This window comes from Macaca nemestrina, chromosome 3 (genome assembly GCF_043159975.1).
Source record: "Macaca nemestrina isolate mMacNem1 chromosome 3, mMacNem.hap1, whole genome shotgun sequence".
NCBI classification, from domain to species: domain Eukaryota; kingdom Metazoa; phylum Chordata; class Mammalia; order Primates; family Cercopithecidae; genus Macaca; species Macaca nemestrina.
Window position 1 is genome coordinate 68,380,563 of NC_092127.1, and position 144,179 is coordinate 68,524,741.

The window sequence follows — 144,179 nt, forward strand, 5'->3', positions numbered from 1 at the left end:
AAAAACGTAAGAAACAGTATGGCTTTACCAACCAGGACTGATTTTTACAGCATTTTGTAATAAAAAGGATAATGTTGAGGCTCCCTTTGTCTCACACTTCCCAAAGCATGTCTGTAGAAGTGGAAGTGTAGAAGGGGATTATCACTGTCCATCTGTTTTTCTGAAGTCACAATGCCTGTTGTGATGAGAGCTAAAGTAGAGCAAAGAATCAAACTCTGAGAAAATGTCTCCTCCAGCATATTGCCAGTATGCTATTTGCCATTTTCTTAATCTTACCATGCCTATCTGAAAAATGAATACTTCAATATAAGCAAATGGTATAACTAACCAATAATAATCACTATTAGGCACTTCCTCAGCAAACATTTTATTCCCAAACTGGTACAAATGTCTTTATCACTTTGGAGAGGTTTACCACTACTAATGATTTTGCAGACTGTTTTCTGGGATAAGAAAAATACACATCATTCCTAATGGTATAGTGCCAGGGAAGCCACATAGAGACTGTAAATATAATCTCCCCTGTAAGTAAGAAAACACTCAGCAAGTCCTATTTTTAAAAGGTAATGAGCTTATTTCTAAATTACTTTAAAGGGTAACTGTTTAAATGTTAACCTGGGTGCTAGCTCTCTCAGGGAAAGAAATAGGAAGATGAAACACAGGAACATTCCTAGAAATGAGTGTGTGACCTATGTGGTCCTTACAGTAAGTTATACTAATTCTAAATTTATGTTTATGTGTTGTGGCCCTAGTAAGCTGATACAACTTTTCCATTAAGTGGGCAGGTGGATTTCCTGTAGTACCCCCAATTGCCTGAAGAGGTTTATTGTTTTCTTGTGTTTCCATTACAACATAGAGACTAAGAGGGAATCCTCTGTGGTATTTTCACATAGGTTGTGAATCTTTTATCTGTAGGTTGTATTTGTATCTGAGAGGTGAATATTAATAGTCTCTTGGCAGCAGAATGACTTTCTTAAAAAAGGGGTTTCCCTGTGTATGGGTGGATTAACCTTTCAAAATACATGTTTCTACTTAAACCACTTAGTTACTGTTTCATTCAAAGAGTCATAAAGACAGGTCTCCATATTAGACCTTGTAGTGCGCTTACCTAGACCTGAGAGGGACTTTCAGGATAGAACATGGTGAGTAACATAGTGTCCTGGGCCTTTACTTTCATTTCGCTTACTTACGAGAGTCGGCTGTAACTTAATTTCTTTTTAAAATGCATAAAGTTCTCATATTAGAAAGACATGTATAATTGATCAGGATCTCAGTAATATTAACAATTAAGATATGGTTTTATGTGTTCCCGGTGAGAAATGATATAGAACTTGTTGTAAATGTAATAATGTATGCTGTTTCCTTTAAATTTTTTACTTTAGAGCTTTTATCAGTTGGCCCCTTTGTGCACATTAGATAAAATAAGCTTTGGAAATGACACATTTAACTATGTGAATGTTACTCTATTTGCTTTATTACTTCTAAAAATCCTATAAATAATAACTAAATGTAAGTACTTACACGAATAATTATGCTTTCCCTCTTGGCATATTACAGGGTTGAACAATCTTGATTAAGCAATGAGCAGAGCCAGCATCCATTTAGTGTGTTCCTCTGCAGGGGACATTTTTCACCATGTTCTTCATGGTGCTATAGAATCATGTCGATGGGGAGCATAAAACATTCTAAAAGAATGTATTTCTCAATATAAAGTTACCGGGCTCTTTTATTTAAATAGTCAAATTTCCCAAAGGAGATTGGAAAATAAACTTCCCTAGGAATAATTTAAGTGTGAGCAGTTAAACTATCCTGCAAGGAAGGTTCATTTTAAAAGCGAGCAGTAGACAAAGGTAGACTAGATGCTTATAGGTGCAGTGCCGATATTTCTTGAATCTGATAACATTTGCTTTCTGGCTTAACCACAAACTCCCTGCTGTGAAATGCTGAGAACTTCGTTCTTCTTAGGAATCTCGATCAGTGGCCTGTGGCAGAGACTCCCAGAGTGTCCTTTCAAGTGGCACTGCATGCACAGACCTGTCCCCACAGTGGAAGGCCTGAATTGGGCCTTAACCTAATGAGCAAGAAGCAAATATTTGTGGAATGGATCAACGTTAACAAACTATGTTCAGATATGATCTTCTCAACTTTTTAAGTCTATTTTTTATATCAGAATTTTAATGAATTTTTAAAGTCTAGAAGGGAAAAAACATTATACCTTTTCATTTTCTCCTTTCCTTTTCACTCTGTCTCTCTTCCTTTGTGCCTCTGTTGCTTTCTCTCTGTCTTCCCTATGTGTACCTCTGCCTCTGTCTCTTTTCCTGTCACTCTCTGTCTCTGTCCCCCTTTGTCTGTTTCTGTTTCCCTCTTTTTTTGTCTTGATCTCTCACTATGCCTCTGTTTTTCTGTCTCTCTCTCTCTTTCTGTCTCCCCTTCAGCTTGGTCCTACTGTCTCTCCAAGTATATATTTAATTATCATTGGCTTCCAGTACAATTCTCTCACTGAAATTTGTAGCCATTGTACAATTCCCCAATTTTAATGATATTAATGAGGCATGAATGAGGAAGAAATAAGACTTTTTAAATATGGGAAATAGACTGTTAAATACAATTCCTCCTGTTAAAGGAACCTAAAGCACATAGTCGTCAAAGAGACCTGCGGCACAGTGTAGATGAGACAGGCAGAGTTCCTGTATATCTCATCAATCAAAGTCTCCGATTCATCAAAAGTCCTGGAGGCCTCCTTGTCCAGGTGGGGGGCAGAGGTGGAGAAGGTGTGAGGAGGGGAAGGCAAAGGTGCTTACTAAGTTTTTGGCCGACTAAATACTTCCTGCTGGATAAAACCTTAGACCTCACTTTAACTGTTAACTTTCAAAAATTGCTCTTTAACACTTTACTCTTTAGCTCTTTTTCTAAACACTGCTTTCTTATTAAGATCAGATAATGATGAATTATCAGAGGAACACCTATTAGTTATAGTTGGCTCCCATCTGTTTGTGGTTGTGACAGTTTGGATCTTTCAAATATTTGTTTCATAAAGGATAAAGATCTTAGAACAAACAAACAAACAAAAACCTCACTTTTCACATGTATGTCCACAAATCTTAAAGAAAAAACCGAGAATAAAAAATGCCCTTCTAATGAAATTGCACAGAGCATGAATAAAAATCAATTATATTTGAAAACATGGCCAAGATTAAATATCTCCGTTGTTTTGAAACAAAGACACCATATGGGGGGAAATTATTCTAGTGGTTGCAAAGCACAATCCAAACAAATGAATCTCTTGATTAATCTAAGTATGTAAAAAACCTTGGATGACGGTCACAAGGGGCAGTTAGTACATAGTTAATAGATCATTGTGATAAGTAATAAAAATTAATCATTCTCTGCCTTTGCTAATCTGACATGTATGAATGCTGCAAGAAGAAAGGATATAGGATGTAATGTAGTATTAAGCAGTATAGTTAATAAAATACATTTGAAGGCAAATGACTCCTTTCTCAGTTTTCGATTACATCTTAAATTTCAAATATGGTGAAATGTTTCCTTTTGATGTGAATAAATATAGATATATAGATTACAGCCAGATGACTCTCAGACAGTGTATAGCTGACACACTATATTCAGTATGCTGTTCAGTATGTTGTCACTTTTTTCAATATTAGAGAATACGTTGTCATTTCCCCCCAAACTCTTTACTTAGAAAGGTGTTCAAAAATCTTCTAGTAAGATAGTTCACATTTTCTAAATTACGAAAGGCAAAACAATTGTAGATATTAAAATAAAAGAAAAATTGTAGGCCGGGCGCGGTGGCTCAAGCCTGTAATCCCAGCACTTTGGGAGGCCGAGGCGGGCGGATCACAAGGTCAGGAGATCGAGACCACAGTGAAACCCCGTCTCTACTAAAAATACAAAAAATTAGCCGGGCGCGGTGGTGGGCGCCTGTAGTACCAGCTACTCAGGAGGCTGAGGCAGGAGAATGGCGGGAACCCGGGAGGCGGAGCTTGCAGTGAGCCGAGATCGCGCCACTGCACTCCAGCCTGGGCAACAGCGTGAGACTCCGTCTCAAAAAAAAAAAAAAAAAGAAAGAAAAAAAGAAAAATTGTTCAGCTTAACTTTAAGCTATAAAGATCAAATTTTATTTATAATGAAAAGAAATACCTAAAATCATTTTAATAGAAAAAAATGAGTAGAAAGATTATCAACTTTAAAGTGTTTAATGTAGACAAATTAGAACCTGCCTAAATATGGGTGAAAACAATAAGATGAATTTCTAATTAGAGAGTGTTCTGCCACTTGTTTAAAAGCAAGAAAAATATCAAAAAACATAACCATGAACATGAACATTAAGATATAATTAGTCTGAGAGGATCTTGAGCTTTACAGGTAAAAGCCGAAGTGTGGATTCTGTATCGGAAATCCAGTGCTCAGGGATCAAGTCTCTCAAGTCTCATCTCAACTTTTCTTTTTCTTTCTTTCTTCTTTTTTTTTTTTCTTTTTTTTTTTTTTTTGAGACAGAGCCTTGCTCTGCTGCCCAGGCTAAAGTGCAGTAGCACGATCTCTGCTCACTACAACCTCTGTCTCCTGGGTTCAAGCAGTTCTCCTGTCTCAGCCTCCCAAGTAGCTGGGATTGCAGGCACCCACCACCACACCCAGCTACTTTTTGTCCTTTTGGTAGAGATGGGGTTTTGCCACACTGGCCAGGTTATCTCAAACTCCTGACCTCAGGTGATCCTCTTGCCTTGGCCTCTCAAAGTGCTGGCATCTCAACTTTTCATTATCAGCAGAGAGTACTAATTAAAATCACAGAGCTGAGATCAGTCGTTATTATTCATTACTATAATTGAACAGTCTTCCATTTATTTTCATTTGAGGAATTGAGACAGCATAGTTCTTTGTATTGATGCTTGTTAATCTGGGGATAATCACTGTCTAGCCTCGGGTGGTTAGATTTAGCACAACTGATTGATTTTAATAGTAATAATGTATGTTTTTTGGAAAGAATAGTTTCTGATATGGCTTCTATTGCTGAAAGTTTGATGGAAATCAGAATTCATTATACTCTTTCCTTTTAGTTGCTAACGATCTGTTGACAGGAGTAGAAAAACTAGTATTACAATTATGCAGATACCTTCTGTGCTAATGGATAGGGAAGCTAAGAAAGTTGTTCAAGGACACAGCTCTGGCTTCTGCTCTTCATGCTCTGAATCTCATAAGGCAATGATGAAATGCAAGTGTGATAATAAGGCATTTACCTTTTCTAGTTTCTGTGGAGCCTTGTAAGGTCTAAATAAGTGGAGGAATTTAAATCTTGTTTGATATTTGAAACTCACTGGAAAGCACGTAGCAAAAGTGATTTTTTATAGGACATCAGTATTATTGTGTGTTATTTTTTAAAACCATCTTTCAGCTACTTTACCATGGAAATAATGAGAGCGAATCCAGCATTAAAGTTTGAATTGTTTTTTTACAAGACCAGGTTTAAGTTTGGTCATTGCTTGCCAAGCTGCATTCAAAATTAATGTATAGTTATAAAACAAAATTTATTACTTCAGAACAAAATCCTGGTGTGCAAAGATTTCTGATAAATTGGCACAGGCTATCCTTTACTTCCCTTTCAAGCGGGTAAGCATCTGCCTGGAGGAACTGGTACAGTTAGCAGGAGGCTAAGGATAGGCCGAGGCTGGCACACCTGTAATGGATATGAAAGCGATCCATTCCTAGTTCCACCTGAAGCATATTCTCATAAAAACAAACACACCCTCAGCTCCACATTTTCATGATTTTCAGCAGAACAACCAACTTTAAAAAATAATAACATATATAATAACATTTATGTCCAATAAAAATCACTTTCTCTATAGGCTTTCCAGTGAGTTTTGAAGATTAAACAAAATTTAAATTCTCTCACATTTATTTGGAGCTTACTATTTGCCATGCAACACTAGAAAAGTCATCTTATAGGGCAACTGAGGTGGAAGTTGCTTGCAAATGCAGTATCTTGTTTAATCATTATGGACTTTTCTTTGAAGAAGGGAGGTATTATCCTTACTTTGCAGGTGAGTACATTGGGGCTCAGAGTGTTTAAATAATATGCCCAAAGACATACAGCTTGTTAAACGTGAGAGACAGATTGGAATCCACATCTTTTGACTCTAAACCCAATCATCCTTCCAAAACACGTTTGAAAAAGCGAATTTGTAATTTGGGGTGTTTTTATGAAATATATCAGTAGAAATCCACAATACAGGAATATTCCCAAATAGAGCTGAATAAAGACTCAGAACAAAGATATGCTCATTTTTCTGCAGAATGAAGGAATTCTACGGAAAACTAGATCCTCTTCACAGGGCAAAAATTTCACTAATATTTCACTAAGCCTCTAAGATGCATCAAGAGCAAGATAGCAATATTGCAAAATCCTAGGATGACCAGTTTTCATAACACTCAAGTATTAGGAGCACTCTTAGCTACTACGATGTACAATCTGTTCTCATATCAGAGCCGGTGATAGACATTCAGCGACAAGCAAATGTAGTGATAGCCCTGGTGACAGACAGAATCTTAGTCTCCTGACTCCTGGTTCAGGAACTTTTTTAGTTTCAGTCCTCAAATGTCAGTTTTGCATGTAGAAGAAATGCAGGTGTCCTGATGTGATTGAGCTGTAGAGAATTTGTGGTAGCAGAAAACTTTATCGCTATAAAACAAAAAGACTTCTTAGAAGGAAATAGATGATGAAAGTCCCCTTATTTGACACCTTTCTCAGAAATATGAAATGGAAAAAAAATAGTTACAGCTCTTTTGAGTAGTTCTTTCTTTTGGTTTAGCCAAACGATGTGTAGCCAAAAATCTTTTTCTTGTTCTCAATTTCTCTTGGGCCATTACTGTAAATGACAGTAGTGTGTAATTTTCCTTTCCTCCAATTTCTTCCACACTGTAATCAAAGGTCCTTAAGTACCTATTAGGTATAGGAATCTTATTTGCTAGAGGAAATAAATGAATCAAAATGTGTAACATATCTTTTTTTGAATAGCATTAGCATATTCTTAAAAACATTGATCATTTGCCTCATTTTGCATAGAAATTATCTGAAATCTTTTATTGCTGTTTTAGCTTTGTGCTTGTAAATTTAGGTTAGTTTTATAGTCACGTGACCTGCTTTACTGTTCCTGTTTCTAGGCTAAGTGAATTCCTTTTCCTTTTTTAATATTTATGGAGATAAAATGATGGATAGGGAGCTTTAAGGATAAAGCTTCTTGAACATACAAACTGGTTATTTTATATATTAAGAGTGATTTAGACTGAATATTAAAGATATTATTAGAAAAACATAACCAAGATTTTATACTAAAAATGTTATAGTTCATTACATCTCTTTCTTACCAATAATAGCAAGGATCTCAAAAAGATTGTCCATTATCATCCACATATTGGCAACAAGTATCTCAAGCTTTGGAAATTACAAAAAGCCATGAGAATTGCTAATAGTAAACCATAACTTTTTAAAGAGCATTGGATTTTATTTGTTCACATTGATTTTTTTAAATAGAATTTTAATACCTTTGGGGAGGATATTTCTTCACTTACTCACCACAGCCCCTACCACAACTTGTCACCAATTTATGTCAGCTTCCTGACTCTGCAGGCATTTTCCCACTCTTGACTGAATCTATTGCTCTTTTTCATCCCCTACTCAGTCAAATCACAGCAGGAACAAATCCATTCGTTCCGTAAAACACACAGACTGGCACTCAAGGCATGCTGAATACTCACAGCTAAGGACATTCACTTATTTCTGACTCTAAAAGTTAAGTGGTACATTTACCTAGGATCATCTTTGTTTATTCTCCCACACTATTTATGACAATTTTACTTTTTTGCCATTACATATTTAAATAAAATGTATATAAGCCGATAATACATGAGTACCAAAAGGTTAACAAAACATTGTTTCAATACAAGCTAGTTTTAGCATCTTGGAAACATCTAGTAAAGGTTAAGTTATCAAATTTGAATTGGATATTGGTGAGGGCGAATACAAAAAAAAGTAGTTAATTATCATAAAAACCTAAAAGCAGTATGTTTTCAGATTGTTTTGTGTCTTAAACTTTTTGCTCCTTTGTAAAGAAACCAAAACTAGAATTCACCGAGGATTTATTGTGGGCCAGAAGACACATGTGGACAACCATTAATAGATCTCTCCTTAGAAAACAGCGCTTAGCAATGATGTTCACCTATGTATTTTCAGTGACATTAAATTAATATGGTATTAATGTATCATTCTTCATGAGTCCCAGCTTTAACCAATATTTTGATTAACTGACTGCCTACCTGTAGGTCTCTTATGTGATCAATAAGAAAGATTTCATGTATTCTTAAATGGTATAATGTCATTTCTAAAAAATTAATATAAGTGCTTTTATATCTGTAAGCATGTGAATGTACATATATATGGTTTTCAGCCTATTACTTTATAGATTCTTCATTACTTATTATATATGGATACAAGGATAGTAATTTTCATGATGGTTTAGTACCTGATGAGAACATTTCATCCTAAATGGATTGAACCCGGTTAACATTTAACGTTAATTTAGTAAAGATAGTAAAATGAAACAGTTTCCAGGTAGGTGTTATGAGTTGTAAATTGCATGACCCAGAAAGAAACACATTTTATATAAATAAATATGCCTTGTCAGCTTCTATCCTTTCTACCTTAAGTAAAGTTTTCATGCCTTTGATTGTATGTAAATTTGGACACCTCTCAATGTGTAACATAGACTTGACCAACATAAATGTAAACAATAGTACAATAATTCATTGGTAATTTTTAATATAACATTCTCAAGGTCTGTAAAACCTATCTGAGCAAACTTTGACTATCACAGGTAGTACTAACATCTTGCCCTTGAATCTGACTTTAAAAATCCAAATATTTTAAAAGCTGTCACTAGAAATGTCAAAAAGCTCATAAAACTTTGTTTACTTCCAAAAGTAAGTTTATCTTCAAAGTTGGGTTATTTTGGAACTATGGATTGTGTAAACTTCTGCTTAAACAATCAATAGCTTATGATTTTCACTGATGTGCTGAAATGCATCCAAGAATAGAGAACATCTTTTGGCTAAGTTAAACGGAAAGCAACAGCTGCTTCTTTAGCAGTATAGGAATTTCTAAAAAAGGAGGAAAAGGACGAGGAGGGAGGAGAAAGCAGAAGTAATCAAATGATGGAAACAAAGGCATGTGTTTGCTTTTAGCTTCAGAGGATGCTCAGTCAGTTGGGTACTCTTACTTCTATGGGATTTTTCTTTGTTTGTTTGTTTGTTTGTTTTTGAGACGGAGTTTCAGTCTCGTTGCCCAGACTGGAGAGCAATGGTGTGATCTCAGCTCACTGCAACCTCTGCCTCCCAGGTTCAAGTGATTCTCCTGCCTCAGCCTCCCGAGTAGCTGGGATTACAGGTGCACACCACCACATCCAGCTAATTTTTGTAGTTTTAGTAGAGTTGGGGTTTCTCCATTTTGGTCAGGCTGGTTGAAATCCTGACCTCAGGTGATCCACCAGCCTCGGCCTCCCAAAGTTCTGGGATTACAGGCGTGAGCCACTACGCCTGGCCACTTCTATGGTTTTTAATTGTAAATCTTTTTGTTCTCTGAAATTATATGTGGCTGTAGCTAGGGAAAGTAGTGCACACCTGTAGTCCCAACTACTCAGGAGCCTGAGGGAGGAGAATTGCTTGATCCCAGGTGTTCAGAACTATGGCGCACTATAATGGTGCCTGTGAACAACCACTGAACTCTAGCTTGGGCAATATAGTGAGACATTGTCTCAAAAGAAAGAGACAGAGAGAGAGAGAGAGGGAGAAGAAGAGGGACAGGGAGAAGGAGGAAGGAAGGGAGGGAGGGAAGAAGAAAGGAAGGAAGGAAAGCAGGAAGGAAGGTAGGAAGGAAGTAAGGAAGGAAAATAAACTATTGGAAATTAAAATTATGCCCGGGATATTGACTTTTCTGATTATCACTGGTTAATATTTTTACTTCCTGGATAGAATAATAACAAATGTAAAATTCTAGCCTAGGAAAAGGTAATTTATGAAGGAAGTACGATGTTCAGTAAACTAATTAATGTCTTTGAGACAATTTCCATCTTGTCTGTTTCCAGTGCCTCCAAGATATTATTTGTCAATTTTAAACTGTACAATATTAAGTCTGGAGATTTCCTTTGGCACATGCCATTTTTGGGGTGTTTACCACCACAGTTCAAATAATACAATGCCATTGCCTAAGAAATATAGTTTTATGAGGTTGTATCTGTAATGTAAAAATTTTGTAGGTTAGTTTTAAAATATATTAGTATTAAAATAGATCAGTATCTAATTTTATTTTATTTCAAACTTAAAATTTCATCTGTATAATTTTCAATTATGGAACAACAATAGAAGATCGTGACTACAGGTCAGATGGTTTGGTGTCTAATCCTAGATCAGTCATTAATTAGCCAAGTCATTTGTTTTCTCTGGACTTCTGTTTCCTCTATTGTAAAATGATAGCATTATAATTCTTAGCGTGTTCTCCACAGTGTCAGATTCTATGATTCCCTGATACTCCAAGACTCCATGTGTAATTTCACATATGCTTGGAAATTAGCATTTTAAAGGTAATTTTTGAAATAGTGAAAGAATATAAGACAGTTTAAAAACCTTACTATAAATTTGTTTATTAATTAAATATTTAAAACTTCATGTTTCAGAAATGAGCACTTACTGCAGTCACTCTATCAGATGGCTATCACTTGGTTTCCTCTTCAACATATTTGCAGAATTGTGTAATATCTCCAGCGTGCCATGTAAACAAGATGCGCAGTTGTGCAATTTTGCATATTTAAAAGATAGCTGTACTAGTTGGTGGTCCAATTCCTTCCACAGTCCGGAAAGGCATTTGCTTTCATCTAGTAACTAGCTACCATGGTGGTAACAGATGATTTTTAAACAGCTGTCACAAGCTGAAAACAACACAAAACAAAACAAAAAGCCACCCTCCCACACTATGTACAGCCAGCTTGCCAATAGCTGAAATGAATCTTTCCTGGAGCATTTTAACAAACCTTTTTTTCTTTTGTGGTGGTTGTTACAATTAAACAGAGAGGCATGAAACTCAGACAAACTGGCTTCATGTTTCCCATGTGCCTAACTCCTAAATGTTCTAATGGGGTCACAGCAATTGGTGGTTTCCAGATGCATTTAAAATGTGTTCATTGCCTGCAGGAATTGGCTTTTAAAGTATACACAAATCTTCAAATTCTTCAATCTCAAGATTCTACTGTAAGTCCCATGAGGTACTATGTAGTCTGTATAATGTTTGTCCACAGTTTGGTGCTTAAGTTGCACCAAACTTAAGTGCAACTTAATAATAAATTTTAAAAATGAGAAACAAATTCTGTCACAAGTAGTTTCTTTTCTCTCTTTTTTTCATTGTCCCATTACCACTTCCCTTGTTACCCTGAAAATCATAGAAATAATCAGTAACTCCTATTGGAGAAAAAGCTGTCATGAGCATTCTTCCTCGAAGAAAGCTGCTGGCGTCCTGGGGTCAGTAGGCACTCCTGGATAACTCATTCCTAGACTGGGGTTAATTAAACTACAAACATGTCAGTCTGACAACGTTAACCGTTCATGCTGTGTGTATTAGAATGTCTAGCTTTCTTTTACTTGCTCCTGGACAATTTCTCCCTGTCATGAGATTCTTCCTTAACTCACTGAGCCTGTGTTTACACCCAGTGTTTTACCTTTCATTGAAACTAGGCAGAAGGCAGGCTTGTGGTCTGTCTTCTCACGTCTGGCAGGGCTGAAAACAAGACATGAGAATAAAAACATGGCTTTTGATGAAAAATGCATTTAACAGGTGGTTTTCTCCTTCGGTGACTGACATAGTTAACTTCCCTTGAGGTACATCTGAGACTCATGTCCTTCATATTTTTTTCTTTTAGATTCCATGTGGACGGCTCATAAACAAAAATGAGAAACAGGACGATAAACTGGTAATGGTCACCAATCAATCTGAAGATTCTGAAAGGTAATAACAGTTTATTTGGAGATTATATGCTTCTGATACTAATATTCTTATTAGAGCACTTCTGCTTTGCAACAATGATAGTGTACTAAGAGTAGAAGAGAAGCTGTCTGGATGGAGCTATATAGAATAGACAAGGAAAAGATGACGGGTCACAGTACGGCCTATCTATCTGAACATATTTTCTTTTATTGCTATCCACAGGGCAAAAGACATGGTAGGTTATGAAGATTACTTGATTTTTAACGTATTTGTAAATTTCCATTGACAAGCCTTGGTAGATGGTTTCTCTGTAATTGCACAAATTTGTCTCTAGGAAACAACTGTATTCCACCAGTAAGGTGAAGGAGTAGCTTTATCTTTTCTCCTGATTTGCTTAATCCTTAGCTCACCTGAAGGAGTGTGAGAAGTTTACTAAGTTCCTTATGAAAAAAAATCCCTTACTTAGGCACTTTCCACATTCTATCAATCTTTCAATGTTTTTTTTTAAAGCCTCATTCTATTTGTTGGTTCTAAGAAATCGGAGGAAAGTGAGATTTCCAGAGATTGGGATAGAAATACACGAAGTGGTTTAACCTAATTTCTGGCAAAGAGAAACTGAGGAGAAAGATGGAAAAACAGAAGGAAAGGCTATTCCAAGCTGAAGGCAGAATGTGTGCAAAGATGTGGTGGTAGGAAAGTCATGTATTTGTGTCTGGATCAACTAACGGTTTGTTTTGGCTTCCGCAGGTGGTGTGTAGTGAAAAGGAAACTCAGTTGATACTCTCTCTTGAGTGAGAGACTAAATAGCTGAGAATTTATTCTACAGGCCAATATTTCTGTTTATAAAGACAAAACTTCTATTTTGTATACCTTTCAAGTGAAAGATAATTTAAATATATAATAATAATTAAGTTCTTAGGCCAGTGGTTCTTAAACTAGAGTTCTCAGATCCTGTGTGTCTGGAGTCATATTCTCAGATTGTCTATGAGAATCTTTTCATTAAAAGAGGCCCGTCTGTACTTTCAATACGAAAATCATGACTGGACAAGGGGTAACATTAAGAATTTCGAACCAAGGATTTCCAATAGGCTACTCTAGCAATAGTGTTAAAAATTAATTGGAAAGGGAAAATATCTGAAGTTCAAATAAATATAGAAATATTGATTTCTCCCATTCACCTCAATTACATTCAGTATCTTTAACAAGCATTTTAGCCTTTAATTGTATATAATTTAGCATTTTCCTGTGCACTATACTTTATTATTCTATAACTGTACTGGGTGTGTAAGTCTCTCCTTGTCAATATGATTTTACCTACCTCAACGGAAAGACTTGACATGCAGCAGAATATTCCCCCCGAAGACTGTGGGTCTACAATAAGCATTGATCTATTTTATATAAATTTTAATAAAATATTAGTAAAATTGAAATTTACATCACAGGAGTCATTTGATAATGAAGTTATTATATTGACAACCTCTAAGATACTATAGGCATTACAGAAACAAAAAATATATGATGTGATGTTGAACAACTTCTACGAAAGATGATACCCATCCTCCTTTGGTAGCAGAAGCATATGCTTGGCAAAATTTCACCATGTAGAAAAGGAAGAAAGGAAGGGAGGAATAAAGAAAGGAAGGGAGAAACCTATTATTTCTAAGAGGTAGGGGCTATCCTCACCCCACCACCTCTCCACATGCGCAAGCCATTTCCTTCCACATGGAGAATTCTGAGGACTTTGTGTGAGCTCCTGAGTCCCATTCTCTTGCCTCCTCTCCACAGCCAACAATGCATTTTACTGTTTAGTTCTATTTACCGATGATGAAAATTATGTAGAATTTAGTAGCTAACGTTTTTTCTAAAGTGATTAAAATTTTGTATTTTGAATAGAGAGGGTTAGGTTCTTTGATAGTAATCTAAAATGTTCAGAAGATGTTTTTCAACTTGCCTTCTAGGGTGTATATACCTGGAAGTGCAGAAAGAAGGATAAGGGATGAGGCAGTGAGGCAGTGGCCACGGTCCATGTCTTTGCCTGAGGGAAGTGGGAAAGAAGAATAAAGAAGAGAGGTGAGAGCAAACAGGGCAGGAAGAGAATAGTGAGGGCCTGAGTCATCTTTCCCTCTGTCACTCCTGAACTGACTCCTTCCTCAATGAAGTGCTTTAGGGCCTACATATTGATATTATGGTTGACACCAGGCTTCCTTTCAAAGGAGTGGAAGAAATAATTTTGATTGTCAGTGTGGGGGATTATCAAAGTAAACATGGTGTTTTATAGTTTTTATATTTCCCTTTAACACAGTTTTGAAACATATTGTTATTATAAAAGCAATCCCTCTCAACATGTGTGATCCTGGGGTCATCCTTTTTTCGAAGTACTCTTGTAATACCAGTTCCTCATTTTAATTTTTCTAAAGCAGATGCTTTCCTGTCCTAACAATTATTGTAAGAAGAATGTCTTTTTTCTAAAAAAAGGATCATGCATTCAGAAAATTATAATTATAAAGTTGCAAGAAAAACTACTATGATTCATTTTAGCCTGAAGTAGAGCTCATCTCAGAAGAATGAGATGAATTTGTGTTCTCATGAAGTAACCCTTTTACCTGGCATTAAACTCATTCACAACTGCAGTCATTGAACCTAATGTTAAACAGGATCTAATGCCATCCATTTTTCATGCCTTCTGGTAACGATGTAGTGGATTTCAGATGCACTTAAGGAGCTCTGTGTCTTTCTTCATATTCAAATCATTCAAATGTCTTTATGTAAAGCATTGGTGGACATTAAGAAAATTAAACAATACTTTTGTCTGTTTTTCTCCATGTGAGTAGCATACTCTCTTCCAGATGCAACATTGAGCAGCCAAACAGCTGCTGGCTATTAAAAGTCCCTTAAAGCTCTATTTTTTTCTTTTTTTATTTTGTCTCATAAAAGGAAGAGAAGTGTAGGAATGTTTATGGGGTGACAGGCAGATGTTTTACTTGTACTATGTATGTGGTAAACGGAAACTAAAATGATCTCTTTTATAATATCATCGGCATTTCTACAATTCTTTTGGCCTCTTTATTTTTAACCCCCTTCTTACCTGACTCTAAATTAAACTGTTCTGGAAAGGCAGAAGGAAGAACCATTTATGCAGCTACTGTAAGTTAAGGTTATCTCACACCTTTTCATAAAGACGGACATCCCTGAAAATGTCTCTTCTGTCCATTCATACGGTTTTGTTAGGTAGAAGAGAGCCTTATAGTTTGAAGAGCTAAATAAAAGTATTTTTATTTTCACTAAATAAGCAGCAACACTGATGAATAAGTATTTTTTAATGACACACAAAACATCACAGACCAATCATAATTTTTTTCATAAATTTTACTAATTTATTTATTTGCAGTTCAAATTTGTTAGTTTTTCAGAAATTACATGTCTTCAAACTGATAAACATCAAAGTCCCATTGGGTCTCTGGACAATAGACTAAGTTTCTTCTCTTTCCACATTAAGAAAGCAGTTTCTCGATCTTATTTATTTATGTGTAGTATATTAGATGAAATTACATTTTATTGGATGGATACATTCACAGAGATTTGAGACAAGGAGCTTTGGGACAACTTGTGCTTTGAGCCAGGCTCATAAAGCACATTTCAGAAAAACCTCTTCCATGCAAACAACGCCCATGGGATAAACACAGATTTCCATATTCTGAGGCCTACCTTATACAGAAGGTCCAAGAAGATATTTAGAGTATACCTTTTGTTCTGTCTGCCTTTAATACTTTATGCTTGCATACACTCTTGGATTCAATGTAGAAAGCACTTGTAAGCCTATTACTGTATGCTAGAAAGTGTTTGGGAGATGTTGTTGAAAAGAATACCAAATTAGAATTTTCCCAAGAATCAACTTAGCATTTTTCTGGGAAGTACTGGTACCAGCATAAAATTTGTGTGTCTAGAGATGGGAAATCACCCAGCTTTTACCTCAGTGGAAATGTCTTTGATAAAAGCTGTGGTGGCACGGAGCTTGCTTGGAGGTCTGTACGAGGCCCCAGGCAGGCCACAGACAACCTGCAGCCAGCTGAATGAATTTAAGTCTGTCCTTTCTGTGTGTGGCAGCTCTAAGGACTTGGCTCTCTTTTTCCAGAAGGCTTCAGAGTTTATGCTGAAGCCACCTCCTCCGAGTTGATAATTCAATATACAGACCCTCCATGGCAGTACATTCCATTTCTGTGGCTTAAATTTGAAGCAGTTTCAAAGCCAGTTAATATAATAGAAGGTATTGCATTAGCAAAATTCTAGTTTTCAGGGCAATTTGGAAATAACATATTCACAACTCTCTCTGCTACTCTGACAGGAATTTGTGTAAATGTACTAAGTGAAGAAATAATGGGAAAAATGAAGACACTAGAGTTTGGAAAATTCAATTTGGCTTTGGTTTGAATCTTTTTGTTTTTATTCCTTCACATAAATTGAAAATTTAAATGTAATACCCTCAGTGAGTTGGGTTTTCATCTCTCATGGGCTTCCACTTGGGATACTACTTATGTCTCTATTCAAATATAAGTTTAGAGAGTAGGCAGGTTATATTGAAGATTTGTTTCAAATACCTTTTTATTCCTCTTTTTAGCATTTTATATCATTTGCTAGTATTTATATTGACATAAGACTCTAGCTGTCACTTCATATTCTAAATATTCTGCTCTGTTAGTTAAATTGTATCATAATTATTTAAATCACACATCACCCCTCTTTCCAAGCCAAATGAACTAGAGAATCATTTTTCAGTTTCACGTCTAGGAATCATTTCTATGCCAAGGGCATTTCTGCTTTCCAAGCCTAGTTATTTTCATTGTTCTAACCATAGAAATTCCTTTATTTTCTTTATACTACCAGATCAGGGTTTTCAATTATGACAGAAAATACCTGCGTACTAAAATGCAAAATAATATTTATTTTAAGATCCAAACCATTTGATGATTTCTCTTTTTCATTTCATTCTTTGCTGTGCTACATCATACTTTGTTTTAGAACACAACAGTGGGGCTGAATTGTGTCCCCCTAAATTCACATGTTGAACTCCTAACCCCCAGTGTGACTACATTTGGAGATAGGGCCCTTAGGAAGTAATTAAGGTTAAGTGAAGTCATAAGAGTGGGGTTCTGGTACAATAGGATTAGTGACCTCACAAAAAGAGACCAGAGAGCTTGCTGTCTCTCTCCACATGTGCACAAAGAAGAGGTCATTTGAGCACACTGCAAGCCTTGAAAAGAGGCCTTAGAATGAAACCTACCTGTTCACAAACTTCCCAGCCTTCAAAACTATGAGAAATAAATACCTGCTGTTTACACCCAGTCTATGCTGTTTCCTTATGGCAACTCAAGAAGACTAAGACACCTATTTGTGCTACAGATACTTAATAAGGATTTTATTTGCTTTTCTTATTGATCTATAATGATTTCAGAGACTGTGTGAAGAAATTGGGCTTAAGTGGCTATTAATATCTAATAGGCATCTGGAAGTCCAGGCAATATATTAGAAGATATTCCCTTAGGGGACCACCAATACTTCTATTATTTAAGATATCATTACTAAACCTGGTGCAATTTCAGGCTATTAAAAAATGTTCCAGAGAACAAGGACTTATTTTATCTCTATGTAATAGTAATTTTTCCTTTCTTTATTATAAATTATAATTCATTAAAGGATGGTGAAATACCTTTTCATCTGTGGGCTCAGGGTACCTCACACCTACCCTTTTGAGCAAAGCTGATAGCAAAAGTTCTTATTTATTTAGAAGTGAGAAGTATCCACTATCTCAATGACACCATTTAAAATCAGTATGGTGGTTAAGAGTGTGGTTTCTTGAATCAGACTCCCTGAGTTCAAATCACACTTCTTAGGTAAGTCATTTAATCTAAAGCCTTAAAAATACTTCAAATTTTAACAATTTTCTCTTTTATTAGAAGCACTCATGTAAAATTCAGCAAAACTCTATACATTACCAAAAAAATGTGCCACCAACTAGTTTTCTATAGTAAGAAATATACTATAAGAAGTACCTAGAATAGTTCTTGGCCTGTAGTAAACCTCAATAAATATTTGTTGAGTGAGTGAATAAAAGTTGCATAACTAAAATGATCAATAAAACATCAATAAAATAATATAATGGATATTTATCTCTTTCTATTTGGAATAAAAAAGCAGAAGATCTTGAATCTTCTGTATTTGTTTAATGGAGCTTCACAGGTACACACATGTGTGGTATTTGTCATAACTTTATTGGTCTGAGTTTACAAGGCTAATCTGGAGCCTAATTATTTCCTCTGGGTTCACTATTCCTTCTAGGAATAATGCTGCTTGCTTGAGTTCATTTAAGCATCCATTATACCCAGTGTGACTTCTTTTTTCTGACCACAAATGCGTAGTTTTTTCCCCCAACTCTCCATGCCAACTATGTGTCCAATAATTCAATTCAATGTTGACACTACCAGAAGTTAGTACAGACCCCACAGGTTAAGGCCTCAGTCCCACAAGACTGCCTGCACTTCAGAGGCCAGTTACAAGTCCAGTGACCACCCACACTTCTGACCAACATGCTACAAATTCAGAGGTTACCACAACCCCATCCTCAGGTTTGGTAATTCATGCGAAGGACTCACAGAACTCAGGAAACACATTTTGCCAGTTAATATTAAGATACAACTCAGGAACAGCCAGATGAAAAGAATCCAAAGGGTGAGGCATGGAGATGCTGTCACACAGCATCCTCGCCCTTAACAAACCTGCCATCCTCCCAGCACATCAATGTGTTACCAACCAGGAAGCTTTCCAAATTTCTTTGCTCAAGAGTATTTATATCCATACAGAACCCAGTAGACTTAAGTTTTTTTTTTAAAGAGTATTTACATCCCAATGTCCAGCTACCTCCCCTTCCTGGAGATTGGGGAATGGGGCTGAAAGTTCCCACCTTCTAATCACAAATTTGGTCTTTCTGGCACCCTGACAGACTTCATTAGCATAAACTTAGGTGTGGTCCAGAGGACTGTATATTTAAAATAACAAGACACAGTCATTCCTATCACTTAAGAAATTCCAAGGATATCAGAAGCTCTGTGCCAGGAACCAGAGACAAAGAGTATATTTTTTATTATACCACACCCACTTGTAACAGCACAATGGATTCTCCTTGCCTGTTGCCTAGACAAAGCCAATTTATCAAGACAGAGGAATTGTAATAAAGAAAGCATTTATTTCACACATAGCCAGCTGAATGAGAGACCAGTTTTACCCTTACTCAAATCAGTCTCCCTGAAAATTCAGGGATCAGGGCTAAGGATAATTTGATGAGCAGGGGATTGGGACGTGGGTAGTGCTGATTGGTTAGGTTGGAGATGAAATCATAGGGATTTGAAGCTGCCCTCTTGTGCTGAGTCAGTTCCTGGGTGGGGTCCACAAGACCAGATGAATCAGTTTATTGATCTGGGTGGCACCAGCTGACGCATTTAGTTCAGGGTCTGTAAAATATCTCCTCTTGGGTTTTACAATGGTGATGTTATCCCTAGGAGCAACTGGGGAGGTTTCAAATCTTGATGTCTCTGGCTGCATGACTCTTAAACCATAATTTCTAATTTAGTGGATAATTTATTAGTCCTATAGAGGCAGTCTGGTCCCCAGGTAGAAGGGGGTTTGTTTTGGGAAAGGGTTGTATGTTAGTTCATTTTCATGCTGCTGATAAAGACATACCTGAGACTGGGAAGAAAAAGAAGTTTAATTGGACTTACAGTTCCACATGGCTGGAGAGGCCTCAGAATCATGGCGGGAGGTAAAAGGCACTTATTACATGGCAGCGGCAAGAGAAAATGAGGAAGATGCAAAAGCGGAAATCCCTGATAAAACCATCAGATTTCATGAGACTTATTTACTACCACAAGAACAGTATGGGGGAAACCACCCCCATCATTCAAACTATGTCCCACTGGGACGCTACCATAAGACATGGGAATTATGGGAGTACAATTCAAGGTAAGAGTTGGGTGGGGACACAGCCAAACCATATCAGGTTGTTATCATCTTTGTTTCAAAGTTAAACTATAAACTAAGTTCTTCCCAAAGTTAGTTTGGCCTATATCCAGGAGTGAACAAGGTCAGCTTGCAGGTTAGAAGCAAGATGGAGTCAGTTAGGTCAGATCTCTTTCACTGTCATAGATTTCTCAGTTATAATTTTTGTAAAGGCAGTTTCAAATTTTTGGTCTTCTTGTCTAAATTGCCCGCCTCTGTGTGGTTGCCATGCCCAAATCTGCAGGCTGGTTGTTTTTATTAACTAATACCTTAAGTCAATGTTAAAGTAGTTAAATAAAGCATCTAAACATCACTGAAATTATGAAATAATACAGAGAGTAAGATTTAAAGATATATAGCATCTACATAGACTTTATTGCCTAATCCATTAACATACAGCTATTATAAATCATTCATTGACATATCCTGGTTTCTACGAAACTTTAATAGATTTAAACTTAATGGAATTTTCTTGATTTTCCTGGGACTTGTTAGTTGCTCTTTTAAATTTAGAAGTTTCTGCTTTACAACTGTCAATGCTTAATGTCTATTTTATGCTTTGAGGTAAAATACGTCATTGATCATTGTTTTTTACTGATCTTGAGGCTTTTTTTCTGTACTTCTGAACAATTCTCTGAATATTCAGGGTTCCTTCTTCTTTCTTCTTCAATTTCCAGTCGTTAACGGCAACAAATAAACAGCAACAAATAAACAGCAAACAAAACAAAACAAAACAAAACAAAGAACCCCAGATCACACATACTATATTTTCACTAATATGATCTTCCATGACTGTTTTCTTCCAATGAAAACATTTCCCTCTACCTGATCCCATTTTTTTGCCTTAGCTCTTTGCCCTTTGGAGTCAATATTTGAACTTATTTCTATTTTAAATTGAAAAGTTGACCTTTCAATTCATGTACAACTCCCATTAATTCAAAATTAGATAGCTCTGTACCCTCAGGAACTTAGTGCAAGAAATAAAACATGGCTGGGCTCAGTGGCTCACACCTGTAATCCTAGCACTTTGGGAGGCTGAAGCAGGTGGATCCCTTGAGTCCAGGAGTTTGAGACCAGCCTGTGCAGCATGGTGAAACCCCATCTCTATTAAAAGTTTAAAGAAAAAATTAGCTGAGCATGGTGACACACACCTGTAGTCCCAGCTCCTGTGGTCTCAGTTACTCAGGAGGCTGAGGTGGGAGAATCTCTTGAGTCTGGAAGGCTGAGGCTGCAGTGAGCCATGATTGCACCACTACACTCCAGCCTGTGTGACAGAGGAAGACCTCAAAAAAGAAAAGAAAAGACACACACACACACACACACACACTATATATATATATATATATATATATATATATATATATACACACACACACAAATGTAATATCTTAGCACCTTTAAATACATTTATATTTTAAAAGTTAGAACAATAAATTTATGATAAAATTCCTATGAGAATAATGAATAATTTATAGATTATTTTTAAGGAGCAAGTTGCTTATCATCATATTTAACTTACCTGAAGATCAGGGAATAATAGCTTCTTCCTAATTGTGTTAAGGTGAGGATTAAATGAGATAACACATGAAAAGTGTTTAGCAAAAAGTTTATTTTGATTAAGACTTGCATATTCACCTACCTAATGAACATGTCTACTTGAGAAGTCTAAAAGATATCCCAAGTAAGGGTCTCCTAAGACTAGTCTAAGTTTGCTCTTCTCTTGGTCTTCCCTGTCTGATATTGTTTGGCTATGTCTCCACCCAAATCTCACCTTGAATTGTAGTTCCCATAATTCCCAGATGTTGTGGGAGGGACCCAGTGGGAGGTAATTGAATCATGGGATAGTTACCCCCATGCTGTTCTCATGATTTTGAGTGAGTTCTCACGAGATCTGATGATTTTACAAGGGGCCTTTGCCCTTTGCTCCACACTTCTTCCTGCCACCCTGAGAAGAAGGTGCCTTTCTTCCCCTTCGCCTTCTGCCATGATTGTAAGTTTCCTGAGGCATTTCCAGTCATGCAGGATTGTGAGTCGATTAAACCTCTTTCCTTTATAAATTACCCAGTCTCAGGTACTTCTTCATAGCAGCATGAGAACAGACTAGTACACTATCTCAATAAAGGGCAACTTTATTATTTCCGGTTTCTTAATCTGAAAGAACTTGGAGGCACCCTTGAGCTTTTTCTCTCTTTCCTTTTTCCCTCCTACTGGCCGAATTCAAATTATGCCCAGAATACCACCTTTGTGTCCACATCCCTCACTACCATTCTGTCCAAACCACAAGTATCCCTAGTCTGCATAATTTCAAGAACTTATTAAATGGTCTTAGTACCTTTATCCATGCTTCCCTACAGGCTGTTCTAAAGCCACCAACAAGAATGATCTTTCCAAACTATGTCACATCATATCCCTCCTTTGCTGAAAACCCCCATCCACTCAGAGTAAAATGCAAAGTTTTTACAATGCCCACGAGCTTCCTCGAGCTGGCTCCCTTTTACCTTTCCAGTGTAATCTGCTACAACGCCCCTTCTCACTCCCCCAACTCCAGCCTATTTTCCTTCTTGTTGTATGTTGGAAAAACCAAGCAAGCTCTAGCTGTAGAGATTTTGCACTGTCTACCTTTACAGGGAATGCTCTTTCCCCAATAAGCCATGTGGCCCATACTACACCTCCTTCACGCCTTGCTCAATTGTCACCTTTCAATAAGTCCCACCTTTGATCACTCCATTTAAAATTGCAATTCCCATCTCCCCAGCTAACACCTCATAACCCTGATTCCACTTACATTGCTCTTTATTTCTTCTATGACACCTATTACCTGTTAAAATGCTAACTAGACACAGAACTTCTACAAACGGGAAAGGGAAAAGACACCCATAATGAAAAACCAGTCAAGAACCAGAGCGAACAATTATAGAAGAGAAAAGCAAATGAATAATGAACATATTGAAATATGATCAATATCGCTGGTAATTAGGAAAATATAAATTAGAACAATGGAATTCTTTTGGTTGGCAAAAATACCAGTAACACCTAGGACTGACTTCGGCTGCAGGAAAATAAGAATTCTTACACACATAGCTGACAGGAATGAAAATTATCGTAACCAATTTAGAAAATAACCAAGAAGCACTACTAAAAGTTTTAATGTCCATACCCTTGGAACCAACAATCTCACATTGGTAAATCTATTCTATATAAATAAAATACTAGTATGTAAGAATATATCTAGACAGGCATTTTTATTGTGCCTTTATTGTAGTGACATCAAGAGGAAAACGTAATTAGAAACAACTTGCTATTCCATCATAGAGAAATGATTAAGTTGTGAACCCTGAAAATCTGAGACAGGTCTCGGTTAACTGAGAAAGTTTATTTTGCCAAGGTTGAGGATGCACGCCTTAGGAGGTCCTGATGACATATGCCCAAGGTGGTCAGGGCACCGTTTGATTGTATACATTTTAGGAAGATATGAGACATCAATCAATGTATGTAAGACAAACATTGGTTCGGTCTGAAAAAGGCAGGACAACTTGAAGCAGGGAGGGAGCTTCCAGGTCATAGGTAGATAAGAGACAAATGGTTGCATTCTTTTGACTTTCTGGTTCGACTCTCCAAATGAGGCAATCAGATATGCATTTATCTCCATGAACAAAGGAGTGACTTTGAATAGAATGGGAGGCAGGTTTGCCCTAAGCAGTTTCCAGCTTGACTTTGCCCTTTAGCTTCGTGATTTTGGGCCCTAAGATTTATTTTCCTTTCACGAAGTAAATTTGGTCCATTCATAATTTTCAAATATTATTTGTCTATTTAAAATAATTAGAGCAATATGTATGAACTGATGGAATATTCAGAGAGTTTTGCATAAATGCAAAATAACCAAATAATTAGCAGTTATATATAATACAATACTTTAATATTAAATATTTAATTTATAATATATATTTATATTTTAAAAAGAAACAAAAATATCTTGTGTATTAGTGTATATATACAGACACACATATATTATATATATACTCTACTTATATTTGTATAAACACAGAGAAAAATATGGAAGAGTGATGTTAATACTAATTATCAGAGTAGAGTGGAACTGAAGGAAGCATAAGAATATTATTAACTTTTTTGTGTTCTCTAATGTTTGCTTCTTAAAATGGATATATTTCTATAATGTAAAATATCCATTAAAAAATAAAACAGGCTACTATTTGAAAATACATGGTCCAATAACCTGATAAATAAGTTTATGTATTATATCAGATGACCTAGATTGTTTTGAATGTTTTATTTGAATAGGTTTTTGGGGAACAGGTGGTGTTTGGTTATATGAGTAATTCTTCAATGGTGAATTCTGAGATTTTGGTGCCCTATCACCCGGGCAGTGTACACTGTACCCAATGTATAGTCTTTTATCCCTCACCCCTGTCCCATTCTTTCCCCTGAGTCCCCAAAGTCCGTTGTATCATTCTTATGCATTTGAGTCCTCATAGCTTAACTCCCACTTATGAGTGAGAACATATGATGTTTGTTTTTCCATTCTTGAGTTACTTCATTTAGAATAATGATCTCCAATTCTAGCCAGGCTGCTGCAAATGCCATTATTTTGTTTGTTTTTATGGCTGAATAGTATTTCATGGTATCTATCTATCTATCTATCTACCTATCTATCCATCTATCTATCTATACCACATTTTCTTTATCCCCTCATTGATTGATAGGCATTTGGGCTGGTTTCATATTTTTGCAATTGTGAATTGTGCTGCTATAAACATGCGTGTACTAGTATCTTTTTCATATAATGACTTCCTTTTCTCTGGGTAGATACCCAGTAGTAGGATTGCTGGATCAAATGGTAGAACTGCTTTTAATTCTTTAAGGAATATTCACACTGTTTTCCATAGTGGTTGTAGTAGTTTACATTCCAACAGCAGTGTAAAAGTGTTCCCTTTTCACCACATTCACGCCAACATCTATTATTCCTTGATTTTTTTATTATGACCATTCTTGCAGTAGTAAGTTGGTTTTGCATTTTGTTTTTAACTTGCATTTCCTTATAATTAGTGATATTGAGCATTGTTTCACGTTTGCTGGTCATTTGTATATCTTCTTTTGAGAATTATCTATTCATGTCTTTAGTCCACTTTTTGATGGGACTATCTGTTTTTTCTTGCTGATTTCTTTGAGTTCCTGGTAGATTCTGGATATTAATCCTTTGTTTGATGCATAGATTGTGAAGATTTTCTCCCGCTCTGTGGGTTGTCTGTTTACTCGGCTGATTATTTCTTTAGCTGTGCAGAAACTTTTTAGTTTAATTAAATCCCATCTATTTATCTTGTTTTTGTTGCATTTGGTTTTGGGTTCTTGGTCATGAAGTCTTTACCTAAGCCAATGTCTAGAAGGGTTTTTCCAATGTTATCTTCTAGAATTTTTATGGTTTCGGGTCTTATATTTAAGTCTCTGATCCATCTTGAGTTGATTTTCGTATAAGGTGAGAGATGAGGATCCAGTTTCATTCTTCTATATGTAGCTTACCAATTATGCCAGCACCATTTGTTGAATAGGGAGTCCTTTCCCCACTTTATATTTTTGTTTGCATTGTCAAAGATCAGTTGGCTCTAAATATTTGGGCTTATTTCTGGGTTCTCTATTCTGTTCCATTGGTCTGTGTGCCTATTTTTATACCAGTGCCATGCTGCTTTGGTCAGGTCACTATGGCGTTATAGTGTAGTTTGGAATTGGGTATTGTGATGCCTCCAGATTCGTTCTTTTTGTTTAGCTTTGCTTTGGCTATGTGAGCTCTTTTTTTTGGTTCCATATGAATTTTAGGATTTTTTTTCTAGTTCTGTGAAAAATGGTGGTGGTATTTTGATTTGAATTGCATTGAATTTGTAAATTGCTTTTGGTAGAATGGTCATTTTCACAATATTGATTCTACCCATCCATGAACATGGGATATGTTTCTATTTGTTTGTGAGTTGACCTAGATTTTTATCTCAATGCTTCAAAATAATGTGACATTTAAAATAAATTATATCACTTCAATGTTGGAGTTTATCTAGGCAGTTTCTTTAATTTACATATAAGGAAAATGAGATCCTCATGTACTAATACATAGCAGATTCTTGGTATATAACTGTTGAATAAATGAATGTGTGTATTAATTAATATACAAATGAATGAGCTAAATAATTGCCCAAATCATAGCTAGTTGGTTAATCTAGAATACAACTCTTCTGATTCCAGGTCCAGGGCTCTTTCTACCATGACACAAGCCTGGAAGAATAACATGCAGACATGTATTGCGTGAAGCTAGCTAGGCTTAGCTAGAAAACTCTTACAAACATTCTAGCTCCAAATTTGCCTAAGGCAATAATCATGATGCTCATGCTGTAGAACCATATTTATGTCTTCTTCTTAGAAAACCTATTGTCTTCTATTTTGGGAGTTTTGTTTGATTTTGAGACATACAACATAATGCTTAAGAACTAATTTTAAACACATGAGATACAAAACAATGCCTAGTAACCAGATGTTCCACCCTGGAGCCTACTGCTCTGTAAGAAGCCAGCCATTGACTACACGCCATCTTGCATGGAATGCCCTCGTGGTTTCTGCAGTAAGTCCTTCTGTGGTCCTTCCAAGCACTAAATAAAACATCCGTATGGCCACCCAGTTGCCCCCTTTCGTGGAACATTTGATTAGCACGTTTTCTGGACTTTCCTCACACCTCAAAACTTTCTTTCCTGCCCCCTACTCATCCAGACTCATCAGAAGCATCCATTTACATAGTTTAGAGTCCATTCACAAATTAATCATGGTTATTGCAGCCACCAAAGTTCCCCCTTGACCTTCAACTCCTACTCTCCTCCCCAGCACACAGTTCCACTTTTGCTAATATTCAGAGTATCTTACCAAAAAGTGACCTTTACTTTCACTCTCACCAAGCAGATCCAAAAAGCCAGTTTCACTTTGTGACACTTCCCTCTGGGTTTATTTCTGCCCATGATAAGTGATTTTCCAGTACAGTTTTGTTTGTTCTCTTAACAGAGCCTGAACAGAGGACTTGAAATGGCCAGCTGAGCTGGGGTTCCAGATATCTGCTGGATAAAAAGGAACAAAAAGCTCTCTGAGGAAATTAAAACAAAAATAAACAACAACAAAGAATCTGTTGAAAAAAAGATAGCCAAGGTGCCTGATTACTGGCAGTAACTCCGGGATCATTAAACCAATAGCTATGGCAGTAAGTGTTTGCCACAGTTCTCTTTGAACTAGATGGTTCTACCATAGGAAAAGACAGTAGTTTGTTGGTGGTTACTAAAAGCACCATGGGAGCCCACTGGTCAGGGCATGTGTGCTCCGGGGTCTCTGTGAATCCAGAGACTGCCAGGGACCCCACAGCTGCCAACTGTCAAAGCTCTGCGTAAAGTTGAAAAACGTTGCTGAGAAGTGTGGAAAACCCCCTCAGCCTGACAAGTTCTAACTAGGTATAGTTTTGAGACATTGTGTCTAAATAAAGTCTACGGAGGGCCCTACTATAAAGTTTTTGAGAAATCTTGGACTGTAAATATTCCTCTTCTTAGTGGATTATGCAAAAGGGAATTTATAATTTTGTAGCATCTCTGTGGAAACTCTTCTGCAGTTGTCTCGGTGAACCCATTGTTCAGCATTCTCAGGTGTGGCTGCTGTTACCTATTTGGGTGAGAACCAAGGCAAGAGGAAGCTCCTTTAGCATGTCTGTGCCCATTTGGGGTCAGTAAAGGAACCCAGTGAAAGTGGTCACAGTGTTGCAACATATAAAAAAAAGAAATGCCAAATGCCCTCACAGTATTGACAGGTAAGGGCTCTGCCTCTGACCATGGTTTTTGAGGGGACACAGTTCCCAAGGCAATGCTAGCTTGTGTAGTGCCTTTGTGTAACTAAGAAAAAGCACTCTTTTTTCTGGGCATATGCAGCCCCGCACGAGGTCTCTTGCCTGGGCAAGTAGAGAATGGGCTGTGTCCCAGCCTTCACTCCTAAGCCAGGTGCTCTTACACAACAACCTACACAACCGTCCTCAGGTACCTAACCTGACAAGTTACCTACTCTGATGTCACTTGAAAAGATTAGGCTTCCTTGGTTTCCTTTCTTATCTGAGGGTATCAAAAGAATGTCTTTCTTCTGGGCATTGTGAATTTGTGTTTACATGATCAGCTTTCTCTTCTCCAGGCCATTCTTCTCAGGCTGTTGAGGCTTGCTGAGCACACTATTCTTAATTCTAGTGAAGAACAGAGGAATTTGGAGATAAAGATCAATTTGGTGATAAGCTTAATCTCAGATCTCTCAGCTTGTCATGGGTTGAAATCTTTAATCAAAGGTTCCCAGGCGTCACTTCCTCCTCCCATTCATTGACCCCTTCTCATAACTAGGGCCTTTGAAGTCCTTGTTTTTCCTGCCCATCTACCTCTGCCAGAAAGAGGTATTTCTGGGCTAGAAATGTAGTAAGATTATTTTCTTAAAGACCTCATGTCCAACTTCTTTTAAGTGAAAACTGCTGTCTAAGTAACAACTAGCTGTATAGGTATATCTTGAAGTTTAGTGTGCTGTAGATATTACCGGTATTTTACTAACAGTTTCCCGGCTCTGGCATCCATCCCTTCCTGGTTCCCTGAAGTTGTATTGCCACCATTTCTGTGAGTGTGTCCCTGTTTCCCTAAATGCTCTGGTTTTGCTTTTTGTTTTGCTTTATTTTTTGTTTCGAATTATCTATCCGCTCTCTCTCCTTGCTCAGCGCTTTCAACTGGACCTGCCATATCACATCTGAGTTTTCTCTAGTCCTTTTGTTTGTTTGGTTTTAGGATTTCACTAAACTTCCTCTTAATTGTTTACAACTTTGTATCTCTGGCCATCGAAGAGGATCTATACCCTTTTCAAAGATCTCTTTTAAAGGTTTACATGTTAAAGGCAGTCTCTTTCTCATTACCCTCTCTAATTCTTCATTTTTATTTAAAAATTTTAAATACCTCAGAACTATATGTATATTTTATGACAGCTCAGGCCATCATTACTTTGAAAGAACAGCTTGTTCTCATAACGTATTCCATAATTTTTGTTAACACTCTCTTTGAACTTATATTTTCCAGACACATAAACCAACTTTTAAAAATTTTACCTTGAGGCAACCCATCTTCTTGATCATCTTCACTAGATCTTTCAAGTCATGTTTATTAAGGAACTTGAGGGTAAATTCACTATAAGTTTGTTCAGAGGCAAAATAATGCTACAATTTTTGGTGTTTTTAACAGAAACCTTGAAATATAAGCTCCATGAAAACAAGGATTTGTTTTCTGTTTTGTTCATTGACATAATATGCTAACCACCAAGAAATGCATCTGGCCCATAATAGGTGCTCAAGTGTTATTTGCCAAATGAATGATAAAATCTAGTCATTGAGAAATTTTGCACTGTAGGTTCTGTGAGAACGATTTCATAAGCAAACAATCTAAATGCCTTGTAAACCTCTTTGCAACAGAAAGTTTAGTCTATATAAATGAAATCCATATGTTTTGGGTTATTTTCTTCTCTAAATGCAATTCTTTACAATGAAGGTCATGCTCTACTTTTCAGCCTATTCCTATAAATTTGTGCATTTTCTCTGTAGCTTATTCCTTTTGCTTTAGCATTTTGGTTTGAAAAGTCCTAAAAATGTCATTGCTTACTTTCTCTTACAAGTAATTTCTAAAAAACAAAACAAAACAAGAATGAAACTTCTCCTAGTCAAGGTCCTTAAGAAAGAACAAATATTTATACGCACCCAGAAACATGTCTATTATTCGCATCCTCTAGTTCTTTTCTAGGATGTATTTTTAAAAACATGACGAACATTTTCATAGTTACTCAATGTTTAAAATTGCCTTTGCCTGTAATATTAGTGAATCTTTCACATGTGTATTTATTCAGTCAAGCAAGATTTGTCATTACAGAAACTTTTCTTTCCATAGCGCAAAACACTTGAATAGTAGTGAACTTACACCATGACTTTCCACTACTCACTGATAAGGACTTCGACTTTCTTATATGGTTCTCCTTATTAATAAGAATAATACCAACAATCTTCATTTCTCTTTCATGGTGGCTAATGTATTTTGAGGAGGATTTCTAAATTTGCCCCCAAATTTCTTCAGAATTCTTGGGTAATTCCCAGTTTTTTGTTTATGTTTAGTTTTCCAGGTAGGTTTGGAATAGATTTACATGTTAAAGACGATCTCTTTCTCATTACTCTCTTTGATTCTTCATTTTTATTTAAAAAATTTAAATACTTCATATGTGTATTTTAGCTTGAATTTAGCTTAGGTGTTTTTTGTGTGTTTTTTTTTTTTTTTTTTGAGACAGAGTCTCACTCTGTCACCCAGGCTGGAGTGCAGTGACCCGATCTCAGCTCACTGAAATCTCTGCTCCTGACTCCGCCACCAGGCTCAAGCGATTCCCCTGCCTCAGCCTCCCAAGTAGCTGGGATTACAGGCGCCCGCCACCACGCCCAGCTAATTTTTGTATTTTTGGCAGAGAAGGTGTTTCACCATGTTGGCCAGGCTGGTCTCGAACTCCTGACGTCACATGATCCACTCGCCTCGGCTTCCCAAAACGCTGGGATTATAGGCATGAGCCGCTGTGCCCGGCAGGACTTAGGTGTTCTTAAAGAGAGCATTCATGTAAGAACATCCAAAGTCTTTAACAGTAAAGCTAAACAACAAGTTTCTTAAATCTTAGCAGCCATCTACTTGTTATTTATGAGTACAACTTTTATATTGCATTGATAAATAGCCCACTGCTTTCTATTTGATTTTTTCCCATTTTTGGTGTATTTAACACATTGTATTTTTTTAAGTTCATTAAGACTTTGAGTCAAGTCTATTCGTGCTTGTTCTTGAATGCTTTAAACTGAATTCTTATTCTACCCATGGTTCTTTGAGTAAAAGAAGGAGAATTTTATTTCTTATGGTTTTTAATGACTGATGAAATACTAATCAGAAAAAATAAAATATAAAACTCTATGTATCTCTAATCTCAATTTTAAAAATTCATATATAAACGGAAAGAAAATAGGAGCAAATCTATCATAATTTTGTTTTAAATTTTCTACACTGAAATTGTATTATAACAATTATTATAAAAATCTTTATACAAAAGATTAAATTACTTGTTTTTCCTATTTATTTATTTGTTCAGCATTTGTTGAGCCTTTGCTAAATATTTATAGTTATCTTTGGTATTAATGTATATTACTAAGCAATTGTTAATTTTTTCATCTTCAAAGCTGTATATACTTTATATCTCAGGTAATTTATAATTCCATTAAAAAATGTGACAAATTCGTTGGTTTTCCAAATCTCGCTGGAATTTCACATTTAATTGTTATGATTTCTATTACATAGTCAACCACACACAATTACTTCCTATAGCAATTCCAGAATTTTAGCTCTTTAGAACCAAATATTATATTCATCCATTTATTTTCTTAATTTAAAAAAAAACCTGTATTTTGTTAGAGGAAAAAACTTATTAAAAAGAGCTACCTCTACCATTATCACTAGTTGATCTGTCTTAATTCTTTACCTTTAGCAATTTACAAACACAGGTTTAAAATGGATTTTTATCACAGTATTAGTTTTAGACACAAAAGCTATAAAAAGAAAGTATTGTGGATTTGTCAATTTATTTCTGAGTACAGAAAATGGATCATTTGTTCCTGAGTAAATGCAGTGATTAAGAGCTCACCTTGAGCAAATTGCTTAGTCTCTGTGGGTCTCAGTTCCCTCAACTCTAAGAATAGGGAGACAGTTTCCACCTGAAGAGGGCCTTCTGCAGTCCGAAAAAAATCAAGCGAATGGTGTTTAATGCAGGGCCTGGCTCCATGAATCCTGCCATCACTGTGACTAGTCTGGGCAGGAGGTCTGTTTGTTTGTATGTATTTCTACAAGCATCAACAACGTGAGGGTAAATGTCGTTTCTTTAGCAGAATGCCACTGTTTCCCATTCATCCTATCATCACTCACAAAACCAGTTCACTTCACTCCCTGCTGGTCCCTGTTCTTACTGCTGAGTGCTATCAGCCCTAGTCAGTTTGTTTCTGAAATGTCAGCTATAGTGAGACTTGCTGTTGCTGTCAAGTAATCTAACTTACCCAGTTTTAGGAATTTGTCTTCGAGCCTTTGTATAGCTGCATTACTACAAATACTAGATTTGCTTTTATGTCAATCATATAAAGAGGATTATGAAGAACAACAAACAATTTTATTCCAAATAACTTTTAATTTCCTGGTCTCTCACATTGTCATGACCCTTGTTAATTCTCATCTGAATTCGATTGTTTGACATGGTATAATAAACAAAGAACCCAATGTTTTTGGTATTTCACCTGTGAAAAAATGGTCCACTCTCTATACTCAGAAATAAATCAACAAGGTCTGTAATACTTGGGTTTTATAACTTTTCTAGCCAAAGGTAATGCTGTGATATAATTCCATTTTAATCCATGTGATGCTGTCTGATGTCAAGGCTCATACCACTGTTGTTTAAAGAATAATTTAAAAAATTCCCTTATATGCACATTTCTTCCTTCTATAATCTCATCTAAAATTATGAGCATACAGACAGACAGTTGATTTTTAAGGTGTATGGGGGTTACACAAAGAGGTTTTTAAAAAGTATCTATTGACTTAATTGAGAACTCTTTTTTTTTTTTTATTTGCTTTTCGCCCAGGCTGCAGTGAAGTGGCACGATCTTGGCTCACTGCAACCTCTGCTTCCGGGGTTCAAGCAATTCTCCTGCCTCAGCCTCCTGAGTAGCTGGGATTACAGCCACCCGCCACCATGCCAGACTAATTTTTGTAATTTTAGTAGAGATAGAGTTTTGCCATTTTGACCAGGCTGGTCTCAAACTTCTGATCTCAAGTGATCCACCTACCTTGGCCTCCCAGAGTTCTAGTATTGCAGGTGTGAGCCACTGCACCCTGCTGAGAAGAAGTGTGTGTGTGTGCACTTTTTTTTTTCTGTTGTTCATGGATGTTAGCACTGACTCACATTTCCAAAGGCAGGCTTCTATAATCTGAGGATTCTAACTGAGCCTATTTGTTTATTATGAGAAGTCCACAGGGAGGTGAAATGCCAGCCATTAAAGAGAGCAAAGATGAAGACACTGAAGGTTTAGGGGTTTTGTTTGTTTCATGTTTTTTACTATTTGAATTTTGAATATTATAGTGGGAGTATTTCATTTCATTTTCTAGAATCCTTGGGCTAGAACATGCCATCACAGTAATATGATGCACACAAATGCTCCTCCTCCACATCCTTTTAGAAAAACAAAACAAAAACTAAATCATCTTAGTTGCTTTGGTTAGCACTAATTTTGTAAACCCCAGGAAAGATTTATTGGTCTGCATCTTAGTTCCTGCTACATAATGAAATGCTAATTTCATTTTTATAAAATAATTTCTACATTGAGCAAAAGATAATTTTAAGTATCAAATCAGATCTTATTTTGTAGGTTTAATATTTTAATTGCTTTTTTGCACTTATAAAATAATTTTAAACTTATCAAAAATTTTTACAAAGTGCACAAAAATATTTTTTCCTCAGCCGTTTGGAAATAAGTTACCACTGGAAGTTTAAAGTCTGTTCTGTGAGAAAGAAAAAAATTTAAAAAGGTACCCACTGGATGATTTAGTCTGCATGTCCTATCAACAAGGACATACCACAAGATAACCATCAAAATCAGAAAAAGAACATCGATAGAGTACTACATCTAATCCTCAAACCCCATTCAGGTTTTGCCAATTATCCTATTACTATCCTTTGCATAAAAAAGGCTTCAATCCAGGATCTTACATTACATTTAGTTTTCATAAATTTTAGTCTCTTACAATCTAGGTCAGTTTCTCAGTCTTGGCTTAACGTTCATGACCTGACACTCTAGAAGATTATAGGCTTGGTCTTCTCTAGAATGTCTCTCAATATTCTTTCGGCTAATGTTTCTTTGTAATTAGATTCAGATTTTATAATTTCGGCAAGAATATCACAGATGTGGAACTTTTTTAATGCATCTTAACATATGATCATAGTTTGGCTTTTTCTCATTACAGGTGATTTTAACCTTGATCACTTGATTAAAGTGGTACCTGCCAAGATTCCTCAATGTAACGTTATTCTTTTATATTTCCCCTAGTATTCACTACATACTTGGTGGTGGGAGTATGAAATTATGTAACGATCCCATTTCCTATCAAATTTTCAGCCACCAGTTTTAGCATCTATTGATACTTCTTACTGAGATTATTACTATGATGGTTGTCAAATAATGATTTTCTAATGGGATAACGTTCTCTACACTTATCAGTAGGCATTCTCATGTAAAGAAAAGCCTTTTCTTATCCCCATTTATGTTTATTTTAACATTTGCATCAGTATAGGTTAATAATTCCTACTTTATTTGATGAGTTATAATATATTCTTATAATTACATATTTTGATGTTGAAAGTATGCCATATTTGATCAATTCTTTGAATTCTTCCTAATTTCTGGCACAAAAAGAAATTCCAGGCTCATCAATTTCACATCCATATGAAGATCACAAAAGAAGAGAATGAATATGAATTTTTGCAATTTTTTATAAAAATCAGCTTACATATGACAACGTACTGTCTCTTCTCATCTCTGATAGCATGTCCCAATCCTTTTGTATAGCTGATAAAGCAGAAGTCACTTTTGGTCAGAGCCCTTGCATTAGTTTTGTTAGAGATGATAGGAAATATTCTGAATCAAATCATGATCAGTTGTTATTATGTATAGGGTCATTCTATGTCTATAAAATGAGAACTGTTTCTGAAAAGCTTCTACAGAGCATATAGGAGGAAAGTTATTGGATATAAGTCTATTATATAAATGTCCAACAACAATTGCAACTTAAAAACCAACTTTATTAAGGAAGAAATAATTGTGCTCACTTCAGCAGCACATATACTAAAATTGGAAGAATACAGAGGCGATTAGCACAACCTACATGCAAGGATGCAATGCAAATTTGTGAAGCATTACATATTTTTTAAAAGGAAAATAAAAGAAATAATTTTTATCAAAAGTTTTAACATAAATGAGACAAAGGAAATGAGCTATAATTATTACTGACATGTACACCACACATTCTCTATACTCATGCCGCCTCTCCTGAATTCAAAATTCAAAATGAAAACCTTGGGGAAAAGTGCAAGCAACCTCAGAAACTATTTTCGACCTGAACTGAGTGCAGAGTGCCCTCTAGAGGCATCATTAAATCAGTGCAATCTTTCCAACGGCAGATGAACTGAAGCTCCATAGAAGCTTTTCAGAAGCAGTTCTCGTCAAATAGGTAGAATTACCCTACACATGATAAGTGATTATGATTTGTTTCAGCATATTTTGTACCATCTCAAACAAAACTAATGCAAAAGATCTGACAAAAAGTGGCTTGGGCTTTATCAGCTACATGAAAGGATTGGGAACGTGCCATCGGAGATGAGAAGGTACGTTAACGCTGTCCTATGACATTTTGTAAGCTGTTATGACGTCTTCCAAATATTTCACGCAGGAAGAATGTCTTCAGAAATTCATTCCGCTATTTCTTAATATTCTTTAACACCCACAGACAGTTCAGGCGTCGATTGAGATTGGCAAACTGCTGCAGCGGTCAGACTTGACTTGGCTCGGCGTCTTCTTTGTGTATGCACAGGCGCTCAAAAGACTCTGGTGACGTAGAATCAAAACTTGTAATCATGTCTTGAAAGGAAATTCCAATACAGATGTGAAAAGAATGCACATTTAAACTGTTGTTTCAAATAAATGTCATTTAATGATTAAATAGGTAATGCATTTCTATTATAAAATTTTTAGACAGCTCTTAAGTATATGGTATCTAAATGACTTAATATGCCAGATATAGTCATAAAAATTATGTCTTTTTCACCACCTTTGTCATAATTTCTGAAGAATTTGAATAAAATTATTTTTAGCAATGGCTGTGTCTTAAAGAAAAAAGTCCTTTCAAATATTTATCCCAATGAAACTCAGCCTTAACAATATTGGTTTAAGAGAATAATTTTAAGATAGTAGTGTTTTGTTATATGATAATAATCTTTACTTAAATACATAGTTAATAAATAACAGTGAGATACTAGGGAAAATTATTAGACATGACTCAAAATTTAGTCTTCTCATATTCCTAGAGAATGTCACAAGTTGGAATGGTACCTGTCTAAAATTCAGGTAGAGATTTGAGAGAAACATTTTGATGAGTTAAAGGACAACTGTAGTTGACATGGGATGTGGTTACATGAGGTGAATGTGTAAGATATAACTTATGTACTCTACTTCATTTTGCAACATAGACACAACTGTAAAATACATCATTTAAATGTTCTTGTTGAAATGCCTACTTCCAAGAACATTAACAATAAAATACATAATTTTTCTGTGCATGTATAGCCAGTTTAACTTTGTTCTCCACCAGGGGTTTATCAATAGATCCATCTGAGTGTATTTCTACTGTAGAATAGTGGTGCAAAAGCACTAACAGGTGATACAAATGTTAGATCAAGTACCAACTTTTTCTTCACCTAAATATAGGGGCTCAGCCTTGTTCATAAACTTGATTAGGAGCTATGTTTCCTATTCTCTAAATCTTTGTGCACTCCTTATAGTCTCTACTTCTTCAAGAAAATAGAGTTTCAAATAAATAAAAATAACCTTACTAATAGCATGCCATACTAAAATAATAACAATAACAGCAACAACAACAACAAAAACAAGGAAGCTTTTCTCTGTTGACCCATAATGCTATTAAGCTGTGTTCTTCCTGTGTCCCTATCAGAGGGTAAATTTCGTGTAATTTTCAGCTTTGGAATAAAGGGTAGTGAGAGTAACAGTGTTTGACCCTCTTCTTAGTTTTGTCCTTTCTCTCTACTAGGGTCCTTGCTCTCTGGAGAGAAGATCACATCTTAGCATAACTTGGTCTTCCAGGCTCACCTTAACCATGAAATCTAATGTGACATCATTTTTCTTTGAACTTTTATGAAGAAACTCTCTGAGAGTTTGTTCGGGGAGTATTGAGCTCAACACTTACCTTTGGTTAAGGTTCTACCCTTATTCATATTTCTTTCGAGTATTGGCCTGACTATAGCTTTAATTCCAGGGAACTTGGGAAGGACTTCCGAACTCCAGTATACCTCCAGATCCCTGCTCACTGACATTGACATTCTATGGCTTGTAACAGACAGGCGTGTCCCCTGTTACGCTACTCAACTGTTAAGACTTTGTGAGCCCCTTTTCCCAGAAGTGGATTTACTGAGGCTGAGAAGGAAAGACATAATATGGATAAGTTAGAGTGCATCTGAAGAAGACAGGGGACCAGCTTGCACAGTACTTTTTAATGGGAGCTTTTCCTTTTCTAATTCAGATCTAATTATTCTTGTCAATTTACTCTCTTGTCAAATACTTAATAATCACTGTGAGGCTCTGAAAAATACAATGATTAGCAGGCTAAACCTGTCTCTGCCTTCATGAAGTTTATAATCCAAAGGATACTGAATGTGAGTAAACACGCCAGGCAAAAAGGCCGAGATATGCATGTTTCAGAATATCTTCTGTTAAAACACTGTGTTTTCAAAAGCTCTATATTCAGTTTTAGTCTGTCACTCTGTTTTGTGAATGAGATTGTTTCACCCATGCAGAGCAGTCCCAAGAAGAAGGCCAAACCTATGACTGCAGGATGCCTGTAGGAGGATGTGGTTTCTACAGAACTCTGTTCACTCCTAACCTCTCGCTGGGGCTAGCACCAGCACCTGAAGCCACGCTCTATCTCTACTCCAAACTGGCTCCTCTGCCTGCACAGTGCTCCTAGGCACAGCCACAAGAGGTTTGGATCAGGTTTGTGGCATAAGTATAGTGACCTGGCACATCACAAAAGCAGGGAGGAAATAAACAAGGAGCCAGCCAAGAATGCAGATTGAGGGCAATAATAGTGCCCAGGTTTATAAGAAACATCCCCCACCCCATTCTCTGGGCTTTTATTTCAGACATGCGAATACAATTCTTCGATATCTATTTACATTTTTAAACCACATAGCCTTGGGTAAAACTTTAGAAATGTTCCTTCTTGTCCGAGGACAGTGTTACTTTCAAAATTCTCTGAGCAAACCCTCTCTCTCTACTACACTCTTAAGCCACAACTGTTAATATTTCCAATTACTAAAATAATTAAGACACCTGAACTCAGTCATCTAAAACACATATACACAGAGTAATTTATGAGTCACTTGTTTCTTCCCAAAATCACCAGGAGCATACTTAGAGTACTAATCATAATAACAAAAAGTAAAACCTAAAAATTACTGCTTGATTAGCATCTTTTAGAGAACACTTCTCATTCTGGGTCACATGGATTCCTGATGTTTAAACATCTGTAAGCATTTCCATTATAGAAGAATCTCCTGTCAATTCTTCCTTTTCTCGTATTTGAAGATGAGCTTTGTTCTCCAGGGTCTTTCCTGAAAATAATGGTTTATGACATAAGATCAAAGCAGAAAATGTGACCTTGGCAATAGACTGGGAAGAAATATGGCATTTGAGGTGGGCGAGTGTGCGGAGGAAGAAAGAACACTAACATCCTAAATTCTTATTCTGGCTTTGCTGTCTATTACTTAGCCCCACTGAGCCTCATTTATTTGTTATGTTAATGCAGGAGGTCAATTAAATGATTTTCAAGTTATTTCTAAGATTGTGGTTATATGTTTTTTCTACTGAATGTAATTATTTTCCTCTTGAATTTATACTTCTTGCCAATACTAACGAGGCAACCATACCATGTAACCACAAAAACCAAGTCTCGTGGTTTGGGTTGCATGCTCACCAGGCATCATTAGTGTCGACTCGAAATTCAATGGTATTAAAGTACTGATATCCAGGGGTGTTATGGTATAATTTACAAAAAGTTAAATATATGACACTCATGCAAACCTAAAATGAACCCTTGTCCAAGGTTTTATTCAATGCATTAATTAATAAGATATCCTGAAACAGAAGACAGCTCATTTCAGAAGCATTTGAGGAGCTGGGTATTTATAGGCAATTTAGTAGAGAAGTGTTAGAATAAGATGGTTAGATACCAAACTGCCAAACAAGGCAGTAAACCATAACCTTTTAGATTATCTTCTCCACCAGATAAGATTCTACAAGTTAATGGTATTTATGCTCTCATCAACTAGTACAATTTAAATAAACAAAATTTAGATGAACTCATTAAACAATGTCATTCAACAACATATTGGACCCTTTAGATAACTTAATGGAGACTTCCGTACTGGAGACCTTTGAACAAGTAACAAAAATATGGGGGCTCCAAATATAGCTGAAAATCATTGATCTCTTCCTGTGTCCTCTCTGGCTGCTCACAGAGACTACAGGGCAGATCGCTATTTCCCAATGTTAGTCTGGGAAAAACAGTTCACAATAATACAGAACTCAGGGGAAAGTCTGTTTTTTTTTTTTGTTTGTTTGTTTTTTAAGTTTCATTGTCAAATTGGTGAAACCTACTATCCTATTGATAAAATCTAATTCATATTAATATCATTTCTATTTCATTTCTATGTTGATTTATTCTTGTGAGTGAAGGGCAGGAAGGAAGGAGATTTCTGTCCATGTCAGTTTAAAATAAGCTGTGAAGAAGCCAACACCCAACCGGTATTTACTGAATTTCATTGATTTCTGTCACCCTCACCTCAAACTCTTAGCCTAGTAATATTCCCTCCATCATTCTCTGTTCATTTATAATTTAGTAAACAGGCTCCCTTAAATCAAGATTTTAGTAATAGTATTTGGTTCAAAGAGTCATTGCTGAATTTTTATAACTCCTGCGTGGTTAAAAAAAAAAAAGGAAGGAAAGAAAACATAATAAAAGTGTACTCTTAGACCCAAAAAAGTAGTCACTAGTGAAAATAACTAAAGTTGGGTCAGGGCTTTTAAGCTTTTTAGAGGTCCAGAACTTGCTAGAGACCCTATCTTCAGGAAGAGACGATAGACACATAACACACATATTATTTTGTATTTAATTTGGTTGAATCCCATCCATGGACTTTGGTCAAAAATAAAAGATAGACGTGATCCCTATATCTTATCTCCCAAGCCTCTCCGAACATCTGACTTGACAAATCAGCTACATTTCAGTTGGAGGGACCTATAGTTGTTTTCTTTAGAACTAGAGCAGAAATGCCTGGCAAAATTGAAAACCTAAAACAAATTCTTTGGAAATAACACAGCCCTCCATGGTCCTGCTGTATTAACAATTGCTGAGCTCACTAAGACCCCAGATGTAGAGTAAAAAAGTCACAAGCTTCAGCATGAACTCTTACCCTGCTCTTCATGAGTCAAGTGAGCTGGGAGAAGGTGTCTAGCCTCACTGCTTATCCTCATTGACGCTCAAGCTTCCTATCTGAAAAATATGTGTGAGTAAGAGGTAGGGCCCAGAGCAGAGATCATTGGAGCCGTAACTCTCAATCAGTTGAGCAGATTCTTGGAACAGATCCCAAGGTGGGGACAACTATGTACCCATGGAACTAATGCAAGGATTATATAGGATCTGTTCTATTGGTGTTTAAAAGTTTGGTAGGGTGTTTTTTTGTTGTTGTTGTTTTACCCTAATGCAAACCTCAGGTCATAGTGTTGTATTATGAGCACAATACTGTTGGATGCGATTATTAAGTGATCTCAAGAAAAAAGGAGGATTTTTCAACTTTAATTCTGCCTCTCGATTGTCAGAATGTTGAGCTTTATAGGAAAAAATGAACTCTGGTAAGTACTTTCTTCTGTGAAATAAATCTAGGTCAAATTGAAATTTATGAAACATAATGAATTTCACTAATGTAAAATATTTTCATGTACAAATTCCTACATTAATTAAAGAATAACCTAAAAGGTTTCCTAAGAATATTATAAAGCCCAAATAGGTGACATAATTCTCATTTATTTGAAGTGTGACTAAACTTCTTGAGTATATTTTGAACCCAGTGAATATTTTTTGTACTTTTCTTTTCTTTATGGTGGTATACTAAATTTATGGCTCCTGCTTTCCAAACTTGTTTGTTAGAATGTTTGGTAACTATTCCAGACCCTCAGAATAATAACAATAGCATCAATCACTGAGCATCTATGGCATGCCTGGCACTGTGCTAAGCATTGTACATATGGCATCATTAATCCTACTGACAGCCTCACAGTATTGCATTGTTTTCCTCTGTTTACAAAACAGGCCAAAAAGGTTCACAGATGCTAAAGGACTTACGCTAGATCCAACTGTTGTGTTCAACTCTAAAAGTGTGTTGATTTTCTCCTGCATCACAATGCTTCTTTCAGAGGGTTCATATGCAAGTTCTGAGGCATATTCATTATAGTGACAGTGACAATGTCAATCATATTGGCAATGAGAAAAGACAGTAAGTGCAAGTCCTTACTGTGCTACAATCCCCGGAGCTCCACCCCTCCTGTGTCCTTTCCGTTCCCAGCTGGATTCCTGAGTGCTCGAAACCTATCCTTCCCACAGTGGTCAACACTGACACCCACTCTCTCCATAGGTGTGACCAAAGCCCCCCATGTGTGGTCACTTCCATATGGTTCTCTTTTTTTTGCTGCCACTTCTCCTCTTTCTGTAGTGGTCAAAGTCAGTGAAGCTATAGTCACCACGCTGAGTCTCACTGTGCACCAAGCCCAGAAAACCACTATCCTCATGAGGGCCCCTCCCTCTTTGGTTGTGGTCCTGAGGGATGTGTGCTGAACCGGGCTCACATGAGAGGACGCAGGGTCCCAGTTCTGAGGCTGACCCTTCACCACTCTGTCCAAATGAAGTGGGAACAGTAACTGCTGGCTTCTAACACGCTTGCCACTGAAGTTGAAACAATTTGAACAGTGATGACTGCATGTGATTATTTCTGTGAAAAGTCAGTATCTTGCAATAATGGATACTCAATTGTTGTTTAATATCAAAGAACACATATAATACAAGTAAAAAAGAACAAGGTAGCCTTGAGGGCGATACCAGCTGAGCTTGAGTGTCCATTCTGAAGCTGCTGCTAGTGTTTCCTTGCTTACTGATTTGTGTTTTGACTTTATCAGTCCCATGAGTTTGAGTTTATTTACATACATTTTAGATAAGCTCTTAATTTATTGGTTAGATTTGAGTTAATAATTAGGTATTTTGAGTTAAATCTCATCCTGTTGTTATACTTATTCAATAACAAATCCTTATTGACGTCCTACTGTGTGCTAAGAGACGGAGCAGTGAATAAACACAGACAAAGGCCTTTCTTCTTTCCTGGGACATAGATGGAGCAAGGGAGAAGAAAAATAAACAAATATGAAATCAAAATAATAATAAAATTCGAAGAAGAAAATAGAACAGAATTAAGGGACAATAGTGATGGGGCTGAGAAAGCTAGTTCAGATAGGTTAGTCAGCAGAGGCTTTTGTGATAAAGTGACATTTGAGCTTGCACTGAATGAAGTGGGAGAGCAAGTTTTGCAGAGGAAGTGCAAACGCCAAGGCCTGGAGTGGGAACTGCTTGGCATGTTCCATAAAGTTTGATGATGCAAACGTGTCTGGAGGAAAGACAGCAGGAAGGAAGAGAGAGTAGAAGGTAAGATTAGAAAGCAAGAAAATGAGATCATTTGAGGACTTGTAGATCATGATGAGTTTTATCTTCAAATGATCTTGCCTGAGATTGAAGTGGCTCAGTAACTTTTCTGTCACAGAGGGATGTGGTACCAGAAAGTCTTGTGGTACTCGGCAGGCAAGTCTGGTTCAGAATAGGTCCGAAAGCTGCCTCAGGAGCTTAACATTTAGACTAGTCAAATTCTGTTGCTATGTGGGAATCTAATTAACCTGAAGGACTTAGGGCAGTTACCAAACAAATTTTGTGACTTTCCTCCTCACAGGTTTGTGGAAAACCCTGAAGATAGGTCCAAACTCATTGTTATGCATAAGCAACCTTTTGCACCATGAAGGATTTACCGTAGACCCAGTAGCCCATATTTTACAATGGGATCGTACATGGCACATGATGTACAGACATTTCACAGCCTGAAAGAAACAATATAAATATGAAAGTCAAGGTGCATATGTAGGGATTTTTGATTTTAGATAACAGAAACCAAGCAAAGCTAGCTTTAAACATAATGCGAGAGAATTCATTATAACGACATGGAGTGTTTCCCAGAATCCAAAGGTTGGAAGGTAGTCAGACCTTAGAAGGGGCTGATTCTAAACTAGAAAATTGTCAGGACTCTCTCCATCTTTCAGCTCCACATTTCTCTACCCATATGCTTCATTCTCAGTTCACTCCAGACACGGAGGAGAATCCCACTGGCCAAACTGGGATCAGTTGTTTACTCTTAGTCCAATCAGTTATAACCAAAAGGCAAGTTCAAGTCATACCAATGGAAACATGGCTGTCAGAGCCTACTCCTGTGAGCCACTCTCAACGAAGGTGGTAGATTGAGCAGACAACCCTAGCAACCTCTGCCATACAGGCATTTGAATAGGTCGTTCATCTAGTTATTTATTTTATTTGGAGACAACTTTGAGAAGTACTCCTGCAAGAACTCCTCCCTCGATCCAAGGGGTTATTTTCAGGGGGTGAGATATGATGAGGCAGGCAAAAAAAAAAAAAAATATATATATATATAATATAATATATATTTGTATATGTAATATATATTTTATATATATGTAATTTTATATATTATATATTTATATATAATATATATGTTATAAATAATATACATATAAAGAAAAAATCACACAATGCATTTTTCCTTGTGAGTTGTATTTTTAATGAGAAAATTTCTCCATTATACCAACATCGTATAAAGCAGTTGTCCCCAACCTTTTTGGCAGCAGGCACTGGTTTCATGGAAGACAGTTTTTTGATGGACTGGGGCGAGGGTAGGATGGTTTCAAGCACTTTACATTGATTGTGCACTGTATTGGTATTATTATTATATTGTAATATATAATGAAATAATTATATAACTCACCATAACGTAGAATCAGTGGGAGCACTGAGCTTGTTTTTCTGCAACTAGATGGTCCCATCTGGGGGTGATGGGAAACAGTGACAGATTATTAGGCATTAGATTCTCATAAGGAGCAGGCAGCCTAGATCCCTCACATGTGCAGTTCACAATAAGGTTCACACAACCTAGACCCCTCACATGCGCAGTTCACAATAGGGTTTGTGCTCCTATGAGAATCTAATGCCGCTGCTGATTTGACAGGAGGTGGAGCTCAGGGGGTAATGTGAGCCATGGGGAGGGGCTGTAAATACAGATGAAGCTTTGCTCACTTGCTTGCCTCTCACCTCCTGCTATGTGACCCAGTTTCTAACAGACCCCAGACTGGCAGTGGGGATTGGGGACCCCTGGTATAAAGGAAAAATAAAAATTTGATTTGAGTAGGAAGCTCTGGTTTAAATCTTGGTGTTATCAGCTAATGGTCATGTGACTGTGAGCAACTCCCTCTGAGAAGCAGCTGGACTAGATTCTCCTAAGGGGGCTACCAGATACTCTTCAGCTGTAATATATTATTTCCATTGGGTGGCAAGTAGCTGCTTAGGGATTTGTTTTCAGGTTAATTGAAGACATACAGCAAAAATGGTTGAGATAGGCTGTAGAATTCTATAGGTCTGAGTTTGATCTTGGCCCTGCCGATGCTTCAGTTTGATTTCACTTAAGTTAGTTAACTTCCTAAACTCAAGTTTACTTATCTGTCTAATGCAGGGGACAGTGGCTACTTTAATAGGTTGCTGTGCACATTGGATAAGAAAATGCATGAAAGAGCCTAGCTCACTGTGAGTGTTTGATTCAATTCTTGCCATTTTTCTCAGACTGAAAATTCCTAAACTTGTCCGTATCTTCCTTTGTAAGAGAAAATTAAACTCTAATGCTCTTTCAAAGTGCTCTCATGGCATGCACTAATGAAAACATAATGAGATTAGAGTTTAGGAGATCGTAGAGAAGTATCATACATAAATAACACCTCCATGTCATCCATAAGCTCACTCTACACCTGAATAATTTTTAATTACCTTTGTATAACGTAACTTTCTCATGTCTTTCTGGGCAGATGTGAAAGCATGGAGCTGGACAAAAAAATCCAGGATCTGATTGAGAGAAATGCTTCTCCTCATCCAAAAGGGTTCACCCCACAGGCCATGCCAACTCACAGAAATCTGTGTTCTCCGAAGGTAAGAAAACACCTTTTTTCTCCTTATCTCGATTACCCTTCAGCAGTTTATTCACCAAGAAGAATTTGCGGGGACAGTCCCCAAGTCATTTACAGTCAGTCATGTACTTCCTTGTCAGCTGAGAGGATAAAGTAAAGCAGTATAAAACTTCTCTCACACAGCCACTTCCTGTTACTAAAGAAATTCTTCAGCAGAAGAATTTGCTGGCACTTTCCGGTTTAAAGTGTCCAGGCAGCTGTGACTACAAGAAGGTGAGGAGATCATGCTACTAGAAAGAATGTTTAATGCAGGGATAACTCTCTTCTGGGAGGAAGTAACCCATTTTAAGTAAACCTGTTTAAATTGGGTTACCAAAATCAGCACAACTCATGTCAATGATTTTTTGTAGTCGTTTTTGTTTCATTTTGTATTTTTGTAAGAAAAAGCAAGATTTCACTGATTAAAGGAGTTGTTTGACTTTGAACTTCCACTTGTTTCAGGGTATTTGTCTATGGTGCTTTATATAAGCAAATAAAATTCAAGGGTAGGCTCAAGCTAGGAATTTTACAGATGACTTTCTTGACATACATCCTATGACAACATGAACTCTTAAACTCTAGTCCTCCCAATTAAAAACTATCTTTCATGATTCTTACTAAAAAAAAAAAAAAAAAATCTAATGTGAGTAGTTTGAGAGCATGGCTGGCATTTTAAAAAGTAATTTATACTTCTTTTTAACAATAACATTAGTTCTTCTTTCTAAAGAAGTTCTTACTCAGTGTAGAAAATGTATATGGATAAACACAGAAAACTATAAAAATCATGTAGAGACAGATTTGCTGTGGAGATAATGGAGCATGGGCTCCCTTAAACAAATATTTACTTTTATAACTAATTTGCATCCATAAATTTGTTTCTTTTTTCCTTTAAAGGAAATCACAGAATTGTATAGGCCTCAGGCTTCACTAAACATAGAACTGCCTCTGAAACCACTAGTAAGCTCACCACCTATAGAGACCATCTCTTAGCATTTGGAATATCTCTGTTTTTTACAGACACACACACACACACACACACACACACACACACACACACACACCTGTCTTGTTAACTTACCCTTTTCACTTAATATGCTGTGGATACTCCTGTACCTCTTTTTTTCATTCATGTCATGAACAATGTTGTGTGCTTTCTGCATTTAGTCACTTTTTCCTGTTTAAAAACTTACTTCTTCCTTAACAGGTTGTCTTTATGTTTGGAGTTACCGATGAATGTGTACTAATGGTTAAGAGGTCAAATAAGACCTCTTCTGTTTTCTTTTGCTCTTCTCATCCCAACTCCAAGCCCTCACATATACACCTCTAACTCTCAACTAGAAATTTATTCCTTCATGAAAATGTGTGCTTTTTCCAGCCACCTTCTTGTCTAACTCCAGAAAGAAATTTCATGGTGATAATATCAATTCCCTCTGGTACCCTCATCCTCATATCCTCTCATTATCATCCTCTAAGACCCATTTGCTCATGACTGACCTCCTTGCAATTCTGTTCATTCATCTTCTTGTCATCCTTTACATGATAAAAACCTCTTCTACATCCTTATTACCATCCTCTTAGCTACAGGTTATGTCTCCTTTTGGACTTCACTGAAACTTGTGTCTCTCTCTCTCTAAGACATTGATTCTCCTATGACCTCATTGAGGAAATTTGCTTGTTCTCCTGCAGTTCACACTTCCAGGCAAAGGGCAGCAGATTCTTAGCTAATGTTTTCTATTTTCTTTGTGAAGTATGAGGTAAAGACATCTACAGAGACTGAGAGGGTGAGAGGTGAGACCCAAGGCTTAAGAGAATTGGGGAAGATATGAAATGACTGCTGGAAGGCAGGGAGACAGAAGAGATAAGTAAAACTAAAATGAGTCGCAGAGTAGTAGTGAGGACCGAGTTGAGTTTGAAAACCACCACTGTATGATAAGACCAATCACTTAACAGTGTGGGGGTTCCTGTATCTCCAATCTCTCCATCACCTCTCACCAGCTCAAAATATGTACCGTTCTCCTTCACTTCAAACATATATGAGACCTCATCTTCTTTTATGGGTAATGTTTGAACTCACTCTTACACAACATAGCCAAGCTCATTGATCACAGCATCCAAAACTTTCCCTCTCCTATCACACCATTAATAACCTCTATCTGGATCAACCCAATCGTCATTTTGCATTTTACTTTTCACTTGTCTTCTTATTTGCATTTGACACTACTTAGTCTTTCAATTTCCTTAAAATGTCTTATTCCATTGACATCTATAATATTAATCCCTAGACACCCTCGCCACCCCTCCTTGCTTTTTTTCTCTGGTCTCTTCTTCTCACTCACCTTCACGGACTTCCCTTACGTCACCTACTTGTGCTACATTAGTGTTACTCAAGGATCTGTCCTGGGCTCATTAAACTACCAAACATATGACAATGACTCCAGACACATGTACTTACTAAACATGGAGTGCTTTTCTACATGTACTTTCTTTCCACTCAGTCTTTCCTGAAGTGAATTCAATATATTTCCTGCTATATCTGCTTGTCATCCCTCCCCCACCCCAGACACTACACACACATTTTCTATGCTGGTGAGTGAATCACTAGGCACCCAGTCATCCAAATTTGGGGGAATCCTGAATTCCTTCAGGGCCACCATGCTGCACGACTCAGGTGGCACCATTCACAGAATAGTGCCATCTTTCCTTCACTCTGGACCTTCCCTAAGGGAAGATCTAATCTGCCTTCATTATATCTTTGGACTTTTTTCCTTTTCTTCATTTTATCAACATAGATCTTACTGATGTACTTAAAACCTAAAAGTGCTTAAAACTTAAAAGTAGATCTCTTTACATACATCATTGAATCCAAATGCCTTTGCATCATATATACATTCCTCCAAGATACAGCTTCTGCCACATTTAGAACAAAACATTAGAAGAAAGATGTAATACTTGTTGGGGCAAATACGTATTGGGGTAAATACTTTATTTTGTTTGTTACCTACAACAACACTTAAATATGTCTGTCTTTATCCACATTTTCCAGATGAGGAAACTAAGGTTCATAGAAATTTTAAAACACTGCCTAAATTCACAAAGTTGTATCAGGATAGAAAGCCAAGTTTTTACATATTTTTCCTGTAGTGTTTTAGTGTCTTCTATATATTCTGCTGCTTCCCAAAGTGCACCCTGTGTTCTAGCTACCAATAAGCCTTTAACAAACCATGAAGTTTCCTCTGCTGTCATTTCACATGCTGTTTACTCTTTCTGGAAATCCTTGCTTCCTTGCCCATTTGATGAACTGCCTTTTTTAAATCCCAATTCAAACCTTTCTTGTTTTGAAACCTTTTCACCCTCTCTAGTCCCACATGGCATTATTCAGCCCCCTCCCTGCTATGTCCTACTTCTTTATCTTCTTTATATGTCATTTATAGACTTCATCATTTTGCTTTTGTGATCACTTATGTATCTAAGTGTTTTCTCTCATATGAATTATGAGAGACTCATGGATTCCTTGATGATGGGGTATAAGTGTTCCATGAAGGTATAAAGTATCACAACATAGAATTTTCTAGAAAGCACCAGTAGTAAACAACTTGTTTGGTTTCATGAGACATGGTAACACTGAATATACAATTGATTTATTCCTATAACTCCTTTACAAATAGTTCTCAGAGTCTGCAGGGGAGTATAAAATGTACACTCAAGCTCAATTTCTCAGTTCTTGTATGGAAGCTGCCATTTGGTCTTACCCATCCTGGTGTCATGAAGTTACTGACTGCGGAAAGTTTTCAGGTGCTCAAACTCCTTGCTTCTCAAAGTTTGCTGTACCACTCTCAGGAGCACCGTTGGGTACCACTCACTATGCCAAGTGTGCTCAATGTGGAATATGTCTTCGAGAACTCAAAATGCAACCAAACACTATTGCTCTTGTGACCGAGGTGAAGAGACTTCTTCTTTTCCAAAATTAGCTTGCACTTCCAGTGTTTGCCGGAGGGTCACAGTCCTTTCAGTTTGTCCTTGTTCGAGTTTTAGCTGCTGTCTATTGAGCACCTACTCTTGGCCAGCATTTTGCAAAGTATTTCTATTCATTAGCCCATTTCATCTTTACCCCTCTATGGATGGGGAAACTGGAGTTCAATGCGGCTAAACAATTTTCTCGTGATTGTACAGCTAAGGGGATTTAGATTCTGGACCTAATCTCAAATCTGTCTAATGAAAACAATTGCCCTGTACTTTCTACTTTTAATTTTCCCTCCCTCACTTCAGAGTTATTTGAAGAGTAGACCAGAGCTCCAGCTGGTGTCAGGAACGATACTGTCATCAGGCTAACTCCTCCTCTTTGAGCTTAAAGCACCAAACTTGGATCAAGCCACTGTGACTTGATTCTCTCTCCTGGGTAAATTCTCCCAGAACAGCCCCCAGGAGTCTTCATTCTTTATCCCAATAGACCACTGGCATATCCTCCTCAAGTGTCCTCTGCAGGTATTTCAAATATTTGATTCTTTGAGTAAACATGGCTTAGTTTCCAGGTGGAATCTCTGCTGAACTATTTACACAATAGCACTCTGCAGAAAGAAATCCTATATTCAAAACAAAACAAAGACCTTCACATTTTTGCTGAGATATTGATAGAAAGGGAAATATATAAGAAAATTTCTATTTGGTTAAGACAAGGGTGAGCCAATGACAGGGACTGAAGAAGACTTGTCTCGTTTTCACACTGAATGAAGTTAGCCTAAGAACAATAAGGTAGATTCCCTTTCAAGGAGAAGGAAATTGGTTTCTTTATGACTTTATGGGATGTGAAGGGTGCGACTGAATAAAAGAGATATTATTTAGTGAAAGAGTCTGAGATATATGTCAAGTTCCCTTTTTGTTCAGCTACTATTGCCAAGAATATGTAAAGAAGAAGAATTACTATAAGAGAAATGAACAGACTGACTCACTGCTTTGAGGAAACAGAAAACCACTATTGATGAACATGAGGAACTCCATGAGCATGAAAGTATGCTTTTATATTCTGGGACAGTTGAAGAAGTAGAAAGTTAGTAATCAAAGGTCATTTAAAGTCTTGTAGGCAAAGGAAAAATAATTACCTAAGTGAGAATGACATTAAGGTTCCAATATGAATGTTAAATGAAAGCTATATATAACCAAGTTATTGTCCAAGTATTATGAGAAAATTATGAAAATAATATATGAACCTGCAGTCATATATCTTCAAATACAAAAGAAAGGGACAGGATACTCGAACTGTATTTCTTGGGTAAACAAATACGTTCCAATAATGCTTGAAAACAAGGATGAAACCTGGGAGTGAAAGGGAAAAATGCCCAAATTTTAAGCAGATCCTGCCAGGATTGAATTTACCTAAAAGCCCCATCCTGTCTTTGGATTCCATTGCTTCTGATTTTAACTTAGAGGCAGAACTAGAAATGGGCTTTTAATTACTTTTGATACAAGTTCAGGGAGGAACTCCCAGTGGCTGGGGACAAATTCTAGACCTGGACACTCTTCCCAAGGTAAAAAGCCTTGAGAAATTGCTTTAGTTGGTTCCGAGATTAATATATACTCATGACACTTCAAAAGATTGTGAGGGAAAAACTTCTTGCAAACTACCGTAAATTGACACACGTTTTCTGTAACCACACTGTTGGGAAAAAAAAAAAATCTGGCTTTCCTTTTCTTATTTCCCTTTTTTTGAAAGCTGTGTATTTTTTTTTAATCAAAATCTTATTTTCTTATCTGTACAATGGGTTGTGATAATTATACAAAGTGAGTGAAAATGCACTCTGTAAATATAAAGTGCTAAATCAACACAACACTATCATCATCATCATCATCATCATCACAATGCTAGTAGGATGAGCTTGAGCTTCAAACTTTTCTTTAATGGTTTTCTCATACAATAACTGACTTCCTCTTTGAATCTCATTATCTAATTTCAAAGGTAGCTGTGGAATGTCTTGATCTATTTTTTCTGCTAGAAAAAAAAAATGTTGCATTGTTGTGTGAGGATCTGTTAAACTTTCATTGGGAAACCTTTGGATACCTGGCTGAAAAGCTCTGCCTGCAAGTTCTCAGGCAGTGAGGAACCTGTCAGCTCAGCTGCTGCACCTTATGGCATTCGAAGCTCATTACTGGCAACATAGGTGAAGTTATTTAAATGAACCATGTATCTTTCTATTATCAGTAAAGCTTGGCTCTTAGTGTTTAGTCTTCTGATTCTGAAAGTTTTATAAACTCTCCAAATTAAACAGATTAGTGGATAAATAGGCCAGGTTGTATTTCCCAAAATATCACCATAGAGTTAATTTGATCCCATGGTTAATTTATGACATATTTCTCCTTCCGTTCATTACAAGGATTTTTAAAGGATTCCACTCTACATGAATATCAGGTATACATCCAGATAAGGAGATCTTGCTGCATATGCCCAGCTTGAACTCTATATTCTAATAAAGTACACCACCAGACATCCCAGGAAAACAGAGACATAGGTCTGTGAACTAAAATTAGATCCTAAGACCAAATAATTAAAACTCATAAATATTAAGAAGAGAAAATATTTCCCTAACTTTTGAAAGCCACACACCCATTTGGCAGAAATTTCTATACAGGACAGAAGAAGTGGTGCCACGGGGATATAAACTGAGGCTCCATTCTTGTTGATAAATAAGACACGCTTTTGAGTAGGATGCTTTCTATTTACTCAGAAGTCATCTGTTCTATCACTGGGAGAATTTGTCCCATCTTCCACAAAAGAAAGAGTTACAGAAAACTGGGAGATGCAGATTATCTTTTGGAAGATGTAAGCAGTAGTTAGAAGAGGATTCTCTCTGCCTCAGCGAACACAACAGTCCAGGCAGTTCCAGTTTGGGTTAATGGTGTGGGCAGGGGAGCAGACGACAACACTGGGGGGCTTGGTGGTGGAAGTAATCAAGACTTGAAGTGAAAAGTGGCATCTGTGTGGAAATTATAAATGTTAATTAGAAGAATATAAGTCTTCCTAGAACCCTACAAAGAGAAAAAAAAGCACTTGAGGTCTAGGGTTTCTACTGAATGGACATTTAAAGCCAAAGGTATTATTCTTACTTTTGGAATTATCACTCCACCTTTGTCTTCTTCCAGACTTGCATGACTTCAGTAAGTAAATCTGAAGAAGTTTTGGATAGGTATTCCTTTTAATGTAAGAAGAAGAACAGCATAAGCCTGTGGGTTAGGAAATGTGTAAACTCATCATGACAATGTTAAGGAAGCAAAATATTGGGCTTGAGAGATACCATAAATAACGTGTTCATAAGAGTTGTTTAGCAAATGTGTTCATGATGTTCTTGATCTGTTTAGCTTTGTGACAGGATGTGGATGTCTCCTAGGGACATCTCAACCCAAGCTGGGTTTTGGAATCTAATGCATCAATAAGTCTTCTTTCTCAAGTAAGCCTTCTTATTTCTAGTTTGATTGAAAATATTTTTGAATGGGTTTGGGAACAGTACTAGCAAAATGGACACTGTAAGCTCTTGCTGAAGAATGTTCATGTCATTCTCATGTCCACCTTCTAGATGAAATGTAACAAAAACGCTTTTTACTTTATTTTGTACTTGTGGTGAGAGTGAGGTATAACTCACAAAGTATGTAAATATGTTTTCTTATGGGACTCTAGAATAAATAGCAAAAAAATAAGATCAATTATTCCTTTATTTTCCAGTGAAGAAGATAGCTATTCTGATTTCTTTTTAAAATAAATGTTTGTTATTAAAACTGAGTTAGCAAATGTTTGCAATTTTTTAGGCTAGCATATTGGGAGATTTTTTTTTTTTTTTTTTTTTTTTTTTTTGAGTCAGGCCTATTTTCAGACAAAACACTTTCGGTATGTGTTCTTTGTATCACCCATGTTTTGAGTACTCACCATTAGCCTTTCCATATACCTGTATCATCTTTATATGCACATGTTCTTTCTCAATTTTTAAAATTTTACTTATTATTATTATTTTAGAGACAGGGTCTCGCTCTGTCACCCAGGCTGGAGTGTAGTGGTGCAATCATGGCCTGCTACAGCCTCAACCTTTTGGGCTCATGTAATTCCTCCATCTCAGCCTCCCAAAGTGTTGGGATTATAGGTGTCAGTCACCATGCCTAGTCTCTTAATTTTTATAATTATAACTTTTGGTATTTGAAAATAGTGTCTAAATCTATAGATACAGTGTTGAAATATATTGTCTCAGGAAAAAGGTAGTTCTCTTTCACCTGAAGTATCCAAGCTAATCTGGACAACCCCTTGGCAGGAATGATGCAGAAAAGATTCCATCATCAATGGAGTGGTCCCCTCTAATGTTCAGATTTTATATTCAGAAAACAGAAAATACAACTGAGATGTGCCTTTTGCTCATCTTCATATTCTAGTACTAAGCACAATACTTGGTCCACAGACAATAATCAATAAGTATTTAATATAAGAATGTATACATTGGCTGGGTGCAATGGCTCACGCCTGTAATCCCAGCACTTTGGGAGGCAGAGGTGGGTGGATCACTTGTGGTCAGGAGTTTGAGACCAGCTTGGCCACAGTGGTGAAACTCTATCTCTACTAAAAATACAAAAAAAATTAGCTGGGCGTGGTGGCGCACATCTGTAATCCCAGCTGCTCGGGAAGCTGAGGCAGGAGAATTGCTTGAACTTGGGAGGCAGAGGTTTCAGTGAGCCGAGATCTCACCATTGCGCTCCAGCCTGGGCAACAGAGCCAGACTCCATCTCAAAGAGAAAAGTGCATACATGAATGAAGGTGAACTCAACACATGAGCAAAGTACAAGAGAAAAACAGAGTGATCTGCATTGCTATAAAATGATCAGCAGCTAATTTCCTTCCAGAGAAAAGAATTTTTTAAAAAACACTCAAACACAGATTACAGTTTTAAAAGGCTGAATTTCTCTTTTCTAACCACTACAGTTTTTGAAGGCTGAGTTTCTCTTTTCTGATTACTACAGTTTTTAAAGACTGAATTTCTCTTTTCCAACCACTAATTTCTATTTTGGAAATGGAAATTAATCTCTAGGCAAGCAATAGTGGGAATTTGTTAAGATTTTGTTTGGATACAACATCAAAGGTCAAGCTACCTCATACCTATCCTTCAAAAAATGCTTAATTCCCATAAAACTTCCCTGAATCATATTCCTAATGGCTTGGGCCCCCGCATTGCTTTTCCATCATTGGTAAATGATGTCTCCTGCTATAATTTTTAGGTGTGTTATTTATGTCTACCAACATAGATCAAAGGTTCTTTGGGGGAAGTAAACCAGGAAGACTAAATGAACTCTGATACGGGTTCAGCCACCCACTTGTTACATCATAATTGTGAGCAAGTCATTTGCCATCTCTAAATTCAACTTTGTCCTCATTAACATTAAAGATGCCCCTTCTTACAGGGCTGTTATGAAGTTCAGATTGGAGCAAATAAAGTATTTTAAACCACATAACTCCTTAGTACAAAATAGTAATTTTATTTCTGAACTAAATTTAGTTCCATTCTAGGAACTGTAGCTTGTCCTTTGGAAAATAATTTATCTAGTTGACTGCAGAAAATTTCAGTCACTTCAGTGTTTTCTCGGGCAATTTATATTTTCTGTGCAGTGGTATGCAAGAATTCTCCCCTATCCCTTCATGTAATGTTACCTAAGGGTTTGTGGAACAGATTTTGTGAAATAATCTGGGTGAAATAGGGTTGCCAGATGTAGCATATAGAAATATAGGATGTCCACCTAAATTTGAATTTCAGATAAATGGCAGAATATTGTATGGGACAAACATACAAAACACTGTTGTCTATCAGAAATTCAAATTTGACTGAATATTATGTATTTTTCTGGCAACTTTGGGGTGGAGGCATCAGGGCTACAGTGATCCCCCATCTGACACTGCCATTGGCACTGATTTAGTCTATCCCTTGTGGGTTTTTTCACTGGCCTATATCCTCACTGGCAATCACTAATGATTCCAGGTCACTCAGCTATCTCTTATCCTTAGGGTCATGTGGTAAACACTACATCCTCCTCAATTTGACCCTGAAGACCCCTCAAACCCTCAGTTAGCCACTCTTTCATCCTTCTCAGGATGCATAGGAAATTTCTGGCTCTGCTTCCACACCACTCTAGGGTTGAGTTGTCTCAGGACCTCTCTACTTAAACAAGTCGTAAGGCCATGTCACAGCCGTGGAGAAATTCTCTTCAAGGCTTGTACCTTCCCTGGACTTAACCCAGTGAGTAAGGCTGGAGCTGACTCTGCTCTTTGATGTTCAATGTAAGCAATTTGGAAGATGATAGATGAGTACCTAGAAGTAGGAGAATAGGGGCCAGGTGTGGTGGCTCATGCCTGTAATTCCAGCACTTTGGGATGCTCAGGCAAGCGGATCATTTGAGGTCAGGAGTTCAAGACCAGCCTGACCAACATGGTGAAACCCTATCTCTACTAAAAGTACAAAAAAATTAGCCGGGCTTGGTGGTTCATGACTGTAGTCCCAACTACTTGGGAGGCTGAGGCAGGAGAATAGCTTGAACCCAGGAGGAAGAGGTTGCAGTAAGCCAAGATCACATCACTGCACTCCAGCCTGGGTGACAGTGCGAGATTCCATCTCAAAAAAAAAAAAAAAAAAAAAAAAGGAAAAAAGAAGAAGAAGAAGAAGAAGAAGAAGAAGAAGTAGGGTAGTAGGGCTCCATTCCTCATGAGAACTGAGAAACATCCAGGCAGTACTCTTTTTGTCTGATTCATTTTCATTTTCCTGGGGCATGAAACCTTTACTCTTCTGGGGCAGATGGTGAAAGTGGTAAGGACAGGTTACACTGACTCTTCATCTACTCATTTATTTTTATCAGTTATTCTTGGTATAAGTTTTTATGCCTTAATTCAGACTTTTCCCCTAACATTTTATGATGAACATTTCAAACATGTAGCAAAGTTGAAAGAATTGTATGGTATACACATATACCCACCATCAAAATTCTGCCATGAACACGAACATTTTACTCTACTTGTTCACCATTTATTCATCCATCTAGCCATCCCTCTTTTAATCCATCAACTCATGTTACTTTTTGAGGCATTTCAAAATAAATTGCACAAAATAAATTAGCCTAAAATCTTTAAAAATTGTTTTGAAAACATTAGCTCTTGAAATTCAAAGGTTTGATTTTCCAGATGGTATCTAGAGTTTGGAGAGTCTATTTTGAAATGCAAAGGCCAAACAGGGGCTGTTCTCCTCTTTTTATTCTATGACAAACTTAATCTGACAAAAGATATCCCTTACTGGCAAGGCATGGTGGCTCATGCCTATAATCTCAGCACTTTGGGAGGCCGAGATGGGCAGATCACCTGAGGTCAAGAGTTTGAGACCAGCCTAGCCAATGTGACGAAACCCCAACTCTACTAAAAGTATAAAAATTAGCAGGGCGTGGTGGCAGGCACCTGTAATCCCAGCTACTTGAGAGGCTAAGGCAGAAGAATTTCTTGAACTCGGGAGGCGGAGGTTGCAGTGAGCTGAGATCATGCCACTGCACTCCAGCCTGAGTGACAGAGCAAGATTCCTTCTTAAAAAAAAAAAAAAAAATCTCTTACCAAGCAAAGAAAGAATTAGCTACATAAAACAAAAGAATAGTGTGTGTTTTGGAGGATCATCAGTTAATACTTCAATATATTAACTTACAAGATCTTAGAAAGCACCATGAAAATGTAGAAAATATCATTAAAGACAACAGTTCTGCCTTTTAAATTTTTTCCCATAGCATATCTAATTATTTATATTTTTTATTTATTAAATAGTAATCAAAATCAAGTAAAAAATTTTAAAAGGCATTTGTATGAACGCTAAAGAATATTGATCACGTAACCAAAATAGGATAAAGTAAAATATTTGCCTATAAAATGAATAAAAAGTAAATACACGGAAACAGGCCAGCTCTTTAAACATGTGTTAACAGTTCTACCTGATCATTTCTGGTTTGGAGGCAAAGCCTGTAACTTTGTGTATCCCTGTGGTCATTGTGTGTTCTGGACTGTGTTCTGAAAAGCAGGGGTGTGCTATGATTTTGTATTATAGATTCGTACACAAATGGACCCATTCAATAAAAATGTATTGTACTACTACTCTGTACCCTGAAGGTACTGTGGTAGTTCCCAAGGCTAAAATGATAAATACTGACCTCATCTTCAAGAAGCTTATAGCATCTCAGAGGGGAAGGGAACATACAATTAACAGCTGCTTTACAATAAGTGCAAGAGTTAATGCTTCACAAAGCACCATGAGATCTCAGGAAGGAAGTAGCTAACTCCACTCTGGAGGACCAGGGGAGACTTCACAGAGGAGCTGATGGTCAAGGTGGGTCAGATTGTTTACTGCTTTGTGGGGCAGTCAGAAATCTCTAAACACGGATTTCACAAAGTCTGCAGTTTTATAGAGGCTACAGACTCGTCAACAAAAGCCGATTTGCCTTCTAATGTATCTGATGTGCCCTAAGAACTAAAAGTGTATAATCAAAACAGACTGCAAACAACCTCACTATATTGCATAGGAGCATTGTTTCAGAGTTCCAACCAGGAGGGACGTGAACATATATCCCCCAAGAGGCTATGGAATCTGTGACACCCCATCCCCTGACTCTGCTTGTTCAAAACCAGGTTTGGGGGAACAAAGAGAGGTGATTTAGTAGTTGGAAGCCAAAAAGTTGAAGTTTCTGATCTTTAGATCTCATATCTCTTGAGAAGATACCTGATTTGAGAACATCATAAATTTGTTTCAGGGTAAGGAAGGCAATTTGTGTGTGTCTGAGTCCCATGTGAACATGCGCAGGCACTAAAATGGCACTACTTTAGCCTCGAGAAATACAGAGTGAACACAACACACAAAAGTTGCTAGCATGGAGTTTACAATCTAGTGTCAGGAGGCGATCAACAAAAAGAAGAAGAAAATATAGTGCTATGGAAAAATAAAGCAGGAAAGGTGAATGGAAAGTGCTGGGGTGGAGAGCAATTTTACATTGGGAGGCCAAGTAAAGACTCAATAAACAGATGTCACTTACACCATTACTTGTCAAAGGTGGGGGGATGTACCATGTGGACATCTAGGGAAAAGATAGTTCTAGGCAAGAGAGAGTAGGTTCAAGGGGCAACAGCGTGGCCAGGACATGGCACAGAATGAACTAACAGAAGGATACCAAGAATGAGGTGGCCTGGGCTGGATTGTGTAGGACCTTGCTAGCCACTGTAAAGAGTTCTGCTTTCACTCTGAGTGACATGGGAAGCCACTGAAAGGTTCTGAGCATGAAATGACATTTTAAAAGCCTCACATTGGCCACTGTATTAATAATGGGTGGGGGTGGGGGAGTAGGAGCAAATATAGAAGCAGGAAAGCCCTTAGGTTATTGCAATAATCCAGCTAAGAGATGATGGGGGTCAATGCAAAAATGCCAATCATCTTGCCCAGGGTCACATAACTAGCAAGTGGTGGAACTAGGTTTGACAAACAGCCAGAGATCAGTCACTGCTGGATACGTTCTTAAAAATGTTCCTATGAATAAAATCAGGAAGCAAATATTAAAGTCCTCATTTTGAAAAAGTTATTAAAAGGCATTTTTTTTTTTTTTTGAGAAGTTGAGGTGGGAGGATCATTTGAGGCCAGTAGTTCAAGACCAGTGTGGGCAATATAGTGAGGCCCCATCTCTACAAAAATTGAAAAGGTAAAAATAGCCAGGCGTGGTGGTATACAACTGTAGCTACTCAAGAGGCTGAGGCAGCTGGATTGCTTGAGCCCAGGAGTTGGAGCTTACAGTGAGCTATGATTTCACCACTGCACTCCAGCCTGTACTACAGAATGTAACTCTGTCTCAAAAACAAAACAAAACAAAAAAATAGAAAACAAAAAAGAAAAAGGCCGGGTGTGTTGGCTTATGCCTGTAATCCCAGCACTTGGGGAAGGCCAAGGCGGGTGGATCACAAGGTCAGGAGTTCGAGACCACTCTGGCCAATATGGTGAAACCCTGTCTCTACAAAAAAATTAGCTGGGTGTGGTGGCACATGCCTGTAATCCCTGCTACTCGGGAGGCTGAGGCAGGAGAATTGCTTGAACCTGGGAAGCAGAGGTTGCAGTGAGGCGAGATTGTGCCACTGCACTCCAGCCTGGGTGACAGAGCAAGACTCTGTCTCAAAAAAAAAAAAAAAAAGGTAAGTTTATTTCACCTTGCCACTTGCTCATTAAACTGAGAAGTCTCTAGGCTTTTGTGGGTAATGTGTTCCTCCCCTGTCTGGATATATTTTCAAAAAGCCTACAAAATGTTCAGGTAGATTGGATACAGGATGTAAGAGAAAGAGGAGTCAAGGATGACTCCAAGATTTTCAATCTGGAGAATAAAAGGTGTTATTAATTGTAAGAGGGAAGGCAAGTTTTGCAGGGAAAATCATAAACTAAGTTATCCTGATCAAACAGGTCAGGTAAAGAAGGAGGCAACTATTATGCATACAAGCGGAGATGACAATTAAGCAATTAATATAGGAGTCTCGAGTCCAGGGGTATGGTCCATTCCTAGTTCCCCTGGTGAACTGATTGCTAAATATTTTGATTGTCACAAGCTGTTGAAATAAACATTTTGAATATTAGTTTTGCTAATATTATTACATTGCAATATTAACTACATTGCAGTTTCCAATCTCTCCCATTTAATACATGATGAACTAAAACCAATTAAAAAACCACTTTGATCATGTAATTCCTTTGCCCAAAGGTCTTTTGTAACTCCCTATGGCCTATAAGGTCAACATGTCTTAATCTGAAATTAAAATATTTTATGTTTTCATCCAAATCAACTTTAGAAATGCCACACGGACCCTATTCTAGTTAAACTGGATTTGTCAGAATCCTTCATACCTAAGTTTGTCCAGTTGTGTTCTGTTTCTTACTTTGCTCCCTTTACAGCATTTATAGCTCAGCTTTCACTCTCTATCAAAATCCTATCTATCCTTCAAGGCCCAGCAGAAACTCTGACTCTTTCCATAGCTATTAAAGGTGAGAATGAACACTCTCTCCTCTGAATTCTTACAGGCCTTATTGTCTTTATCATTTATTTTCCAGTTTTCATTTACTGTTTAGTTTTTCAAGTATATATATTGACACACACACACAGCCACACACATGTGTGTATGTATATGTACATTTCATCATAAGCAGGGAATTTTGCTTTTGTTTTCCTTTGGAACCCACACAATGTCAAGTACAGAGTGAGTGATGCATAAATTGTGGGTTTCCCTTTCCTTTTGTCATATTATTTGTTTCATAAATAATTTGATTGATGGCCCTATCTTTAGAGTCAAATTCTTATTACTATCTAAGCTCACATAGCAACCCTGGGAGAATACTATTACTATTCCATTGTATAAAATGGAAATTGAGCCTTAGAGACCTTAAGCATCTTACATGACCAAATTCGCAATCAGGGAGTAGTAGAGCCAAGCTGTGAATCCAGATCACATTCTAGAGCTAGATCTTCTAGTCATTACCGATCCTCTCTTTCCCACCTGCATAGCACATACACTTAAAAATTCATGCAAATAGATTCAGGAAACAAACAAGGTTTTTCAGCTCCCATTCTAAAAGCATGCAAAGGAAAAAGCCACGTTTCTTTTACCTGCCAAAGAATGCTTCTGATAACTTGTAGAAATACGGTGCTCTCCTCTTGGACTAATTTTAAGATAATTATTGTCCACTAGAATGATGGTTACAGACCAGTGACTGGTAGTCCTTGTTCCTTTACCACATTTCCCTTTCATAATTTTAATTTTAATTTTATTTCATCTGTATATTATTATAATATTTTTATTTCATCTGTATAATATTGACTTCAGAAATGAAGACTCTTCACAATAGCCTTGGAAACATGGAATGACACCTCTGTCTCTCTGAAAATGATTTCAGCTAGCGAGACTTCTCATGAAACAAAGCTTGACTCAAAGCCAGACTCTTAAAATATGTGGCACAATGTGAAAGGGATGGAGGTGAAGTGAAGAGAGCATATGTAACAGAAAAGACCCAATTAATTCTTAGGGATGGCCTATTGAAAGTTTTGTTTTTCTGAAACCAAACTTGTGGTTCTTCAGAAGAGTTATTACTTATTCATAAATAATCATATGGCTCTCTTGAGCTAATGGAAAACCTGTTTGTTGTTTATCTGCATAGTAGAAGAGGAAAAGGAATTGTAATGAAAGATGTAAAGGTATAGAATTTCCATTTAATAGAAGCCATCGCATCTAACAATGTATGTGCATCAGGATACTTTACAGGGGAGACTCAAGAGGCACAATGCCAAGGATGGTATTTCCTGGCCAGAAAATGTTCTTCCGACCCACTTTTCTGGGTCAATGTTACCACATCCCTAGTTTATTACTACCAAATACAAAGTTAAAGCTGAAGGGAACCTTAAACTGTATAAAACTGTGGAATGTGTATGTGCGTGGTATGTTTCAGAAGAAAAATATTTTTACAGTAGAGTTTTCTTTTTCTTTTCTGATGAGCAGATTTTAGCGTTGATAAAGTGTCAGTTCAGGAAATCGCGGCCTCTATACCCTAAAGTCAGATCTTATGTGAGTTGTAACTTTTACTTTCAGAACCCTGAATGAACAATTTGACTCCTACCTGTATTTTTGGATTTTGCCTTAAAGCAGCGTCACTCCCTTTCACTCAAGCATAGACCAAAACATAACAAGAAACCAGAAGAAAGTACACACACACACACACACACACACAAACTAGCAAAAAGTTCATCGATTTGGTATATCGTTATATAGATATTCATCCATTTATTCATGTAGCAAAATGCGTTGAACGCCTGCTGTGTGCCAGACAGCTCAGTGCCTGGCTGCTGTGGACACAGAGATGAATACAGGAACATGGAAATATGTAATCATAATGCATGATGAAGGGCTCTTCTTAGCTGATTAGAGGAGGTCAAGAGAAGATCAGAAGGAAATAGAAGCACTGACTGGGCCGGGTGCGGTGGCTCAAGCCTGTAATCCCAGCACTTTGGGAGGCCGAGACGGGCGGATCACGAGGCCAGGAGATCGAGAGACGATCCCGGCTAACACGGTGAAACCCCGTCTCTACTAAAAAATACAAAAAAACTAGCCGGGCGAGGTGGCGGGCGCCTGTAGTCCCAGCTACTCGGGAGGCTGAGGCAGGAGAACGGCATAAACCCGGGAGGCGGAGCTTGCAGTGAGCTGAGATCCGGCCACTGCACTCCAGCCTGGGTGACAGAGCAAGACTCCGTCTCAAAAAAAAAAAAAAAAAAAAAAAAAAGAAGCACTGACTGTAGGTTTCTCCAGCCACAAGGTTGGATGGAGAGCCCAGAGAGGAGACATCTGAGGTGGCAAGAACAGCATGCACAGAGCTCAGGGGCGTAGAACCAGCTCACTCATTTCAGGAAAGGGAGGTCAGTCAGGATGGTTGGAGCACAGGGGAGAGTTGGAGAGTGGGGGGAGATATTCAGGAGAAATGGGAGGGCCAAATGTGGGACACTCAATCACTCCCTTTTGAATTTTAGGAGTTTACGGCTTTATCCTATATATATGTGAATATCTCATAGGCAGGTCTAATGAAGTTAAATGATTGACTATAAATTCTTTTCTCCTTTTAGTTACACGTTCTTTCCCTTTTTGTATTCCTTGCCTCCTTTTTTTTCGTTCCAAGTCCAAAATGAGGTCTTCTGTTCCATCGCAGTTCATTTATGTAGCTCCAAGTATCTGCCATTTCCACGCTTTTATCTGTGCCACCCAGTAGTGCTCCATTACCTCAAGGCCCCTAAAATGACAGCAGTCAACTAATTAAAACTAAAAAGATTCTCCATGAGAAGATTTCACTTCAAATGAGTCATGGAGAAAATCTAGACTTGATTTATAGAAAAGACAGTCTTAAATTTGAGAGGCAAGTTTAACCTTTCTGCCAATACAGAAGATTAGATTTGCAAACAATGCCTATTTTCTTTCTGATGAATTATTTTCCCTTTTATTTCTATAAGAATTAGTGGCACTTATAGAATTATGTATGACTCATTAAGTTCTACCAAGCTACACTCACATTTAGAAGGCATTGCCAGAAAATCTTGCCTTTAGGGAAACTGAGCTATCAAAAAGTCAACAGTTACCTAATTGCTCTGGGAAATACAATGAATTTAGAGCAGTTAGGCTACTGAGGAAACACTTGGATTGCCCAGGCTTTCTGTGGTGGAGAACTTCCTCCTCCAGTGGGAGAAACTGCCAGTAAAGGAAGAATGACGATTTACATACCATAGCAAGGCTAATCTGCCCCAGGTCTTAGTCACAGCCTGCCTATTTGAGACATCCTGGGAAATCCCTATTTGGAAGAGAAGAAAAGTTAAAATCACAGTTGCAGTGCTTATAACTTTATTCTGTGTAATTCCTATCCACAGTCACTTCTGTTCATTTTTAATGAAAACCTATTGCTGCTATTTTCTATTGAGTTAATGGTGATGTGTGTTTTTTAAATTTTGTATATTTGCTCTCACCCTAAAATATATCATAAGAGACATTTTTCCCCTCTTTTTCTTTCTGCTTTCCAAGACTCCAGGAAAAACAGCTTCCATGGCACATTTTGTACAGGGCACATCTAGAATGACTGCTGCAGAACGTTCTACAGAGCATAACGAGGTAAGAACATATTTCTAGGAGATGAGTTGATCACATCTAGCATTGATGGCATTTCTAGTGGTTAATTTTGCACTTAATAAGAATAGAAATGGCTAGTTTGCTTTCTTTAGCTAAGATTTACTCTATAGTTTTAACCAATATTATGTAACATAGAAAAAAAAAATCTAAGTAACCAGTACATTGCTTTTAACCCACTGGGCTTAAATTCCTTTCAGCCTTCCAATTCCTTTCAGCCTTCCAATTCTGTGGGTTCCTTATTTTGTTCTTGATTTAGAGGTATTTGGTTCTATATAAAATCTAAAAAGAATACTATATTGGTGTGGGTAGAAATAGAACATATTTTAACAATAGAGTATCTGTAGTAACATTTTTATATATTTACAATTGGTACCATAGATTTTGTTCAGCAATAGAGACTACTGCTAATTGAATGAATGAATTCAAATATTTTCTAGTTTTCTTTTACAGATAACCAAGGTATAATGGGAAACTAAATGGAAACTTCTGTTCATTTAAGTTTTTAATTTAGTAGCATCAGACCTTGAATATACATTGGTAAGGATGCTATCATAGAGAAAGAAGTGCCCATATGCTTTGAACACAAATTCTACTTTACAGGGAATAATTATAGGAAATTATTTATAGGGAATAACTGTTCTGTAAGCAGCCCTTACTAGAAGCAATGACTGAAAATCTTTGTAGTTACTGCAAATCAGATGCCTTCATTAGGCACTGCGAAGCAAAGTAAATACAAAGGAAAAGTTCCCCAAACCTTTGTATTTGATTAATTTTGCTTTATTTTATAGAAACCTGAGACATATGAACTATAGCAAAATGTTGATTAATCTCCAGAGAAAGCTCTGGTGATACGTTTGTGACTTACATGCCATTCCTATTCACTATGTTTTCTGTCTTTCCTCCTTCCTATCCTCCCCCACTTATAACTGAATATTACTTATGAATTTCAAAAACTAGTACTCCTGCAGTTACAAATAGAGTCTCTTGCAGATTTGGTATCTAGATTTTCAGTAATTTTTATTTATAAAAGAAAAATCAAGCGTGAAACATATTATAATTTTCTTCCAGAGAAAATTATTTATGGGGAAACAAACAAAAAGCACACTGTCTCATTGTTCCACATCTGGGTTCCCAAAGTCAGGGACATACAAATGCTTGCCAATCACAGATTTTTGTCTACATCACAAACAGAGAGGAGCCATTTTTGAGCACCCATAATTTATTCCCTAGAATGGGAGTATATTGAACTTTAGTGTGAATCAAGATTACCTAGGAAATATATTAGAAATAGAGGTGCCCTGGCTGCTCTTCTAGAAATTCTGATCCACTGTTCAGGATGCTTGACGTTTAGCAAGCTTAACAGTGACTTTGATGTGCTCTTTTGGTGAGAACCACTGTTCTAAAATCCAGTCTTACTATTGCCCTACTTTGCTGATGACCTCAAGATACACTAAGTAGGGTTGGCTCACAGCATTTTCCAGATCAGAGACGCTTAATGGTTAGTCTGTTCTAACCCAGAATGGGTCTAGTTTCTTGGAAGTCTTCCCAAAAAGAAGAAGATCCAACTACAGGCCCCAACATATTGACACTTGGGTTTCAGTGTCACTCTTGGTGCTCAGCCAGACCAGTGTCTTGAGGTCAAAAGCAAATATAATCATTCAGAATTTATTTACCCATAGAAGACTGTCTCTTTTTAAATGTGGTCTTAATTGTAACATAGGTCTAAATAGGAAGAAGCTAAGGAAACGAGAACATCTATGCTTACATAAAATACCATCAAACCCTAAAATGCCGAAACACAAATAAACAGAGAAAAGATAGAAAATACACTTTTATAAATAATTTCTGATGAAAAAAGTGCTTGAAATACCATGATGATTGCAAAAGAACAATTTCCTCTACACATTTTTGGCAAAGACCACAACATGTTCTGAAAATATTTCTTAATTGTTCATGAACAACTTTAAGCAATTTAGTGGCCCACAGTAACTAATAAGGCTGAAACTGATTACAGATGTAGGAACTACTCCCATCACCCAATTCATTGTGTTACTTATATGACTCTGGGATGAGATAGTAGTAAGATTATTGAATTATTATAGAGGAATCAGTCCTTTATTTAAGTAAATGTTGTTCTTAGTTGATTTAGGCAGATGGCAGACAGTTTCCACAGCTTTTGTGTTACCTTTAAATGAATACTCTCACCCCTGAAAAAAAAATAACTGAAAAGAAAGGTGGTAAACTTTTCATTATGACAGTAATTTATTATTAATCTAAACTAGTAACCTAGTGACTTTATTCAAGGAGCTGGCTAAAATTACACAGTAATTACACAGTAATAGCTGTATGTGTTTGTCTTTATTCTTGATGATTCTGTCGTTCCTCTGACTTTTACTGGGTCTACTTTTCAGAATATTACTCACATACATGTTCATGGGCACAGCTACCAAAATGACTTTTTTGAAATGTTTACTATAAAAATGCCTAAAATATATCCAGGAAACTTACCTGATTTCTTAATTGTCATTTTTTTGGAAAAGGATTGAAATCCAAATTCATAAAATTTTAATCTCTGACTTACCCATTATAGTATATAGATATATTTATAATTTATTACAGAATTATTATGGTAACTAATTTATATAAAGGATTCTAAAACATAATATGAACTGATTCCTCCACCAGCCACTGTGAAGGACTTAGGGTGTGAGGATTATTACTGCTAGAATCAGGTATTTTTATAAATCGCAACAGGAGAGTTGGCCAAATGCATGGTGTTTGTGAGGAGCAGTACTTCTGTTTATTTTGTAAACAGTTTTGTTTCAATTTTTTTCTTTTCTTTTCTTTTTTTTAAGTGTGCTGAATCATCAACAAGAAAGAACTTGACAAATTCTCTTGAACAAAAGATAAGGTGTTTAGAAAAACAGAGAAAAGAGGTAACTTAGAAATACTCGCTAAAACCACAGGTGCCATGGATTAATGCTGAGGATAAAATAATGTATTATCCTTGTGCCTTTTATTTTTGTTATCAGGTCACAGTATTTATCTTTAAGATACTGGACTGCACTATTTTGAGAGCAAATGCTTTTTTCTTATTCACCTGTATGTCTCATACTTGTCTCAGTGTCTGTGCAGTGATGAATGAAAAATGACAAAGTAATAAGTCTGGTAACATAATCCTAATTTTCTCAAAACTTAGATGTTTCCTCCACACAGACCAAGTGACTTTATCCTTTATGCCTTTATCCTTTATGGCTTATGACCTTTATCCTTTATGCCTTGCAACTTCACACACGTTGGAACTCAAGGTTTCTTGAGTTACTTGAAAAGTCTTTAAGTATGGTTGATTTAGGTGCTATGACTTCAGGGTTTGGGCATCCAAACACATGGGAGTTAGAAAGCATTGTCATAAGTAAAGTTTGTTTCTAAAATGTTCCTGGGAATTAATGGGTATTATTTTGAGTTTTATTTTTCTGAGCTTAATGAATGTTAGAACCTCTTTACTCTTCTTGACAGAGGAAGTAGTGAAAAGTATAACAATTTTAGCACTCTGTATATTGTCAATTTTGTAATTCCTTCTTGTTTTTTTTTTGAGACAGTGTTGCTCTGTCATCCATGCTGCAGTGCAGTGGCACAATCTCAGCTCACTGCAGCCTCTGCCTCTGAGGTTCAAGTGATTCTTGTGCCTCAGCCTCCCCAGTAGCTGGGATTACAGGCATGCACGACCATGCCCAGCTAATATTTGTATTTTTAGTAGAGATGGGTTTTGCCATTTTGGGCAGGCTGGTCTTGAACTCCTGTCCTCAAGCGATCTGCCCACCACAGCCTCCCGAAGTGCTGGGATTACAGGAGTTAGCCACCGTGCCCAGTCTGTAATTCCTTTTCTAATTCATTCTGTGTATTAAATCTTTCATGTTCTCTTCTATGGTGCCTTCTACTCTTCTTTGATACTGCGAAGAATATTGTGACCTTCTGGAAAATTACTAAACTACGGCAGAGTAATGTAACTATAGTATACACAATGGAATCCCTAAAATGCCAACAAAGTAACTCTCGATATAATAATAATATACAATTTCATACTAAATAATGACAGTAACTGCCACTATGGATTCAGTAATTTGCTTTTTAATTAGGAGAAAGTCTTGCTAGATTTTAGTCATTACCACTATCTTCTCAGCATCTGTTCCATATCCATAAGTGCTGGAATTTCTCTTAATGCAGAAAACTACAAACTTCCCCAACAAAAAGCTAACCACATATCATAGCATTTCTTCTGCCTTCTAATTAGCAGATAGTTTTAAGATCTTTAAATTATTTTCAGCCTAAAATGCATCTAAATATTGTCTTATGACAAAACTATAATTTCTTGAAAATCTAAATTTTCAAAATAGTGATATTATCTATTTGTTGAATATTTATTATAAATCATGTGTTAATCTTTTAAAGCACATTATTGCAAGAAAATCATGATCAGTTAATGGCGCCTAGGCTTTGTTAGCATAAATTCTGCTTTAAAAGAGCTGGAAAAAATATTTCATTATAATCAGTGTAAGCACATAGAAAAATATGAAAAAGTTTGGGAAAAGAACCTTCATGAATGAAGAAATCTTACAGACAATCATCAATACTTACAAATTTTTATCAGATTGTGGTTGGATTAAACAAAGAAAATGAAAATTCAAATAACTAAGAAAAGTTAAAAGTTACTGATAAACTGTTCAGCTGCCTTGTCAAGATACACCTACGACTTAATAGTTTTTCCTCTCCCCTTCCCTCCCCTCTCCTCTCTTTTCTTTTCGTGAGATGGAGTCTCGCTCTGTTGCCCAGGCTGGAGTGCAGTGGCACGATCTCGGCTCACAGCAACCTCCGCCTCCTGGGTTCAAGCGATTCTCCTGCCTCAGCCTCCTGAGTTGCTGGGACTACAGATGCATGCCACCACGTATTTTTGTATTTTTATTTTTGTATTTTTAGTAGAGACGGGATTTCACCATGTTGGGCAGGCTGGTCACAAACTCTTGACCTCTAGTGATCCCACCCACCTTGGCCTCCCAGAGCGGTGGGATTACAGGCGTGAGCCACCGAGCCCGGCCAATAGTTTTTCATATAAGAACCAGTTGTGAAAAGGTGAGAGTGTGTTCAATTTAATCATCCCAGCACAATCAGAACTTGATGAAAAAAAATATTGTCTGCATCCATGGCTTCTAAAATCTTAATAAGCTCAGAAAGTAATTTCTTTTTTACAAAATTTCCAAATGGGCAGAAATTCTTTGTTGATGCCCCAAATTTTAATAATTTCAGCTCCTGGAAGTTAACCAGCAATGGGATCAGCAATTTAGAAGTATGAAAGAGTTATATGAAAGAAAGGTAAATACCTCTCTCTATTCGGTATTTTCTTTAAATCCATTATCCTGATGTGGCCAATTGTGTGAAGAGTCTCATTGATTTCAGCTACGAAGAGCTTTGTGGAGAGCCAACTGTTGGAAAATGATGGGGGAGGGTGCTGAGTGTAGTATTGGTCTCATGGCACTGAAGATTAATGAACGGTGTCAGTGAGTCATCTTGAACAACAGCTAAAGAAAAGTGCAAAAATGCCCCCCAGTGATGTCTCAAGAGTTCTTATGCACAGTTATCATGGCTCACAGAGTATCCCAGCCTTACCTTTGTCCCAAGAAGCCACAAATGCGCAGTTATATGTGAGGTGAGATATGGTTTAAGGTTCACACTGTTTATGCCACGTTAGCCCTAATTCTTTAATTAGATAGCATGAGCTGTTTTCCACAAATAGAGAAACAAATGGTGATAACAGTGAAAGTGTGAGGAAAAATGGGGCAATCTCCTCTTCCATCTAAAGCACGTTTGCTCTATACCTGATGTAAATGACGAGTTGATGGGTGCAGCACACCAACATGGCACAAGTATACATATGTAACAAACCTGCACGTTATGCACATGTACCCTACAACTTAAAGTATAATAATAATAAATAAATTTAAAAAAAAAAAAGCTCTGGTGAGAAAGGGGCTTTTGGAAGAAAACCTCCTTTAATACATAAAAGACCATTTATAATTTAAAATTATTCTATCTTCAAAAAGAGATAAAGAGAGAAAGTACTTTCCCCTAAATAATTCAGTATTAAGAAACTTGACCATGAGTATTATAATATAGCAGCATTGTTCCTTTCCTCCTCATTTTGTTACCCAAAAGTATTGAATTTAAAATGTTCAGGATAATGTTCCCACTGCACCAGGCAATGGTCAGGCAGCCTTGCAATATCCCTGCTGGGGCAATACGGTCTGTAAATGTTAAAGATGATGATCCCAGAGAGAATGCTGAAGCTGCTTTCTTGAAGGGCTTGCAGGTGTGTGAAGACAGTGTTAGTGATGGCTATAATCCTCATCTTGGAAGACGCACCCCTCTCTAAGATTCTCGCTCTGGACTGTGGTTACTCTGAGGACCTGTCACTCTGTCATCAGAGTGATTTGGCACCTAGTAGAAGTTCAAATGCTGCAAATTACTGATAGATTAAAGGCCATGTCTGTTTTTCTCTGGTGTAGGCATATTCTACCTAACCTGCTGCCCCTCATTGCCTTTTCCAGACCAGGCTAGGCTCGCCTGGAGAGTTGAGAATAGGATAATAAACCTAGAGAATTCCCTGGGTGTGGTCTAAGTCTTTTATTCCCTCTGAAGTAGGGGTGGTTTGGAGAAAAGAAGGAAGAGCTGGAGGCTGTTTTGGTGCAAGGCCAAGCTCCCTTTGAAACGCCAGTATCCCGATCTGTGTTAGGGACGGTGGGAACTAGGACCTCTCCTTAGGGGACGTCCTGGGGTGGGGCGTTTCTGTCCAAAGTTCATACCCTGGGAATAAATCCAGGGGCTTGTGAGCTTCAGAGAAGGTATCTGCAGCTGTCTGTGAACGACCTCCTCAGGTAGCAGAGCTGAAGACGAAACTGGACGCCGCAGAAAGATTCCTCAGCCTGCGAGAGAAGGAGCGGCATGAGAGGCACAGAGAGGACGACAGGCAGAGAGAGGACGACCGGCAGCGCGACCTGACCCGGGACCGGCTGCAGCGGGAGGAGGTGGGCGGGGCCCGGGTTCTCGAGCCCAGAGGATCCAAGTAAAAGCAAAGGGGCGGGGGGATTTCCTGTAGAAAACCTACCGTTTTATTAAAATCAACTCACTACTGAGCAAGGACTGATGTGCAAGGGGTGTATGGGTTACGCAAGTCCCCAAGAGCCATGAACAAGGGTGACTTCTCTAGAACAAGAAGGAAGGAGATTCTCTGCCGGGTTTCTCCTGGTTGCATAAATAGGCAGACAGTCATCCCCCAGGCCCTTCCAGGAAGAAGAAAACCGATCCATAGATTTGCTGACTCTCTAGGGCATTTCAGCCTAAGAGAAAATTATTTTTTTTCTTTTGCTTTTATTCGTATTTATTCTTTTTATTAGTAGTGTTCATAATAATAATATGGCAGTACTTTGTATTTGTGCAGTAGCTTTTCAAGCTTACAGAGAGATTTACATATGAGGTTTTACTTCTGTAACCATAAATTTATGACATTTTTAAAAGGCTTCATCCTCATTATCTCATTTAACATTCTCGGCCCACCTGTCAGCAAAATAATTATTTTTGCTATATTAAAGATGAGAAAGCTGAGATGTAAACAAATTGAATTGCCCACATTGATAAAAAGGGACTGGAACCCAACCTCCAGATTCTAAAGCTCCATCAGTCCCTTGCTGAGAACTGGATGGTGTTGAGATGACAGCTTTTCCTAAAAAACACTCTTTTTGTCCTGGTTTTACTTTCCATTATTGGACTTCATGAATATTGTAGAAAAAGGGAGAAAACCTTAAACTCTAATGGTCCCTTGTTATTTTAGGTATAGTAAGAAAAAACAAAGTGTAAAGACTCTGAGGGAATGTCTTATTACTGATATCGTGAGGCATTGGCAATATTTTAAAACGTAGAAATCTTAAGGCAATGTCTAAAATTAGCACAGACAATGCCAGTCCAGGTTTTCCTACCTTGCTGAGGATGTCTTTGTCACAGTGAGTCAGGAAAGCAGAGTTTAGCAACACTCCCTTTCTGCCATGTAGCAGTCATTTCCTTTTCCAATTACATCCTAGCCAGGAATCTGAGTAATTTTTCCCTCAATGCAGTTGGGACCATTTTCTCATTGGAATAGTTTTCTCTTAAATTATGCTAACTTAGAAAATAATTGGCTTATTTTCTAAGTGTATATGTTCATTCTATTTAAATAAAAGCAAGTAGAAATATTTTCCCTTTTAAAGAAAATGAATTACCTAAAGCGGATTTCTTAAATTTTGTAATCATATTGGGAAATATGAGTTGCTCAAATAATACACTTTAACACATATATTAGCTATTTTTGCATGTTGAGTTACCTATTTTCTGCAATATTTATTTTACTGGGTTAAAATCTCAATCTCACTAAGAATCCAATTTACTTCACAAAATGTTTGCTATCTGTTATACAAAATTAAGAGGTGGGAGATATTGTCTGAATCCAGAGCCTGTTGATGTTTAAGCAGCTAACCTTCAGTTGTTTAAAACACTGCACTTCTGGATGATAATCTAAAACATGGAGAAGTGGTGGCAGTTGGACTAGTTGATTTCTCCCTTTTAAAAATAATAATCACAACAATAGAGTGCTCTAAATAAGATCTGTAATGAAGGGTCTTATTGGCCTAAAGATTATTCTCTTTTCCCTCTTTCTAATACAGAATGATGCAGGAATGAGCTTTGAGACATTTCGGATTGTTTTCTTACAATGACAGTAAGAAATAGCTGAAAGCCTTTTCTTTCTGCCATTTCAGCTATGTTTCTTAATCGCTTATCCATCACCTAGTAACAGTACATAGGGACTTGCTTATCCTGCAGACCCATTTATTTGACAATTGAAAGTAAGAATTGGGAATCCAGGACTTTGGGAAGCTGAGACGGGCGGATCACGAGGTCGGGAGTTTGAGACCAGCCTGGCCAACATAGTGAAACCCCGTCTCTACTAAAAAATATAGAAAACTAGCTGGGCGTGGTGGCAGACACATGTAATCCCAGCTACTAGGGAAGCTGAGGCAGGAGAATCACTTGAACCCGGGAGGCGGAGGTTGCAGTGAGCCGAGATCTCACCATTGCACTCCAGCCCAGGCGACAGTGTGAGAATTCATCTTAAAAAACAAAAACAAAAACAAAAACAAAAACAAAACAAAACAAAACAAAAAAAACCAGAATTGGGAAATTTGATTTTTTTTTTCCCTGGGGTCGCAAAATTTCTAAGATACTTCAGTAAATTCTGGTAAAAGAAAGATTCCTTCAATCCTAATTCTAGCATTCATCCAAAGAATATCGCTCAAGTGGGACGTTAAGTTAAAGTCTTGCAGGTCCTGTTTTTATTGTATTTCAGAAGGGTGACCCCTCAATCTGCCTGCCACGGCCGATATATCAGAATTCCTACAATATCATCTCGTTCGACTTGTACTGATTTTTCTTTTCTTTTCTTGGTCTTTACTTCAGAAGGAAAAGGAACGCCTAAATGAAGAATTACATGAATTGAAGGAAGAGAATAAGCTTTTAAAGGAAAAAAATGCTCTTGTGAACGAGGAGAAGGAACATTACGAATGTGAAATAAAACGCCTTAATAAGGTATCAGGCAGGTCAAGCATGGGATATTAAAATGAGAAGTCCCTGCATAAAACATTCTTACCGAGAGTCACAACAAAATCTAGGCTGCAGTGTGGGTCCCAGCTTTCAGGCACAAGAAATTAGCTGTGATTTTATAAATCACTCCTAGCTGCAGCTTTCAGCTATACTTGGCTAAGGAGGTTTTAGGGAATTTTTGTCCCTACAAAGATTCATCATGAAAAAGAGAAATGAGGAGGAATTATAGAGACAGTAAGAACGTTTCTTAGTTTGAAGAACCACATAAAGCAAGTGGGTGTTTGCGAACAATAACGTATCTCTTGGTCAACCACAAAAGCTTCCTCAGGAAACAAACTGCTCTTTAAAATGATCACTATGGAGTTGGGTGTGAAACACACTCTAAGGAAGCATGCTAAATGGCGAATCCAAGGCTGAGATGGTAGCTCTCTCAAGTGCAAGCCTAAAACCTACTTTAAAGTCAGGGAGAGGAAAGGTGTGCGCATGTGCATGCAGTGGTGTGTGTATGTTGTTTTATGGACTAGTTGGTTCATATTTTGGAGGAATGGGTCGCTAAATAGTTCAGGAAAAATAATCCTATACTGTTGACTTTTCCAAGAGCCAACCCATATGTGGAACATAGGAATGCTATAGCACATGGTTGAGTTGAGATATGCATCTCTCAACTAGATATTTCCTGATAAAAGAACAGAAATTGTCTTCTGAAACAAGAGTAGGTGATTGGACTTGAAACAGATGCTCAACCCCTGTATTTTGGGCCACATGCCCATGGTTCTAGTTAACTAGTGTTCAGAGATGTCATTTAAAGATCCTCAAATTATTGTATGTGCCTGCATAGCTGATAGGATGCTTTGCAAATGTGATCCTGTAGTAGATCTGTTTGTGGGACAAGTTATTCTTCAGGAGAAAATTGGAAAGTGAGGATAAACTTCATAATACACTTTATCCTCTAAGAGAGAAAAACCATGCTCAAACATACAATGCAGGGCAAAATCTATCTTTTCCCTTTTGTTCTCTTCCAGAAAATGTTGCACAAATGCATTAGAGGAACTATAAACAATTGAGATTATATTTAAAATCCTCCCATTTTTGATACCATATTACAAGTTTTCTTACATTGTCTCATTTATAGACTGTCCCTAAATATAGATACAAAGATATAAACCTTGTAGATATTAAAACAGCCAAGAATGCTGTATTTTTGCTCATGTCCATGTGCACTCTTCATGTTTGTGTATCCATATTTGTAGCTCACAGAAAATTGTTTAAAGTTAGAAAAATATAAGTTTTCATCATTCCAGTGATAATACAATTTAATAATTCTCCATGAAATTTTACATTTTAAAATTTTATGATTTTATAATTATAAAATCTCAATGAGAAAAAATAATTTGAGTAAAATCAGATCTTTATACCAATGTCACCTCTCAAAGATGACTTTTCTGGCTATCCTAATTAAAATTACATACTATACTACTGGTGTTTCCTGGTTTAAATTTTCCTTGGAATTTATTACTATCTAATATACATATATATATATTATATATATATATATAGTCTAACTTTTATGACTTTATTTGTTTTCTAGCTACTAATCTTGGTTGTAAACTCCATGAGGGTAGGATTTTCATGCCAACTCCTCCATTAGGCACCAGAGGCACAGTGTCTAGGCCTGTAGTACTTTTAGGGGCCCATAAGTATGTTTATGTTTAATTTCTCTTAAAATTAGAAGAAAAAATAAACTCTTGGGGTGAAAACACATTTTCATATATTATGTAACCATCTTTATAACAATGCATTTGTAAAATATCATTTTAACGTGTATTTTAGGGAGGGAGGGACTCAGGCAATGTCATAATGTGGTTCTGAATTTTTTCTGTTTTTTTTCACTGCTTTATCTTAAATACCTAGAGCAGGACCTTGCTCAGAGTAAGATCTTAAATATTTATTGGATGAGTGAATGGATGAATTTAATTAGCTAGTATATAATAACGTTTGGTAGACAATACTGGACCTAGAATTCATGCTTTAACAGGCATAATACATTACTTATGGGTAGTGAGGAAAAAAATAAAAGCATGCTTAAAGCCAGAAAAGATTTCATCCCACATCTATACTTTAAGCTGTCCCTTGAAAGTATAGATATAAAGTGATGAGTTATGACAGTAGATTTTTGTCTTATTTAAGATGGGTATTGGTACCTAATGTAAGATATTATTGTTCTTCTATTTTACAATGAATATTTTTCTTTTCCTTCTTACCAATGTGATAAACAGAAGTTACTCAAAATGTTTTTGGTAGCTGATTGTGCACACCATCCATCACAGCATGGAATCCAGAGCCTACCCTCTATGTACAAGCTGAATGCCTGCTGACCCATATTCACTCAGCAAACATGTGTAATATGTCAGCTTAGTAATTAACATACTGTTTTCAGAAGTTCACACAATTGTGTGTATTCAATTCGATTTGTTTGCTTTGAAGAAAATACCTGGGAGTTTGTTTTTATCAGGCTCCTAAAGGGAAGCCAGATGTTTAACCAAAGTGAAAACAATTACCTAAGGCTACTCAGCTTGTGCCACCCATGGGCAAACTTGATTTGTCTAACATCTCGGTAGATCTGTTTAGAATATCTGTACTAATCGTAAATATTCTAGAATAGGTTATAGGTGTTTGTTCAAGGAAGTTGGGAAAACCCAAAATGGAATAAATATCTATTAGACTCATCTTTCATTTATGACTCATTTACAAAATTTCTAGGATCCCAAATAGCATGAAAAATAGATCAGAAAATGCAAATAACAAGATCTACAAAAGTAGTCTATTCCCAGGTGTAGGATAAGGAACTAGCATATTCAATTGCCATAATCCATTTGGCCCACCCCACCCTAGATTCTCTCTACTACTATTCAGCAGTTGAAAAAAAAAATGAACTATTCTGACACTTCCTAGAGCTTAACACAAATCCTCACAAAACATAAATTATTAAGCTACTTTTGTTGTTTCTGTAAATTCTCCCCAAAGGATGAAGAAAGCTCTTTATTTCTCTTACAACTTCCTGAAAAAAATGATATTCATATCAGGCTAGACAGTATCTGTATATTCTAAGACATTCTATTAGGAAATTCCCAGTCTGTCCACATACTCAAAACCATACATTTGCTTGTCTTTTCCTACCTTTATGACCATATTATATAGTAATGCAGTGGAGTTAGTTACCTACTAATATCACCAAATAGACACTGTTGAAGTTACTAAAGAAATACAGAAGCAAATTATTCTTAGATCTCTGAAAATAAACCTTTTCTATTTGTACAGAGGACTCATTTGATAATGAGCAAGTAGTCATTTTGTGGTCCCTGAGGCCACACCAGGGTGAGAAGTGTTCTGCCACGATATTTGGAAGTCATTTTTGTTGAACTTATCATGAACCAAAGGTCTTCAAAAGAGAGGCAATGTCTTTCATATGATGTTACCAAAAATAATGTAATGATGTGATCATGATGAGCTAATGACTAAGGAGTAAGGACGATCATCTATCTGGTGAATATAGGCATTTCTTTCCTCTCCTCGTGCCATGCTAAAAGCATCAACTTATACTGGATGTCAAGAAAGCAGGGCACTCTCCACTCAGTAGTGAGTTAATGAATGTTTTAGCAGAAAACAAATAGGACTGTGGCTAGGCCAGGGCAGAAGAGTAGCACAACAGAGCTAACAGATTCTGAGTCTGCATGGGCTCTCATTTCTGTGGATGTCCCTCTCTCCTGTTGAGGGCATGCCATAGTTATATAGCAGAATATTACTCAAAACATTACCTGGGACCAGCAGCACCAGCTTCTGAGAAATGCAAATTCTGAAACTATACCCTCCAGCCTACTGATTCATAATCTCTGGGAGTCAGTACCAAGGGATGGGCATGTCTGCTACCTCTGATGTTCCCTAATGTCTGAGCATCATTGATAGGGTATACATTTGACTGAAGCAGAGAATCTGGAGAAAGTCTATAGATACAGATTTTGTTTTCATAGTTGGCTAGGTGGAGGAGGAGGGTCCAACATCAAAGCCTAAATAATAATGAGGATCAATTAACATAAGCATCATCATGTAGAAAAGACAAAGATTCTGGAAAAAAATACATATATGAGAAAATCAGAAAGAAGAAAGTTACTCGGTTATGTCAGCAGCGTTGAACATGAAATGCTTATTTGTGGGTGCATTTGAGATGATTGTAACAATTATAAAAGAATTCATTCCATGTGGTAAATCTTAGATCAACAGTGTACTTAATCTTATTACATAGGTTCTTCAGGATGCCTTGAATTTCAAGTGTTCATTTTCTGAGGACTGTTTGAGGAAGTCTCGAGTGGAATTTTGCCATGAGGAGATGAGAACAGAAATGGAAGTTCTGAAGCAGCAGGTGAGAAGCTGGAAGTGGCATGATCCTGTGGAGAACATACTGCCCATTGTTCATGCTTCTTTGGGCATTTTTAGATGTCTTGCTGCTAGAAATATGTCAAAGGTTTTTGCATTTATTTTAAGTAGAATTATCTAATTTTCAAGCTTGATAGGAAGAATATAGATCAGCTAGTTCAGTCCCACCATTTAGAATATAGGGAACTGAGTTTCAGATGGATTAAATGGCTTACCCAATCACACAGTTAAAAGAGGGACATGCCAATTAACCTTGGGTGAGGTTCTATTAGCACTGGGGCTAGAGAGTTTCATGTAGACATAGTTTTTGGTTTTGATTTTGTTTTTGAGACGGAGTCTCCCATTGTCGCCCAGGCTGGAGTGCAGTGGCGTGATCTCGGCTCACCGCAACTTCTGCCTCCCCGTTTCAAGCGATTCTCCTGCCTCAGCCTCCCGAGTAGCTGAGACTACAGGCGCATGCCACCATGCCTGGCTAATTTTTTGTATTTTTAGTAGAGATGGAGTTTCACCATGTTGTCCAGGCTGGTCTCAAACTCCTGACCTCGTGATCCACCTGCCTTGGCCTCCCAAAGTGTTGGGATTACAGGCGTGAGCCACCGCACCCAGCCACATGGCTTATTTTAAGAACACTATTAATCCCAACTCTGGATCTTTTCAGAAAACAGTAGCAGCTGAGTGATCATTCTGTAGTTGCTAGCCTCTAGGCCTTTGCACAATAAGAGCAGTTTTAAAGAGAATACTTTGTATTTATTATAATCACTGAAACCAGGTCTGCTCAGCTAGTCCCACACCACTTAGCAATTCACTGATGCACAATAGCATTCTCCTCTCCACTCACCTAACCTCACTCACTATTGCCAAGTGGACAGCAAGAGTAAGGATGCACTCTACAACTTCTGCATGTATCTATTGGCAGCATAGCGCAGAGGAGATACCGCACTGGTTAAACTGCTTGTGTCTAAACTTACTCTGGAATTCTCTAAATCTGTTGGAATTCACTTAGCTGAGGGGCCGACCATGTATATCATGTCTCTTTTTATGTGAGAGGTTAAATAAACTAATGTAGAGAAAAATCTGGAATGGTTCATGGCAATAGTGGTAAATACAGGATACATCAAGGAACCTCAATCCCTGAAGCACACATTGTCAGTAACTTATTGGCAATGGAAGACAGGGTGCCATAGAACAAAGGGCTGGAAAGCATCATTTTTCTGATGTCCCTGGGTATGATTTAGTGACTGCTTTTGCCCTGAGTGAGTACTAATTACAAAGATTTTTGTTGCAATACATGGAAAAATCGAGCAATTGTGTTATTATTGCTGTTACTTGTTTTATTGTTACTGCTTCATATGAAGTAACCTATCTGTGAATAGATCTAAAAATTTTATAGCATTTGATGGTAAAGTTGGATTTTCTCTTCCGTCAATTTTAGTTGAATAATCTGCTTCATTACATTCAGGGTAAAATACATAGCTGAAAAATAAACTCATGAAGAGAATAAGGGTAATATGCACAGTCTCAAAGCTCTGTCAAATTCTCAACCCCTAGAGTACTGTTGGTACTGGCCAGGATTTCTTCAAAAACCAAAAGTACTGCTTATGTTCAAACACTTGACATCTTCGGAACTTGCATATAAGGTACATGACATGCAAGAGTCACTTTTACACATAAAGTTTATAATAATGGTTTGGTTCATATTTCTTACAGTGACAGATATTCTTTTTTCATAATCCCTGTGGGAAGACCAAAATCCATCTCCATAGTTTTGCAGTGTATCTACTGCTGACTTTCTCCATAAATATTTTAACTGTGCATGTTTGTAATCAGGCACCCACAATCGTTACATCACCAAGTGCCAGGTGAAACACTAAAGGGCTTAAATGCACAAAGAAACTGAGTGAGAATCTTGGCCCCTACCTGACTAAAGTGATGACGTTGCCAGTGTTTAATTCTAATCAGATGGTCTCCTCCCATTTAAAATGCCTCTGGTGATTGTTTACAGAGCATTAGTTTAACTGTCTCTGGAAATGAATGTCAGTTCTTAACCAAAAAAATTATCAAAATGTCAGTGTGGCTGGATGTAGTTTCCCTTCAGTACTTCTGGTGAATAAAGACTTAAAAATTTAATATGAGTATCTGCATGTAAATGTATACAAAATGTTTAATTTCTTCCCTTGCATATTTTGTTCTATTGCTGTCGACTTAGAACAATAAAATTGATAAACCTTTAGTTAAAATGTGTTGCACTGTTAGTGATGAAAGTGTAATGTGCAGTAGTTTTAATAGACAAAAATCTAGCTACTAGGTTCCAATATAAGTAGTAATTTAAATCAGAGTCTTAGAGGAATGTTTTTGCTTCATTCCCTAAGTTTCATTTGTTTTCATAGCTTTATATGCCAGTCTCCTAGCCCTCAGTCAACAATAAGTCAGTTGAAAACAATAACAATACTTAAACCTGTTTTTGTTTTTAGTTTGGTCACTTTTCTGGAATATTTGGAGTGCCTCTCAAGCGGTGTTCCACTCAAATATTACTATTATTTATGATACACACCCAAAGTAACTTATAAAGGGAAAATTTGTGAATACCTTTTAACAATCATGCTTTGCTTTTCCACATACGTAAGGGTTTTGTTTCTCTGTTGCATTCAACTTATACATTATGTCTGGAAACTTGGGCATGTCAGTATTTAGTGACACTTAACAGCTATTTTCAGTAAACTGTCTTTTAGAAGTTCAAGCAGTGTTCATACATCAAAGTCCTTGTGTTAAGGATGGATGACTTGCTCTGAAACAGTGACACTGAACACTAGTTGGGAGGGTTCTTTACAATAATGGAGTAGGCAGCAGTCATTTAAAATAAAGTCATTTACATGGCTTAAGAGAAAAGGAAGCTAACAGTAACAGCAAGTTAATATTTCTTAGGTGCAAATATACGAAGAAGACTTCAAAAAGGAACGATCAGATCGCGAGAGACTTAATCAAGAGAAAGAGGAGCTACAGCAAATTAATGAAACTTCCCAATCCCAGTTGAACAGGCTGAATTCCCAGGTACAAGTCAAAACAAAATAATCTTTGCCAGCATGTATGTATTTTTTTTTTTCATTTAAAAAATTCAAGACTTTTTGACTTCTGTTAATTGCCATCGAATTTTTTTGAAAGGTCAGCACCTGGGATGAAGTCATTCTTAAACAATCTTGTAAAGAGATGAAAATGACTGGAAATTTCTTTTAACTTAAGTATATTAAGGAATTGCCCAAGAAATTGCATTCCAAAGTTTTTTTTATAAAATACAGTCCTTTTGATCTTTTTCTCATAATATTTATCCTGGTAGAATGAGAGTTGAACTACCTAGTACTCAAATAAAGTGAAGTGGTTTTCAAAATTCTTGTCATTTTCTTTGAAGGGCTATGTTGGAATGCTCCTGTCTGCCAAAAACATACATATTTCTAAATGCCATTTATATGTGAGACTGAGGATTTTATTCAGTGGTTCCCAGATGTAATGTAACTGGAGTACTTTCAAGGAAGCCAGATAATGGTCACCAGTTTATTAAAATAGAATATATTAAATGTAAGCATACTAAAATTAAGTGTAATTGAATATATTAAAGTAGATTCAGGAAGTTGCCATGATAGGTAAATAGTGATGTTAATGAAGGAAACTGTAGCTAACATAATTTTGCCTTAAAAAATAAAACAAACTGCACCATTTTTATTTGTAAAATATTGCAATACTTTTAAATAAATAGAAAATTGTTATGGCAATGCTGTGGCAGCTCTTAGTTTCAAGATTCTTAGTCATAAAAAATTTTTAAACAGTCATCATTTTCTTCCAAATACAAAGTGGATTGTGAATTACATTTAATTTTATCTCTGATTTTTTAAAGATTAACTTGAAATTCCTAATTTTACATGGAAAAAATTGTTTTGCAGAACCATTTTCTCTGTAAGAAATTAGAAAAAATAAAATAGTAGTAAAAAAATCAAATAATTTTATGAAAATAATTCAGGCAACCTAATAATTCATGTAACAATAGATAAGACAATGTTCTCATTACTCTTGGTAAAAAAAAAAAAAAAAAAAAAAAAAAAAAAAAAAGAGAGAGAATATATATACTTTTTTGGTTTTTGAGATGGTGTTTTGCTATTGTTGCCCAGGCTGGAGTGCAATGGCGTGATCTCAGCTCACCACAACTTCCACCTCCCAGGTTCAGGTGATTCTCCTGCCTCAGCCTCCCAAGTAGCTGGGATTACAGGCATGCACCACCACGCCCAGTTAATTTTTTGAATTTTTATTCTTTTAATTTGTTTCTTACATGCCTAGCTAGCCTAATTTCTTTCAAGTTGTCTCTGTACAAACTGTTTTACTTGCTGCCAGCAAAACAGTTTTAGAACAAAAAATAATTTGTTTTTTAAAGCAATTGTAAAATTTGCTGCCAGTACAACAGCAAGTGAAACAATTTTAATTTTAAAACAATTTTTAGTAAATTTTTTTTGTATGATAAATTATATATCAATATATAATTATATAATTTTGTTTATTCTACTATATTAAGATTGGTGATAGACTGGCAATGTCCTTGCCATTACAGAACTTTTAGTCTGGTCAGGAACATACATCTATCTACTTAACGTTATATACTATAATCCACAAGTCCTTTCCTGTGTCACCTGTAAACTTGATTGGTATCAACAAAATAAATGTATTTTCTAAATGCAGTATGGTATAATTGTGCCTAGAACCTAAAGGAAAATCTTAATCATATCTAAAGTGATAACTTAGAGCTATGAAATTTTTTCTTTAAAGTAATGAAAGCCCAATCCTTTTTTTAAAGTCTCATTTACTCAGTAGGAGAATGATAGAATTCACAGAGAGGAAGTAGATGGTTTGATGATGTATGTTAAATGTATTAACAGCAGATTAAATGCTAAGATATTTAAAAAAGAACTGATGGCCGGGCGCGGTGGTTCAAGCCTGTAATCCCAGCACTTTGGGAGGCCGAGGCGGGCGGATCGCGAGGTCAGGATATCGAGACCATCCTGGCGAACATGGTGAAACCCCATCTCTACTAACAATACAAAAAAATTAGCCAGGGGTTGTGGCGGGCGCCTGTAGTCCCAACTTCTAGGGAGGCTGAGGCAGGAGAATGGCGTGAACCCTGAAGGCGGAGCTTGCAGTGAGCGGAGATCGCGCCACTGCACTCCAGCCTGGGCGACAGAGCAAGACTCCGTCTCAAAAAAGAAAAAAAAAAAAAGGAACTGACATTACCTGACATTACCTTAGGTGAATAACATATTTGCTGTCCAAGTGGACTTTTAGAGGAATGTTCAGGTCAAACCATTCTGGCATTCTGAGTTGCTTTCTTCCCAGAATGTATTCATTCTGTCACTAAAATGCGTTAAGCCGGTGTCAATGGTAAAATAAGTAATGTGGTAAAGTGAAAGATGCTTAGGGTACTTAGAAATAAGAGGAATTTAGGGCAAAAAAGACTTGGTGTTCCTGCCTGCTCTGATATTCCATTGGTGGTAACCTTGAACAAGTTATTTAACTTTTCTATGCTTCCTTTTCTTAATCTGTACAATGACAAAGTTGAACTGGATCATCTCTAAAATGTTTCTTATTACTCTAAAACCTCTCTCTAAAAAATAAGTTACCTAACCTCTTTTAGTATACCTGCCTGTAAAATATAGATAATGAAACCTACCTTATGACTTCACTTAAGTTGTTCTCAATGGTAAGTGAAAAAAGCAAAAAACAGGCCAGGCGCTTACATTACAAGCGTGATGTAACTGGGATTACATCACGCTTGTAATCCCAGCACTTTGGGAGGCCAAGGCAGGCAGGTCACTGGAGATCAGGAGTTTGAGACCAGCCTGGCCAACGTGGTGAAACCTCATCTCTACTAAAAACACAAAAATTAGCTGGGCATGGTGGTACGCGTCTGTAATCCCAGCTACTCACGAGGCTGAGGCAGGATAATCTCTTGAACCCAGGAGGCAGAGGTTGCAGTGAGCTGAGATTGCGCCACTGCATTCCAGCCTGGGCAGCAGAGTGGGATTCTGTCTCAAAAAGAAAAGAAAAAAACAAAATACCCGTTAGAAAACATTTAGCTCAAGCCAAATCATGGCTCAGAGGTATTTTATAAATTATTTTAGTCTATTAGAAGAGGGCACATGTTTAATAGTTTCATTTAGTTGTATAATTAGCATGCTACTTTCAGTTCCTTGTAATCTAATTTTGATGCTTTCTTTTTGCAAGGCATTCTGCTATATGCTGTGAGAAAACGAAAACTGGTTCTTGCTAGTAAATAACTCACAATATAGTAAAAGAGACATGTACAGTCTATCCTCATCATCACCAATTCTGCATATGTGAATTTCCCTACTCACTAAAATGCATATGTCATCCCCAAATCAATACTTGTGGTGCTTTGTGATACATCCTTACATATGAGCAGAGCAGCAAAGTTGTTTCCTGACATATACACATTCATAGTGTTCTTTTTGTGGTCCATATAGTGCCATGTTTGCTGCGTTTTTGTGCTTTTTGTTGGTGATTTCATGGTTTAGAATGGGCCACATATATATGCTGACATGCTCTCTAGGATTCCTAAACACGAAGGATGTGATGTGCCTTACAGAGAAAATGTGTGTTAGAGAAGTTTCATTAAGGCATGTTATAGTACTCTTGACCATGAGTTCAGTGTTAATCAACGAAACATATTAAATAAGTTGTCTTTAATCAGAAACACACATGAAACAAGGTTATGTATTGATTCATTGACACAAATGTTGTGAGAAGAGGCTAGCAGAAACTTAACCCAACAATTCTCCTAGGAGCAGTGGTTCAATATTCACTAATTCAGTGTCCCTGAAGACTTTATGGAATATGACTACCACAAGCAGCAAGAATTGCCTGTAAATAGTACACATTGGTCTAAAAAGTCACACAGTGAATGTACAACACTACATAAGAGGACAGAATAATTCTGATTAGTGGGACTTGGAAAGGTATCATTCAGAAGGGGATATTTGACCATCCCTTATGGGAATGTGGGACGCGGAGTATAGGAATGACAATGAAACAGTCAAGGAAAAGCCAGCTTTCTCTAAGTGTGTCTTAAGTTAAGGGAACCCAGGGTAGGTGATTCATCTAGATGAGGCTGGGCCTTAAGTAGTGAGAAGCCGTGGAATATAGCAGTGTGACTTTGAACAAGTTACTCAGAATCTTATGTCTTAGTGTTCTCATCTATAAAATTGAGATAATACTAAGTATCACATAGAGGGATTGGGAGAATTCAGTGAGTTATTGCATGTAAAGAATTTAGATCAGTTTCTGACATGGATTAAGTGCATATATAACTTCTAAAATTTATTATGGAAGCCTTTGAATGTCAGTTTGACAATTTCAGTGTCATTCAGTAAGCAATGAAAATTGTTTCTATATCTGTATCTAAATAGATCTACCTAAAACAGAATTGTAATGGCCTCAAAAAACTGGAATAGCAATTTAAAACTATCACATTTTTCAAACTTCAATTGGAAATGTAAAGATAGAATCAATGCATATCTGGAAAAAACAACCTGTGGCTGTTTTTGTTGGTATTACTGCTGTCAGTGCCTCACACTTGAGTAGGTCAAGAGTGGCTTAGGAACTAATGATTTGAACTTGTCTTGATTAACAAATGCCTTTGTTTTGTCTTTAGATAAAAGCTTGTCAGATGGAGAAAGAAAAACTAGAAAAGCAATTAAAGCAGGTATGTTGTTCTAATTTTCACTCATACATTTATTCCCACGTACAACATTTCTCATTGTCCCAATTAAAGACATATTCAAGCTCTGCTACAGGTGGCCTACAACAACCCATGGTCTTCATTACCGACTACACCATCAATGGATAGACAGTGCTTAGGCACCACCAAGGCCTTTCAACCCTAACACTCATGGAAAGTATATGCTTTATAGAGCATGTTACCAGTAGCACAAACCTTAGTGCTCCTTAGACCCACAAGCACCTGGGAAATAGATTTCACTGGTATTTCATGCAGTTGCTCACACAATTAACAGTGGAAAACTAAATCAAATACTGCCTCTTTTGAAAAAATAACATGCCTTCTTGAGCACTGAAGTATTCTATCCCATGGGTTCTCTAGTTGCCTTAAAGACTGAATATTATTTGTCTTAATTCCTAATTTCCTTTCTGGACTTTAGTTTTCCCTGGCTACAATTTAAGAAAACCTATTTCATGACTCAATGGATAGATTTTCTTCATTGAGGGCCCTCAATAAAGATAACTCAAAAACATAAAGTTAACTCTATATACTTTTCAAGTGTGTCTCATTTCCTCAAAATGGAGAAATGATTATAGTTTCACCTTAGGTAAGACTTGACCAGTGAGCCTTATCTGTATCGGTCCTGAGTCTATTGACATGTTTACGGTTTTGAGTTATAATTATGCCAGATTAGGCGGAACCTTAAGATTGAAACCAAACCTTAAGATTGAAACCAAACCTTTTGTATAAAGCAATGTCAGTGTGACTCTTCAGTCTCTCCCACTGGTAGTGAACCCACAGCTTTGTTCTCCTCAGATGTATTTCCCAACCTGTAACTGCGGCTTGGTTTTCCACCTGCAAGATCCATGGCTACCAACAGGCGCTGGAGCTGTGCAGAAGCGACGGGAGCACCCAGTAAGAGTGCATTTGAAAAAGTGCTTAGTATACTGTTTTGGTAGAAATTATGTCCATCTCTGGAATTTCAGCACATTATATTATCTACAGCAAGAGTCTCTGTTTTCTCTCAGTCTCAAACTTGCAAAGTTGGAGTGGTCAGTGTACAGTAGAATTATCTTTGGGACACTGAATCCACAGGACACATAGATACGAATAAATTAACTGAAAGGTATTAAATTGGGAATAATTCCTTGAACAACATATAACATTTTCAATTGGCATACCTCATTCTACCCAAAGGGTATTTTAGGTGTAAAATGTATTTATGTATAAAAGAAAGTGGATATGGCAAAACAAAAAAAAAAGAGATGCTTTTTTTCAGTTGTAAATTTATATTGAACTACTATGGATATTGCTACATATGTGCAAAATAGTTTTTGACATTTTCCAATTGAAAGGATTTTCTTAAAGGATCCAAGAAAAAGTGACCCACTTAAGTTGTTCTCCATGGCTGTGTCTTCCCAGACAAAATGAAATGCAGAGTTGAGCAATTATTTGTGAGGGGAATTGATTTGGACAGTCAACCTGAATAAGTCAGGCCCAAAGCACCCTTTTTTTCCCTCTCAATAGCAGTATTCCACCCACCCTCCTCTACCTTCTATTTTGCCTACATAGATAGAACCTTTAACCAGGGGGAAAAAAAAATGTGTTTTTTCTGCATTTTGTATTTACCCAGGCAAATCCTCCCAAACTTTAGGTTTGATTGTGTTTCTCATGATGAAAAAAATCTAAGATTTTAAACTGGGATTTTCCGACCAGAATGCTTACAGAAAGCATGATTCTCTTGGCTTCTTGAAAGTTCTCATACTTTTGTTTGAGTGTGACTCAAAGCCCTTTTCCCAAGGGAGGAGATAATGACTCTTTGGGTGGCAGAAGGATGTGAGGATTTAATGAGCATCTCTTATTTGACCCCGGTGTGACACAGCACACTGCTAAGAATTGGTTCTTTTCATGTTATTGCTGGTTGCTAGTTCTGTCTGCTCTCCTTCCCCAATTTCCATTTTTTTGTTTTCTTTTTTTCTTTTTTCTTTCTTTCTTTTTTTTTTTTTTTTGAGACAGAGTCTCGCTCTGTCGCCCAGGCTGGAGTGCAGTGGTGTGATCTCAGCTCACTGCAAGCTCCGCCTCCCATGTTCACGCCATTCTCCTGCCTCAGCCTCCCGAGTAGCTGTGACTACAGGCGCCTGCCACCATGCCTGGCTATTTTTTTTTTTTTTTGTATTTTTAGTAGAGATGGAGTTTCACCGTGTTAGCCAGGATGGTCTCGATCTCCTGACCTCATGATCCTCCCGCCTCAGCCTCCCAAAAATCTTGTCTCTGTAGACTAAACTATACGAGCAATTTAGAAGACAGGTTCTGCTGGATTGGTTCTTCAGAATAGAAAAAAGGGAAAGATTTGCCCTCCTTCACCATCCTGAACTTCTATCAATGCCAAGTCCCTATTTAATAGCTTAGGTTTCCTTCCTTAAACGATTAGAAAACTTGTATTAAGCTTTTTTTTTCCCCCTGGCCTTCTCATTGCCTCTAGTGTGAGGGTCTCAAAAAGAGTATTTGTTGATGCTAAGTTGCTTTGTTTTATTGATGGGTTGTAGTAAGTTTTACAAGTGTTTATACTTCTGCAGATATTCAAAACACATCTGTTTCAGAGAAAAAAAAGAAAACATGTCACAACCTCAAAGTAGTAGAAATTCTGGCCAAAAACAGAGTGAATTTAAGAGGGGGTAGGGAGAGATGATGGCAGTGATGGGGGATAAGCAGGATGAGTGAGGTTGGCAATAGGTTTGGATAGAAATTACTTTTGTGTTACCTGCTTAATAAAAGCCACATAGCCTAATTGTATTTTTGACATGCCACTATGTTTGGTTTGAAGTCCATATTGCTATAATAATGTTTTATTGTTCCACACAGCCAGACTATCAGTGGTATGCTCTTGACCAGCTTCCGCCAGATGTACAACACAAGGCAAATGGTAAGACCACAGCTGTATTGAGCATTCTTTCACGTTTACATCTTAATGGGATCTTTTTGGGATGTTTACTCAACATACATTCATTCGTACTTGGGGAGGACTTACTATAAAGTTGTGTTACATACATAACTTTAATTTGATGCACCTGGGGTTAAATTGAACTCCTTAAGACACAGAAAATGTGCAAATACAGAAATGCATGAACTTCAATGCTGGCTTCTGTTCCTTTTTCAGTCTCAGAGTCAGAATTCCATCTGGGGTTAGAAATGAAAACTGTAAGCAGAGCTGTATTATAACAACAACAAAGTTCTGCAATTGTACTACAAAGTACAGATGCACACCCACTATTCCAAGTTGAGTTTGCTAGACAGATGTTTTAAATGTCACTGGCAGACAGACAGAGGAAACCAAAGGCTCAGAACTGTGTTCCCTTATGACTAAATGTCAGACTCCAAGGCAGGGTTCTTAGTTTAGGCCAGGGTTGCCCACAACGCCCACCTCAAAGTATGCTGGGAAAAACTAAAAGTCACTTATGAAGTACTCACAACTAAGATTACTTTTTTACATCTTATTTTTTATTGGTTTAACATTTTCTTTTTTGTTTCTAGAATCTGCTATACTTTCTACTGCTTCTTTCTATGGTCTTGTGAGGCCACCCGGAAGCAGGCTGTATATACTGAGCTATAATCAAAATCCCACTTCTATTCTCATCACGTATACATAATCAAAAGTTAGAAATGTCTGCTGCATGTTTAAAGTCTCATATGACACACACCTGGGACTCTCACTTGTTAATTTCCAAAGATTTGAATCTATCTAAAAATGCTGAAGATGAGCTCTATAGTCTAATTTCAGGCCATTCTTGAAATTTGATCTCATTTGAAGTCAGAGCTGAGATCACAGAAATTTAGTTTTTAATACAAGGAGTCTGTTATGGAGTGTAAATAGGAAGCCAGGGATACCACATGTAGTTTTGCAGGTTGTGAACTTTACAAGTCTAAGGGGTGCATAATGGTCGTCTATGTGGATGGAGCCTGCAATCTGGACAGCTGTACACAGCAGCAATGGGTGTGGCAAAGACCATAGATTGTAACAGCATCATAGAAAAGAAATATGAAATGTGAGAACTCCATAATAAAATGTCCAGGTATTTATCAAAACTCTATAGGACTCTCTTTTTTCTTTGCTTTCTACTACAAATATAGCCAGAGGTTTTAATGAAGTTCTTGAGTTCCAACAATAATGGAGTTCTTTTATTAGAAAGGCATACCATTAACCAGAATGAGTGTTGCATAATATATGCAATTTTAAAATCTATTATTGTATAATTGCAGAATTGCTACCCAATTATAATTTTCCATTTTATATTGCTCTGGAATGACTATTAAAGATATTTTCTTTCTGAATTGGAGTTTAATCACTAGAAAATACAATTACTTAGTACAGAACTTAGTAATACCATAAGGTCATTTATATATCATTATTGAATTCTCCCTGGACCAATATTACACAAGCTAGTGATTACATAAAATAGAAACGAATTGTGATGACATTCAGAAACTAAATAGAATACGCAGTAATGAAACGTTGTAGTCAGTGTATGAGACGTACTGATTTTTGTCTAGCTAGGAAAAATGTAGTGAGCTTTGTGATGTATAAGCATACCATGTAACAGTGTCTACAGATGTAAAACTACAACAAAAAAATCTCTATGATGTACCAACCTAAGCTTTGTTTCTGTTTTTTTTTTTTTTTTTTTTTTTTTTTCTGAGACAGTCTCACTCTGTCACCCAGGCTGGAGTAGTGCAGTGGTATGATCATAGCTCACTGTACGCTTGAACTCCTGGGCTCAAGAAATCATCCCACCTCAGTCTCATGAATAGCTAGGGCTACAGGCATGAACCACCATACCCAGCTAATTTTTATTTTTATTTTTTTGTTCAGAGGGAGTCTTGCTCCGTCTCCAGCCTATTGCCCAGGCTGATCTCGAACTCCTGGCCTCAATTGATCCTCCTGCCTTGGGCTCCCAAACTGCTGAAATTTCAGGTGTGAGCCACCACACCCGGCCTGTTTTTAAAGAGTTGTTTATTTCAGTCTTCACAACAATGCTATAAAATAGGTTTTGTTTTGCACTATTTAACACATGGGGAAACCGAGGCTTAGAGAATTTATGTAACACCTAAATCACACAGTTAATAAAATTTCACACACGGATTAGATTATTTGATATATAGGATTCTAAAACCTATGGTTTGAATTATACAGTACAGTGTCCCTCTTACTGTACCCCTCTCACTTTATTAAAATTTTCTAAAATTATAAATACAAAAATGAGAATGGGTCTCTAACACAGATAATAATATGACTAGCGTTTAATCCTCAATAATCTCATCTTCGTATGAACTCACAGCATGCTACTCATTTGACATTTAGAATATCACAAGTAAAAGACACAGTACTATGTAAGATTAAGTGTGTAATAAATATGTTACGAACTAACTTGTGCATGGACAGCCCTGGTGGAACCTGACCAGGGGTATGTTATCATTTGAAACCCATCCTTCTCCATACCAACACAACTCTGCAACTAACTATGGCTGGCCAGCAGCAGGCAAGAGGGCTGATCGTAGTTAGGGCACCACCAAAAAATTCCTTACTTAAAAATCTACCTGTTTGGGATTCCTATGCCTCCTTTACTAGCTTCCACATTTGATGTATTTCATAGCTCAAGCCATGTCATAAGAATTGGCAAGAACTCTGAAATCACTCTTGTCACAAATGACGGATGTGTCATAATTTAATTTCAGTAGTGGTTTTTGCTGGTTTGGGGTTCATTTAATTAAAAAGGTCCTTTTAATCTGTTGGTGTAACTGAATTGTTCAGAATTCTCATAAAATAATTTTGTGGTATTGATTATTAAGAAATCACTGGTTTAAGGCCAGACGTGGTAGCTCATGCCTATAATCCCAGCACTTTGGGAGACCAACGCGGGTGGATTGCTGGAGCCTAGGAGTTCAAGCCCAGCCTGGGCAACATGGTGAAATGCCGTCTCTACAAAAAAATACAAAAATTAGCCAGGTGTAGTGGCATGTGCCTGTAGTCCCAGCTATTTGGGAGACTAAGGTAGGAGGATCACATGAGCCCAGGAGGCCAAGGTTGCAGTGAGGTGAGATCACACCGCTGTGCTCAAGCCTGGGTGACAGAGAATGACTCTATCTCAAAAAAATAAAATAAAATAAAATAAAATAAAATAAAATAAAACTTCATGCATTTTAAAAGGTATGGCAGATAATGAGTGATTAAATTTCAATGATACCACTAAATCTTCCTCTAACATTTCTGGGGCCTAGAGCAAGAATAAGTGGAGAGCTACATCCTATATGTGTAAATCTCATGAATCAAGCATAGAAACTGTTAAAGTATAATCTATCCTCCTACCTTGATAAACATACATGTAAAACCAAAGTACAATTTACAATGCTCAGATTCAAAACCAGTCTGTGACAGGACAAGGTGGCACAGGGAGACCTAAGCCCTGACCTCCTGCCTGGGACCCTCCACCTTCTCTCCCCACCCTCCCATCATAAGGACTCTTGAGTGCAAACTTGAAGACAGCCCAGTTGGGACATCCCAGCCTTGTCCATACACCCCTCACCACTCTACAAACAGCACTCTTTCGACAGCCTTCAGGCTGGGAAGAGGACCACATGAGTCTGGGAAGCTGGTCCAGAGTCACTTGGGCAGGGACTTCAGGGGTGTACATTTGGGTGCCGGGAGCTTGTTCTGGAGGAAGGGTTGCTCACACTGTGAGGAAGGGTGTGGCTGGAGGAGGGCCAGAGCAGAGTCCTCTATAATGTGGGGACCCCAGTGAAGGGCTTCCTGACTAGGGACTGAGGGTGGTAGGTGGTGAGTACCATGGCGCACAGTCTGCCAGTTAACTAATTTCCAGCTTTGCTCTCAGTTACTGTCTGTGGTTATTGTAGAATGCTTTGGAGACACATTGAAAATCAACCCTTCTTTCAAAAACTAAATATTTTAAATGAAGGGTTTCGAATGTTTTCAAGTCATTTGAGACTTGGCTTTCTCTTGGTATAACATTAAATAATGGTGTTTTTAATACATTGAAGTCCACAGATATTAATGGGTTACAGTTTTTGTTTAGAAACATGTGATTTTACAAAGAACATTTTCATCTTGTTTCATCTGTTATCAGAATGAGATGCAAAATGACTTCCATGTTTATAGAACAATTATGTCATAACAGAGTTAGTATAACCTTAAAAAACATGTTGTTTTTTCTTCCTTTCTGAAATGTCAAAAAGCTATGGTTTCTGATTGCACTGCATGCCAGTCACTTCTGTACATTCCAAATTTTTCATAGGTTACAGAGTTATGCTTTGTCTAATGAGCCAGACCTGCATTATTAATGTATCTAGAAAGGCATAAAATGTAGGGATATGAAACTGTGTTGTGAAATTATTTCTTTACAATATAGAAGATCAAAGCCTAAATATTATAATTAGCTTTTACTAATGTCTATTAATAACCAACTAAACAAATACTGACTGGATTTGTCTCCTAGGATTGCCATAACAAAATACCACAAACTGGGTGGCTTAAAATAGAAAAACTTTTTTTTTTTCCCCAGCTCTGAAGGTTAGATATCCAAAAATCAAGATGTTGGCAGGGTCAAGCTCCCTCCAAGTCTTCTAGGGGAGGAGACCTCCTTGCCTCTTTCAGCTTCTAGTAGCTCCAGGTATTCCTTAGCTAGTGGCAGCATCACTGCAATCTCTGCCTCGGTCTTCACATGGCCATCTTCCTTCTGTGTCCAGATTTACCTCTTCTTACATGTACACCAGTCATAGTGGATTGAGGCCCTCCTCCCACCCTCACTGTACATTTAGGGAAATTCTGCCTTCCCTTCAAGAAACTAAAGATCTATCTTTGTTTTTTGTTCAGATTTCCATTCTGCCATGGATTATCTCATGGGCCACAGCCTCTCTCCATCTAAAATATGAGGCTATTGATCTTTAATTCTATACCTGTTTCACAAGAGCACTGTCCAAACAGAAGAGGAGTTAATTTTAAAATATTTAAGATACCAAGGGAGAGGTATCATTAGTGGATTAAATGTTAACTTTAGATTGGTTAGATCAATGAATTTATGCTTCTGGGTTCAAATTTATGTTCTCAACATATTAGATACCTTTTTAACATAATGACCACAGTCCTCAGCAACATAATTTTTCAGCCTGGAAAAGTAACTTATTATCTTCCTATTTGCTTTATTTTTTGTTACCAAAATGTTAGTTTAGCAGGTCTTTGGGATACCAAATGAGGGCAACAAGTACAAAACATTCAGCATGTTTTTAAGTTTGGATAACACTTTGTTTCTTGGCATTTCTAGGATTTTTTTTTCCTGTTGCCATGAGTAAACTTATTTGACTTTGTCTTTCATGTAGTATTAATTATCAAATAGTATTCAATCAAAATATTCCAGATTTTTCATATTGGTCTTCATGATACACCAACAAATCTTTCTATATGATATTTTCTATAGCTTTGGCAGTAAGGTACCCAGTACCATATCTTAAAAGATAATATTTTGCAAGTTTTCTTTCTCTGGGGTAAGTACTGAAACTAACCTAAGTCATATATATGACTTACTTTCACATGCCCAAGCCAAAATGCCAGCAAGAGTGAGAATTAGTGTAGAACATTGCGCTTCAGGCATAATTAGAACGAGGCCACAACTGATTTCACAAAATGGTAAGCATATGTCAATGCTTAAAATAATAACCCTCCATTTCCCGCTTCTTGATTTCTCAGTGTAAACTTGTGGGGAGCTCATGAATATAACATAGCTCTTTTTTTTTTTTTTTTTTTTTTTCTGCCATCCTGGAACTTTATGTCAGCCTTAAGCCAGAAGAAGGCAATGAAATGTTAATTTTTAATCTAAAACATTTTCCTACTGTTTTCCATAGGTTTCTCCTCAGAAAAGAAAGTCAATCAGTAGAAGTACACACTAACAGCGAGGGACAACAGGCAACGGAGGACCGTGGCTGAGGACCCTCTTCTTTGTTTATACAGAGGCTTGTTTCTGCCACGAAGGCACATCATCTACCCTGTTATTTGTGCCTGGTCATGTTTCCCTTTGGCCTGAATACAGGAAAAGGCTTCTGACAGCTGAGATCCTGATCAAATCGGAGGAGTCCGTTATTATACAACCAAATACAACTTCCGGTTTCCTTGAAATGAGACGGCAGATGGATGATGCACGACTCCCTGAAAATCTCTTCAGCATATTGCTGTTTGATGCACAAAAAGGATTCTACGATTTAAGCAGCTCAGTGTTTGGTGCAGGGATATTGTATGTTGATTTAAAGTGCATATATACGTGTGTGTGTGTGTGTGTGTTTCCTGGGGTAAAAATTTCTGCAGTTGTAAATTTTTAACATTGCTCCCAGTCTTTTTCCACAGGGCCTTAGTTCTTTAGCCATTTGACCAGATATCGTTGACCTCAGTGAACCTAAACATAGAATGGAAGAGGTGTATAAATCTCGTTAAATTAAATAAGTGGTTCAATCTGAATAAAATCGTAAATTGGAAGCTATTCCTTAAACAGAACATTTCTTTAAGATGATGAGAAATTGTGAGCCTGCTTCACAAGAATTGATTATGAAAGATGAAGTCTTGGGCTGGGTGCAGTGCCTCATGCCTATAATCCCAGCACTTTGGGAGGCCGAGGTGGGCGGATTGCTTGAGGCCAGCAGTTCTAGACCAGCCTGGCCAACACGGTGAAACCCCATCTCTACTATAAACACAAAAATTAGCCAGGCTCGTGGCACACACCTATAAATCCAGCTACTCGGGTGGCTTGAGGCGGAAGGATCACTTGAGCCAAGGGAGGCGGAGGTTGCGGTAAGCAGAGATCGCCACTGCACTCCAGCCTGGGAAATGGAGTGAGCAAGACTCAGTCCCCTCTACCCACCCACTCTACACCACCAAAAAAAAAAAAAAAAAAAAAAAAAAAAATGAATGTATTGAAATTTTATTGCAATTAAATCTTACAGTGACATGACAGATATCTAAAGACTAAGCAGATTTAGAAGTATTAGGTTTATCCATTTAATAAGAATTCTGCTAGGACTAACTTGAGATCCTCTTTGTGATCCTCTATATACATATATACATATATATGTGTGTGTATATATATATTCTCACAAATAGGATCTCAAATTATACATTTATTATAATTATACATTTATATGTGTATATACATATATATACACATATAACAAGAAATGTGAGATCCTTGGATATCTGTGCTTTTAGAAGTAAACCTAAAGCAACAGCAAAGCTGAAAATGCAGTTGAAGAAAATAATCCAAAGATACTGCTGAAATTATCCATTTCAGCTTCCAAAAATTATGCTACTTTATTCCAGCTCAAATTATTATTATTCCAGTATCTGGATACACTTGAAGCTCTGTATAATGGGAAGATGAAAGAGCCTTAGGAAAATAAATATTTTCAGGTTCGGCCCTTTGCAACCCTGGAACACAATTCTTGAGAAAGAATTATCCTTGTCTTACATTAATTTTCTGAAGCTTGTTTCTGCTATTTATCAAAGAGACAAATCATTCTTGGATATTACCTCAGTATAAGTATAAGCATAAGTATAAGTCAGCTGCTGACTTGTTAACTGTTTTCCTGATTCACTTATACTGAAGTAATACCCAGGAATTGAAACATTTTGGCATATTTCTAAATTTCCATTTCTTCAGATTAGTGAAAAAGTCATTGTAATGTCAATTTCTTGTGGGTGGATTAAATTTGCCAACTGAGGTATGCCCACCGGAATAAAAACTGAACGAACACCCAAGAAAGTATTCCTTGAGAGGCCAGGACCAGGCCTATTCAGCAGCAGGAAAATGTGATTTAACTCTCCAGTCCAGAGTCATCCTCTTACTAATTAGCAAGTTGCCAAATGTTGGCAAGATTGTGGAAATGCTAATGTAATGGGAGAAAATCCAATTTAAGTGAGACCTAATTTAATTTGAACTCCAGTGGGGGACTACAAATGTGGAAAGAGGACCCCTTGCTCAGGGCAACTGCCATTCCCGAAAGACGGATTTCACAACCCTGTCCTGAGAGTGAGCCAGCCTCTCCTGTGTCCCTCTACCCACACCATTTGTTTGGGGACTTTTCTGCCTCAACTCATTATAAGAGTTATACCCTGAGCTGTGACTCTTACTTCATTATTATTAATACACAACTTGTGGAAATTGTGTGAAGAATAGTTATGTCCCTTTGAAAGGAGGGGAAGTCACATGATCTGTTCTTAGGAAATGTAAATCTAAGCGTACATTAGGTCGTTGGTAATCATGAAGATTTTGATCTTTGATTGAAGGTCTCACATGAAGAGAAAGATGTCTTTACTTTGTCTTGGTTGTGATATGGTTGGGTGAAAACTTTCCTTCAGGGTCTGGTTTGGACTGGGAGTTAGGCCAGCCTCTACTTCTCTTTGCTGTTTTGTTTTGGTCTTCACTTTTCTTACCAACAAAAAGAACATTTTGGACCATATTGCTGGTATTATTGACCATGAACTAACTTGTAGATGATCTCCCTTAGTTTATTTACTGAGCTTTCTCACCCAGCAGGAGAGGTATAAACACCGCCTTGTTACAGATGATTAATCAAGAACACAAAGAGATTCAGTAATTTACCTACGTTCTTATGGCAAGTCAATGGTAGAGCCAAGATTCAAAACTGTCTTGAACCTGGGAGCACCCAGTTTCTGGCGTGCTACAATTCTGCTTTGTAGATTACCTTGGCAAGCTCACCTTATTTTTATGATTCTTTTTTTTTTTTTTTTTTTTTTTTTTTTTGTGAGACGGAGTCTTGCTCTGTCGCCCAGGCTGGAGTGCAGTGGACGGATCACAGCTCACTGCAAGCTCCGCCTCCCGGGTTTACGCCATTCTCTTGCCTCAGCCTCCCAAGTAGCTGGGACTATAGGCGCCTGCCACCTCGCCCGGCTAGTTTTTTGTATTTTTTAGTAGAGACGGGGTTTCACCGGGTTAGCCAGGATGGTCTCGATCTCCTGACCTCGTGATTCGCCCGTCTCGGCCTCCCAAAGTGCTGGGATTACAGGCTTGAGCCACCGCGCCCGGCCTATTTTTATGATTCTTTTGGGTTACCGTCAAGTAGCATTACGGGAGCACACTTCTTAGGAGAAAATATTTTTATTAAAAATACTATAAATTGAACGGGATTCGTAAGTTGCCTCCTGAATTAAGAGAAGTATTATCTCATTTAGGCTACTACGCAGGAAAATAAAAATGTATACTAATGTGAAAGTGCACTAAAATAATGCAAGCATGGGCATAAATGGTGCCTTCTCGTGTCAACACTTTTAATGTGGCTAAGTTGCTAATAGAAACAAATCTAACAGAATCAAATCTGAAAGACATATGACCTCCCAAATTTGTAAATCAGTTTAACAATTACTATTTAAATACCTACTTATTTCTAAAAATGTCTAGGCAGCCCACATCTCATACTGCCTCTGTCTCTATGCACTATGCTTGGTTGAATCCACATTGAGAGCGGAGGACAGAGTTGTTTACCAAACATTATTCCCCTAACTTGAAGGTCCCTTTGCTCTTTTTTTATTTCTGCTATTTTTCTTGCCATCTCCCTGGGGAATCCTAACAAGATTACATACTAGAGAGATAAAATCCATTGCATTGCTATTGAGGCCACACTATGATCCTTCTATCTCTGGCTCCAATTTGCTCAAGTCCCAATGACGCAGCTCAAAAGAAGAAAATATTTGCCGTAATGTCTACTTTTCAATAATTTTAGAATTAATTTATTTTGCCTAATTTCTTTCCTATATATCTACCTCTTTACTTTCATCGATCTTTTGCTCCAAGACAGAAAGGTGTTATGGGGAACAGTTATGCTCACTATCTTTGCGATTCCATAGAAAAGAAAAGGAAGCTGTCAGCACACACACACACCCCCCACACACACTCCACAAATTCATACACACCACAGACACAAACCACACTCACCACACATGCTCACACACCCCACATATACACATCAGGCACATACTCTTCCTCTGCCTCCCCAGTCTTGAAGGCAATGCTACAGGTTCCTGGGTTCTCCATTTGTGACTGGGGAAATTGATTACAATTAAAAAAATTACATAATAAAGCTAATCTTTTCTCATTTTGTCTCAAATCCTTGTGTGTATAATGTATTGCCAAGAATACTGACTAACTCCATGCTAAGATTCCTCCAGGAAGTAATAATGTTGAGATCTAGAACCAATTAATTTGGCCAGTTATTGCTAAGTAATATGAGGGAACTTTTAATGTTTGGGGGTGCGTGTGTGTGAATCTCAGTGCTTTGTGTACTGCACTCAGAAGCTAAAATAATTTGTCTGCCCTCCTTCCACTTTATTCCATACCAGTATCAGAAGGAAGAGTACAATGAATGAGGCTGCTGACATATTTTGGTAAACCAACCCTTGGGGCTTCCTAATGTACTTAACTTGTTAGTTGGGATTAATTTTCTGGAAGATTCCATCTTATTAACTGCTGTTCCTGAGTCTGCTCTTTGCTGGGTACTAGTATGCTTCGATGAAATTGAGACTCCATTTCCACATTTGTAGAGAAGCCTCTTGGCCATGGGATAATGACCCACATCCGTCCACCACAGCCACACACAGAGCTGGCAAGAATGCAGCTCCTCACTCACAGCTGCCTCTGCAGACAGGGGGGCGGGTGGGGCTGAAGCAGAAGAAAAACGGAGAAAAGAATCAAAAGAAGAAAACCTTTTCCTTAATACTTCCCTGCAAACCTGGTTCGTCGAGCATTTAAAGGAAGACAACACTGAGCTGGCACATGCAGCATCTCACAGAACAATCAGGCTTGAGAACAAGAACGGGGGAGTGAGAATCATTAATGCAGCACCCTGATCCTGACGTATTCATGGTTGGAGAGGATTTAGGAGGCATCAGCGCTGGCTACACTGCTTAGTGGGATGCCTCTTGCACGTTTGCCACCCTCGTGGCTCCGTCCTGGCCCTGGGAAGGGAGACTGAGAAACAACGTGTGAGATCTCAGGGTCTTGCCTAAGCCGAGATATTTTGCACTTACCTCTAGGGGTTCCAAAAATTGGGCAAGATGTGGCACGTAAAGAAAGAGGATGGAGTCTTTTCCTCCTCTGATGCTGTTTAAGCCATGTAAGTTCTTTTCCTCTGTTCTTGGAAAGGAGGACCTAATGTCTTCTCACTTCCTGACCTCTCCTGAATTCTTTAGACCGAAACAGCATGTCTTTCCCTTTGACCTTTATTTCTTTGTTCATACTGTCCTCATATTCCTTTCAGACAGCTGAAGGTTCAAAAAGGCAAAATAGATGTTAGAATGGATGTAGACATTATAATCTCAAAATTCTCTCAGGAGATGTGGTAACTTATTTGCGATCTCCAGATTTCCACTCCTCAATCCAGACCTCGTGATTCCTAATAGAGAACTCAGTGTTCCAAATGGAATTTTCCTTCTAAACCCACCTGCTGTGTTGTTTATTCACTCTTCTCATGTACACAACTACCATTTATCTATTCCTGAAAACCAGAAACCTATGAGAGAGCAGCCCCTCCACCCTCTCTGCCAGAGGGTGCCCATTCTGGCTTCCACATCTCTTGAACCCCCCGCTCCCCTCCAGAGCCCTCACCCTGGGCATGGTCCACGCCTGCACTACCTTCACCTGGCCTACAACTGTAGTCCACATGCCAGCTGGGTGCCCTGTCTTGCATCCTTGCAACTCTCTCCAGGAGTGGCTTCTAGTGTTCCAGAAGCACTGGGCCCTGAACTGCTGCTTTTGCTGAATGAGTTCAGTTTTGCAGATGATCTCAGTGCTGCTCTGGCTCCACACTGAGCTACTCCAGCTGTGGAACCCAAATTCTTTTCTTGACCATCCCTCACGCAGGATATGTGTATGCAGTGAAATACTTGGAGAGCTCACTATTCTAGTATACACTGAAGAAAGCCATTGTGTATAACCAAGGTTATCTGTAATTGCTTAGGCCTTTTAAAGGAATAGTGGGCAGATACAAATCATGTTGGTGAAAAGTAAATCCTTATACAGGTGGCATACACTCACAAAGAAGAGCAAAGGATGGGAAAAATGGAAAGAACAAAATTCAAATCAAGAATCAGCTCGTTTATGTTCCACACTTTGGCAGCCCAGTAAAGCTGGCAGAGGCTGACTCTTTTGTCTTCCAGCGTATATAATGAGAAGTCCCCAGAAGCAGTCCAAAGAGCCACCACCAGGGGCAATAGAGGGTTAAGTGCTCAGGGCCCTGGTCCTGTACCTAATTCACAGAGAAGCTTCTTCCTTCCTTCCTTCCTTCCTTCCTTCCTTCCTTCCTTCCTTCCTTCCTTCCTTCCTTCCTTCCTTCCTTCCTTCCTCTCTCTTTCTTTGTTTCTCTTTCTCAATCTTTCATTCTTTCTTTCTTCTTTTTTTATTCTTTCTCTCTTTCTTCTCTCTTTCTCCCTCCCTCCCTCTTTCTCCCTCCCTCCCTCTTTCTTTCATTCTTTCGTTCTTTCTTCTTTCTTTTCTCTTTTCTTTTCTTTTCTTTCTTTCTTTCTTTCTTTCTTTCTTTCTTTCTTTCTTTCTTTCTTTCTTTCTTTCTTTCTTTCTTTCTTCTTTCTTTCCTTCTTTCTTTCTTTCTTTCTTTCTTTCTTTCTTTCTTTCTTTCTTTCTTTCTTTCTTTCTTTCTTTCTTTCTTCCTCCCTCCCTTCCTTCCTCTTTCTTTCTTCTTTCTTTTTCTTTCTTTCCTTCTCTTTCTTTCCTTTTCTCTCCCTCCCTTCTTTCTTTTCTCTTTCCTTTCCTTTCTCCCTTCCTTCTTTTCTTTTCTTTTCTTTTCTTTTTCTTTCTTTCTTTTCTTTCTTTTTTTTCCAAGGTCTCACTCTGTCTTCCAAGCTGGAGTGCAGTGGTGCGATCTTAGCTCACTGCAACCTCCACCTCCCAGGTTCAAGCAATTCTGGTGCCTCGGCCTCCCAAGTAGCTGGGATTACAGGCACCCACCACCAGGCCTGGCAATTTTTTTTTTTTTTTTTTTTTTTTTTTTTTTTTTTTGAGACAGTCTCTATCTGTTACCCAGGCTGGAGTGTAGTGGTGCAATCTCGGCTCCCGGCAAGCTCCGCCTCCTGGGTTCATGCCATTCTCCTGCCTCAGCCTCCCGAGTAGCTGGAACTACAGGCACCCACCACCACTCCTGCCTAATTTTTTGTATTTTTTGTAGCGAGGGGGTTTTCCCATGTTTGCCAGGCTGGTCTTGAACCCCTGACCTCAGATGAAATGCCTCGGCCTCCCAAAGTGCTGGGATTATAGGCGTGAGCCAGCACACCTAGGCAGAAGCTCCACTTTCATCTGATTTGTAGACTAGAGCTCCATTTAAGAGTTTATCTGACAAAAAGGGGATCCTGTTTCCAAAATTTTAAAAACCCATAGCCTATAGAATAAAGGACAAACTCCTTATTATGACTTTCAAGATATTTACAACTGGCAGTCCTCCTCAGAGCATCCTCTGCCAGTCATAGTCAGCAACCCCCTTCCTGGCCAAGTAAAGATCTTCCTTCCTCAGAGAAGTCTTCCCCAAGCCATTTATTCATTTCCCCTCCCATGTTACCAGTTACACCAACTGCATATGTTTAGTCATCATTATACCAATAACATTGTTTTATCAACTATTTTGCTTCCATGCCTGTTTCCCTTGCTTATCTGTCTGCTCCTAGAGAACACAAGCCTTATTTATTTTTATATCTCCAAGGTGCAGCACTGGAAGTAACTCTAGGTGTTTGACAAGAACACTTAATTTCTGTGAACTTCAGATTTTCCTTGAGTAAGTATCCCAGACGTTAGTTGGAAGCTTCCATCCCCTCTGATGTGACCTGTCCTCTCTGTTTCACCATCTCACCATAACCTCCAAAGCTCATATCAATCTGGATGTAAACTTGGATGTGAAAATCAGAGCCTTTCAGAGGTGCCACAAGTCATCTTCCCTCTGCAATGATTTTCTTGTGGTTTGTACAGTCTGTCCTAAAGATTTGTGGAGTCATGGGAAGGGGCTGCGTTCATAGAATTCCACTAAAAGCTCCTATCTAGTATTTGTGTATCCTGCCTTTCCCTCCACCACAACTTTGTTGTATGGTTATTTTTATTTTTACTTTCTTGTCTGCTTGTCTCCATTTAGTGCCTGGCCTCTGACCATTTTCTCTAGCTTCCTATTCTTTCCTTCTCCTCGGTAGTAATACAAATGTCTCCTTTTGTGATAAATATAGCTGCTTAATGGCCATCACTTATTTTTCAGTGTGTCCTTGAGGTCTTACCCTCCACCAAAAAGAATTACCAATGCAATCTATCACCAGAAAACAAACCAAAAATATTGCAGGACTCTCATTAAGATGAATTCTGATAAATTTATTTTTTTTCAAGTGCTGAGGCTTAAAATGAAGACAATAGCTATGCATTTATAGGAGTATGTAAGAGTTCAATTATAAAATGTATATAAGCTTAACATGGTGGCTAGCACATGGCAGGGGCTCAATAAATCCCTTGGTTTCTGTATAAAGACAAAGGTCAATGTTGAAAAGGCTAATAAGATGTTGTCAAGAACTGTAAAATGTCTGAGACTTTATTCTACTTAAAAGATAACCGATGAGCCCACCACGGTTTCATGGATGCTGGCAGAGGATAGAAGACTCCTGGACCAGAGACAGAGACTTTGTGACTCATAGTGATGACTGTAGTCACAGTGTCATCATTTTCTTGGGCCAGTTATCTGGCCCCGAACTTCCACAGGGTGAGTAAAGAAGGCCAAGTGATGCCTACACAAGCAGTAGGCTTCATTACAAGAAAGGAACCCTGAGCTTAGAGAACCCAAGTTTTTGCAATGGGCAGTAAGAGGACATTATCTTCATTATACTGGACATTTAACCTGTGTGCCATTAATTCCAGAAACAGACACTGTCTTCTAAGTCTGTTCACCACAAAATTATTTTTGCAAATATAATCTAGAACTAAGGCAGCCAATTCCTCTGCTTGTAGGACATGCAAAAGAGGAGCAATTATCTCCCAACAGATAGTTATGAATAAAATCACAAATTTTTCAAATACTGTAATAAATTGTGCTATCTATGTGAGCCCGGGGTTAAAACTTGGGTTACAGATACATTAATTTCTTCATTTATAAAGGGGAATACTTCCTATTAATAATTCAATCTTAGACATAATCTGAAACCCTTTGTCAGTTACAAGTTTTAAACTCAGTTATTAAGAATATCTTTCCTTATTTATCTTTGGTTTGTATTGTATGTGCATACTCAAAGAATGATAAAAAAGTAAGTAAAGAATTTTCCTTTTGGGAGGCCGAGACGGGCGGATCACGAGGTCAGGAGATCGAGACCATCCTGGCGAACACGGTGAAACCCCGTCTCTACTAAAAAAATACAAAAAACTAGCCGGGCGAGGTGGGAGGCTGAGGCAGGAGAATGGCGTAAACCCGGGAGGCGGAGCTTGCAGTGAGCTGAGATCGGGCCACTGCGCTCCAGCCCCGGCGACAGAGCGAGACTCCGTCTCAAAAAAAAAAAAAAAAAAAAAAAAAAAGAATTTTCCTGTTCTTTGAGGAAAGCTATTCCAATTTAATACTCCATTAAAAGTCCCCAGAGAGGCTGGTGGTTTGCTTGGTTTTTACACATTCAACTCAACATCCTTTAGAAAAATTATGTTTCCCCACTGGACCCAGTTTGATCCAAAGTACTGTCTACCCTCTCCTGGTTTCCTGGGCAAAGGAACAACCATGTGATCCAAATCAGGCCAACTGGACACCCCTTTGCTGGAACTGGAACTTCTGTTTGGCAGAGCACCTTGGTAAGGTAATGGTTGCTACCTAGGCCCCTTAAGATGCACCTTGTCCTACAGCTTCCCTGTCATCTCTGAATCAATCAGTATCTCTCCAATCAATTCTTTCAGTCAGAGAGTTAATTTCTCTAGTTTTAAATGAAATCATCTTGATTAATCACAAATGTGGGAGTTAAAGTTCAGAGAGTTTCTGTCAAGGGTATTGTGGGGAATATATGTGTGTGTGTGTGTGTGTGTGTGTGTGTGTGTGTGTGTACTTTTTCTTTTCTTCACAATGTGTTTGAAAATGGAAAGTGGAACTGGAGGTGGCCTTAAAGAATATAATCAGATATGATATAATCAGATGAGTTAAGCAATCCAAATGCTATGATTGGCAGTCTTATGGAATATTTCCCTGGTTCATGATGCAGTAAATTTTAACATATTTTAAAGTGGAAAACACTGTAATAAAAAATAAAGCAATGTTTCATTTGAGTTTTCTCTGAAATCTAGCAAAGCCCCTTAAGAAGATATTTTAATGAAGCAAACTTAGAAAAAGTTACAATAAAGACTACCAAAGCCCATGTCTAATATCTTTATTTCTTTTTCTGAAGTACTTAGTTGCATATAATTTACATTTTAATCAGTTGTTAATAAATCATAGGAAATGGAATTCCTTTGTGTAAGAACTATACCAAATGAATTCTGCTTTAAAAACCAGTGGGACGATGGTGATTCTTTCCAGCAAAATTAAACTCCAGCATTATAAACTTCCAGTTATTCTGTCATTAAATGTTAATTCAAACTCAGAGTATCTCCTTAATGAGAGGTTAAGATAAAATTCCTGATGGCTTCAGAATTTTCGGTAAATTAGTACCTTTTTGGACAGTTGGTCAATTCTACACATATCCTCTTATCTTGGTCACTTATCTATTTTGGATCTTACTGTTTGTCAATATCACTTATTAAAAGTTTCTTTCATTTTCAGAAAACTATACTGTATGTACAGTGATGGGTGATGAGAAAGAAATAGAGATACTTTCTAGGCTTTCTATTGTCAGAGGACAATTATTAGCAGCCATGAGATGATGCAATGAAGCAAGGGGAGACTGAAGCTCCCTTTAATTTTCAATGTATTCCTTGGTCTTTCAGTTCCTCTAGTAGTCTTGCCCTCATTATGTAAAACACAGTAGATAAGCTGTCACAATTTGGCAATTTAGAGAGAAGTATTACAATTACATTAAATTTATATAAATGGTGCCAAAACCTCTTCATTTATGGTAAGCAATTAGAAGTACCTTATTTCTTAGTAATGTACTTTCACTTTAAAAAAAATACATCGGTGTGCTACCATATCTAGGGTTAGTTAGAATGTAGCAATGGTACATTCAAGGAGTCTGCCTCTCTTAGAGTTTATCTTTCAATTTTGAAATTCTGAAGATTTACTAGTTTCATATTCTACAGGCCACAGTTCAAAGCTGCAGACCACTTGAGTCAGAAGTGTTTACTTTTGAAAACTAAGAGCATTTTGTCTTTTGGCCATTACACAAAATCCTTTTTATAATTTTCATTTTGCAATTCTGAAGAATTTTAAGTAAAACTCTGATTCCAGTGTTTTTAAGATTATCTCCTTTAGAAAAGCAAATTGTATCACTTAAGGAGAAACTAAATCACAAATGTGGTTATAGAGTTAGCAGTCTAGCAGAATGACAACTTTTGATCTCATATTATAGTTTTTAGGCATCCTGATGAAGCCTAACTTACACGTTATGTAGAGAAATTTTGAAAGTCTGACAATATTTCAGAGTAAATGAGCTTCAGGAATATTCTTGATATTAAGGTCTGCAAGGCACCTACAATTTTCAGGAGACAATCAGGCTGTCAATTAGTTTTCACAAAATATGTATCTCAGATCCTAAAAAAAATGGAAGTACAAATATGTCAAATTATACTTGAAACTGTTGATTAAGTGACAGGAAATTACTGATAGGAAGTATATACTCCAAGTGTTCTTTCCTTTATAGCTAATCTGTGAAAACTTCTATAAATCTCACAATTTTAAAACAAATATTCTACTTTGTCTAGTAAATCCTGATTTCACGTATTTGTTAAATTCTAAATATAGCATAAAATAGTCAGATGGGCAATTGAAGTATTCTAACAGAAATTTAACAGTGAAAGAAGTAAGTTTATGATAAAAACAAATTTCTTCAGATAACTTTCTGAAAGTTTTTTTGCACCTATAAACATGACATCTAAGTGCATTTCAGATTCTTTATAAAAGATATCCAAATTCATTGCTAAGAATATGGTAGCTTGGAAAAGTTAACAACAGCCAGAGAGGTGTGGCATTTTCATGTTCTTGCACCGTGGATTTCTGGAATAAGAAACTGAACTCAGAGTGTAATAAGCTTAAAAATAAATTCTTTTTCTCCTCCTCTCATCTAAGCTGGTCTTTTCACAATCTCTTGTTTTCACAAGTGTCTGGAAGTAGGAGGAAGAGGGAGTAGGCAGAAAGAGGGAAGGTAGGAGGTTGATTGGTGAGGTGGAGGAAGGAAGACATCAAAGAACAGTCATCACCTGTCACTCTGTGAGCAAAACCAATTAGCTTCATTCATTGGGAACCCCAGGAATATCTCAGCCAGAAACCAGCCTCAGTGCCAACGTCTTTGAAGCATCGAAGCCATCTTTGGTAAATTATCAGCCACTCTAGCTGCATCATGACCCTCAACCAGGCCAGCAGAGAACACTTTTCTGAAAATTGCCATCTACTATCACTCTTCCTGGAATAAGAGTCATTAAGTTATTTTCTTGAGTTTCTGGATCTTAGCACATAGTTCACAGCAGAAGAAGCTTCTCTGTACAGTATTCTTCAATTGCATCAGGTCAGTTCCAATAGCCCACAATGGAAAGGGGCTGTCTTTGCTTTGTTATGCTCCTGGCATTCATCAAAATCACTGCGTTTGTTTTTTGCTCTTCACAAACTTTCCTAAGAAAACAAGCTGCTTTTCTTTCTTCCTTTTCCACTGGCAACCACTGCCTTGGGTGTTTTGAAGATTACACTTCACATAGAACTCCTTCTATTGATCCAGAACCAGTGATGTTGGACTGCACGGCCCTCACAGGGCCGGGATGCATCACTGAGCCTTCCACATGGAAACAGTATCCCTCTGTGGCCAGACGAGGTCCCAAAAGCGAGGGAGAAGTCCCATAAGAAAATACTGTGAACCAATGTACTTGCCAAAATCTTGTAATATGTGTGAATGCTCTCTCTCTCTCTCTGTCTTTCACACGCACACACACACGCACACACACACTCTGTATATAGGACCTCAGAAAATATATCACTCATGAATTTCTAAAAAAAAAGTTTTGAAGATACATTGTAGTTGAAGAACATATTATACATGGACTAGATGGTAAATTAAAGATATAAAACCCTAGTGGCTCACGCCTGAAATCCCAGCACTTTGGGAGGCCAAGGTGGGCGGATCACAAGGTCAGGAGTTCCAGACCAGCCTGGTCAACATGGTGAAACCCCATCTCTACTAAAAATACAACAACAACAAAAACAGCCAGGCATGGTGGAGCATGTCTGTAATCCCAGCTACACAGGAGGAGGAGGCTGAGGCAGGAGAATCGCTTGAACACTGGAGGTGGAGGTTGCAGCGAGCTGAGATGGTGCCACCGCACTCCAGCCTGGGCAACAGTGAAAAACTCCATCTCAAAAAACATAGCAATAAATAAATAAATAAATTCCTAAAAGCTATAGTTAACATAACATAAGAAAACATCAATAAACTTGATCCACACAATGTAACATACATATGTAAATATAAACCAGAAAAATACATATGTAAACATCATAATACCTTATGTGATACTTACATGTATGCTACATGTAAATTTTTTAAAACAATATATGAACAAGAAAAATGTATCAAATATGATAAACAATTAGCTAACATGCTTAATATGTAAATTTAATAATTTTTAACACATTTAAAAACTATTTGGTAAACATTTACTCATATCTACTATCTAAAATGAGCATTTGAATTTTCATATACTGCTGATGAGAGTGTAAATTTGTTCAACTTTTCTGGAAAGCAATATATGTCACATATCATGTCTTAACATGTTTCTATTCTTCGATCCAGTAAAGTCCACTTCTAGAAATCTAAATTAAAGAGTTAATAATATGATCAAAATTTATGCAAAAGAATGTCTAGTAATATGAGAATAGCTAAGAAAATAAAAAAACATTCATGAAATGAGCTATTTTGTTATTATTAAAATTGTTTACAAAAATTTATCATAAGAAAATGTTAACATAACTCTAAGTTTTTTAAAAAGCCAGCATTTTAAAAAATGTACTCAGGTTCACAATTTCTTATCCGCAATTCTGAAATCCAAGAAGCTTACAAAAACCAAAAGACTGCTCTATACCTAAATTAAATGGCAAAACATGACCTTAACTAATATAAAACTATAGACTTTATTCATCTTACTTATTGTGAATATCTGAACGTTCCAATATTAATGTATTTGATTATACAGTCTAATCCCAGATTATACTGGAGGTATCATACAGTTTACCAAATCACCTTTTTATATTCAATCATTTCTCAATTCTTAATCACATTTGGTTCCAAAGGTTTCAGATAAGAGATTAAGGGTTTAATTTTCAAAAATGTTAGCCATTTGTATATAATAATCCTTAATTCTATCTAGGTAGTTAGAAGGGTGGGAAATAGAAAGGCAGAGAAAGGAAAGAGTGCAGGGATAAAGGAAGGGAGGAAGTGTTCTAGAATATTAGTAGTGATCTATGAGAAGTGGAATTACATGTGATTTTTATTTATTTATTTTCCAGTATTTTGAATTTTCTAAAACAAGCTTTTAGAATCAAGAAAAACAAAAACTACCATAAAAATGTCATTTTAAAGGTCATTTTACACTATTAGAGACTCTTCATGAAAAACACAAAGAAATGCTTAACCAAGGTTGTATTTAAACTATGACAAATTCAAACTTAGTGGAAGATATATTAATGGATTTTTAGTGTAAAAAATATATATACACATACCTATGTAGTTGGTATTTAATTTCAATTTAGCTTGCACTTCTGTACCTATGTAAATGCACACATATATGTAAATATTTACACATATAATATATATAAAACTCTCTCAATTAGGTCTAGCCTGTTCACCTCATTTAAAAAGGCAACATGTCCTATGCTCTAGATTTTCTGAGTCTGTCCTATTTTTCCCCATTACACTTACCACCTCCTACCATAGTATGTTTGTTATTTATTTATTCATTCATTTATTTCTATTTCAATTTTAATTGATACACACATAACAGATGTATGCATTTTGGGGGAACATGTGATGATTTGATACATTCACATTATGTGTATAAATGAAATCAGGATAATTGGGATATCCATCACCTTAAATATTTATCTTTTCTTTAAGCTAGGAACATCTGACTTAGTCTACCTATTTTATCACAGTATATTTATTAATTTATTATGCTGATCATTTATTGCTTATCTTTCTCCCTGTAGGGTATTAGCACACAAGGGCTTGAAATGTTTGTCTATTTTGCTCACAAACATCCCAAGTACCCAGAACAGCGTCTGACACATATCAGGTATTCAAGAAATATCTGTTGAATTAGTGAACGCATATAATTTTGAAATACTCAATAACATAGAGAAGAACACTCATTAAGTGATTCATAGAATCTCTGAATTGTTAGGATCATAGAATATCAGATCCGAAAGAAGCCTGACATCTCTTTAGTCGAACTAAATATGGTTTATCTAAATGTGACTTTAGGCCATTAATTAGTATTTGATAGGATATCCAAGTACGGTATTTCTTTTACACTAAGATACATTTATAATCAGTTTTCTGGTAAAAAGTCTTCTCGAAGTTCACCTTTTAAAAATGTGTTTCATTTCCAAAGAGAAGATTGAGGACTCCTCTCAATTATTTTGTGATGTAATTCTGGTTTAGTGATTTATTAAAATAATATTCCTTTGACCCCTTTAATCTTGTTTGAGAAAAAATATCCTATCATCTAGTTTCTGAGGATAATGTATAACATTATAGGAATGAATATGCAACACAGACAAAATTATCTACGTAAACTTCCATCATATTATTTACATAACTTACACTGACAGAGCCCTAAATTGAACTCATTGTGCCCAAAGAGCTCCTGATTCCTCCTGGGAACAAATGCCTTCCATGCCCTCCGCTCACAGGATAACAAAACTCCAGAATCAGCCACACAGCAAGGTTAGATACAGCCTGCATGAGTTGTGTATGTGTAAGCATAAAGAACCCACAGAGTTATGGTGGGGAAGATGCAGTCAGAACAAAACCCTTTTGCTCTCCCAGTATTCTGCAGAGCAAGTCATTGTCATTCTTATACTTTTGTATACACTCCTTGTGAAAAGTGGCCTTAAGATGTTAGACTGCCATTGGTTGGAGTGGTCAGGAGTCAGAAATGAAGTTTCCAGATACAGAAGGGATAGACGGAAGCATTCTTCTGATGTTTTTCCTTTCTTTAGCCCCCCTAAGTGTGTTTCTTTTTCATTTATACTTTCTATTTAGCATGGTATCTTCCAGGCTAACAGTTTCTGTGTTGGCCTTTGGTGATGTCAATTTCTGTTGCTTTACGTTGTGCTGTGTAGCAGACGCTTGGTTTTCTTCCTGAGAGCCCTTTTCCTTATTATAGAACTTATATTTGATGCAGGTATTATTATAGTTCTCAGAGAAGACCAGTCCTGCTTTAGTCTCAGCCCAGATGGAACCTTAATTATCCTCTACCAATCATAACACAGTACAGGAATTCCATTTCCCTTGCCAGTTTGAGGTTGGGTTGCGAAGAGGTTCCTGATCCAATTCTAAGTAGTAATACATGAGTGGACATTGATATATATACGGGGTATTTTTTGGGTAAAGATTCCAAGTTCTTAAAAAGAGATGAGAAAGAGAGAGAGAGAGAGAGAGCACCCTTTTGTTTCTTTGTTTTGTCTCTGGACATTGATGTATGAGGATATAAGGTTTGGAGATAAAGTCATTTTGCAAACATGAAGAAGGGTAACCAAAAGAGCAAGGCTGAAGACTGGTAGAACAAAAGGAATGACTGTGGATACTTAATGACATTCTTGATTTGCTGAATGAATCAATCCTGGAGCCTCCATACAACAGAAGCCCTAGTTATGTGTGACAATAAAGTGTCCATGTTGGCCAAGTCATTTTGAGAAAAAATCAAAAGCCTGCCTCTTCAGCAATATAATAGCAGCCAATTTGCACATTTTTAAGTCAGACTTGGTTGTTTACTGTAGTAATGCATCGTTAGATGTTTTCAGTTCTTATTTTTGTCAACCTCAGTCTATGATTTCAGTTTGAGCAATCATTTGGCATTTTTGAAGTGGTTTGCCTATTGCTAGGCTACATCTTAGTTCCTTAGACCCTCAGACCCTTAGACCCTCATCTGTGGTCTTATTTCAAAGCTATTCTTTGAACTTTAAAATTTGACCTATATTTTAGCATCTTTATTACATGAAATAAGTGTATTTCAGAATGTTGACTGCATTATAAAGCTAGTGTTGGTGATTTATCTGTTGTCTTATATGATGAAACTAATGGCATATTTGCAATCAAAATTTCCTTCAAGTAAAATTGAATTTTAAAATATTCCAGCAAAAGAGATTATCAGGTTCACCAGTGTACCACTGGATGTCATTCATAGTTGTTTGAGAACTTGCAAAGGTTTCTCAGATGGAGTATTTTATCCTAGCATTGCTATCAATTTTCAGGGTCATGAAACTTCTTACATTCCCAACATTCTTTTGAAATGTTTATCATATCCCAAATGTAACATTTTCTTCTAAGTTTCTAATTGACATTCAATAGTTGTACACAGTTGGGGTGCATGTGATATTTCAATGACTGTATACAATGTGTGATGATCAAATCAGGGTAATTGGGATATTCATCACCTCAAACATTTACCTTTCCTTTTTGTTGAGAACATTACAATTTTTCTCTTCTAGTTATTTTGAAATATATTATATAAATGAAAATCCTGTGATTAATTCTGATGAAAATAATATAAAACTTTGAAACTCTATCTTCTCCAAATCTGTCTCTAAACCCAGACCTAGAGCTAGAAATATCATTTCCTTATCTTTCACACAGGAGAGATGAGCTAGACCCAGTATTTCTAAAAGTTTTTCACTGGAGAACCTCTAATGGCAAGATGATAATGAATGTGTTAAGACATAGACTCTTTTGGAAGATCTCTATCATAAATGAAAAATTCAGGCTAAGTTTGCAGTCAAAGTCATGATATATATTTGCTTTCATACATAAATATTGAATAAAATTGAGATGCCAAAAAACGTGCCGTGCATATTTTGTGACTACTTATACTTCAGATACACTGTATTACTATTATAATTTTATAATTTGACAGAACAATTTCTATTCTAAAATGTTAAGAATGTTTCTGATGACATTGGACTGCAATATCATGTGTCGTCAGTAGGTGCCACCACTTAACATAAATTTTCAGAATACGAACAGTCCTTAGTTCAATATTCATAATTAATTAGTACATTTAACAATTAATGTAATACATATAGGAAATGCATAGTTTTATTTAAAATAGGAATACTTTCCATTAGGAATCTAGAAAAAGTTAAATTCTGTAAAAAAACTGCTGTAAAAAAAGAGGCTATGTGAAATTTAGTGAAATCAATGGAGAAAATGGATGCAATCCTTTGGAAAGGCATCCATTATCTTACTGGAGTTTGGAATACCAAACTTCCTATTATAATAGATTATGCACTTGGAAGTTTTCAAAATAAAAAGATAAGTTGGTTCACAAATATATTAAAACAATTCTCTCTTCTTAAAGAAAAAAGATAATAATACTAGCAAAGAGTTATGGTGGAAAACACATGGGATTTGTAATTGAACAGACCTGTTTGATCCTAGCTCTTCTACTTACTATTTGGATGATCTTATGCAATTTTACTCAATCTTTTCTCTTTTTTTTTTTTTTTACAGAGTTTTTGAAAGATTAATAACTTTTGTAAATCACCTGGCACATAGTAGGCATTCAGAAACAGTAGCTACCAGTAGCAGTCATGTTTCAGCTAAGTGTAGCATCAGCATGGATAAAGCACTGCTAGGCATTGGTTCTCATGTTAGTTTCCTAGAAGTGCTGTAATACTCTATCCAACAGTCTTCTCAGATGTCTTTAGAAATGCTTTAAAAATGGGCGGGGCATGGTGGCTCACGCCTGTAATTACAGCACTTTGGGAGGCTGAGGTGGGAGGATCACGGTGGGAGGATCACCTGAGGTCAGGAGTTTGAGACCAGTCTGGCCAACATGGTGTAACCCCATCTCTACTAAAAATACAAAATGTGGTCATGGTGGCAGGCGCCTGTAGTCCCAGCTACTCTGGAGGCTGAGGCAGGAGAATCGCTTGAACCTGGGAGGTGCAGGTTGGAGTGAGCTGAGATCGTGCCGCTGCACTCCAGCCTGGGCAACAGAGTGAGACTCTGTCTCAAAAAAAAAAAAAAAAAAAAAAAAAAAAAGCTTTAAAGATAAAGATGAATGGTTAAGATCTCCATGCTTGAAGTATAATTTTGAGGTGTGAAAACAAAAGCCATGTGCATGCCTTACAGGATTTTATTTTGTTGTGTGTTTTAAAACAAATTCTTTCTTTCTAATTCTTTCCAGAATCTTCTTATTGGAAGACCTTGTTTATTTTTAGCTCAGTGTCTTCAAATCTCTCCATTCCCTGTCCAGTGTCCTGGTGGTGGTGGCAGTGCTGGTGGTGGTGATGGTACTGATGGTAGAAGATTTTGCTCTACATACACTTAGGTTTGTCTACAACACAACTAACAATTATGCCTGGGTCCTGAGAAGCAGTCCACCTGGGCAATGAATAATGTCATGATAGCTGTGACTCACTATGTTTCCTTCACAAGAGAATTGCACATACAGTTCTCGAGACTGACCAAAAAAAGGTTGAAGGTTGTTTAACAATTTAAATAAGCTACCTTGACAATAAGCTTTACATTGAAATACAGTTGAAATGAAAACAGGAGATACACTTTGGATGGTTAAACACAATCCTACCCAACAAGACCAAGATCAAGACCACAAGAGCTTTGTAAATGAATCAGATCACAGAACTTCTGACATGATTGAAAACAAAAAGAAAAACTGTTTTACAAATGCCAAACGTATGGCAAGGATTCTTGTTTGGAAAACTGAAGGGCCAATGTTAGTGTCGATAATAGATATTCTAAAAAATCAGCTGTCTTGCTTTGATGCAATAAACACGTCTCTTTAGAAATCGCTTCAAAGCAACAAAATCATGAGGTTATAAAGGTAGACTCTGAAAATCTCCATCACTGTTTGTGTCATTTCTGGTCCCCAGGATCCTTATCCTGCAGCTTTTTCTCCAGGTCCTTTCCCATTGGCTCTGCCACACTTTCAAGACATTGTTAGTCTAAAAGAGAGAATCAAATCCATGCCTGACATTTTAAAACTTGCCTCATGAGAAGAGTTTTGCAATAATTACTCTCCAATTTTGAATACGATCTTTTCCTTTGGCTCACTTTCTGAAGGCTAAGCAGTAAGGAATAAACTGTAGGGATCAAGTTATTCTCCGTGTTTGGAAAGTCCCAAATACTCACAAGCGCTAATACTACAAAGGTGCTGAGCTCAAAATGTGTGCTTAAAAGAACACTAGCTGCTTGAGCGAAGCGGGCTAGAGTGAGTCTTTCCTGATCACTCCATCTGGGATTTGTGGTTACCCAGGTCTACTCCATATTCAGGGAATAGAATGGAGCCATTAAAATACTGACATCATGGAAAGAGGACTAACGGAGGTTCCTTTGTGTGTATGGTTAGCGTTCCACATTGGTCTTAGTCTTTTGCATTTATATGGGCACATTCAAGATACTCACACCACACAAACATGGTATATAAGCAGAAGGGGAACAAACAGATGTTTTATTTTTTTTCCCCCTGGTATGACAGGGCCGTACTAAAGGGTGCTGTAGAAGCTATGTCACACTGATCTCAGCTGGTCTTCACTTTAGCATCTGGTTTTTTTCTAGGGCTCCCTCAAAAGGGATATCCCTAACTAACCCATCAGGGCCTTCTCTCCCATACATCAGTCCATGTAGAAGAACAAAGGAGGTCGATTGTGCTAGTTTTCTGTGTAAGCCCCCACACCAGGCTTGTTAGCAGAAACCTCCTCCTTCACCCAGCCTGGCTGGCTTCCCCTTCGCAGTCAGGAGTCTTCGTTTAAGTCCCTTTTAATGAGAGGAGCTGAGAGCTAACTCAATAGTCCCAACCTTCCTCTTACAGGAATGAGCTCCACCCTCCCACAACAGCTACTTCCAACAGCATTCCTAATAAGACTCTGTAATGTTTTCCTATGATACTTATTCAGTGCCTACACATTTCTATTTTCAGAACCAACAGTGCTATTTTTCAGAGAAACAGTGAACTTATCCCATTTGAAAGAGGGCCCTGTCACTTACTGCTTTCCCAAATGAGCTTACAGGCCGAAGGTTACCTATTAATATACCAACCTCCATGAGTAGTGTAGACTAATGAAAAGCATGGTCACTCACAGATAAATATTGAAAACGCCTTCATCAGTTTGAGTTTATTCCATCGGAATTCTGAATCCATTATTGCTTCATGAGTTGAAACCTGCTTGCTGAAGTGAGGTATTTGGCACCCAAGAAGGGAGGATGGCGTGCAAGGACTATTTCTGCTTCCAATTATTTCAGTGGTTTGTTTGGGGCTAAATAAGCCACTTAATGTAGAAATGCTTAAATAATTGCTTAAATGATGCCTGGGTGAGGGGTAGCTTGCTGAATCTCAGTGGTAGTTCTTTTGATTTGAGAAAGATTTGTACGGGTTCCCAGACCTGCTTGTGGACATCACCAGGAAGTCTATTCTGTGCTATTCTCTTTGTTTTTGTTTCCAACTGACAGAGTTCTTCAAATACAGAGTGGCATGTTCAAAGATATATGTAGCACAAGTATCACTTTGATTCATGAATATATGCCCTCAAATTTACCTCTAGGAAATCTTTAAAAATTATTCAAGAGAAAAATTTTAAAAAGTCTATTTTTTTTCACCTCCTCCGTTTAATCAGCCTGACTCAATCAGCCTTGTTTAACTTTAAAATCAGCTCTCTTTCACTGAGGTAGAATTTTTGAAACACTGCTGTATTGCACCTGTCATTTTGTGTATGAAATCTTTGGTAAGCAGCAGGGGAAAAATTGGCAATATCTCTCAGCCGCAGAGTGAGAGGTGCACACATGTACTTGGGTGTTGGTTTTCACTCATGGGCTTTATCACACTGCTTTGGGAACTGTCCAAAATCTGTGACTTTTGCCATTTTAAACACTGATTTCCTATTATAAGAAATGAGATGGGCGGAGCAAGATGGCCGAATAGGAACAGCTCCAGTCTCCAACTCCCAGCACGAGCGACACAGAAGACCGGTGATTTCTGCATTTTCAACTGAGGTACTGGGTTCATCTCACTGGGGAGTGCCGGAGGATCGGTGCTGGTCAGCTGCTGCAGCCCGACCAGCGAGAGCTGAAGCAGGGCGAGGCATTGCCTCACCTGGGAAGCGCAAGGGGGAAGGGAATCCCTTTTCCTAGCCAAAGGAAATTGGAACACACAACACCCGGAAAATCGGGTAACTCCCACCCCAATACTGCGCTTTAAGCAAACAGGCACACCAGGAGATCATATCCCACACCTGGCCGGGAGGGTCCCACACCCACGGAGCCTCCCTCATTGCTAGCACAGCAGTCTGTGATCTACCGGCAAGGCAGCAGCGAGGCTGGGGGAGGGGCGCCCGCCATTGCTGAGGCTTAAGTAGGTAAACAAAGCTGCTGGGAAGCTCGAACTGGGTGGAGCTCACAGCAGCTCAAGGAAACCTGCCTGTCTCTGTAGACTCCACCTCTGGGGACAGGGCAATAACAAACACAGCCGAAACCTCTGCAGACGCAAACGACTCTGTCTGACAGCTTTGAAGAGAGCAGTGGATCTCCCAACACGGAGGTTGAGATCTGAGAAGGGACAGACTCCCTGCTCAAGTGGGTCCCTGACCCCTGAGTAGCCTAACTGGGAGACATCCCCCACTAGGGGCAGTCTGACACCCCACACCTCACAGGGTGGAGTACACCCCTGAGAGGAAGCTTCCAAAGCAAGAATCAGACAGGTACACTCGCTGTTCAGAAATATTCTATCTTCTGCTGCCTCTGCTGCTTATACCCAGGCAAACAGGGTCTGGAGTGGACCTCAAGCAATCTCCAACGGACCTACAGCTGAGGGTCCTGACTGTTAGAAGGAAAACTATCAAACAGGAAGGACACCTACACCAAAACCCCATCAGTACATCACCATCATCAAAGACCAGAGGCAGATAAAACCACAAAGATGGGGAAAAAGCAGGGCAGAAAAGCTGGAAATTCAAAAAATTAGAGCGCATCTCCCCCGGCAAAGGAGCGCAGCTCATTGCCAGCAACGGATCAAAGCTGGACGGAGAATGACTTTGACGAGATGAGAGAAGAAGGCTTCAGTCCATCAAATTTCTCAGAGCTAAAGGAGGAATTACGTACCCAGCGCAAAGAAACTAAAAATCTTGAAAAAAAAGTGGAAGAATTGATGGCTAGAGTAATTAATGCAGAGAACGTCATAAACGAAATGAAAGAGATGAAAACCATGACACGAGAAATACGTGACAAATGCACAAGCTTCAGTAACCGACTCGATCAACTGGAAGAAAGAGTATCTGTGATTGAGGATCAAATGAATGAAATGAAGCGAGAAGAGAAACCAAAAGAAAAAAGAAGAAAAAGAAATGAACAAAGCCTGCAAGAAGTATGGGATTATGTAAAAAGACCAAATCTACGTCTGATTGGGGTGCCTGAAAGTGAGGGGGAAAATGGAACCAAGTTGGAAAACACTCTTCAGGATATCATCCAGGAGAACTTCCCCAACCTAGTAGGGCAGGCCAACATTCAAATCCAGGAAATACAGAGAACGCCACAAAGATACTCCTCGAGAAGAGCAACTCCAAGACACATAATTGCCAGATTCACCAAAGTTGAAATGAAGGAAAAAATCTTAAGGGCAGCCAGAGAGAAAGGTCGGGTTACCCACAAAGGGAAGCCCATCAGACTAACAGCAGATCTCTCGGCAGAAACTCTCCAAGCCAGAAGAGAGTGGGGGCCAATATTCAACATTCTTAAAGAAAAGAATTTTAAACCCAGAATTTCATATCCAGCCAAACTAAGTTTCATAAGTGAAGGAGAAATAAAATCCTTTACAGATAAGCAAATGCTTAGAGATTTTGTCACCACTAGGCCTGCCTTACAAGAGACCCTGAAGGAAGCACTAAACATGGAAAGGAACAACCGGTACCAGCCATTGCAAAAACATGCCAAAATGTAAAGACCATCGAGGCTAGGAAGAAACTGCATCAACTAACGAGCAAAATAACCAGTTAATATCATAATGGCAGGATCAAGTTCACACATAACAATCTTAACCTTAAATGTAAATGGACTAAATGCTCCAATTAAAAGACACAGACTGGCAAACTGGATAAAGAGTCAAGACCCATCTGTCTGCTGTATTCAGGAGACCCATCTCACACACAGAGACATACATAGGCTCAAAATAAAGGGATGGAGGAAGATTTACCAAGCAAATGGAGAACAAAAAAAAGCGGGGGTTGCAATACTAGTCTCTGATAAAACAGACTTTAAACCATCAAAGATCAAAAGAGACGAAGAAGGCCATTACATAATGGTAAAGGGATCAATTCAACAGGAAGAGCTAACTATCCTAAATATATATGCACCCAATACAGGAGCACCCAGATTCATCAAGCAAGTCCTTAGAGACTTACAAAGAGACTTAGACTCCCATACAATAATAATGGGAGACTTCAACACTCCACCGTCAACATTAGACAGATCAACGAGACAGAAAGTTAACAAGGATATCCAGGAATTGAACTCATCTCTGCAGCAAGCAGACCTAATAGACATCTATAGAACTCTCCACCCCAAATCAACAGAATATACATTCTACTCAGCACCACATCGTACTTACTCCAAAATCGACCACGTAATTGGAAGTAAAGCACTCCTCAGCAAATGTACAAGAACAGAAATTATAACAAACTGTCTCTCAGACCACAGTGCAATCAAACTAGAACTCAGGACTAAGAAACTCAATCAAAACCGCTCAACTACATGGAAACTGAACAACCTGCTCCTGAATGACTACTGGGTACATAATGAAATGAAGGCAGAAATAAAGATGTTCTTTGAAACCAATGAGAACAAAGATACAACATACCAGAATCTCTGGGACACATTTAAAGCAGTGTGTAGAGGGAAATTTATAGCACTAAATGCCCACAAGAGAAAGCAGGAAAGATCTAAAATTGACACTCTAACATCACAATTAAAAGAACTGGAGAAGCAAGAGCAAACACATTCGAAAGCTAGCAGAAGGCTAGAAATAACTAAGATCAGAGCAGAACTGAAGGAGATAGAGACACAAAAAACTCTCCAAAAAATCAGTGAATCCAGGAGTTGGTTTTTTGAAAAGATCAACAAAATTGACAGACCACTAGCAAGACTAATAAAGAAGAAAAGAGAGAAGAATCAAATCGACGCAATTGAAAATGATAAAGGGGATATCACCACCGACCCCACAGAAATACAAATTACCATCAGAGAATACTATAAACACCTCTACGCAAATAAACTGGAAAATCTAGAAGAAATGGATAATTTCCTGGACACTTACACTCTTCCAAGACTAAACCAGGAAGAAGTTGAATCCCTGAATAGACCAATAGCAGGCTCTGAAATTGAGGCAATAATTAATAGCCTACCAACCAAAAAAAGTCCAGGACCAGATGGATTCACAGCTGAATTCTACCAGAGGTACAAGGAGGAGTTGGTACCATTCCTTCTGAAACTATTCCAATCAATAGAAAAAGAGGGAATCCTCCCTAACTCATTTTATGAGGCCAACATCATCCTGATACCAAAGCCTGGCAGAGACACAACAAAAAAAGAGAATTTTAGACCAATATCCCTGATGAACATCGATGCAAAAATCCTCAATAAAATACTGGCAAACCGGATTCAGCAACACATCAAAAAGCTAATCCACCATGATCAAGTGGGCTTCATCCCTGGGATGCAAGGCTGGTTCAACATTCGCAAATCAATAAACATAATCCAGCATATAAACAGAACCAAAGACAAGAACCACATGATTATCTCAATAGATGCAGAAAAGGCTTTTGACAAAATTCAACAGCCCTTCATGCTAAAAATGCTCAATAAATTCGGTATTGATGGAACGTACCTCAAAATAATAAGAGCTATTTATGACAAACCCACAGCCAATATCATACTGAATGGGCAAAAACTGGAAAAATTCCCTTTGAAAACTGGCACAAGACAGGGATGTCCTCTCTCACCACTCCTATTCAACATAGTGTTGGAAGTTCTGGCTAGGGCAATTAGGCAAGAGAAAGAAATCAAGGGTATTCAGTTAGGAAAAGAAGAAGTCAAATTGTCCCTGTTTGCAGATGACATGATTGTATATTTAGAAAACCCCATTGTCTCAGCCCAAAATCTCCTTAAGCTGATAAGCAACTTCAGCAAAGTCTCAGGATACAAAATTAATGTGCAAAAATCACAAGCATTCTTATACACCAGTAACAGACAAACAGAGAGCCAAATCAGGAATGAACTTCCATTCACAATTGCTTCAAAGAGAATCAAATACCTAGGAATCCAACTTACAAGGGATGTAAAGGACCTCTTCAAGGAGAACTACAAACCACTGCTCAGTGAAATAAAAGAGGACACAAACAAATGGAAGAACATACCATGCTCATGGATAGGAAGAATCAATATTGTGAAAATGGCCATACTGCCCAAGGTAATTTATAGATTCAATGCCATCCCCATCAAGCTACCAATGAGTTTCTTCACAGAATTGGAAAAAACTGCTTTAAAGTTCATATGGAACCAAAAAAGAGCCCGCATCTCCAAGACAATCCTAAGTCAAAAGAACAAAGCTGGAGGCATCACGCTACCTGACTTCAAACTATACTACAAGGCTACAGTAACCAAAACAGCATGGTACTGGTACCAAAACAGAGATATAGACCAATGGAACAGAACAGAGTCCTCCGAAATAATACCACACATCTCCAGCCATCTGATCTTTGACAAACCTGAGAGAAACAAGAATTGGGGAAAGGATTACCTATTTAATAAATGGTGCTGGGAAAATTGGCTAGCCATAAGTAGAAAGCTGAAACTGGATCCTTTCCTTACTCCTTATACGAAAATTAATTCAAGATGGATTAGAGACTTAAATGTTAGACCTAATACCATAAAAATCCTAGAGGAAAACCTAGGTAGTACCATTCAGGACATAGGCATGGGCAAAGACTTCATGTCTAAAACACCAAAAGCAACAGCAGCAAAAGCCAAAATTGACAAATGGGATCTCATTAAACTAAAGAGCTTCTGCACAGCAAAAGAAACTACCATCAGAGTGAACAGGCAACCTACAGAATGGGAGAAAATTTTTGCAATCTACTCATCTGACAAAGGGCTAATATCCAGAATCTACAAAGAACTCAAACAAATTTACAAGAAAAAAACAACCCCATCAAAAAGTGGGCAAAGGATATGAACAGACATTTCTCAAAAGAAGACATTCATACAGCCAACAGACACATGAAAAAATGCTCATCATCACTGGCCATCAGAGAAATGCAAATCAAAACCACAATGAGATACCATCTCACACCAGTTAGAATGGCGATCATTAAAAAGTCAGGAAACAACAGGTGCTGGAGAGGATGTGGAGAAATAGAAACACTTTTACACTGTTGGTGGGATTGTAAACTAGTTCAACCATTATGGAAAACAGTATGGCAATTCCTCAAGGATCTAGAACTAGATGTACCATATGACCCAGCCATCCCATTACTGGGTATATACCCAAAGGATTATAAATTATGCTGCTATAAAGACACATGCACACGTATGTTTATTGCAGCACTATTCACAATAGCAAAGACTTGGAATCAACCCAAATGTCCATCAGTGACAGATTGGATTAAGAAAATGTGGCACATATACACCATGGAATACTGTGCAGCCATCAAAAAGGATGAGTTTGTGTCCTTTGTAGGGACATGGATTCAGCTGGAAACCATCATTCTTAGCAAACTATCACAAGAACAGAAAACCAAACACCGCATGTTCTCACTCATAGGTGGGAACTGAACAATGAGATCACTTGGACTCAGGAAGGGGAACATCACACACCGGGGCCTATCATGGGGAGGGGGGAGGAGGGAGGGATTGCATTGGGAGTTATACCTGATGTAAATGACGAGTTGATGGGTGCAGCACACCAACATGGCACAAGTATACATATGTAACAAACCTGCACGTTATGCACATGTACCCTACAACTTAAAGTATAATAATAATAAATAAATTAAAAAAAAAAAAAAAGAAATGAGATGATTCATGTTTGCAAACAGTGCTTCCCAAAGCATAGTCCTCAGATCTGCAACATCAGCATCAGCTGGGAACATGTTTGAAAGGCAAATCTTCAGGCCACACCCCAAAATTTGAATCAGAAACTGGAAGAGTGGGGGCATACCAATCTGTTGTAACAACCTTCCCAGAGCTTCATTGCACACTGAGAGTACTTAGCAGAAGAGCAGATTTTACTTGCACACTAGTTGGATAACACAGAGGAGAAGCTCTCCTGTGCTGCTGAAAGTCTTAACAAAGCACTACAGCATTCACTAAACAATCTCCCACTTGCTGTGCATTCTTTTAATCACAACCCAAAAATACCATGGTCAGTATGATGTAGAAGACCTTAAATAACCAATTCTTTCAAAGCCTTTTGCCTTTACTAAAGAAATGCTGAAATTTCAATATTTTATTGTTCTCACCCAAATTCATGTACCACATTAATAATATTCTTTGAAGTGGGAGGCCCTGTTGAAAAGAAGAGAATGAACAATTATGAGGTCAGAAGGCAATAGAGATACCATAAATACGTACAGCAGGCATAGTTCCCTTGAAGTAACCCACAGGTTATGCCTGTTTTAAATTTTTTTTTTAAAAAAGAATCTTCATCTGTAAGATTTTTCTCTTTCTTTATTACTGAAGCTAAATCTCTTGTTCAGAACATGATTATCTTGCTTGAGAACTCTGTAGTCTTATCCTAATCGGCTTTCTTCTCAAGCAAATTTATTTTTAATCCTCTCAGGTCAACGCTAAATACAGCCACTCAGGTAATCTTTTCTGTTGTTGTTGATCGATGTGGAATGCTGGTCATTTTCTTTAATTTTTTTCCATTAATTTCTCGGTTCATATCTTGAGTACTCATGTCTTTCAGTCATCTCTATTAGGCTTTTTGGTCCATGTGGTCTTCTCTTTTATTCGCTCACTATATTCCACCCATGCCATTATTTTGTTAGTTTTATTCAACCTGCCTTTTGAGTGTCCTATCTTTGCCTTTTTTTGCCATCTACTTAATGTCAGACAGTATCGCCTGGTAAATAGGTAAGCTGAGGAGCTGTCCATAGTGGCAGGGTGAAATAAGGACAATGTCCATATAGAATCTCTCTGTGGAGGAGAATCAAGGTCCCTGAGTGCAAGAGACTACAGACAGAAGTCAGGTTGGCCAGCATGGAGTCATGTCTTTACCATCACTTGTTTGTTCTGGGCATACTAAGCCATCTCCAGTTCCATGTTAATCCTCTGTTTTACATGTCTCTTCCAGCCTCTGGCATACCCATGCCCTTGTGGAAAAGGTCAGCAGTGGCGTTTGAGAATTTCTGTTTCTTGTATGTATCTAGGTGATAGTGCTACTAGTCCAAAAACCACACTTTGAGAGGCTTTAGACAGGGCAGTAAAAACCAATGCCACAAAAAAAATGGTTCCTCTGGGCAGACCAATGATAAAAAGACATACCCACAGGGCAGAAAATTTTGTAAGAGTTTCTATGGGGAGACAAAATACAGTCAGGTGGTCTTTCCCTTAAGTGGATGTAGCCCTCAAGGCTTGCAAGTGCTGTCTGGCTAAATTTCAAGCCCCATTCCCACCTCACTGCCCAGCCTAGTACCTTTGTTTCATGCCAAAACTGCACAACCTGATCCATGTTGCTACTGATCTTTCCCTCCTTTCTTACTATTCTGTCTAAAGCAATGGCTCTCAAAGCGCAGTTCTTGGACCAATAGAACTATCACCTAGAAACATACAAGAAACACAAATTCTCAAATCCCACTACAGACCTTCTGATTCAGCAAACAGCAGTCTGTGTTGAATCAAATCCTCCAGATGATACTGATGCATGCCAAAAAAACAAAAACCAACCAAACAAAAAAACACCTGGCCTACAATAAGTCCTCAGTAAATGTTTGATTGTTAAATGAATAAATATATTTATCCTTCAAAATTAAGCTCATGCATCATCTCCTTGAGAACAGCCCTGTTTCCAGCCCCCATCTTCTGTTCTATATCCTCTGTATGGCTATATCTTCTGTGTTCTCACAGCACTCCGTATCACTCACTGTGCAGCAAGATTTAATGCACAATGCGAAATCATTTCCTTTCTTGGCTCTTTCCATGACGCTGGCATTTCATGAGCATAGAATATGTTCATCGAACTTTATTTTTGTAGTCCCCAGCACAGTGCCTGTGCCACTGTGAATAGAGACAATTCACATGAGAGGAAGCAAAGGAAGAAGATGCAAGCAAATAAACAGGTAAAGAATAAAGTAATCACCTTCATCTTCTTTGCATCTCCTTGGAATTTTACCTGCCCAAAGGACCATGGGCAAGCAGATTTCTTTGTATAAAATTCCAATCAATTCAAAAATCCATGCTCAGAAAAAATCTTTCATTATTGTCCATGAAATAATGTGCATTTCTTCTTGTCCAGTGTTTTGCTTACTGGTAATTTGATTACAAAGTTTATTTATTAAAATATTTAAGCAAATCATGATTGTCAAGGGCAATATTTGTGTCAATTTCTAGGTCTACATATAAACAGGATCAGGAATTGAATTTAGCTGGACCTTTAAAATGCTGGTGCAGTCAGTAGCCAGGGTTCAAGCATATTGAGAATTTGGCCTTATGGGGTTAAAGCCCCCAGAGAGAGGGTTTATGAACTACAGAAGATGGTCTAAGCCTTCCTCTCTAGGCAACTGCTTGTTAAGTCATACCAAAGTACCTTTTTATTAGGGTCTTACCCCTTCATTTCCCCATTAGTGACCTTCTTCAGCACAGGATTTCAGATTTGCTGTTAAATCAATAAAGCTACTTTACCATGTAACAAGAATATCTTAAGAAACAAGTTCCACACGGTGTTTTAGTTTTGTCAGACTGCCATAACAGAATATCACAGTCTAGGTGACTTGAAGAACAGAAACTAATTTTCTCACAGTTCTGGAAGTTGGAAGTCCAAGCTGAATGTGTCGGCAGGTTTGATTCTCCTAGACTTGCAGATGGCCATAATCTTGCTATGTCCTCCCATGGTCTCTCCTCTATGTGTGTACATCCCTGGTGTTTCTTTGTGTTTCCAAATTTTCTCTTCTTAAAGTACAACAGTCAATTGGATTAAGGCCCATCCTAACAGCATCATTTAATCACCTCTTTAAAGGAGCATCTCCAAATACAGTCAAATTTTGAGGTACTGATGTTAGGACTTTAACATATGAATTGGGGGTGAGGGAAATGCAATTTAATCCATAACATATCAGAAAGCAAAATAACACGTCTCCTGTTTCTAAGTGGAGTTGGGAACAGGTGTGACCATTAATCAGGATATTATCATGAAAATGTTCTTCTTCAGGTGGCTAATATGCTTTTAGTCTACCTTATTTCCTTGATTATCTCTACCTGAACTTGGCTGAACCCCTGGATCCAAACCAAATCATAGAAATGTCCAGCATTTGTCTTTTTTACTTTTCTGTATATCTAAGCCACAGTTAACTCCCCTCCAGTGCTCCTGATCATATGCAGAATCTTCGAATCATTCATCTAATCTCACTCATCTTTAGTAAAGCTTTCTCTTTTTTACTGTGGTAAAATATACATAGCATAAAATTTTGAATTTTAACCATTTTAAATTCTACCATACAGTGTTGTTCATTACATTCACAATGATGTGTAACAATCATTACTATTCTTAGAATTTTTCATCATCCAAACAGAAACTCTGTACTCATTAAACAATAACTCTCCACTTCTCTCTAAACCTCTATCCCCTGGTAACCTCTAGTCTAGCTCAGTGTCTGTGAATTTGCCCATTCTAGATACCTCACATAATTACTTCATATAAGTGGAACTAGACAATATTTGTCCTTTTGTGTCTGGCATATTTCACTTAGAATCCCCACTCTTGGTCAGCAAAATGGTGGAATAACAGGTCCCCACCTTGTGTTCTCATACACAAGCAATAATCTGGCAGTCATTCATAGACATGTGCCTTTGTGGGCGCTTTGGGATCTAGATGGAGGATGCAAAGTGCTAGTGAAGCCCAAGACCAAGGAGAAACACTCTGAGAAGGCAGGCCCACACCCAGGTGACAGGCTCACCAAATGTGGTCCTGCTTTAAGACAGAAAGCAGCTTTCTCCCCCAAGGATTCAGCTCTGTCTCCCCTTGGCTATAATCCTGCATCCAGCTCCATCTACCAAAAGACCTGGAAGGAGCCACTCCTACCCATGGTCCCCAGTAACAAGCCCGCTGACCTCTGACCTGACTTTGGACCCTGAAACAGCTCTGTGACCAGCTCCAGACCCATTCTACCTGGTCTAGGATCAGCCTTATCCATCCTGGGCCCAGTGATGCCCAGGTGCCCCTGGTAGCAGGACCATTAACCTCGATCCCATCTGTGGACCCCGAAGCAGCTTTGGGGCTGTTTTAGCCCTGCTGTGCCATGGTCCATGGAAAGTCATACCCACTCAGGGAAAGGCAGGAGATATACCAGTTCAAGTCCCCCAGTGGCAGGCCTGCTGACCTCTATCCTGACTACAGATCCTAAAGCAACCCTATGACCTGGCTCCAGCCCCACTCTACTAGAGTACCAGAAGCATTTATACCTGCCCAAGGACCTGTCCAAGGACCCATGAGAGTCCTTCCAGGGCATGTACAAGGACCAATGGGAACCCACTCAGGGACCTGGTGGAAGCCATATCTGTCTGTCCCCTTATAAAAGGCCCACCATCTGTGGTCTTGACTGGGAACCAGAAGCATCCACATAACCTGGCTCCAGCCTTGCTCTACCATAATTCTACAAGCAGTCCCATTCACCAGGGGATCCAGCAGAAACCATGTGTGCATGCCTGTGCCCCCAATAACAGGCCTGCCAACTGTGGAGTCAGTTGTGATATCGCAGCAGCTACATGAGTCAGCTCTAGTACTATTCAACTGAATTTGTGGAGGTAGTCCCATTAGTTCAGGGACCAGAGAGGAGAAGAACTATACCTGTAAAGACAGAAAACAGTGGTTGCTTTTTCAAATCCACAGCCATCAACTCAAGGCTACATAGATCACAGAGAATCAGGCAAACATCATGGCACCAAAGGGACTAATAAAGATTCAGCAGCCAAACCCAAAGAAATTATGACCTACAAATTGCCTAGAAAATAATTCAAAATAATTGTTTTAGGGAAGCTCTGTGAGCTACAAAAGAATATAGACAACTCAACAATACCAGAAAAACAACATATGAACAAAATGAGAAGTTCAATAAAGACAGAAATTATGAAGGAACCAAACAGAAATTCTCGAGATGAAGGAAGCAATGAATGAAATGAAAAATGCAATAGAGAGCTTCAGTAGAAGACTCAGTCAAACAGAAGAAAGGATCTGTAAACTTGAAGACATATTATATGAAAATATCCAGTCAGAAGGAAAAAAGAATGTCAAAAAGAAGACAGTCCATAGAATTTATGGGACACCATCAAGGAAATCAATATATGTATGATCAGAATCTCAAAAAATAGAAGACAGAGAAAGGAAAAAAAACTTATTTAAAGAAAAAAATTGAGAAAAACTTATCAAATCATGAGAGAGATATAAACAATCAGATCCATGAAGTTCAGAGGTTCTCAAATAGAATCAACCAAAAGAAGATGACACCAAGATACATTATAATTAAAATATGAAAAGCCAAAACCAAAGAGAGAATTTTGAAATCAGCAAGAGAGAGGCAATTCATCACATACAATGGAACTCCCATACAGCCATGAGTAAATTTCTCAATGGAAAACTGGTGAGCCAGGGGAAAGTGGAATGATATATTTTAAATGCTGGAAAAAACTGCAAGTCAAGAAAATTATATTCAGCAATACTGTCCTTCAGAAATGGAGACATAAAGACTTTTTCAGATAAACAAAAGCTGAAGCAGTTCATAACTGTCAGATCTGCCTTATGAGCAATGCTAAAGGGAGTTCTTCAAGTTCAAATGAAAAACTGCTAATTAGTAACATGAAAACATATAAAAACATAAAACTCATTGGTGTATGAGTGTATAGTCAAATTCAGAATATTCAGAATATTCCAATACTGTAATTATGGTGCACAAATTACTTTTAAACTCTAGTATAAAAGTTAAAAAACAAAAGTAGTAAAAATAACTACAGATACAGTAATTTGTTAATAGATACACAGTATAAAAAGATGTAAATCCTGACACCAATAACGTGAAATATGAGGGGGGAGATACAAAAGTGTAGAGTTTTTGTATCTAATTGAAGTTAAATTCTTATCAGCTTAAAATAGGCAACTATAACTAAAAGATGTTATATGTAAGCCTTATGGTAGCTATGAAAAAAAACTCTAGTAATTATTCAAAAGAGAAAGAGAAAGGAATCAAAGCATGTCACCACAAAAATTCCTCAAATCACAAAGACGGAAAGAGAGCAAGAAGGAACAAAGGAAATATACAACAGTCAGTAAAGAATTCAAAAACTGGCAACAATAAGTTCTTACCTATCAATAAACACTTTAAACATAAATAGATTAAATCTTCTAATCAAAAAATATGGAGTAGCTTAAGGGACTTAAAAAGAAGCAAGATCTAGCAATATTCTGCCTTCTAATGACTCCCTTTAACTTTAAGAACACATAGTCTGAAAGTGAAGGGTTGGAAAAAAAATGAACTCCATACAAATGGTAAGCAGAAGAGAGCAGGAGTGGTTATACTTAAATCAAACAAAGTAAATGTTAAGTCAAAAAATGTCATAAGAGATGAAGAAGGTCATTACATAAAAATAAAAGTGTCAATTCAAGAGGAAGAGATAAGAAGTATAAAATATATGCACCCAATATCAAAGTACTTAAATACAAGCAAACATTAACAGATTTGAAGAGATAAATAAAGAGCAATATAATAATAGTAGGAGACTTTAATAACCCAATCTGCATAGCAGATAGATCGTCCAGGCAGAGAAAATCAATAAGCAGCAGAACTAAACAACACTATATACACCAAAACAGACCTCCCAGACATGTATACAACTTTCCACCAAAGCAGAAGCAGCACATAATCTTTTTTAAAAAATTGTATATTTAGTTGTAAAATGATAAATTATAGTTGAATGTATTTATGGGTAACAAAGTGATGTTATGAATACAATGTGGAATAATTAAAGCAAGCTAATTAACATGTCCATTAACCTAAACACTTATTTTTTTCTGGTGAAAACATTTGATATTTATGTCTTAGCAATTTTGAGATGTACAATTCATTTTTTAAACTTTTTCCACCATGCTGTGCAATATATCTCAAAGAAAAAAAAAACACCTTTATTTCTCCACTGGGTGTGAGAATGCCTATTATCCCAGCACTTTGGGAGGCTAAAGTGGGAGGATCGCTTGAGCCCAGGAGTTCAAGACCAACCTGGGTAACATGGCAAAACCTCTCCACAAAAACACAAAAATTAGCCGGGAGTGGTGGCAGTCACCTGTAGTCCCAGGTACTCACCTACTTGAGAGGCTGAGGTGGGAGGATCACTTGCACTGAGGAAGTCAAGTCTGCAGTGAACAGTGATTGTGCCACTGCACTCTAACTTCGGTGACAGAATAAGACCCTATCTCAAGAAAACAAACAAACAAACAAAAACTTTATTTCTCATTTTTCAGAATAGATCACATGTTTGGTCACACAGCAAATCTTAGCAATTTTAAGAATATTGAAGTTATTCCAAGTATCCTTTCTAACAAAATTAAAATGAAACTAGAAATCAATGACAATTAGGGATGAAAAAATTCACAAATCCATGAAAATTAAACAACATATTCTCAAATAACCATGGAGTCAAAAAAGAAATCAAAGAGGATTTTTTAAAAAAATCTTACAATTGGCTGCACGTGGTGGCTTGTGCCTGTAATCCCAGCACCTCGGGAGGCCCAGGAGGGTGGGTCACTTGAGGTCAGGAGCTCGAGACCATTCTGGCCAACATGGCAAAACCCCATCTCTACTAAAATAACAAAAATTAGCCAGGTGTGTCGGCGCACACTGTAATCCCAGCTACTCAGGATGTTGAGGCAGGAGAATTGCTTGAACCTGGGAGACAGAGGTTGCAGTAAGCCAAAACTGTGTCATTGCACTCTAACCTGGGCTACAAAGTGAGACTCTGTCAAAAAACAAACAAACAAACAAACAAAAAACTCACAAAAAATGAAAACAAAAATACAGCATATCAAAACATATAGGATAAAACAAAAGCAGTACTAAAGGTGAAGCTTATAGCAATAAATGGCTACATTAAAAAGGAAGAAATATCTCAAACAAACAACCTAACTTTACATTACAAGGAGTTAGAAAAAGAAAAACAAACTGAGCTCTAAGTTAGCAGAGTAAAAGAATTAATAAAGACTAACTCAGAAATAAATCAAATAGCAAATACAAAAACAATAGAAAAATCAGCAAAGCTAAGAGTTGGTGTTCAAAAAAATAAACAAAATGGACAAACCCTTAGCTAGATCAACTAAGAAAGAAAGAGAGAAGATTCACATAAATAAAATCATGAATGAAAGAGGAGACACTACAATGCATGGCTTAGAAATAAAAAGGATCAAAAAGGACTATAGTGAAAAATTATAAACCAACAAATTAGATGATCTAGAAGGAATGGATACCTTCCTAGTAACATACAATCTTGCAAAATTGACTCAAGAAAAAATAGAAAACACAAACAGACTAATAACAAATAAGGAGATTGGATCAGTGATCAAAACCCTCCCAATGAAGGAAAACCCAGGACCAGAGGGCTTCACAGGTGAATTCCATCAAATATTCAAAGATGAATTAATACCAATCCATCTTAAACTCTTCCAAAAAATAGAGAGAGAAATGACATTTCCAAATTAATTTATGTGACTAGGGTCAACCTGATACCAAAACCAGACCAAGACTACGAGATAAGAAAAATATGGAGTATTATCCCTGATTAACATAGATGCAAACATCTTGAATAAAATATTAGCAAACCAAATTCAACAACACATTAAAAGGATTATACAACATGACCAAGTGGAATTTACACCTGCAATGAAAGAATGGTAACAAATATGCAAATAAATCAATGTGATACACCACATTAACAAAATGAAATAATAAAATCACACTATCTGATTTCAAAATGTATTACAAAGCTATAATAATCAAAACAGTAGATGCAGAAAAAGCATTTGATGAAGTTTAACAGACATTTGTGATTAAAACTCCCAACAAAATAAGAATAGAAGAAACTTACCTCATCACAATGAAAGCCATATATGAAAAGTCCAGAGCAAACATCATAATTAATGTGAAAAATCTGAAAGCTTTCCCTCTAAGATTCATTCCAAGGCCAAGATGCCCACGGTCATCACTTCTATTTAATACACTACTGGAAATCCTAGCCAGAGCAATAAGACAAGAAAAAGAGATAAAAGTCCTCCAAATCAGAAAGGAAGAAGTAAAATTATCCCTGTTTGCAGATGACATGATTATATGTGAAAAAACCCCAAAGATTCAACAGAAAAACTATTAGAACTAATATATGAATTCAGTAATGTATTACAGTATACAAAGTCAACATACAAAGATTAGTTGTATTTCTATATACAAACAAGGAACTTTCTAAAAGAAAATTAAGAAACAATCCCGTTATCAATAGAAACAAAAAATTAAATACTTAGGAATAAACTTAATCATAAAGGTGAAAGACTTTTACATTGAAAATTGTAAATCACTAAAGAAGGAAATTAAAGACACAAATGAATTGAAAGACATGCCATGTTTGTGGATTGGAAAAAATCATATTGTGAACATATTCATACTATCCAAAGCATTCTACTGATTCATTGCTATCTCTATCAAAATTTCAATGACATTTTTCACAGAAATAGAAAAAAAAATCCTAACATGTATATTGAACTACAAAAGAACCTTAACAGCCAAAGAATTCTTGAGCAAAAAGAACAAAGTTGGAAGTATCACACTTTCTGATTTCAAAATATATTACAAAGCTATAGTAATCAAAACAACATTGTACTGGCATAAAAACAAACTTACAAATCAATGGAACAGAATAGAGAGGGCAAAAATAAATCCATACATCTAAGGTCAACTACAATGACCATAAATGATTCCACAGTGGTGCCAAGAATACACAATGGGTGTCTTAGTTCATTTGTGCTGCTATAACAAAATACAGACTGAGTAGTTATAAAGAACAGAAATTTATTTCTCATAGTTCTAGACGCTGTGACCTCCAAGATCAAGGTGCCAGTAGGTTCTCTTTCTGGTGAGGGTGTGGTCTCTACTTCAAAGATGACATCTTGAACTCTGTGTGTTTTGGGGGTGTTGGGGGAGAAATATTGTGTTCTCACATGGCAGAAGGTGGAAGGGCAAAAGAGAAGAACTCCCTCCAGTAGTTGGGGCACTATATCCCATTCGCAAGACCTTCACTGTCATGACTTAATGATATCCTGCAAGGCCCACCTTTTAATATTACTACATTGGTGTCTCAGCTTATTTTCTGTTGCTTATAACAATATCTGAAACTGGATAATTTATAAAGAAAAACAATTTATTTCATCATAGAAGGTGAGAGTCCAAGGTTGAGGGGTTGTACCTGGTGAGAGCTTCTTGCTGGTAGAGATTCTCTGAATAGTCCTGACATGGTGCAAGATATCACATGGTGAGGAGGATAAGCATGTTAACATGCTAGCTGAAGTCTCTCTTTCTTTTATTATAAAACCATCAGTTTCCCCTGACCCTATGAAAACCTATTAATCCATGAACTCATTAATCCATGAACCCTCATCATCTAATTACCTTTTAAACTTCACCTTTCAATACGCTCACATTTGGGGATTAACTTTCAGCATTAATTTTGGAGGGGACATCAACATTTAATAGCAATAGGGTAAGAATAGTCTCTTCAGTAAATGATGTTGGGACAACTGGATATCCCTATGCAGAAGAATGAAATTGGATCCTTACCTCACACCATGCATAAAAATCATCTTAAAATGGATTTAAAAAATTTAAGATAAGAACAAAAAGCATAAGACTACTTGAAAAAAGCAGAGAAAAAGTTTCTTGACATGGGTTCAGGCAATAAATTTTCTGAGGGATGACACCAAAACCACAGGTAACAAAAGCAAAAATAATCAAGTGGAATTGCATCAAACTTAAAAGTTCCTGCACAGCAAAGGAAAAAAATCAATATAGTGAAAAGGCAACCTAAGGAATGGAAGAAAATATTTGCAAAGTGTATATCTGATAAGGGGTTAGTATAAAAAAAGACACTTAATAGCGAAAACAGCAACAAATAATACAATTAAAACATGGGCTAAGGACCTAAATAGATATTTCTCAAAGGAAGACATACAAATAGCCAACAGTTATATGAAAAAGTGCTCAACATCACTAAACAGAGAAATGCAAATCAAAACCACCCTGAGGTATCACCTCACACCTGTTAGAATGGCTATTATTAAAGGACAAAAGATAACATGTTTTGGCAAGGATGTGGAACAAGAGGAATACTTGTACACTGTTGATGGGAATGTAAATTAGCACAGTGATTTTGGAAAACAGTGTGGAAGTTTTACAAAAAAATAAAAATAGAATAACCATATGACCAAGTAATCCCAATTCTGGGTATATATCCTAAAGGAAGTAAAATCAGTATATTGATGAGATATCTGTAGGCCCCTATTTGCAGCTGTATTCACAATAGCCAAGACGTGGAATCAACCTAAGTGTCTGTTGATAGATGAATGGATAAAGAAAACTAAGGATACATATATAATGGAATATTATTCAGTCTTTAAAAAGAAGGAAAATCTGTCACTTGCAACAATATGGATGAACATGGAAGATATTATGCTAACTGAAATAAGCCAGAAACAGAAGGGGAATACTGCATAATCTCACTTATTTGTAAAATCTGAAAAGTCAAATTCACGGGAGCAGAGAGTAGAATGGTAGTTTCCAGGGGCTGGATATTGGGGAAAATTGGGGAGATGTTGGTTAAAAGTTACAAAGGTTTAATTATTTGCAGTGAATAAGTTCTGGAGATCTTATAACAGTATGGTGACTATGGTTTAAAATACTGTATTTATACTTGAAATTTGCTAAAAGAGTTGATCTTAAGTTTTCTCACCAAACACACACAAAATTATAACTATGGGAGATGATGGATACGTTAGTTAGCTTTGTTATGGCAATCATTCATATTGTACATGTATATTAAAGCATCACATTGTATACCTAAAATATATACAATTTTTATCTGTCATGTGTACTTTAATACACCCAGAAAAAGAAAGAAAGAAACTAGAGTGTCCCAGAACCAAATTTCAACTGTCACTGCTGTGTGCCAGCCTTCATAAAATAATAGTTTTATTTATGCAAATAGAAGAAGGGTTTCCCATTACTCCAGTTGGAGCATATTTGGAAATTCTCTTTGAAATGACTTGAGAGACACTTTCCCACATTACCTGATAACACATTACAATTTCATTAGACTGAAAGTACCACAGTAAAATGGTTTGTCTCATTATCTGGTAGGTTACATGTCATTGTTTTCATCCTAAAATAGAAAAGTGATACATATTATTCACAAACTTTTAATTTTTTCAACTTCTTAGAGTGTATTTCTGTGTACATTGTTGAGGGAGCCCTTCATAAACCTTACAGTTTGGCAGGAAATAATTTTACGAATGAGGTAAAAAAATATAAAGAACTTTACTCCTCTGTAAGGTTGAATAATCTTTCACTGTATGTACACACTTCATTCTGTTTCTCCATTCATCTGTTTATGGACCCTTGGGTTGTTTCCACCTTTTAACTATTGGGAATAATATTGCTATAAACAGTAAAGCCTTTTCCATTTAGAAAAATTCACTGGTTTGAACTACTTTCCATGAAGCATTTTTTCATCTGTTCTATGTATCAGCATTTCATTATAGGGTTAAAAAGTAGTTTTGCTGTAGAAGTAGAATGAGCCTGGGGTTTGAAGTCAGACAGCAGGTGACCATTTCTGCCTTCTATTTCTGTGTGAACTTGGTCAAGCAATTTAACTCTTCTGCCTTCAGTTTCTTCATCTCTTAAATGGATCAATAATAATTTCTGCTGCACAGACTGTTATGAAAATGCATGAGACAGTATAGCAACTAGTATAGTGTCTGAGACATTGTGTAGTGCCTGGCACGTTGTAAGAGGATAGTAAATGCTAGCCATTAGTAATACTTCCAAATGGCCCCATAATTCAACCACAGGACTTAATCTAACCTCAAGCTGCTTCCTTCATCCCATTATCTCACATTGGAGTTTTGTTCCCACTTTTTCCTCTAACGGTTCTTAAGAGTTTTACTTCAATTGCTTACATAGATCACAACACCATTCCCCAGTTTGTTAACCTTTCTAATATTTCATTCTCAAAAAGGTCTATTCTACCAGATTTACCTTTAGATCTGTGTTATAACTTCTACTATGGAGAAATATGTTTTTAGAGGTTAAAGATCATTCATATCTGAATTATTTTGCAGCCCATATAAGAAAAAGTACTTAAATGATGACAACAACATTTGCTAAGACTCTGTCCATCCCAGTGAAAGAGCAAGGATGATTAACGTTTGAAGCCTATAGAGAAGACATTCTAGGACCATATCACTGAACTACTGTTTTATAATTGCAAAGTGGCATTTTGTCACCACAAAGATGTATGGGAATCAATGGAGGAATACTAGCTCACATGTCTAAATCCAGGAAAAAACATTAGGAAGCCCTAGAATTAGGAATCTTCAGAGTGTGCAAAAGAGGTAAAGAGATTCCATTTAACCTTAGACTGCCCTGGTAGCCAGTTTGTCTGCTCTGGGTTGAGCCATCCATTGTCCAGGAATGTAATGGGTAAAAGAGACCCAGAAACATCCTTCCTCAACCCAAACACCCTTGCATCCCAAACCAATCTGTACATTGTAAAAGGTTCACTCAGTTTAGTCATTTTAATTTTGAACCAAAATAAATGTAAATAATGATCCAATCAATAAATTGGTCTTTTTATAAAATAAAATCAATTCTAAATCTACTTTAAAGAGCCATTTGTAGAAGGTTTTGGTTTTAAGTTCATAAAAATCATGATAACAATCACAAGAACTGCGATTCCATGTTTTCAGAAGTTTGTACTGCAGGCCTTCAACTTGCTTTTAGAGATAATGTAGTTAAAATTAACACTCAACACAATCAATCAAAAACATCCGACCATGCTAACATTTTGGAATGATCTGGATGGTTAATATTTGAATGAAGCATCTGAATTGATTGGTTATTTTGCTACTGTGTTTCAAGTTAGAGCATCATTCAGAGGCCAAGGTTTTTTTTAATCCCTCCAATGGTTCGTTTTAGACTACTGATACTAATAGGTAGCCTCTTGAACTATGTGAATGAAGCAATTTTCAGTATCGCCAGGTGTTAGAAAGTGACTAGTACGTAACTGAAGCCCAGTTAATATTGCTGCCAAAATTAATACATGAATGAATGATCTCTATTGCCCTGTATGTTTCAAGGTTTCTGTACCAGATCTTTAAAAAAAAAAAACCCAAGTTTTAGTTCGGTTCTGGTTATAGTTACTCCAGGGCCTGTGTTATCTAGTTTGGCTCTCTACAATAAATTAGCCAATTTTGTACCAAAGTTTTAGTGAATTCTTAAACACAGGAAAGTCTTATATAGGCAGATACTTTTGTTTGTTTTACAGTTTAATCATTTGATTTCTATTTTGCTCATCGTGAGCTTAATATTTTGAACAAATTATCTCTGCTATTGTCCGTGTTATTTTCCTACAATGCTGATTTCATTACAAGAAAAAACTTACATTTGAAATCAAAGGTTTTTTCCTAAGTAAAGTGTCCACTAGATGGAAGTACTGTTTCAAAAGATCGAGGATGATGCCTTAAAAAAAAAAAACCTATTTCTAAAACTTTCCCAGTGAAAGTTACATCATAAAAACTGATAGATAATTCCTTTATTACTTTCTTATTTTTTATATAAATGACAGCATTTAAAATCCATGTCATTAGAAGGCTTATATTGTGAAAATTGTTGCATCTCTGTTAAGACTTAAGATGTCTCAATGCTGAGTTCTCTAAGTTTATTTTCTATATGTTTCATAGGTTTAATGACAACAAAGAAAATATCTTAGTTAAAAAACATGCCTTAAAATCAGAATCCTGGGAACTTGCTTCATGAGTCAGAAATCAAAAATTTCTAGAGGGTTAAATAAAAACCCTAAACCTAAAGTGTCTAACAAAAAGATTATAAAACCCTCAAGTGTGGAAAAATACACACACGTAGATTAGATGTGAGTGCCTTAAACTTCTCAAAGAAACAGTATCATTGCGTATTCACACATTCTTGCCCAGTCTACACAACTGTATTTAAAGAGCACATTTTACTTTTTGCTAACGCAAATAGCATAGTACATTTGCAAATTACATTCCATTCTTATTTGCAGTTGCTGACACGAATATAAAAATATCTTTATTAACTAAAATTTGTCATGGTTTGCCATTATTTTAGGATACTTAAGGCAGCACTTGAGCAATTTTTTGTTTTCTTACTATGGTGTTTATGACTAATATTTTTGAAAGTATTTACTCAACCTCTTACGGCATATTATGCTTTATAATTAAATATGGCTTTGGAATTAATTATTAACATTATCTTTACGAAATACAATCTGAGGAAGCAAACTTTAAATGCAATATAAAAGCATTTTGGTTGGAGGCTTCAAACCTCTAACTTAATGACAAGCTTCTTCCACACATTGCCCCGCAAGTGTACACTTTCAACAACTGATAAAGGGAAATCAATCAGCCCCCTCCACAAACTCTTTGAGGTAATAATTGGAAATATCAAAGAGTATGTATTTCATAAAGCAAGTCTGAGTCATCATGATGTCATGGAAAATACTGTAGTTCTTTTTTCTCTATAAAAGCTGTGGGACATTTTAAAATTAAGTTGGAATAGCTGTAATACTTTCTTAAATTTTTTTCTAAGCTCTCACAATTGACACAAAAAATCTTTTTGTAAAGTTTTGAGAGTAAATGGTTTGTTTTTTACATATTTCCTTAGTATAAGTTAGCAGGTAAAGGAAGGTTTTCAAAAACTAACATAACAATTTCCTATTCCTCCTTTAAATCATTCAAAAAAATGAAGTTTCAAACATTGTTTTGATTTAATATTATATTATGTAGAAATACAAAAGCAGTTCACACTCTGTACATTTTATTTAGAAAATTGTGTACTTTGACAAGTCTAGAAGTTCAATTTCCCATCCTAAAGCTAGACAACAAAATTGGTCTACTAAGGGACTGTGGACCAGTTTGTTATGTAAATAAGAACATATTGTTGATGTTTGGCATAAACAGCAGAGGTGCAACTGAAGTCAGCCTACTCACATAATTAAGTAGTCAATGCAAGATTATGTAAACCTTTGATTCCAGTGTTAGAATGACTGTCTGTGTGTTCCTTTGTTCACCCATCCAACTAGCCCTGTATTTATTAATCAATATTTATCAAATGTCTAGTATACTTTTGGAGCATTCAAGATTTTCCATGCCTTTATTTTTGTGTGCTGTCATACCTTTCTAATTTGATTCCCAAGTGTTCCATTTTTTAAATGTTACAAAAAATTATTCTGTAACTTCTTTCCGCCTGCTGAAAACAAGGCCAAACTCTTTGGCCTGATATGCATGGCTTTCCTCAATAAAGCTCCAACTTATTTTGAGATTCATTGGCTATTATTTTACATATCTTACATTTCATTCAAATCTTACCTACTCACCATTTTCTGCACACCTTCACTTTATTGATATGTTTCCTTTGCTGAAACTATTCTCATGCTATACAATGGCCTATACCTCCAAATTCTTGACATACTTCAAGACACATCTAAGTTTTCACTTCCTTATGCGATTCTACTTCACCCCAATCGGAAACAACCTTTCCAGTCTCTGAGGTACCATTCATTGTCTTTGACTTGTAAGTTTCTTAAATTATTTATTACTTTGACCTGAGTAGTGGAATTATTTGCATTTTTTTTTTCTCGCTCTCTCTCTCTCAAACTGAACGAAGACTGGGATCCTGTAATACTCATCTTTGCATCTCAAAACATATCACACTACCTTCTGTTACCCAACCTGTGACTGGACTATCATCACTGCTTCCTTCTCTTTTTCTGGCAAAGGCTAAGGCTTCCATCAGTACTGTACCTCAAATCTTCCTTCCCACATCCTTAAAAATCTCCTCCCACTGACTATCCTCTTATTCATCATTGGCTTCTGCCCATTAGCATATAAACATGCTCAAGTCCTTTTTGTCCTAATACAGTCTAGCACTATCTTTCTCAACTCTCTTTAATAGCTAACCTCTTGAAAGTGTTTTCTACACATGCTGTCACCTCAGCCACAGCTTTCACTAACTTCTCATCCCTATGTAATCTGACTTTTATCTCCATGACCCAGGTGAAACTGTTCCCACAAATGACACCAATGACCTTCTGCTTGCTAAATCCAATGACCGTTTTGGGGTTCTCTTGCTTTTGACACAGAGTCTCATTCTGTCACCCAGGCTGGAGTGCAGTGGTGTGATCACAGCTCACTGCAGCCTCGACTTCCTGTGCTCAGGGGATCCTCCCACCTCAGCCTCCCAAGTACCTGAGATTACAGGTGCACACCACCACGCCTGGCCAATTTTTCGTCTTTTTAGTAGAGAGGAGGTTTCACCATGTTGCCCAGGCTGGGCAACAACTACCCACTACAACTACTCCTGGGCTCAAGCTACCTGCCCACCTCAGCCTCTCAAAGTGCTGGGATTACAGGGGTGAGGCAACACACCTGGCCCACTTCTCAAATCTTTCCTTATTTGGGCTCTCTACATCACCTAGCACTATTGACCATTCTTTCCTCTTTAAGTCACTCTCTTCCCTTGAACTTCTATGATTTTGTGTGTGTGTTCCTGGACATCCTCTTATGTCCCAATTCATCTCTTAAAATGTGACCTTGGGCAGTGCTCTTTTCTTGGCCTTGTTCTGTTCTAACTCTGTTGACTTTTCCTGAATGGTCATCTAATCCACAGCTTCAAATGCGTTAGGCTGGTGACTTCTGTATCTGTTTTATCTCCAATCCAATTTTTTCCTCTGAGCTTTACTCCTACTTTTTTGTTTGTTTGTTATTTAGAAAGAGTCTCACTCTGTCACCCGGACTGGAGTGCAGTGCTGCAATCTCGGTTCACTGTAGCCTCCACCTCCCAGGTTCAAGAGATTCTCCTGCCCCAGCCTCCCGAATAGCTGGGATTAGAGGAATGCACCGCCACGCCTGGGTAGTTTTTGTATTTTTAGTAGAGATGGGGTTTCTCTATATTGGCCAGGGTGGTCTGGAACTCTTGGCCTCAAGTGATCTGTCCACCTCAGTCTCCCAGAGTGCTGGGATTACAGTACCATGCCGGGCTTGGTGCGTATTCCTACATTTCTTTCTGGATGGCCCATAGGCACCCAAGTACAATGTGTCCCAAACCAAACTCATCACATTTCCTCTTTTAACCTAAATTTATGTCTTATTTTTTGTTCCTTATCACATTGAAAGGCAGTACTATTCATCAAGTTTCCCAAGCTAGAAACCAGAGTATCTTCCCTTGATTGTCTCTCTCCCTTATACTACATATTTTAATCAAATACGGAATCCTGCCAGTTCTACCATCTACAAAACTTTTGAATGTGCTCCCTCTGCTCCAACGTCTGTCCCACTGCCCTGGTTAAGACTATCATAATTTCCCACCTGGATTTCTGTCATAGCCTTGTAAATTGTCACTCTGCCTCCAGTCTTGCTTTCCAGCCATCCATTTTCCACACTGAAGGTTGAGTAAACTTGACAAATACAAATCGGATTATTCCCCCAATTGAACACATCAATTACTCTAATGACTTATAGGATAATGTCACACTGCCCTAAGATAGTTTATAATGGTATGCATAACTTGACCACCACTCACTACTCTGGCCTCGTGTGGTCATACCCCCTTCAAACCCACTAGTCTCACTCTTTTAACCCGTTTGAGTTCCCTCAACATGCTCTGGTCACTCTCACTTCTGGCCCTTCACACATGCTGTTTCCTATGTCTAGATGCTCTTACTTCCACCTCTCAACCGCTTTGCAAGGCTAACTCCTTCTCATCTACCCAGCCTCTCAGCTTACATGTCTCCCTCCAGAAAATCTCTGCTAACTTACTGCACCTGGGTCTAGTATGCATCCCATGTACCTCTAGTAGCATCCTGCATCTTACAGATGATCCTTGATTGTTTTTGCTTTTTACACACCTGCAGGCTCATGAACTGGCATGCAGTGTCTACATTATGCACAACATTCGAGTCATCCTGTGGTAATCAATGTTGATCTTCAACGAAGTCAGAACAAATGGAATGGTCAGGGGAAAGTCCATATATTCAGTCTTTGTATATAATGGCATATTGCAACACTTATATTGAAGAAGTAATTTATCATGGATTATACTGAACTCCTAGAGAAATCACTTGGTGCTGGATAATGTCAGTTATTAACAAATTGAAGTGAATTTTTCAGCTCAGTTTACAGATTCACATCAAATGAAACATTTTTTCATTGTCCAAAATGGCTAACAACCTACCATAAATAAATAAATAGCAGTGTTCTTTAATCCTAGAAAGTTTTCAGCATCTTACTGGCAACAGCTGAACAAATGAGGGTCACCTTTTCAGTTCTTGCATCTTATAGATTGGGAGAAAAGGTGTCTTGAGAGGTAAGGTATTATTTTAAGGTCATCCCACCACATAGTGGCAAAACTCCCATCCTGTTAATAGGATCACAGAAGAACCCATTTGTCATACCCTCCTACCCAGTGCTCTTTCCATTGCACAGTGTTACTGCTCACCACCTTGCTTCTCATTTGTAGCTTGCATGAGAAACCCTTGACCTGACTCAGAATTTCCAAATCTTGCAACACTGAGAATGTATTTCAATGATGTATGTTTTACAGCTTATGTTGTACTTTTTAAAATTAATAAAACCTTATCTGGAACTACAATACATGCAACAGGTAGAATCAAGGAATCATTTTGTTAGGCAATTAAAATTTTCATTGTAAAAACTCCTGATGCTCTTTCAAAGGTCCAAAGTATCTGGGGAGCTCAGATTGAAAACTACTTGAGACTGAGAGAAGAGCATATTTGGTAGCAGGAGCTGTGAATTCACCCACTCAACCAACCTAATGCTCCGCTTGGGCTTGGACTTGGACAGAGCTGGCGGATACAGCAAAGGTTACTTTAGGTTTTTTTTTTTTTTTTTTTTTTTTTTTGAGATGGACTCTCATTCTGTCATTTAGGCTGGAGTGCAGTGGCGCAATCTCGGCTCACTGCAAACTCTGCCTCCCAGGTTCACGCCATTTTCCTGCCTCAGCCTTCTGAGTAGCTGGGACTACACGCGTCCACCACCATGCTCGGCTAATTTTTTGTATTTTTAGTAGAGATGAGGTTTCACCGTGTTAGCCAGGATGGTCTCGATCTCACCTTGTGATCGCCGGCCTCGGCCTCCCAAAGTGCTGGGATTACAGGCGTGAGCCACTGCATCCAGCCTACTTTGGCATTCCT

The 144,179-nt window shown here is 37.4% G+C and overlaps 1 protein-coding gene and 1 non-coding gene across 3 annotated transcripts; both read left to right on the top strand.

Annotated features, from left to right (window-relative positions):
• The first annotated feature begins 11,991 nt into the window (after nucleotides 1-11,991).
• LOC105486158 (TNFAIP3 interacting protein 3) lies at nucleotides 11,992-95,317 on the top strand. 2 transcript variants are annotated; one of them, XM_011748878.2, is made up of 14 exons: nucleotides 12,001-12,064; nucleotides 45,264-45,384; nucleotides 45,546-45,635; nucleotides 64,009-64,095; nucleotides 66,969-67,049; nucleotides 69,415-69,480; nucleotides 71,040-71,189; nucleotides 73,648-73,776; nucleotides 78,092-78,208; nucleotides 81,145-81,270; nucleotides 85,928-85,978; nucleotides 86,810-86,908; nucleotides 88,856-88,916; nucleotides 94,901-95,317. In XM_011748878.2, exons 1-14 carry the CDS (start codon nucleotides 12,033-12,035, stop codon nucleotides 94,930-94,932), a joined length of 1,242 nt encoding a protein of 413 aa, XP_011747180.2. In that variant the 5' UTR covers nucleotides 12,001-12,032; the 3' UTR covers nucleotides 94,933-95,317. The 2 variants fall into 2 exon arrangements, with proteins under 2 accessions (XP_070949188.1, XP_011747180.2); XM_071093087.1 differs by lacking the exon at nucleotides 45,546-45,635 and having other exon boundaries at nucleotides 11,992-12,064.
• Nucleotides 35,061-35,167, top strand: LOC112427486 (U6 spliceosomal RNA). The gene has a single exon (XR_003019079.1). It is a non-coding gene; the product is annotated as a U6 spliceosomal RNA (small nuclear RNA).
• Nucleotides 95,318-144,179: the final 48,862 nt, after the last annotated feature.

Coding starts and splice junctions, on each gene's coding strand:
- LOC105486158 (XM_011748878.2), top strand. CDS start 12,033: ATGGTCACCAATCAATCTGAAGATTCTGAAAG. Junction 45,385..45,545: donor GAAATCTGTGTTCTCCGAAG/GTAAGAAAACAC, acceptor TCTCTCACACAG/CCACTTCCTGTTACTAAAGA. Junction 86,909..88,855: donor AGAAGCGACGGGAGCACCCA/GTAAGAGTGCAT, acceptor TGTTCCACACAG/CCAGACTATCAGTGGTATGC.